The sequence below is a fragment of the Vulpes lagopus genome, chromosome 10 (assembly GCF_018345385.1).
Source record: "Vulpes lagopus strain Blue_001 chromosome 10, ASM1834538v1, whole genome shotgun sequence".
In the NCBI taxonomy this organism is placed as follows: Eukaryota; Metazoa; Chordata; class Mammalia; order Carnivora; family Canidae; genus Vulpes; species Vulpes lagopus.
The window spans coordinates 57,137,411-57,277,827 of record NC_054833.1 but is presented as its reverse complement, the minus strand read 5'-3'; the positions used below and the strand labels follow the sequence as shown (position 1 = coordinate 57,277,827).

Sequence of the window (140,417 nt, the reverse complement as noted above, 5' to 3'; positions counted from 1 at the left end):
AGGGGCTGCAGAGCCCGCTGTAGGGCTGGTGAGGGCCACACTGCAGCTCACCCATCGCCCTGCCATGGGCAGAAGCCCTACAACTAACAACGCGTGTTTTCCTGGGCAGGCTACTTCCTGGGGACCCAAGCCAAAACAAGGGGGCTACAGGTGTGGCCCGAGGCAGGCACACACCCCACCTCCTGTGGCACTTGCTTGAGCTTAGCACCCGGCAGCTCTGGAGCTGGGTGAGTACTGGGCGTGAGCTGGCAGCTGTGTGGCCCAGGTGGTCTACACCTGCTGCAGCCTCCCCACCACCCCCAGGGCTCCGCCAACATCTGAGGAGGAAAGCGACAAACACCTTGTGTCTGGAAAAGGTGGAGCCTGTGGGAAAGGCGTTGAAATCAAGAAGCACAAGCTGCTCCTCCTCTGCCTCTACTCCCTTCCCCGTCCCCGCTGGCCAGAAGCCCACACACCTATCCCTGCAAACCCAGCGCCTGGCAAAGCCCACTCCCAGGGGAGGTAGCCGGGCTCTCAAATGAGCAGAGGCTGTTGTGTTAACCTGTTATCACCAGGTTCAGGGCTCCTGGCAGCACCCCCTCTGCCCTGGACGTGGACCCCAGCCTGCCCATCCCACAGGAGGTCCCTGCTCAGAGGGAGCCAAGGTTTGGCTTCTCTTATCCCTGTTCTTGGAGACGCACTTGTTCCCTGGGGCGACTCACGGGTCACTACAAACGTGGCAGCTTAACACCCAGTAAGCTGCCCCCTCACAGCTCTGGGGTTCACAATCAAGGTGTCATCAGTGCCATGCTCTCTGGGGGCTCTTGGCCAACCAGTCTCTTGCCTCTTCCAGCTTCTGGAGGCTGCCCAGGGTCCTGGCCCCATGGTCACACTGCCTTCTCCAAGCCCAAACAAAGGCCTTCCATAACGATTCTGTGGTGGCATTGGGATCTACCAACAGCCCAGCATAGACTCCTCCTCCTGAGACGCTTACTTCAGCTTCCTCTCTACCACAGCACTCCTGGGGCCCCCACCGAGGCTGTTAGTACTCCCGCACAGAGGCTCTCAGCCAGCCCAGCTGAGAGTTCAGGGAGGTGGAATTCAGGCCAATGAAGGCTTGCATCCTCTGGGGTCAAGCGGTCCACTAATCTGAGCTGAGCAGCATGTCCCCAGCCAAGGAGCCACACATGCTGTGTCCTCCACTTAAACACTACATCCCTTGGTCTGGCCAACTGCCACTCATCCCACAGATTCATCTTACACTGTCCTTCAGGGGAGGCCCCCCCACAACACGAAGTTAGACTCCCTTACACCTCGTCGGCCCCTATCGTGTTTGCACCAAAGATGTATGTGCACAATCACATGTGTAAGCACACCGTTTCCCCACTAGACTCAGACACTGAGGAAAGACCACTCAGTCCTGCATGAAGAAACAAAAGATGGTCTTCTGGTGTCTCTTGCATCCCTCTAGAAATAAAGAATTCAGCAGCTCCTGAAAAGCCTACCCGTCCCTCCTTGGCTCTGATGTGCAGAAGGCGACCCCAATTCCACTTCTCTAAGTGGCCCTTCCCTGTACGACAGCCCCATCCTATCGTCTGTGCATGGGGGACAGCACCAAGAGCCCCTGTGTAGCTTGGACAATGATCTAGAATACACCCAGTCTTCTTCACACTCTCTGACCTTCTGAAAGGTCTTCACGTTTTGGCTTTACCTATGACCCAACCCACAGGCAACATCAACACAAGACAGCAGAGTAGAGTTTAGGAGGAAAGCAAAAGCTCATTAATTTTCAGGAAAATGCAAGTGAAACCAAAAATGTGATCCTACTTTTTAGCTTCCAAATGTAACAAGATTGATAAGACACAGTACCAGCCAGGGTGTGCGGAAAGGGGCACTCACAAAGCCTGTCGGTGGAGCTGTGATTTATTTCAACCATTCTGGAAAACCATCTAGTGGGAGTTATTCAAGTTGAAGACATGGAGTCCCTCTGACCCAAGAGCAGTGCTGCTTCTGGGAATCTCTCCAACTGAAATAAAAGCGCCAGCCCAAAAGATGCAAGAGCAAGAATGTTCATGGTAGAAGTGTCTGTAGCAGAAACACAGAACTGACAGCCCCACGTTCTCTGGACTACAAAACATCCGTTACAGTGCAGGTTCATCTATGTAACCTGATTTGCAGAGAGGTGCACGAAATATTGAGTGGGGAAAAACAACAAGAAGTACTATGAACAGTACATTTGGTTTTGTTTTTTAAAAAAGCAGTAGTAAATGGAGCATCTGGGTCCTGCTATATCTGGAGGCAGCAGGACAGCAGGGACAGCAGGGGCCTCGGCATGCCAGCCCCACATTTGGGTTTGGGGCACACAGGCGATGGTGGCCAGGAAGGTCCAGGGCCCGGCTCCCAGAGCGGGCAGGACAGAACTACCCACCGGGGACCATGCTTGCAGCTTGCACCCTCAGAAGAGCCCCTCTGGGGCCTGGCTCTCCCTGCAGGACAGGTTCTGCTCCTCTCCAGGCAGCTGTGTCAGCACCAGCACAGGCCAGAAGACACGGACACAGAGACAGCACACGTGCTCACACACGCAAACATACACAGAGGCTCACACGTGTGTCCACCCACCCACATCAACATGGTAAGGACCCGTGTGAACAGGCACAGTTGTGGGCGGACAGCATGCCATGGACGGCAGACTGCCAGCGCCCAAGGCCACCCTAAGCCTGGAAGCTAAACAACTGCTATGCAGGCAGCGCCTCCAGCCCATCGGCCAGTGAGTCCAGCCCCGTGGAGAGATGTGGCAGGCACTTCCCCAGCACAACTCCTGACCGCTGCTCTGCCTGACCTCCCCACCGCTCGGAACCAGGAGGCGAGGAGGCCGAGGTAGGTGTTCAGGCGAAGAGCAGTCAGAAGCCACAACTCTGAGTCAATCCCGTCCTATATTAGTTAAACCTGCAGTCCTTCCATCGGTAAACCTCACAGCTTAACAGATACTCCAACAGAGATACAGTTCCGACAATGTCCCCAAACTGTTAGCTGTTGCCACCTCTGGGACAGGATTGGGGAGAAGGGACTCCACTCTGCAGACTTCTGTGTCCATTGCATGTTTACAATGAGCACCTAATCCTTCTGGAATTTACAACTGTTACAGAGACTAGCTGTTCTCCGGATGTCATGACCGGGGCCACGTCCTTTACCTTAGAGGATCCTGACAGTGGAGACCTGAGGGAACAGAGAAGCCCCTGTGGCCTCATCCCCTCAGGGCTCTAGAAAGGCCCAGACAGGGGATCCCTGGGTGGCTCAGTGGTTTAGTGCCTGCCTTTGGCCCAGGGCACGATCCTGGAGTCCCAGGATCGGGTCCCACATCGGGCTCCCAGCGTGGAGCCTGCTTCTCCCTCCTCCTGTGTCTCTGCCCTCCCCCTCTCTCTATCATAAAATAGATAAATAAAAAAAAAGGGGGGGGATCCCTGGGTGGCACAGCGGTTTGGCGCCTGCCTTTGGCCCAGGGCACGATCCTGGAGTCCCAGGATCGGGTCCCACATTGGGCTCCCAGCGTGGAGCCTGCTTCTCCCTCCTCCTGTGTCTCTGCCCTCCCCCTCTCTCTATCATAAAATAGATAAATAAATCTTTAAAAAAAAAGGGGGGGGGGATCCCTGGGTGGCACAGCGGTTTGGCGCCTGCCTTTGGCCCAGGGCGCGATCCTGGAGACCCGGGATCGAATCCCACATCGGGCTCCCGGTGCATGGAGCCTGCTTCTCCCTCTGCCTATGTCTCTGCCTCTCTCTCTCTCTCTGTGACTATCATAAATAAATAAAATTTAAAAAAGAAAAAGAAAGGCCCAGACAGGAGAGGGCAGGGAGGCATTTCTGAGCAGCCTCAAAGCACTTACTGGCAGAGCCAGGGAGGACTGCCCTGGGCTCCTGGCACCCAGCCCCTGCTCCTGCCCGCATAAGCCGCAGCCCTCTGCACACTGTGGGATGGAGGGGGCCCAGCTGGACCTCCCCTGGGGTCGGCAATGGTTCAGAGCTGCATCTTAGCTGCCCATGGCCCCTAGCGGCCACCCAGGACTGTCTTCTCTGGGACAGAAGCCAGCACTGCAGGGAGGTGGTTGCTGTCATCTCTCCTCAGAAACAGATAAGACCTGGATGAGGTGTGGCACATGGAGGGGGCACCTGTCCACAACCAGTGTCTCTGGGTCTGCAGGATGCCAGGCCCACCCTGATATGGTGACCACCATTAGCCTCAGCTCCCCCTCCTGGCTAAGCATCTGGCATTTCAGACACGTGGCATGAGCGCCGGGACCAACACCCACCCTCAACAGCTGTCACGGGGCTTCTCAACCAGGGTTCAAAAGGCACAGGCATGTTGGCTCAGGCCCCAGATCCTCAGCTGGTTCTGATGTGTGCTCCATGGACAGCCCGTTCTTGGTGGTGTATATGCTGGACCTTCTGTTGCCCCTTCCCTCACTGTGACCCTGCGGTAGGGCCTTGTCTGCAGGTCGTACTTGTATATTATTTCAGATGAACCTCCTTTGGACTAAAGTGCCCCCAAAGCGGCAGGCCTGGGAGGTGGTTGGGGGCTCACTTCCTTCTGGCATCCCTCTATATTGGATGTGGGCGGGAAACCAGTCTCTGTGGAAGGAGCAAACCTGCACTGCCTCACCTAAGTCCCTCAAGCCAACAGTCAGTTCCAGCAGTGAGCCACCGACCCTACAAGGATCAAAGGCAAGGACTTCAAGCTGCTTGACATTCCCTGGGAATGTTAAAACACCAGGCCATGCCAACCAGACTTTCCCACTCTCAAGGCTTCCAGAACACTCCACCGGGTGAACTTCCAGTCGAGTCATCATGAGTGGAATGCAGCCACGTCTAGCCTCTCACCATCCAGGACACGACTCGCCCCTGGTAGCTGCTCACTGCTGCATGTTGCCCTCCAGCAACAAGAGCTTAGTCCTGGCTTCCCTAGCTGCACCCATGGGCCACCCAGCTCACCCAGAAACCAGGGCCAGAATTGCAGAAGGAGCATCCCCCAACACCACGTGTGGCCCTGGACACTCATCCAGAGCTGTGTTGCCGAGGTCCTATAATCAGAGCAGGCTCAGGGCAGTGCCAGTCAGCTCCCCCAGGCAGGAGGGGCCCTAACCCAGATGGGTGTGGAGTGCACGCAGACTCAGCTACGCTGTCCTCACCACCTGCAGACACAGCTGGGAAAAGGATTCAAAGTCAACAATCTTTCACATTACACTTATCCACTTGGCTGTCTTTTAATGACAAAAATGACATATGCCAAAAGCAAACAATGAGGCACAGAAAGAAGCCAATCTCCCTCCCTGTCAGCAGCACTCTGTGGCCCGGGTCACTGTCCCAGGGTGATGGCCAGTGGCATGCCGTGTCCCTCCCACTTCCTCTGTGCCTGTAAACATGCACACACATATGTTTCCGTGTTCTTTTCCACTGAAAATGAAGTCATGTACTTAGGAAACTGAAATGCCTTTTAACAAGTATCTTTCTAGATCAGAAGATACAGATGTGAGTTGTTCTTTTTAACAACTGTCTGCTAGTCCATATAGGTAAACCACACATTATTAAAACATCCTCCTCCTCGTCAGCGTTTTAGTCAGGATCCTCCAGAGAAAAAGAACCAACAGGAAGCATACAGAGAGAGAAATTTATTTCAAGGAACAGACTCATGTGACTGTGACGGCTGGCAAGTCTAAAATCTGGCAAGTGAGGCCGTCAGGCTGCAGGCCCATGGGAGTTTCAGCGTGAGCCAGAAACAGTCTGTGAGCAGAATTCCTCCTCCTTCTGGGCAGGGGAGTCTTTCCTATAAGGGTCTTCAACTGACTGGATAAGGCTCACCCACTTCATGAAGGATAATCAATGTTTCAAAGTCTACTGATTTAAGTCTTAATTTCATCTAAAACATACATACACACACCCTCCACAGAAACATTCAGAATAATGTTTGGCAAAGTATCTGGGTACCAGGGCCTAGTCAGGTTGACATAAAAAATTAACCATCTCGGCAAGCATTCAAACATTTACTGAATCATCACTAATTGGGAAATTCTAGACTGTAATTTTTTTTTATAATTTTTTTTTAAATTTTTTATTTATTTATGATAGTCACAGAGAGAGAGAGAGAGGCAGAGACACAGGCGGAGGGAGAAGCAGGCTCCATGCACCGGGAGCCTGATGTGGGATTCGATCCCGGGTCTCCAGGATCGCGCCCTGGGCCAAAGGCAGGCGCCAAACCGCTGCGCCACCCAGGGATCCCTAGACTGTAATATTTTTGTCCACATAATTTTCTTTAATCTTCTCAATAAACCATGAGGTACACAGAACTGCCCGACCACCCCCACTACGAATGAGGCTCAGAATTCAGGTTTGTCTAACAACATGATCTGAGTGCTTACCAGCTCCTCCCTGTAAGGTGGGTTCAACAGCAGCGCCAGCCGACAGGGTTGCTGTGTTGTAAATACACATGCAGACAAAGTGCCTGGCGCACTGTAAATGTCCAACAGAGACAGAGACTACTTCTGCTCCCAGCGGGGTGCAGGGGCCTGGACAGCCCTTGCTCAAAGTGCAGGAGCACTCCCACAGCACGTGGGTGGGCGCAGCAGGTGCGCAAACTATTTACAAACCACACCCGGTGCCTGCAAGCTGGGAGGCTCCTTAATTAAGAAGCAGCCTGGCCGACCACCTGGCAGTGTGTTTCCATTTCCTGGCCTGAGCTTCGGTGTTGCCACAGTTGGCTCTTTGCAGAGGAGATCTGAGAAACATTAGCGCTCTCCGAAGCCCACGCTCCAGACCTACTGGGGAGCCCACCTCGCCATCTGCCACGGGCCCTACACTGAGCATGTACCAACAGCCCGAGTGCAGGGTAACTGAGGACCGTGTGTGCCACACACTTTCGAAGGCTGAGGGGGAGGCTGTGCAGCTCTGTGCTGGGCGTGCTCCCCACCAACACCCGAGCCAGGACCCCAGGCCAGCTCTGCACAGTAGGACATGGTTCTCACGGCACATTCCCCAGGTGCTACTCTGACCCTGTGCTCTTTGTACTGGACTCACCTCAGGGGCATGAGATGCAGAGGAGTCACTGCCAACTGCTAATGTCTGCTGCTTTCAAGCCACCCAGAGCTGGAAGGTGACTCCTGGGACCACAGGCAGGGCACACTGCTCTGCTGTCCACCACCCCACTGCACATACACAGACATACCTCCACGCCCATTTAGGCATGAGAACTGGGGTCACTGCAGGGACCACTGAGGCAGTTTTTCTCTGGGCTTCTGAGGTGGAGACAGGAGTGTGAGCACTAAAGGGTGATAAATGTGGGCAGCACTGACCCACTGGCCACCATCCTCACCCTGATCCATGTGGGAAGGCTCCCACTGCTGGGACAGGGCGGTGGAGGGACAAGGTGATGCTGACCAAGTGCACTCCTGCTCCAGGAGTGACAAGGAACAGGAGGGTCTGGGGTTGGTACCCACAACCTGGGGAAGCCAGCTTCTCAGGGGTACAGATGATGGGGGTGAACACCTCAGGATCTCCAAGACAGGGACTCAGAGAGGGGCTGAGATCAGGCCAGCAGTCCCAGTAAGCAGACAGGTAAAGGAAACTTGCCCTGGAAGAAATGAAGTCACTCACTGGGCACTTGGGAGTCAGGAAATAAAGCCAGCTTCAGAAATCAAGATCATCACACTTTCCCCCCAACCAACTTTGTGACCACTAAAATTCCATTCCCAGGACACAGACAAATGCCAGGTGTGTGGCTCCTCGGGAGGTTCTTCTCCGTGGAGTACTGAGTGCAGCACTCGACCTCTGCTGGGAAAGACAGCTGCCGACTCTAGAATGGGCAGAAGCATGGAGCTATCAGGTGGAGATTTCTGGGTTGGAAGTGGTAGGACTGCCTGCAGGGAAACTTTACTTAGCTCATATTCTTGCTTGTCATAAGAGGGTTTATTTCCCCCAAGTCCCCTGTTGTATCATAGTCTGAGTCCCCTAGAAGCACATTTTGAGATTAAGGTTTGAGAGCAGGTGGTTTACTGGGTGGTTATCATCAGGAGCCCTGTAGGAAGTGAGAAAGGAAGGGGGCCAGTGCCAGGTGCTTTCACCAGCAGGATGTCACTGTGGGCAGTAGGTCTGGAGCGCTCCCCATCGCTACTACCAGAGCCAGGAAACTGGGTTCCTTATTCGCCCACTTCCCTTTGTCGTTGGCCAATGGCTGCTCCTGGAGGCGCTAACATCAGGGCACTGCAGCCTGGCCTGCACCTTGGGGTGCTGAGCCTGCTCCGGGGGGCGCTGAGCCTGGCTGGTGTTTGCAGTGGGTGCAGGACGCACAGAGATGCTACTCTGGGCATTATTGTGTTTCATCCTGTCATGAGACAAGCCTTATCTAATCTCAATCATGAACCAAGTAAAATGATACACCCACTCTGTAGAGGAGTAACCATCTTAAAATTGGGAACATCTCTACCATTGGCTTTGACATCCCACCCAATGCAGAAAATCCTGCTGAACCAGCATTCTGAGCAAAGTCATCTGCACTTGAGTGACCCCAGGACAGCAGGACCTTTTCTCTCCCTGAGCCCACCTCCCCTGCTGTACAAAGTCCAGACTGTGAGACACAGGGCTTCATCTCACTTCAAAACATCTCTCCCTGTGATTCACACCTATTAGACCAGGTTCTGTCTCTGTAGCCACAAACAGGAAAACAAAACCAAACCAGACATTCTGTTGTTTGTGGGAGACAGAACAATGACCCCTCAGAACTTGGGAGTGTTGCCTTCAATAGCAAAAGGGACTTTGCAGGTGTGATTAAATTAAGGACCTCGAGGTGGGGATATTGTTCTGGATTGTCCAGGAGGGTCCGTGTCATCACAAGGGACCTTACAAGGGCAGAGGGAAGCTAGTGAGAGGAGATGTGAACATGCAGGCAGAGGTCAGAGGGTTAAGGATGCTGCTTTCCAGACAGAATAGGACCAGAAGCCGATGAAAGCCCCTGGAAGCCAGAAAAGACAAGGAACAGAACTCTCCCCTGAGGCCTCAGAAGCAACACAGCTCTGCCGACACCCTGATTTTGCCCGAGTGACACTCCGACCTCTAGAAATATAAGACAAGTTTATGCGGTTACAAGCCACTAGATTTTCAGTCACCTGTTACAGCAGCAATAGGAAATTAGTGGTCCATCTTCATGGCGGCCCTTGACATAGTGAAGTCAAAGACCACAGCCCTGCCTCCCAGTTTTTTCAGCCACCTCTCACAAAACATGATCTCTAGGCCTTCAGGGTCCCTGTCACCCTGCTCAGTAAACTCTAGTGCCCACGACTATGTACCTCATCACGTGGTGGCCCCACACGATGGACATGCAACTCCATGTGAGACAGCCCTTGATCTAAACAGCCCTTATCTCCATCCTGTTTATGTTGAGATGGCCCTTCTCACACTGACAGCCATACACAAGTCCCCTTCCTGTGAGACATCTCAGCCTGTTCCCTATGTCCTGCATGTGCACTCTTTTCAAATCAAATGTACGAGTCTATATTTCTTCTGCTCACCCCTTAAACTTAGTTTTCTTCCTAATTCTGACCCATTGTTCCAACCCAGCTAAGTCATCTGGGAGTCTGACTTCCAGTGATAAGGAACCAGAGCGCGCTCCCCTGCAGGGCTCCACACCTGCTGCACCCTTTCAGAATCTGCCCTGCCCCTGGCCTGCAGAGGCTGGAGCCATGGCCTATGCCCACAGCTATCCCTTTCCTGATCCCCCAGAGAGAAGCACACAGCCCAAGGACAAAAACTGGAGGTTTTTCTAAGGACAATTGAGAAAAAATGCAGAGGGAGTAGCTATCTAATCAATTTGAGAACATTAAAGTGGTCCCAGAACTGCACAGATTCATGCTGTATGGGCCCCTGTCCAGAGGCAGGGCCCCCAGGACCATCACAAGATGCCCACAGATGTCTCCTTGACTTTATTCCCTGAAGACAGGCTTCATAGACCCCCCCACTTCCGATGCTCCCACACACGTGCCCCCTTGCAGAAGAGCAGGGGTCTCCCCACTACCTGGAGGGCAGCACACGTCCACGTCCCCTGGACCATGAAACCCTTAAGTCACTGAGGTTCTGTTGAGTAAGAACAAACCTCTGCTAATTTCTTCATAGGCTCCCACCTATTCCCCAGCTGAGAAGCAGACATTTAGCTGTAATCACCCTCAGTGAATTAATAAAGATCCTCAGTGAAACAGCCAAGGGCAGAGAGCTGGAGGACACACTGCAAACCTTCGTCTGGCTTCACCCTAGTTCAGTCTGACCATTCAGCTCCAGATAAGCCCAGGATAAGCTCATCCTTCCCATATACAGCTGGGCAGGGACCTAGACCAAGACAGAGTATATAACCAATTCTATATAAAGAACTCTTACAACTCAACAACAAAAAGATAACTCTTTTTTTTTAAATGGGCTGAGCACTTCAGTAAACATTTCTCCAAAGGAGACGTCCAGATGGCCAACAGACACATGAAAAGATGCTCAACATCACTCGGCATTAGGGAAACGCAGATCAAAACCACCACGAGGTATCCCCTCACATCTGTCAGGATGGCTAAAATCAACAACATAGGAAACAACGGTGTTGGTAACGATGTGGAGAAGGGGAGCCCTCATACACTGCTAGTGGGAATGGAAGCTGGTGCAGCCAATCTAGAGAACAGTATGGAGGGTCCTCAAAAAGTTACAAATAGAGCTACCTCAGAACCAGCAACTGTACTACTATGGATTTACACCTCCAAAAAAATGAAAACACTAATTCGAAAATATACATGCACTCCTATGTTTATTGCAGCATTATCAACAATAGCCAAATTATGGAAACAGCTCAAGTGTCCATGGACTAATGAATGGGTAAAGATGTGTGTGTGGGAGGGGGTGTATAAAAGAATACTATTCAGCCACAAAAAAAGAACAAGATCTTGCCATTTGCAAGGACATGGATAGAGCTAGAGATTATTCTGAGTGAAATAAGTCAGTTGGAGAAAGACAAATATCCTATGATTTCAATCATATGTGGAATTTAAGAAACAAATGAATAAAGGGAAAGAGAGAGACAAACCAAGAACCAGACTCTAGACTTTAGGGAAGAAACTGATGGTCACCAGAAGGGAGTTGGTGGCAGGACAGGGGAACAGGTGATATGGATTCAGGAGGGCATTTGTGATGAGTGCCAAGTGATCTGTGAAAGTACTGAATCACTATGCTATACAGCTGAAACTAGTATTACACTTTATTTAAATATACTGGAATAAATATAAAAGTTCCTCTGAATTTAATCATGCAAAAGTCAAATTTGACCGATTTTTTTTCATGACATTTATTTTTTATTTTTTATTTTATTTTTTTAAGATTTTATTTATTTATTCATGAGAGATACAGAGAGAGAGAGGCAGAGACATAGGCAGAGAGAGAAGCAGGCTCCACACAGGGAGCCCGATGTGGGACTCAATCCCAGGCCTCCAGGATCACACCCTGGGCTGAAGGCGGCGCTAAACTGCTGAGCCACCTGGGCTGCCCAGCACATGATTTTTAAAGTATCTCCACCATTGATTTAAAAAATGGGGGCATCTGGGTGTCTCAGTAAATGAAGCATCTGCCTTTGGCTCAGGTCATGATCTCAGGGTCCTGGAATCAAGTCCTGTGTCGGGCTTCCTGCTCAGCAGGGAGTCTTCTTCTCCTTCTACTCCGTTCCCTGCTCGTGTGTGTGCTGTCTCTCTCAAATAAATAATTAAATCTTTAAAAACACACACACAAACAAAAAGCATGCTAAGTGAAGGAAGCCAGACACAGGAAATCACACATTGTATGATTCCATTTCCATGAAATATTCGTAATAGCTAGATTCCTAGACACAAAAAGCAGATTCGTGATGGCTGGAGGCTGGAGGAGGGAAGAACTGCCTAGTGGGTCCAGGATCTCTGTCCAGTGGAATGAAAAAGTTTTGGAACCAGAGAGAGGTGATGGTTGCACAACACTAAATTCACTAAATGCCACTGAATTATTCACTTTAAAATGGTTAATTTTATGTAATGTGACTTTTAACTTAATTTTTAAAAGTCTAGTCTCCACTTTCAACCCAAGAATTTACCTTCATCCTCCCAAAACTGCACTGAGATGACCAAAGCAACAGGGAGCTGAGCACGTGTCCCGGCCTGGCTGCTGTGACATGCCTGCACTGGGAGCTCACCAATGGCAGAAATTCACCTCTCAGCTCTGGAGGCTACAAGACCACGATCAAGGTCGCAGGTTTGCAGTCTCACAGTTGGTCAAGCTGCTATGTCCTCTCATGGCAGGAGGCAGGAAGGAGCTCTCTGGAGTCTCTTTCATACAGGCACAGTCCCATCACGGGGCCTCCACCTTCATGAACTAATCACCTCCCAAAGGTCCTGCCTCTAATACTGGGGGTCAGACTTCGGCAGAGGAAGCCAGTGGGGGCACAAACCTTCAGTTCGTAACAAGGCTCTACAGCAAAGACGTGTGTAAAGCCTCCTCTTGGAACAGATGGAGGGAACGTGGTCAGCAAAATGAAGGAATGAATGAATGAATGCATACATACATACATACATACATATGTAAAACAGGCTTGTGATCTATACAAGGAAATGATGGATCCACCTGGGAAATAGGTAGGAAGGTCTCCAAGCTCAAGGCAATGGGGACCTGGAGCAAGAGAGGGAGGGGCCTGAGCAGAAGGTGGCATGCCAGCATGTGAGCAGAAAGTATGTGCATGAGCTGTGGGCAGGACTGGCCTCCACATGGTCCCATCTGGGTAAGTGGACACAGATGCACTGTAACACGATAAAGGCATGGCCATAAGGCCACAGAGAGGAGAGCCAACTGCAGGTCACCCCAACAAGCATGAATGAGACCCCAAACGCTTAGCCCAATGCCAGTGCCCTAACTCACTGGACTGCAAGCATTTGTCTAGAACCCAAAGTCAGATACATTTACAGCAGGACTCAGCATATGCGTAGATCCATCTCTCACTGAAATAATACTTACTCTTACTACTAGTGTTGCATTCTGATGTTTTCTGTTCTGGTGTAGTTGGTTTCATTAAAAAAAAAAAAAAAGAAAGAAAGAAAAAGATGCTGGCCACAACCCACTAACATGATTCAATGCAGCTTAGGTCTCCATGGTAACTCCACCACTCACCATAAACAGTTGCCCCTAAGGTACCCCAAAGAGGCTGGGAGAGGAGGTGGAGGCACGGAAGTGTCAGAAAGAGGACAATTTCTAGGTTTCAGGGACTCTTTAAGAGCCCTAAGAATTGCTGGCATCCCTGAGGAGAGGATGCAGGCTCAAGACATGGGGCTCTGTCATTCATCTGCCACAAGGGATGCCCCTACTTCATCTGCTCCCAGCAGATACATGAGAGCTTTGTGCAAATCAAAGAGAAAAATACAAAAAAAAAAAAAAAAAAAAAAAAACAAAGAGAAAAATACAAATGTCACAATAGGGAAAAGGGCCAAAGGCATGAAGTGGCAATTCACAGAAAAAAAGGAAAAATGAGACAAGGACACAGCTTATTAACTTGAGGATGCGCCCACCCCCAGCACTCTAGAGCCTCTTCTGTCTGCAAGGGAGTAGGGAGGATGAGGGATGAAGGGAAATAGCTTCTGAGAAGAGCCTTTTTGTAAGTTATGGATTAGGGCCCTTTAATATTCTTGGAGAGACAAAAGGAAGGCCTGATTCCTTTTTAATTACTTTGGGTAGCTTGTCTGCTTCTCTGATTAAGCTCCCGTGCTGAGCCAGGGCCTGGGCTTTCACGGGGTCATGCAGATGAAGAGATGTGTAACCTCCCTGGAAATCAGATGGATGCAGAATAACGTGACCATGCAGAGTCACTGGAACCTGCCAGCCTGGAAAAAGTAATAATGCCAGTGTTGGTAGGATGGGAAGAGGCACCGACTTTCCACAGTGCAACCTGCACTTTCTGTCAAGATTTAAATTGCACATGCTCTCTGATTCAGCACTTCCATGCGCACACATTTATTGAAGGAAATAATTGGAAAAGCTTGCACATATATTTACCAGAAAGTGAAATGCTGAAAACAAGCTAAATGGCCATCAGGATCATTTACCCACATGCGTGGAGTACCAAACGAAGATAGGGCCCCTGTATGGGATGTGCCTTGTGGTTCCTACTGCAGAGAGGAAGACATGAAGACTCGGGGCCTCTCCACAGCATGGTCGAAGCATGGCTGCATGACCATAAACCTATTCTCTGGACAGAATATGACCCTACAACAACCTACTGTAGACATGCTTAAAAGCAACGAGTATCTGTTGAGTTTCTTCTATGTGCCAGGTACTGTTCCAGATGCTGAGAACACATCACTGATTAAAATAGACAAAAGCTTTTGTCATTCAGGTGCCACAGCAGTCTGCACACACCTGGGAGGAGGGACCGCAGGATAAGCGGACGAGCAGGCTCAGTTGCAGCATTGTTCTGCATAATGTGATCTATTCATCCATTCAACCAACAGTTACTAAGCAGCCACTCTTTGCAGAGCATCTCCAGGGCCTCCCTCTGGCCTGCCAGGCTCACAAGGCAAAGTGCCTGGCTCTTCTAGTCTCCTGGGTCACAGTCCAGCCCAGGGCAGATGCAGAGCCCATCCCTCAGAAACCCTGAAATCTGCCAAACCCAATGAATGAACACAAGAAAATATGAAGACAAGGCTTTGGAATAAGATCCTTTTCCCCTAAAATAGAATTATTCCTTTAAATTCTTATGTCAGGGACACCTGGGGGGCTCAGGGGTTGGGCATCTGCCTTTGGCTCGGGGCATGGTCCCAGTCCAGGGGTCGAGAGTCCCACATCGGGCTCCCTACAGGGAGCCTGCTTCTCCCTCTGCCTTGTGTGTCTGCCTCTCTCTGTATGTCTCTCATGAATAAATAAATAAAATATTTTAAAAATAAAAAAATAAATTCTTAGGACAAAAGTAACATTCTTGAAAGAAAAACTGAAGCAATTTAGAAATATCAATGGTGAAACTCCCCCTACCATAGCCTCACTTCTAAGAATGAATTCTGATCCCCTTCTCAAGCTCTTTTCAGATTCCCAACCATGTCCCCTCTCAGAAAGGTCTCCCTGATCACTGTGCCACAGTACCTAACCTGTTCACTTTACATGCTTATCAAAAATAGAACTGCTTTATTTTTATCTGATTACTGCTCACTGACTGTGTCATCCACACCAAGGACAGAACCTTCACACATAAGCTGAAGACTACAGAAAAGGAGCTTCCATCCACAGAGCTAACAGCTAAGTCTGGAGACTGAGATACAGAATTCTTCCAAGGAGTAATAAAAGATACTTCTAGTTCTCCCTCATTGAGTCCACCTTCCCAGCTTCCTCTCTCAAGTCAGCTCCTTGAAAGCTCTAGATCTTGTGTGTCCTTGGCTTTTTAGAGTTCTCATCCAGAAGACCCTGTCTGTAAGTATCTTGTGAGTCTGTGTATCAGTTTTCCTGTCCATAGCCCAGGGCTAGCAAGAGGACCAGGCAAAGCCTAGGGTCCCTGCCCTGTAGTATCCCCATCTAAGACTGGGGCCTCTGGGTCCCCAGAGGGGTGTCAGAATTACTATGATTCCATGAGACACAGGGTATGCGTTTGCTAAAACATGAGAGCAAAAGCAATTAAAAAGGCATTAGTTGTGCTTTTGTGTCGACTTATGTTCTTAAAACTAATTATTGGTTCATTAAGACTCCCAGCCTTCATCAGTTTTGTCACATGGCAACAGCTGAGGCACCTGAATTATGAGTGTGAAATAGAAGGTTTAGCAAAAGCAACTCAGGCCTCACAATCATGAACCACCTTGGGCTCTGGGGTCATCAGGACAAACTCTTACTGAGACCTGTGAACTTGGGGGAAGCAATGAAAACATACCTGATTCATGGTGTGCTTCTCAGCTCCCCATGCTGTAAAAGTGAGCCAGAAGCTTTATCATCTTGACTTTTGCATAGATCTTCCTGATATGCTTCCAGTCATAGACCTTTGGCTCTTCTAGAAAACCAGGAGCAAAAAATTGTTGATCAATCACAGGAAATAATGTCCTCTCTCACTGAGACCCCACTGTGATGAAAGTGGACAGCCCGTGCCAGGTACAAATGCATATCCACCAAGACCGGAGGAGGAGAGCCATCAGCAGAACAGAGGAGAAAATCAATCTGTGGGCATGGGTGGATGTGGGGGTGGGGGGAGGCATTCTGGAGGTCACTGCACCTGAGGCTAACCTGGAGACAGATGTGGTCCAGGAAGCAGTGAGCCCTTCGCGGCCCTAAGGCTAGGACTAAGGCATTTCACACAGAAATGGAAATGAGATATGGAGCTGGAAGCAGGGTGGCTAAGGTGATCATATACAGAACACCTCTGCTGGACCACAACTTAGCAGTCAGGTACCTATATCTAGGTCAGACATCAGAGAGTCAATCTCAAGGAGGATCGATAGCCTATTAGTTACATGGGTACACGTTACCCCAAAGCTGAGCCACTCACAACAACAAACATGTATTATCTTTCTGCCTCTCCAGATCAGAATTCAAGAGTAGGTGAGCTAGGTGGTTCAGGCTTAGCTCTCCTCAAGGCACAGTCAAGACACAACCCAGAGCTAAGTCATCTGAAGACTTGTCTGGGGCCGGGCGGTCTGCGTCCAGGATGGCTCCCTCACCACCTGGACTCTCCAGAGGTCGCCTGGGCATCTGCATGACATGGCAGCTGATCTCCCCAAACAGTGAGAACAGAGAGGAAACTGCAGTGCCTCTTGGACCTAACAGTGGAAGTCGCACATGGTCACGTTTGCCATATTCTATTTGTTAGAATAAAGTCACTAAGCCTGATGCTTAATCAGGGAAGTAGACTTAAGCTCTACCTCGTACAAGATGGCATGCCCCAAAATCTGTAGCAAACTGAAAAAGCCACGCCATCCCAGAAAAACAGACCTCCACACATGGGGTTCAGGGGTCCTCCAGCTCTAAAGACAACTTCTTCTGACCAGTCTAAAGCCCATCCCGCCATTTAATAAGCCCCCTAATATTCATGAAGCACCTATGCACTTGTGTGTAGTTTATTCTAAATACAAATACAAATTATCTAAATATAATTGCCAACCAGAATCCCGGATACTTAAGTGGGGGTGGGGATTGTAACATACAAGGAATCAAACTATAAAAGAGAAAATCTGACCCCTAAGGGATTAGAAATAATTCTGAAGTCAGGAGATGAAAAACCACAACCCTAATTAGTATCTTCAGGGAGAATCCAGAAGACATTACATTTATTATAAAATAAAATGATTTTTACAAAGTTTAAACACTCAGAGAACACAAAGGAACTCTTAGAGATTAAAAATATACAGCCAAAAGTATTCTTAAAACATGCAAAAAGACTGTTTTTAAAAAGTCAAATCCAATAGCCCAAAAAACATAATGAAAAGTGACAGAATAGATGAGAGGGGGAAAAAAGAAGAGGCAAACTAAAAGTCTGGGAGGCCCACCAGATATGGGATAACTAGTGGGGCTCCTAGAAGATGGAGGGAGAAAATACCTTCTAGGAAAACCAGGGAATTTATTGGATTTGGAAGACACAACTATCAGTACCAAGAAGCTCACCAGGCTCACCAGGAAGGTTTTGAAAACAGAGTCTCAAGGATGAAAAAGACCATTCTATCAACAGTCCATGGGGAAATCTCAAACCGTCAAGGATAAAAAGAATGCCCTTTAACCTAAAGCACAAGTTGGCAATCCATCTGTTTTTATAAATAAAGATGTTTTTAATTTGGAATGCCTCATGAGTCTGCACATGATCCTTGTGCAGAGGCCGCTGGCCTCCGGTTTTCTAGATATTCTGTAAAAACAGCACTGGAGAAGCCCAGGTTGCCCCGAGTTCTGGAACTCCTCCTCACCCACCCACCAGCAGCCTCCTCCCCTGAGCCTGCTCCTTCTGGAAAATCTACCATTCCATCTCCCTCTTAGTTGGCCAATGTCCAGCCACATCCTCAAGACTGTTTTCAAACCTAAGGTCCATCAACATTTGGTAGCCAAGGTCCATTCACCCTAGAGAGAAATTTCACAACCAGCAAGAAAGGCTTTGTGACAGTTGTTTCAAATAACAATTTTCTCTCTCCTTATCAAATTTCCATTTTCAGATGAGGAAACTGAAGTCAAAGAGGTAAAGTCACATGCTCAAGGTTATGAGACTGGGATCAGACCCAAGATACAGAGCCAGGATCGGAACCCAGCTTCAAAGCCTGGCTCCAAGTTTCTGCTTCTTCCCCTTCTTTTCCAGGGAGGAGGGGCCGGTTACCAGCACTGTGTCCACCAAGTGAGCCAAGACTCTCAGCTTCCGCATGGTTCCCAAGTCCCAGATGCTGGTGGAAAGAATGTGACTGGCCTGGCTCAGGTCAACTGTGCCTTCGTGGACCAAGCAGTTCTTGGTCCAGGGACAGCAGAGGCTGCAGGGTGCCACTGAGTTGGGGGCCAGATCCTGGGGTGACAGCGGTGCATGACACAGAAGGCCATCCTGAGAGAGCCTGCCACAGAGGGATACAATTTCATGAGACAGAACCGACTGATTTCATATCACTGTGTTCACTAGCAGCAACGAACGGCCAAGCGGAATTGTCATGATCTTTCGCTAGATACACTTTGCTTCCCCACCCTGAGCAAGGCCCCTCTGGCTCCAGAGAAGAAAATGGAAACGCATTTGCTTCTTCCCCAGGCTCAGGCGTGGGGTGATTACTTGGCAAAAAGCCCTGTCACATTTGGTCATCTCAGACATTTTTCCTACCCGGGAGCTCCCCTTCCCAAACGGACCCAGAGACATTTCTCAAAATGTTCTGCTCAAACAAGCATATGACAAAACAGCTTGTCAGTTTGCCTCTTTCTTGCTGAAATGAGACCACGATGTTAAGATCCGATCCTTTATTCATTTAGAAATGATGTGATAATGGCGCACTGGTTTAATTTTCCGGGGAAAATAAGATGTTTCTTGACTAGTGAAGCTCCCTGTAACCCCACGAAAAGGCATAATTATCTCCTTCAGAGTCAGTCCCTTGTGGGTCCCCTAATTAATTTAAAATATAGATGAGGGCTGTTCAAAAAGTGAGTTTACAAGGTTAATTACTGGCATGTTAGGCACAGCACAGTCATTGCGCTCGGGCAGTTTTGCTGGGCATGTCCCATAGAGGAAGTGAAGTCGGCTGCCAACTCCCTTTGTCGAGGACGTGAGGGGCGAGCAGACCAGCAGGCTGGTTTGCAAGATGCACTGCTGTTATCAAGGGAAATCAGCTCTCTGCGATTGCCTGGGCCCTTGGCTAAAATGACTAACTCTACACTTCAACACAAGCCCACACATGCGCACTCACACATGCATGTATACATACACATGTGCACGCATGCATGCCTGCATGTGGGCATGTGCACATTCATGTGCATGCACCTGCATCTCTCGCTCACATGCATGCACACACACACACAGCAAGTGGTACACAAAGGGCACCATGCAAAGGACACATTCTTAGCTAATTGTCAGATGTTAAACCTCCAAAATGCCAGAAGCCTACCAGAATGGAGGAGCACCAGACAGAAAGCAACCTTTCTTTTCCTTCCTTTCCTGAGACAGACCCTCAGAGCTCTGCAGGAATGGGGTCGCTACAGGGATGGGCTCTGGCTAAATCAGGTGGATAGGGTGAGGGTATGCGATGGGAGAGAAAACGGAAAGTTTGCTTCTTGCCTTGGGGTTGAAGTATGAGACCACTGGTAAGGAGGAGGGGCATCCCATGTCCTTTCCCCAGATTCTTCCCTCCGTGTGCCCACTCCAAGCTGTCCCCAAGTGAAGGTGTTGGCCTAGCTGGTCAGAGCCCAGGTTTCACTAGGCAACAGGGCTGCTGCACCATGAGAGCAGGGCTATAGGCTCCATGGCCCCCTTCCCCCCCTGTCTCAGACTATAGGACTAACAGGAGGGTAACTGTGCCTTGCAGGACCTGTGGGGAGCAACAGACGTAAGCACAGGACACTGTGAGAAGGACTTAGCAGAGAATCATTGCTATGTCCATGACATCTGGAAGGACCTGGAGCTGCACCCTGCAGGGTGAGCCAACATCCCACAGAAAGGAGAGGCCACTGCAGAAAGACCAGAGTACAAGCAGGTGTGGGTGCACAGAAGATGGAATGTGTCAGGGTTGCTGGGCCAGAGAAGTGAGGGCCTCCGTTGTCAGGTGAGGATCAGACTTCACCCTCCAGGCAAAGGGAGGTTATCAAGCAGAGGAATAGCTTTCATCTTGGGGGAAGCTCGAACTGGTGGCAAACATGGGAACACTGGGGCAGAGGTCAGAAGCAATGGTGTCCTGACCTGAGGCAGTAACAGTGAGAGTGGAGACAAGAGGAGGTGGGAGACTCAAGGAACAGGACGTCGATGCTCCAGGGCTCATGGGGGACTTGGCTCTTCTCAAAGGAAGAGCATGGGGCTGAGAGGGCTCCGGGCTTGGACCACTGAGGCCCTGGGCGATAGCGGTGCATTTCCAGGAGAGGGGCGCAGATGGGGTGTGTGAGTGCGTGCACATAGGCACACGCGCAGGCATACGCGCTCCTCAGCCAGTGGACACCAGGCCCCATTCTCTGGTCCACCCTTTACACCCCGCCCATAACTTGAACAATAGTAGTAACAGCATTCGATGAGGTTCCAAGTATTTGTGAGCAGCGCTCTGTGCTGGATGAAAAATTTCCATACCCAGAGAGCGGTAGGTATTATTAGCCCATGGAAACTCGAGAGACAGCAAGCAACTTGGCTAATGCCACGCAGCCAAGAGGTGAGAGCATGGCCCGCGCCCCTCATCTGTGCCTGGTGGGCTGGAAAGAAGCCCAGAGACCAGCCTGTCCAGCCCCTCATTACCCTCAGTTCTGACAGCCCGTGCCGAAGCCACCATCGTATTTCTTCCCTCCAGAAAGCAGCACAGCCAGAGAGATTATTTTGACATATTTCCTGAAGACGCTATTTCTAGAGCACTTGCCTGATAAAAATGATATATTTATTTGGGACCGCCAAGAGCTTGCTGAAATGAGGAATTTATCTGCATAGCTTTTGTTATTAAAGTGATTCTTCTTGTTTATTTCCTCCTAAGCTACTGATTCCATCTATAATACATGAGTTTCAGGTAATAGAAATTTTTCATGCAAGTAAATATTTTAATAACAACATTATGGTCTTGATTCGGAGTGTTACAGGCAATAGCCCGGCGCAGTGAATAAGCACCACACTGGGAGGCAAGGGACCTGGGTCCTTGTGTCCTCCCTGCATCTGTGACCTTGGACAAAACCCAGCCCTCTCTGGGTCTCCGTTTCCTTATCTGCAAAGTGTGGCAGCTGCCACGAGCCCCCCGACTCAAGAAGCCACCATTAAGATCAGATGTGAGGACGGCCCCCAAGAGAGACACGGGCCGGAGTGGGGGCTGAGGTGTTAGCTAAAGGGACTCAGAGACTTAAATAAAATAATGTGTCCTCTCACAAAAGCAGCGGGAGTCTGGGAAGGGCAGACGGCCCCACCGGCCGAGGCCATCAGGGACCCAGGCAAGGTGACCAGTGCTGCCACCCCCGATGTGGAGCCACCGCTCTGCCCCTAGAGGGGCACACAGCACTTCCACTCACACCCTACTGTCCCCAATCTAGTCCGGGGGCTCCTCGCTTCCCTGGCCACAGGAAGGCGGGGAAGGGTGGTTTCTAGCCGGGGGCCACCTGCCCAGCCAGTGCTTGGGACAGGGGAGTATGGATCCGAAGGGACCCTCAGCGCCACGGAGCAGACCACTGCTCCAGATAACAGCCACAGAAACGGAAGGGCACTCGAGGTCTTCGGGAAAAGGCCTGAACCCGCGAACCGGCCTCATGATGCACAGACCAGCTCAGCAAAGCCAAAAGTAACACAGCACACGCCCTAACTGGCAAGGTGGGCACAGACCCAGGAAGGAGCAGGTAGTAACGTCACCGACGGTGCAGCAGGGGTGGGAGGCGGGCGGGTTCAGCGTCCACTCTGCTGCCCCAGCCCTGAAGGGACGCAGTGGCAGGGACAGGCTGAGGCCCACGAGGCGGAGCCTGGGGCAGGCTGGGCCTGGAGGTGCGCACCCCAGGGCAGCCTCATGTCAGACTCGCGCAGGTTTGTGCTGCTCCGCAAGTGGCAGCCATGCCCCTAACTGGCCGCCCCCTCCGGCAACACGAGTTCCCAGTGGCCCGCGCCTGACACCAGGAGCAGCGACCCTCAGACCACGCTGAGCCCGGCTGCCCCCCGCCCCCCACGTGCCTTCCAGACACACCCCAGTGCCCGCTGGGGTCCCCGGGGGGAGCGAGCGGCGGCAGCGCACCCCCACCCCCCACAGGAGGGCAGAGGTCCCGGGGCAGCCGGAACTCCGGCGTGAGGTGGCCGCGGGGGGCTGGACGGCTCCACCCCGCCGCTGGCACCGGGCCCCCGCCACGACCGGGGATCCTCGCCACGGAGACCTCCCGTCAGGGCCGGGCCCCCCCACCGGGACGCCCCCCCCCCCCCGGGCCACGCGTCGGGAACCAGGGCCGGGCAGCAAGCGGCCCTCACGAACCCCCCGGCGCAGGGGCCACGGTCCAGGTGCGCCGCGTGGAGGCTCCTCCCGGACACCTCCTGCGCCAGGCTCACCTCCTCCCAGACACAAAAGACACGGACACTCCGGACCACCGCCGGCTCCAGAGAGTCCACAAAAGCCCAGGACAGGCCTCGCGCGTGCCGGCCACGTCAGGCGTCCACACTTCTCCGGTCTCTGAGGCACGGGGCACGGAGCACTCGGATTGGCGGGCTCGGGTCACGTGTCTCCATCTGCCCAATCACTGAGGCACCTGGCACGGAGTACTCGGATTGGCCAGCCTGGGTCACATGCTCCGCCCACCTGGACAGAGGGGCACACGCGGAGGCGTCAGGCGGTGGTCGAAGGCTGCACAGGTGCTGCGGTTTCAGGTGCGGCCCTGGGGGACTGCAGCCCTCCCAAGCGGATGCCTGGAGCCAGGGACAGGGTGCTGGGGGCGCTCCGGGTCCCCGTCCTGCACCTGCACATGTTGCCCCCCCGCGGCGTGTATGCCTGCTGCCTGCCCCTGCCGCGTCCACCTGCAGCCCGCAGCCCGAGTCACTCCCGGGCAGGGCGCACGCGGGACAGCCGTGACCCCCACAGCATGTCCGCAATTAGCTCCTGTGGAGCGTTTTCTGTAGAAGATGAAGCGTGCAGCGTGTAGGCATAATGAGCCCTTCCCTGCAATTCCAGGGGCGGCTGCAGGGTAACGGGTGTGAGCAGCACTTGCAATTCCCAGCGAGGAAACCCATTAACGAGGACACGGTGAGATCTTTACGTATGGACCCCAGAACTCATTCAACAGTTAATCCGGTTGAGAAACACGCTATTAATCCTCCCACGGCGTGTTACTTAAATGAGGCTTTAACTGAAATATCGGGTCTAGTTTCAGATTCTGCAGCTAAAGTGGGAGGGGGGCTGCCCCAGAGCCGGGCAGGATGACAGTCACAGGGGAGCAAGCCTTCCTGTGCCCCAGAGAGGACCCCCCACCATTGTTCCCGCTACCCTGTCTCCCACCATCAGGGCCCTGGATAGGTCACTGACTTGGATGCCCTGCTCCAGATGTGTGCCCTGCTTCCAGGTGGTTCCTAGAGCTCACAGAGCTAAGGCCTGATCTTCCCAACCCTGCCAGTGGGCAGGTAATGGCCGTGCCCCCACCTGCTTGCAGAGCTCACCCCCTCTCTCTGCTCCAGAGTCCAGGACCTTCCTGGGACAGTGAAAGACGTTGAAAGCACCAGCATTGGTGTTAGTCACCCCCAAATCTGGGCTGAGTCACTGCCAGCAATTTCTGACCCTCTGTTTACAGAGGCCCTTTTTCTAGCTGTTAATATTTTTTTCCTTAGAAATTTTATTTAATTATCCAGGAGAGAGAGGCAGAGACACAGAGGGAGAAGCAGGCTCTCCCCAGGGAGCCCGATGTGGGACTCGATCCCACCCTGGGATCATGACCTGAGCCAAAGGCAGACACTCAACCACTGAGCCACCTCGGCATCCCTCTAGCCTGTAAATTATAAAAGCACCTACCTTGTAGAATTTTAAAAGAGTAAATAGCAAATGTTAGGATGTTATTTAGCCCTGGGACTAGCTCAGAATGGGAGCATGCTACACAGGACCTACAATTCTCTGTTTCTTTCATCAAGCCTGGACCTTCTGATCCACAGAGAGAGGTCTCCTGTGCAAGTGACCAGTTGCTCTGCACAGAAGTCGGTGTCTCATGCATTCTTCAACATGGGAGCTGGGGTTTTCTCTGCTACTGAGTGGGAGGCCTGGATCCCAGAATTATCAAGCTCATGAGACACCATACCCATGCATTCAGGTCACTTAGAGATCCTCCTAATGCGACACTGCCCTTGTATTGACTACCGCTGAAGATGAGCGAGGGTACACACAGGTCCATTGCTCCATTCTCTTTGTTTTTGTATGTTTTCATCCGTTTGTGTTTTTTTTTTTTTAAGACCTATACAAAACTAGTTGAATTAGGTTTCTAGATTCCACAGCGAGGAACAATACTGTCAGGCTCACAGACTGGTGTTCTTGTGCCCTTCTACTTTCTTGGTGAAGCCCAGGTCCCCCTTGTGACTGGCAGTAAGATGAAAGGTGGGTACACTTTAGGAGACCCAGACACCTTCATTGGTTTAAAGAGCACTGAGAAACATAAGTCATCCGAGGATACCATCTTGATTGAAAGAAACAAATTATTAGACGTGACAGCTGAAACATAATGAGATTCTAATTGATACCTTTCCTAAATGTTCCTTACCCCAGATCGTATGCAGAGTAAGTGTTAACCTTAGGAGCAGAGCTCAAGTTTTCTGCTTCTAAACCTGTACTTTTTCTGAGAACCCTGCAGCTGTCAATCGTCCTAACAGTAAGAGCCACAAAAACAATAGCAGCTAGCCATCTGTTAGGGCTTCCTTTCTGCCAGGACCTCCACTAAGCTTTCTGATGCTCTGTCTCATATGTATGTGCACATGTGTGACCCGTGCACACATATGTATGTGCATGTGTATGTATGCATACACACATGTATGTGCACATGTGTGCCTATGTGTGCATGCATATGCTTGTGTGTGCATGTGTATATGAATGAATGACTAAATAAATAAATAAATAAATAAGAATATCTTGAGGAAGGTAATATTACTATCCATACTTTACAGATGAGGAGACTTAGGATCAGAGTCATCAAGTGACTTGCCTAAGGACACATTGCCCAGGAGCAGTGGGGCTGGGAGTCATGCCACTCAATACCATCTGCTTCTGCAGGGGCCTGCTTGCTGAACAGGAGACGGTGATTCAACAATCTTTCCTGTCAGGTATTGCAGTTCTTTCTAGTTTTTCTTTTTAAAAAAAAAAAGATTTTATTTATTTATTCATGAAAGACACAGAGAGAGAGGCAGAGACATAGGCAGAGGGAGAAGTAGGCTCCCTACAGGGAGCCTGATGTGGGACTCAATCCCAGGACCCCAGGATCATGCCCTGAGCTGAGGGCAGACATTCAACTGCTGAGCCACCCAGGCATCTCCTTTCTAGTTTTTCCACTCTGCATTGGACATCCCCACACAGGACTTTGCTTTCATATCTGTCTTACCCTGTTCAAATACAAAAGCTTCTTAAGATCTGGGGGTTTCCCCCATTTTGTTTACTTCTGTATCTCCAGTGCAGACACTTACTCAAGTAGGCTCCATAAATATTTGTTGACAGGATAAGTGGGTGGATGGATAGATGGATGCATGGATGGATAGATGCATGGATGGTTGGATGAGTAGAAGGAAGGAAGGAAGGAAGGAAGGAAGGAAGGAAGGAAGGAAGGAAGGAAGGAAAGGAAGAGATGGATGGGTAGGTATGGGAATACTTTCCTAGCATAGATCCCCAGAAGACTCTAGCTCTTGCACCTATTGACCACACAGGTTATAAGACAATGTTCTCAAGTTTGGTTGCATATTGGAATCTCTTGGAGACCTTTTGAAGAATACAGACACCTGAATTCCACCAGCAGATACTCAGGTTTAACTGGCCCACAGTGTGACCTAGGCATTGAAATATTTAAAAACTCTCCAGCTAATTCAAATGTGCAGAACCACTACTTTAGGCAGTCTGAGGACCACCCTCATTAGAATTGCAGAGGGCACTTGTTAAAAATGCCAACTATTGTGTCCCAACCACCAAAGCTTACCAATCAAGAAGAGCTGATTTGTGTTGATTTATGCCCAAGGAAAATTTTTTCCTCCTCCACTAGTACCAAATTTAAAGGTAGGTGGTTTTCCTTACAGTGAGAATCGCGGGTTATTTTTGGCTCCCTAATGATGAGAATGAGGGTTTCCTAGTAGATTCTCCACCTGGTCCGGGTCTTTGCCTGTTATTCTAAATCAAATTTCAAGTTCAGTAAATGGATTTTTGGGGCAAAAATCCAAAGACTAGGAGGGGTGCCTACCTTCACTAAATTGTTGACCTCATTGTTCCTCTCTTTCCAATATGAGTGCATTTAAGGGAAAAAAATTAAATTTTATCCAGCACTGTTTCAGAGGGAGGGGTGGTCACAGTATGTAGAGTGCCTCATTGGACTGGCAAAAGTCTGAGCTGTATAATATCTACTTATTACAATTTGCTGAGATTTCTGCTATAACCCAATACATGCCAATTTGTGCAAAAGTTTGTTTCACGTGTGCTTGAACATAATGTGTATTGTCTATTAACAAAAACTTTATATTATGTATCTATATGCAGAAGTATGTAAGATTAGCTAATAATTATGTTATTAAAATCTTCGCTATAACTTATCTTTTATCTCCTTGATTGGTTGACCTCAGAGATAAAGAGCTCCATGCTGATCATAGATCCACTTCTTGTACATTCAGCCTTAAACCTTGCATACCGTATTTTGAAGCCACAGTATTAGGTAACTGATGGTTTATAATCGCTGCATCCTTGTCCATTGATTGGACCTTCTGTCAATGCCAATCATCGCTCTATATCCCTTTAATAGTTTCATCTTGGAATATACGTTATTGAATGTCAGCAGAGCCAACTTCTTCTTTTCTGCTGGTACTAGATTAGCACAGCTTGTAATTATCAATCGTCCACATCCCTGTGGGATTCCCATTCTAGATGTGCTTCTCGGAAATAGCATAGAGATAAACTTCTAAACCCAAACTGAGATTTATCTTCATCGGTGTATTTAAGTTATAGTTACTTTGGACTGACTCTCGCCACTTTATGTTGTGTTTCCTATTTCTTCTGCTTTTTTTTTTCTTCCTCCATCCACACCTCCCTTCCTACCCATCACTGAATAGGCCAACGATCTGTATCATATTTCTCTTCTCTCATATTTCCCTTTGATACTCTTTCTCCATCGTTCCAGAGAATACCCTCAAACACTCCATGTCTGTGCTTGGACCTACGATTATCTATCAACATCTGGAAGGAATCAATCTCTACATCCTTCCCTCCAACAGAACAAAACTCTGAATATCCTTTTTGTTTTAAGATTTTCTTTATTTACTCACGAGAGACACAGAGAGAGAGAGGCAGAGACACAGGCGAGGGAGAAGCAGGCTCCATGCAGGGAGCCCGACGTGGAACTCGATCCCGGGTCTCCAGGATCACTCCCTGGACTGAAGGCGGCACTAAACACCTGAGCCACCAGGGCTGCCCAAAACTCTGAATATCCTTTGCTTCCATCTCCCCTTCCCACTCCTTCCTCAGCTCTCCCACACTCATGTTCTGTGGGATCCTGATTCTAGATCACCGTTATTTTTAGCAATCACGCCTAATTTATCTTTTAAGTCATACTCATGTTTTGCAGACCACCTCTTCTGGGATTCATCTCTCATATCTCTGTTCATTTTTTCATATGGATTATGAGAAGGGTGGAGGGGATGGGCAGAAAGCGTGGAGGGCAGTGGGAGATCCAGGCTTGCAGGGATGGGAGGAATAAGTCACAGGGATGGAAGGGTCAGCACAAGGAATGCAATCAGTGGTACTGTGATAATGTCATATGATGGCAGATGGCAGCCACATTTGTGTGAACATAACACGATGTGTAGACGTGTCCAATCACTATGTTGCACACCTGACACTCATGTAACGTTGTGTGTCTACTATATTCAAATTTTTCTTAAAAAAATCATTTAAGGAAGGCCTGGGTGGCTCAGTGGTTGAGCATCTGCCTTTGGCTCAGGTTGTGATCCTGGGGTCCTGGTATCGAGTCCCACATCAGGCTCCCTGCATGGAGCCTGCTTCTCCCTCTGCCTGTGTCTCTGCCTCTGTCTCTGTGTTCCTCATGAATAAATAAATAAAATCTTTAAAAAATAATTTAAAAAATAAAATTACTTTAAAAGACAAAAAAAAGTATGACTTGAATACACGTAATCCAAACTACGAGAGAGAGAGAGAGAGATTGATTCACCCAGCATGACTTCTTCTCATTTGAATCTAGGGGAGAGAGCGATCTTCTCAATCAGTGTGTAGTCACTGACTCACTGGTCATGAGTCAGTTAAAAGATTGCCGATTTTAATTCTGCCAAAGCCCCGATTGCTCTTCAAATGATATAATAATTTTTGAATTTTATTCTTGGAAGGAAAAAGTAAGATGATCACAGGCAGATGGATTACGAGAAGTAAGTGTTCTAAGTTTTTTGCCCATTTGAAAATATCTTTACCCTCTAGGGCATTTTAGGCAAACATAGGAAACCGTTGGTTTAAATTGTTTTCCCTCAGAGCTTGGAACACGTAGCTCCTCGGATTCTTGCATCCAGTGCTGCTCAGACTTGCTATTTTGTAGAGAACAGTTTTTCACTTTCTCCGTTGACCTTTTGCACTTTCTGAAAGGTTTTAAGGATATTTCTTTTTATACCTGGTGTTAGGAAATCTTCCTACGATTGTCTGGGGCTTTGTGCATTTTTTACCCAACACACTTGGCTCTTTGGCACCTTGCAATAATCGTGATTATTAGAATGTTAATTCCTGGCATTGAGCTTTACCGCATGGCCAGCCTAGCTATACTTTCCACAACCCTGTGCTAGATGCTGTCATTGCACTCCTTGTACAGAAGAGGAAATGGAGCCACTCACCCACACCAAAGCCTTCCCTCAGCCCTGGGAAGCATTTTGCTGTTATTTCTTTGAGAATTTCCTATATTTCATTCTCTGCTGAGTCCTATTTGTCAGATATGGGATCTGGAGGTCAGTCTTTGGACACAGGGTTTGGGAGAGTCCCTCGGTTGCCTGGTTGGGTTCATGCACCCCAACCTCAACTGCCACCTTCCTACCGTGGGACACAGCTACAGAGGCCCTGCCTCTTGGTTCAAACAGCCACGCCATGGCTCCCACCTGGAGACAGGGATCAAGCAAGGGGCCAGACCACCCTCTATTCTTCCACACCTGATGTGCACAATGACCGCTGTAACCGGCTCTCTCCTGATCCTGTTGACCCGTCCTAAGTTTGGCATCCCTAGATGTGGTGCACCCAACCATTGCTTGCTTAATTTTTTTCCTAAAGATTTTATTTATTTATTCATGAGAGACACACAGAGAGAGGCAGAGACACAGGCAGAGGGAGAAGCAGGCTCCCTGCAGGGAGCCCAATGTGAGACTCCATCCCAGGACTCCAGGGTTACGGCCTGAGCCAAAGGCAAACGCTCAATGACTGAGTTGTTTTTAATACTACTCCACTTGCTTTCCAGCTTCTGTAGATTTCTTTAAATACTATCTGGTGCAAGAGCATGCTTTATGCTTCCTACAGCTTGGCTGTTGTGTATTGTGAGGCCTTTTCTGTCACGTCTGGGCTCTGGAGCAGAAAGATAAGCAGATGCTTTGTTTGTCCATGACCAGTCTCCTTCCCCAGGCACCCTGAGCAGAGGGACCCATGTGGCAACAAGGTGGACAGTGTCTCTGACGTACAGCCCCCAGCGAGAACACAGCACACCAGGCTACAGCCCAAAGAGCCTGAGACGCTCTGTAAGAACGGGGCAGGACCCTCAAGCATATCACCTCCAGGCCTCCTCTGCAGAGGAGAAGACGGCCCCTGTGGCTCTCTCCCATGAGCCCCGGCTTCTGTCCTACTGGTTGAAGCCCTCTGTATCTGGAATTTAAATTTCAAGGGAAAAGACCTGGCTGACCTGGTTCATCATTGTGACTGCTGATGCTCTGACAGCTGGGCTACCACCACCAGCTGTGGACCAACCACCCCGAGGTCAGAGGTCACTGGGCTCAGGTGGCCCCCATGCAGTCAGTCCCTTGACCTGGACTGTGGTTGTGGGTGGGCCCTCTAAGACCCATCCTTCCCACCACCAGCTCTAGGGTCAGCTCGGATCTGAACATCTGGGGCCTGTAGGCATGTGTGCATGCTAAGAATAAGCCACCAGCCTCTGTACAGACCACCACTCTGGACGGAAGAAGCAGCACCCTGCAAACCCAAGCCATTGGCTCCAGGGTGAGGGTGGGTTTAGGTGCAAAAACACCAGGAGGAGCACCCCAGGGAGGATGTCCTAGTGCTTCCGAAAATGCACACAAATGGAAGGCCAGCCTGGCTCACCATGGGGGCCCCTTTCCTGGGAGTTACCCCACACATGTTGGCAGTCCCTTTGGCCTGGAGAGACCCCAGTCTCCCATTGACCACTGATTATTGACTAATGGAGAGTAGATACCTCCCTCGGGGTGACCCAAGCTGGGCCCATTGAACCCCCTCTCCCCTCCCAGAAATCTGATACCTGAAATAATACACTTGAGTAAGACAGGCTCCAGCACAAGGCAGGAGCTGCATGGCTCAGCCTCTGCTGTGTCAGGCAGTCCGTGAGGATGTATTCCTGTATTTGCAATTCTAGCACAGCCACTTCCTTGGCCCATGGCCCCGGCACCCACAGAGCTTGACCCTGGCCCCAGATTGAGCCTCATCCAGGCCAGATGTTGACCTTGGAGCCTGGCCTCAGGACGAAGCCCTGACCCCAGCTGGTCATCTTGGGCATAGGCGTGTCAGTGCAATTGAGGGCAGCCGATGCCTGGAACTGTTGCTTCCACACCCGAGCCTGGGTATACTCTCTTGCTGGGAACCCACCGCCCAGAAGGACCACCAGGCCCGTCTGTGACCTGGAGGCGCCCGGCAGGAGCAGGCCCGGCTCCAGCTCATCTCTCTGCAAGAACGTCTAAGCAGGGCACCCAGGTGGCTCAGTTGGTGAAGCCTCTGCCTTCAGCTTAGGCCATGGTCCTGGAGCCCTGGAATCAAGTCCAGCATCAGGCTCCCTACTCGGTGGGGAGTCAGCTTCTCCTTCTCTCTCTGCCGCTCCCTCTGCTTGTGATCTCTCTCTGTGTCTCTCTCAAATAAAATCTTAAAAAAAAAAAAAAATCTAAGCAGATGCCACCAACCAGAACCCCGAGGAAGACCTGAGTGTTAACGGGGCAGCTGGAAGCCCTCGGACCGTCCTCGGAGCTCCCACACTAGGGTGCCATCCAGACCTGCTGACCCGCCCCCAGTGTGCCCCCTGGGACATCTCTCTGCACCCCCCTCCTCCCTTCAGATGAGCCTGCACCCACGGCCCCTCCCGGGCTGGGGTCCTCACCTGCATCCTCACACCTCCCACCCAGCCCCATGGGATCAAATATAACCACATCCCCCCCCACCCATGCCAACTCACAAGTCATCCCCGCCCCCAGATAAAGGCTCCCTCCTGGGTGTGACACTGCAGACCCTGCAAGATCCACAGCTAGTTCCCTGCAAGTCCTCACGGGCCTCCACACCTCTCCTCAGTGGCTTTACTTTCTTCAGAGCCTGTCACTCCATATGGTGGAGAGTAGGGTGTTATAATTACATATTGCAAATTGAAGCTGTTATTAATCAAAGCACCCCTGAAAATATCAAACATGTCATGTGACATCTCTGCACTCCCCTCCCGCTGGCTCCACCGCGCATCGGAAGGGAAGCTGACCTTTTCCACAGCTGAATTATAAATGTCAGAATCGCGTGGCTTCCATCCTTCAATTACTGTCACCTTGAAAGGAGACAGTGCTAGAGGCCTCACACTTAAGTCTTTTCCATCACAGATATGTTTCAAATGCGCCGTTCCTTGAGAGAGGAGTGCTGGGTTTGGAGAGGCCGGGGCGGCCCCACCGCACTTACTGTGTGCCTCATGCAATGACCCAGAAAGCCAGCGACTTAAAAGATGGTTTGGGGACTGATCACGACCACCCGTCTGATCTCCTCTGTTCCAACGAACTAAAAGTTTAATTTCTCCTCAACTGCTATTTCCAGAAGTGCCACAGGATAAAGGGGCCCCCGTGGCCCATCTTCTAAATACAGATAATTGTAGATTTGCTTTTCGTGTTTTTGGGTAGATTTGCTAAGTTGTGCTTTTATTCTGCGGCTTTAAAAAAAAGAGGAAAAAAAACCTTCTGGTCATATTTCTGTTCTTGATTCAAAGTCTCCAATCAACAAGAAAGCAGAATGGGTTGAGTCCAATAAGCTGGGAAAAGCAATTGCTCATTCTGGGCTGATGTGATGCTGTGGTATTTATAGCACGGATGTATCGAATTAGCACCCTCACATGTGTTACAATGTAATTTCTTCCCCTGTCTCCTGTAACCTATATTTGCAGTGTGGGCTTTTTTTCCCCCTTCTGCACTAAATTAACAAGGTATATTATTGGATTTTCGTTATCACCCAACTTGAGCAATCAATATTCTCTGTTTCTCCTTTTCATAGAACACCCTGCGTCTGATTTGAGCAGAGAAATCAAATCTGGCCCCAGCACGGAGAGGAGTGCTATAAATTCAGCAGGCCTCATGGGGGAGCCTGACGTCCCTGGGGCCATTCTCTACAGCTGGACCCACACCGTCTGCTTCCAGGTTCGATGGTGCCAGAGCCCCATGGCCATGAGGGCGCTCAGAGCCGAGGGCAGCGGGGCCCACGTGCCTCCCCGGCTGGAGGCTGGCCCGCACGCTGGTGTGTGCACCCGAGCTCACGGCAAAGCTTGCCCCTGCCCACGTTCTTCACTGTCCTCCCAAGAGTGAGGAGCAACATAGCTGGGAAGGAGATGTTTCGTAGGGGAAGCTGGTCACTCATCCTGAACCAGCATGTCCGAGGTCATGAACCTCCGATGTGGCAGGTGTGCAGGGTGCTGAGTGGACGGTGCGGAAGCCGTGCATAAACCAGACTGTGAGCAATGCCTGGAAGGTGGGCAGAGGGTCAGGTGACCAACCCTCCCAGTCTACCTGGGCCTGAGGAGTTTCCCAAGATGTGTGGGTTTCCCTGTTGAAGCCAGGACAGGTCCGTCCCCAGCTAACCAGAATGGTGGGTCACCCTTGACATGAGAAGACTTCACAATGTGCCGTCCCCAGTCCCATGCCCCCAGACGTTAGAACCCCACCATGCCTTTGAGCAGATGACCCAGGGAATGCCCCAAACCTGTTGGTGACAGCGACAAACCTCTGATGTGAAGCTCACTGCCCTCCAAGGGAGGGACAATGCACACAATAGAGTTCTCTCCAAAACTCAGCGTGGGAGCCAGGCCAGGCATGTCCTTGAAGATAGCACAGCCCGGATCTGGCAGGCAGACTGGTCCAGTGTCTTCCTCTGGGACTCTGGGTGTGTGGCTCTGGACGGCCTCCTCCTCATGCACGCACACACGCATACACACATGTGTACACACTGTCCTTCCCCCGCAGTCCACTAACAGCACTGGTGCCCTTTCTCCCCATGACCTGCTCCCCAGTCTCCCCAATCTCCCCATCTCAGGAAACAGAATCTCTGTTGGGCTGGTCACTCAACCCACCCCTCCTGCCTCAACCTTGGCTCCTTGTCCTCTCCCTCCTCACCTACACCCTACCAGCAAATCCCATTGGTGCTACTTGGAAAGTGCCAACAATCCAGCCAGCTCTGGGCTTCCCCAGGGCTGCCACCCTAGCCCTGGCCCAAGTCACCTGGCACCTGGCCCTCGGCCATGGCCTCAGGGCCCCCCTGGCCTCTGCCGTGACCCAGCGTCACCCTGCCTTCATCAGAGAAGCCACAGTGTGTTCTTCAAACATAAGTCTGATTCGTTCTTGGGCTCAAAGCCCTTGAGGGGCTCCCATCTCACCGGGGTCTCCTCACTGGGCCTTGCATGCTACACACCTGCTCTGAGACCTCCCTGGAACACCAGGTGCCCACGTGGCCAGCTCCCTCGCCACCCCCAGGAGTCCCTGACCATCCACTTGGGACAGCACATGCCCCAGGCAGCACTCCCCCGCCAGCCCTATCACCACCCAGCACCCTACCTCCCACTGGGATGCAGAACTCAGACTTTCTGTGCTCAGATTTATTTCCTTTTGATTCTTTTTTTTTTAAGATTTTATTTATTTATTCATGAGAGATACAGAGAGAGAGGCAGAGACACAGGCAGATGGAAAAGCAGGCTCCATCCAGGGAGCCTGATGCAGGACACGACCCTGGGCTGAAGGCGATGCTAAACCGCTGAGCCACTCAGGCTGCCCTCCTTTCAATTTTCATTTGTTATACCATTTTATTATGAAAATTTCAAACATAAGGAGTTGAAAGAGTGCTTATGTGTGAGCATGTGTGTGTGTGTGTGTGTGTGTGTGTGTTTGGGGATGAGGCTTAAAAACAACAGTTTTCCAGGGGCACCTGGCTGGCTCAGTCAGGAGAGCCTGTGAGTCTTGATCTCAGGGTTGGGAGTTCGAGCCCCATGTTAGGTACAAAGATTACTTTAAAAAATAAAATCTTAAAAAAATATATTGCATGGGGTTCCTGGGTGGCTGAGTCGGTGAAGTGTCTGCCTTCAGCTCAGGTCATGATCTGAGGGTCCTGAGATCAAGTCCTGCATCAGGCTCCCTGCTCAGCAGGGAGTCTGCTTCTCCCTCTCCCTCTGCTCCTCCCCCTGCTCGTGCTCTCTAATAAATAAATAAAATCTTTAAAATAATTAATTAATTAATTAATTAATTTAAAAAATATAGCTTTCCAGCTTTCAGGGACCTCACTGGATTTTATTTTCACTAACTGTTGTGGGCTAAGAACAGAACAGTGAGGCGCGTTCTGCAGGGAGGCGCTGGGCCGGGTGAACCACAGGCAACTTCCCCAGAGCTGTGACAGGCAGGTGGAGCCCACGCTCCAGGGGACTGCAGTGATTTAGGTCTGCTGAAACAGCATCCCATTAAATTAATGCCGTTAATTTGAATTTTATTGATTTCATAGTTTGCCATTCTATAATTTGCTCATTTGTTTTGCTTTTGTAGTGAAATGAGCGCCATAAACAGAATTTTAATTCAGCTTTTGTATTGGTACATATTCAAGTGACATTATAGTGGGAATTACTTGAGTCAACAGAAGTGGGGAGACTTCTTTGAAAATAGTTTCATTTTAGGGACACCTGGGTGGCTCAGTGGTTGAGCATCCACCTTCGGCCCAGGGCATGATCCTAGAGTCCCAGGATCAAGTCCTGCATCAGGTTCCCTGCATGGACCCTGCTTCTCCCACTGCCCGTGTCTCTGCCTCTCTCTTCATGTCTCTCATGAATAAATAAAATCTTTTTTAAAAAGGAAAATAGTTTCATTTTAAAAAGAGATCCCAGCATTGGTTGGGTTTGAGAAATATTTTATTCAGCATTAGATTTTCCTGCCAAGATCGTGCTCTCCAAGCCCTGTGACCACTGGTGACTTCTTTAAGTGAAATCTGTGTGGTTTTTTCCCAGAGGCACCCCTGCCCCATGGGCAGCTCAGAGTTTGCAAAGGGACATGCAGGTGGGTTCCCTAAACCCACTCGAAACACTCCCAGCTTCCACCTGGTACAAATGGAGGGGACAAAGCCATGGGAGCCAAAAGCCCAAGGGGGAGACTCAGTCATCACTGTGGGAACCCCGCCCGGAGATGCTGCCCCCGGATAGCAGGTCCCAGAGAGCACCTGACGGCAGCCCTCACAGCCTTGCAGGAGATGCCAGGCTTGTCTTCCTCTGTCTCCCACAACGAGAAGATACCGAGGAATTAGAGCTGTCGACAGAGCGGCCAGCTGGCAAGCAAACACCCCGCCACCTGCTTACTCCTCATGTCGCCAGATTTCCTAGTCTGACTGTCATGTGGGGCAGAGTAAAGGCCAGCAGAGTTACCAAGGTGGCTTTCCCTGCCAGCCCATGACGTCCAAGAAGGCACAGCCAGGACCATGCTCCCCACATGCACCTGTCCCTTCGGCTTTCTGTGTGGCTATTCCCTGTCTACACCCAGTACCCTCAGCCCACCTCGAACTGCCTTTCCTGCTGGGAACCCCCACCCGCGGTGGACAGGCTGAGCCCTGCTTGTCCTCTTGCTCCCAGCTGAGATGTCATGTCCTCCAGGAAGCCTTCCCTGACCCACACAGACACAGGAACCTGTGCCCCTCCCCACACCCCAAGCACCCTGCGTGCGCCCTACTCAGCAGCCACCGCACGATGATGCTGCCGTGTGATTGGAGTGTCTGTCCCTCCCCTGACCCTAAGCTCCTTGAGGGCAGGGTCTCTGCTCCTTCATATTCCACGCGCCTGGCAAAATGTGGGGTGCATACCTTGTTCATGTTTTTGAATGAACGGACAGATGAAGTGTGTCTGTCCCTGGAGAGCAAGTGACCCGATGGTGGCAGCTGTCCCCTGCCTCCTCTGTCCCTTCTGTTCCCTGATCCCCGACGGCTGGGCATGCTCCGCCCTTTCTCTGCTGTGCCCTTCAGCTATCCGCTCCCTAAGGCAACAGGCCCTGGAGCAGGCTCACTCTCCCAACCCAGCAATGCCCTCTGTCATGGACCCCAGGTCTTCCCCACTGGCCAGATCCGGGACCCAGAGAAAATCGCCAGTCACCCCCACCACCGCCGCCGCCGCCACCGCCACCACGCCGCGGGCTCTCACTGGGTCTGGATAGCAGGTGCAGGGAGGAGTCGCTGGGACTCAGACCCTCCCAAGCGCCATCATGCCTGTACAGGTGGACTTCGTGGTCGCTGCTCAAATCGCCGGCAGCTTGTCAGGAACGGGGCCTGAATGTGGCTCTGCATGCCCAGCTCTGCCAGAACCCTGCCCGGAGTACCTGGCCAGCCTGCAGGTGGCCACTGGAACCCCCAGTCCTGCTGACCCCAGATTCCACATCACCTGCCCACTGCGTCCACCACCTGCTGCATCTCAGAGTCTTATCTGGTGAGAAGAAATCCCCCCATCCTTCCACTCCATGCCATCCGAACCCCAAAGATCAAACCCTAAGGCTAGCTGTTGGTCAGAAAACCTGCTCTGCCCCAGGGGTAGGTGGAGGCCAGGTCAGGCATCTCCTCCCTGCAGCTCCTCGGGTGAGCACAGCCCCATCTCCCCAGTCCCATTCTGTGACAGTACAGACAACCCCCAATTCAAACCATAAAAACTGGCTTCTCTCTGCCTCTAACATCCTACCAGAAAATGAGCTGCAATTTGAAACACACGGTAAATTGTAATCTTTCCTTTTTAGCACTCAAGCTCCTTCATTTTCAGAGAAAGCCAGCGGCTGGAGGATTGGATTTTGTTTTTTGCCAATTATACATTTTGCCTCAAAAGCAGCCCAGAGAACAAAACAGAAGTGAGGACATTCACTCTCTGAAGATGGACATTCTTCAAAGCTGGCATCAGAGCCACCCGCGCCCACCACCCAGGTCTTGAGACAAGCGCGCTCATCATTAGCAAGAGCGCATGTGACAGGCCAGAGTTATGACTAGCGTTTGCTCGCCACAGTAAAGAATGTCCTCTATTAATGACAACAGCTGTCGGTTTAATAACCCCAGAAAAGATCATTAAATCCCTTCACATTTCCCAGAAACAGATGGAAGAATTGCAGAAAGGTTCAGGCATATGGGGGAACATATGGGATTATGGCAGCTCCAAAGAAGGGCCGAGTCTGCTGCGCTGATGGAGGGTCCACACAGCATTGCCCGGGGCACCAGTGGGGGTCCAGCACTCTGTGCCCCATGGGGGCATCCAGACCACAAGCCCTTGGTGTACAAGGCCGGTGGGAAAGGTGGCCACCTGTTGGAGGGTTTGGTGAAGGTGGAGAGGGCAGATGACACATGTTCCCACGCACGCTTCCTCGGGTCACCATGTGCTCATCACGTGTGCATAGACGCATCCAGGTGAGTGCCCACGGGTGAATTCCTGATACCTGCACTGGCAAACACAGCACCCAGGGCCCACATCAGAGCCCATCAGCTCCATCCCTGTCCCCCCACCGCACCCTTAGTTCAGCACATCCATGTGCAGGAGGGCATTCCAAGAGCACTGGGGCTGGTGTTCTAAGGATTCGGATCTGACCCTGTCGACATAGAGGGAGAGAGTACCAGCCACAAGGGAAATGCACGGTTAAAAAATTATGTCTTGGGATGCCTGGGTGGCGCAGTGGTTGAGCGTCTGCTTTTGGCTCAGGGCGTGATCCCGGGGCCCCCTCAGGGAGCCTGCTTCTCCCTCTGCCTGTGTCTCTGCCTCTCTCTGTATGTCTCTCGTGAATAAATAAATAAAATCCTTAAAAAATAAAATTATGTGCCGCAAAAAAGGGCACAGGACCCTTTACTCACAAATTACTCACAAATTAACTCCTACACTATATAAATTCCCACTCCCACATGCTGACAAACATGGAAAGCTAAGCTGTCCCTTCTGCAAAGGAAGCTTGGTCTCTGTAACACCTACCCAAGCACCAATGGAGAGAAAACCTAAGACGGAGCTTGCTGGGGAATGTGGATATAAATTGCTACATAAGCAGCAGCAGGACAAACATAAAATTAGTCTGATGAATAAACACGGACTAACCTGGTTTGCAGGATTAACCTGGTTTGCAAGTATGGTTTAATGTCACAAAATTAATTAACATAGAATATATATGATACCTTAGGGTGGAAAGGTTAAATATTGTTAAGATCTCTTCTGATCTCTTCCATTTGGATTCTTCTCAAACATATTTGCTGCTGTCATGGGTTGAATTGCATCCCGCCAAGAACAGTGTGGTACAGCCCTAACCGCATGCCTGAGAGTGGGACGTGCACAGGGAATCACTTACGGTGAGGTGGCACTGGACTCAGGTGGGCCCTCCACCCAGACTGGCATCTGTAAGAAGAGGCCCGAGTGAAGACAGAGCTGCAGGGAGAAGCTGGACCACAGAAGCCAAGACTGGAGGGTCGTGACCGCCTGCCGAACACACCAAGGAAGCCAGTGGTATCAGATGCCAGACACACATAAAGAGCTTGCTCGCAGGTTTGAGAGGGAGCATGGTCCTGCCGACACCTTAACTTTGGGTCACTAGCATCCAGAACTGTGAGACAACGAACTCCTGCGATACCAGGTCAGTCCACGTGTGGTCTTCAGTTACCGCCCAGGAAACCAAAACATTTGGTTTAGATCAGGGGCCAGTGAGCCACAGCCTGCAGGCCAAGTACAGCCTGTGGACTCCACGGGCCTTGAACTAAGACTGGCTTTTATTGCTTACGTTTATGGGAGAAGAAGAAGGAAGGGAGGAAAAGGGAGGAAGAGGAGGAGAGCATATAGGGCATGTGTGTCTCACAAAGCCTAAAATATTTAGTATTGACCCATTACAAAAAAAAAAAAAAAAGCTTGCTGACTCTTGGTTTAATACAACCCTGATGAAAATTCCCAACAGATAAACCTAGGAGAAGAAGAAACAGGATAAAGTTTTGGCTAAGAAAGCTTTGGGTAAAAAAGGAGCAACTAGGGGTTGTAGGTGAGATACTTATGAATATAAACCATACAAATCCCAGTATAAGGAAATCAGGGGAAATATTGGCAAACAGATCAATGAAACAGGACACATTACCCTTAAATGAGCCTAGTTTATAATAACAAGAGTAAAAATGCTGATTCCTACAGCGGCAGCTTGTGGGAATACAATGTTTTAAATATTGGAGAAATTGGAATATAGGAAAAAATAAATTGTTAGATCATCATATTATACTATTTGTTAAAATAAGTTCTAGATTAATTTTTTAATTAAATGTAAAAGAAAAGAAAAGAAAAGAAACTTAAAAAAACCTGGAAGAAGATATCACTCTTTGACTGGCTGAGGAACAGCAGAGGATTTTCCAAGCACAGAGCCGCAGGGATGTAGCACAGATGTGATTATCAACTTCCAAACTTCTGTGCCTTAGAAGAATCCTAAACCAAACCAAAAAGCAAATGACAAGCTAAGAGAGGATCTGACCTCATTATGACAGAGGAAGGATTAATAACCTTCATAATAAAGAAAACCAGGCAGCCCAGGCAGCGGTTTAGCTCCGCCTTCAGCCCAGGGGGTGATCCCAGAGTCCTGGTATTGAGTCCCACATCAGGCTCCCTGCATGCTTCTCCCTCTGCCTGTGTCTCTGCCGCTCTCTCTCTCCGTGTCTCTCATGAATAAATATAAAATCTGAAAGAAAGAATAAAGAAAGAAAGAAAGAAAGAAAGAAAGAAAGAAAGAAAGAAAGAAAGAAAGAAAGAAAGAAAAGAAAGAAAGAAAATCATGAATGTCCCAGTGGAAGAACAGGCAACACGTAGACCCCAACAGGTGACACAGGACACAGAATTGGCTAAGGAACATAAGAAAAATAACCATTTGCTGGTAATTAAAAACAAAAACAAAAACACACAAAAATCCACATATTTAAAACCAAGATGCTGTATCTATCTAATTGGCAGCTTTCTGTGTTGGGTAGAATCCAGTTAAGGATGTGAATGCATGTGTGATGGCAGGAGCATCGATGGAGCCCAGGGGTCACATCCTTTGGGCTGTGTTCACACCACCATCATCTGAGCCCAAAGGCAGGGCGCTCAGCTGAGCCAGGGATCTGCAAGCTGCCCTCCCGCCAAAGGGCCCACTGGCCACGCTCTGCCCAGGATACACTGTCTGCACCCCGACTCGTCTCCCTCGCTCAGCATGTCATCCCCAGACCCTCTCCACGCCCCCGGTCCAGCAGGCAGCTTCTACCAGTAAGGCAGTTTCTGCTGTTTGTTAGAAACGTAATTAATATTTAAATAGCATTTTTATTAAGATGGTTTGTTTTTTGTTAGTGTTGTAGTTAAAACGTAACATAATTTTCAGTGATCTGCCTGAAACATTTTCTTTTTCCTCCTGTAAGTTCTGTCATTTTTACTGCATTATTTTACAGATCACAACATTTTCTGGCATTTTATACAACATGCATACATAGGTAGATATCATATTGTTGTAGGACAGCTCCGTATGATAATCAAAACCTTCAAAAAATCCCACTCCCAGGAATATGCACTTAGGGAAGAAAAAAAACGGAGATACACACAAAAATTTATGCAAGGGTGTGCTCATCAAGGACTTATTTATAAAACTAAAAAAATTCGAAAGAATCATCCAAATGCATAATACTCGATGGAATGCCTGATATTCTATGTGTACAACAGAATGTAGGAGCCGTTAGAAATCATCTTTCCAAAGAACTCTTGGAGCAATGGAAATGTTGATAATAGCTCATTAAGTAGGAAGAAAGCAGTCTATAAAGTAATGCAAATTTCATAACATGCATTATTAAGTTACATACTTATTGTTTATATGTGGCAAATATATAAATGCCTACAGCAGAGTATAAATAATAGTCCCGAGGAATTGGAGGAGGGGGTGGGGCACGCGTTAAAGAGCTCCTGGGGCTCTTCCTGCGAAGCTTTGCACTTGTCCCGAAGGGGACACATATTCCTGTTACAAAGAAAGGAAAGATGAACATTATTTTGTAAGTGAATAAAAGTCTAATGGGTTTTTTACAATAGGGAAGGGCAAGGCGGGGGTGGGGTGGGGGGTGGGGGGAAGGGCGGAGTGGGGGGATCCAGGGAGGACGAGACCATCCTAAATTGAAGTCCTGCCTCCTCCTCCTGCCCAGAGACCCGGGGCCTGTTCCAGCAGCCTACGGAAACCCTCAATCCTGAAGCCTCCTGCCTTTTTCCCAAGCCAGCAGTGCCTGCACCCCAGGACGAAGCTCCGGAGCGCGGAGGCTGGTGTGAGGGTGTCTCCCCAGGGCGCCTGGCTGCAGAGAAGGCAACTCAAAGTATCAGTGATGTGGAGGGAGCTGTGGGACGTTCGGTGCTATAGAAAGAGGGCTGTAAAATTATATATGCCGCTGGGGCTCGCGAATGCAGAAGATCTGTGCAAAAACTGCGAAGGAAGCATCCAGATGCTAACAGAGTTGCTTCTGGACAGTGGGATAATGGGTTACTAATTTCTACTTCTTTTTTATTATTTATTTATTGTAGAGTGAGCAAGAGAGTACGAGCAGGGGGAGAGGGAGGGGCAGACTCCACACTGAGCAGGGAGCCGGACTCGGGACTTGATCCCAGGACCCTGAGATCATGACCTGAGCCGCAGGCAGATGCTCCATGGATAGAGCCACCCAGGAGCCCCTAATTTCTACTTCTTTATATGCTTCTGGAACTTCAGTATTTTCTATAAGAGTACTACTTTTATAATCCAAAATGTAAAAATTTGCATTTTTACATGAGGAAATTTACACTAAGGAAAGAAACACAGATCCCCAGATCTCTGCATGCAAAGCCTCTAAGATGGGGCTCTGATCTAAGGCTCAGAGATTCCCTGTGCACCCCACACCCAGCGATCTGCCCTGGATGCTTCTGCCTGCACACGGGCTCAGCCCAGCCACCATCTGGCCCTAGCTACGGGGTTTCCGAGGTGTCATGTTCCCATTGGCCCAGGAGGATGTCCTCCTAGGATCCCCCTACCCACTCACAGGGAAGTGACACATCTGCATCCCAGAGGCCAAGGGACACCTGCAGCCTAGGGCAGGACCCGTCCCCCAGAAACCATGCTGCTCTGATATAACAGGAAGACCAGGACTGGAAGGCCCTGAGCCCCCTGACAGGCCCAGCAGCGGCTCCCCAGGGTGGCTGCCCATGCAGCAGGGGCCTGGCTCCCCTCCCTGGACACTTACCTACAGGTGCCCGTCATTTCTCTGGGCACCATGAGGGCTCAGAGACGGATCCTGGGCTGGCCAACACTGCTTCCAGCTGTCATGCTCAGACACAGCTCACGCGATGTCCCTGGGCAAGGCAGCTCGTCCCTGCTGACATCTGTCCCTGTGCTGGACTGTGTCTGAATCACTCGCCACCCAGAGCCTGGCACCGAGTGCCCATCACAGACCCACTGGACAATTAGATAAAATGCCCCTGGCAGGACCGGCCACAGCTACCCATCTGCCATGGCCACCACTTCCTGCTGCCTCCTCCATGAGTGAGGCCCGCTCTTGTCTGGGCCCACTGTCCCGGGGGACTGGAGGTGGTGTCCCCACCAACAAGCTGGGAACAACAGACTGGGTCCAGGGCGGCCAGGAATGATGTAGCCCTTCCAGGACGGGAGACCACTCCTGCCCATAGGGGACCCACCGAGAGGTTCTCTGGGGAGAACCTCAAGGGATGAACAGAGGTTCTCAGGCCAGAAAAGGGGAACGGTGCCACGTGGAGCCAGGCAGAAAGGACCGAGAAGAGAAGCAATCACCCCACTGGAAACAGAGGAGAGAGGCACCCGTGGGCACTTTCTGGCCCCAAATGGAGGACACAGTCCCAGCTCCAGGGGACACAGTAAGCTAAGGTCCAGGGGGGAGGCCACCCTGTTTCAGTGTCTGGCGTCGAAGCCATACCTCCCGGGGCTACACAGCATGACCAAGTGTGGCGAAGTGCACCCGCCCACCCTGCCGGCTCCTCTGCCCCCAGGGGCTCCACCTCCCCCAGTGGGGATAGGGGGAAGCACTAGCCCCCAGAGTCTCCTGCTGTGTGATGCCGGCAGGGGCCTCTGCCTCTGAGCCCTGGTTTCCTGGTCTGCGAGGAGGTGATCACAATACCCACCTCCGGGGCCACAGGGTGGAGCCGTGATCGTGTAACAGAAAGCCCTTCATGTGGTGCTGGGCACAGAGAAGGTGCTGGAGAATCCGTATCCGCAGTTGTGCTTCCCACACCCTTCTTATCTCCCAAGGCCCCGTGGCAGGTGCCTCCTCCAGGAAGCATCCCTGGCATGTCCAACATCTCCCTTCTCGGCTGACGGTCCTTGGAGTCCGACGTCTGACTCCTCACCGACTCGTGCTGGGCACTGACTCCTCTCTGTGGACTGTTCCTCTCTCCCCAGATACACAGAAAATCCTCCAAGAGCAGGGACCACCCCGTCCCCTGCTCCAGCCTTGCCCTCAGTATGGGGCTCGCACACAGTAGGCGCTCTGGCAGGGAGGTCACCGAGGTTTACAATGAAGGCAAGGAGCTAAGGAGCTGGCAAGGACTCTGGAGGACGGGAGGTGAGGGAAGGGGCAGTGGGACAAGGCTCTGGGTAGCAGCTCCGCCAGGTTCCCACCTGTTTCCTCCCTCCTCTGCCAGCTGGGGCTCCGGCAGAGTGATGGATGCACCAGGGGCTGCGCATTATTAATCACCTTAACGGCACACATTCATCTTGAGGCGGGATTTTTACTTTTCTCTTCTAATAATGGATTAAAACGCCCGGATATTAATGGGCCAGATAATTTATGTTTTGCTTAAGCAGAAAAAACAAACCATCAGGCCTTCACAGCAAAAGCACTTTACCAGAGATTGAGAGATGGGCCAAATAAATTGCTGTAAGTGGAGGACATGCTGCCCCACGCTCACCTGCCGATGCTCAATGATGGTTTGCAACAGGTGCAATGTGACCTCTGCACCCAATTAACCCTCTCCCACCAGAGGACTTCCCCTTCTCTTCCTCTTCTTCCTCCTCCTCCTCCTCGCCTTCCCAACTGCTTGGGGCAATTAAGCCACCAACCTCTGGACCACGTGCCCCTGTGCCCTGGTCACAGACTGTGACCTCAGCCCTGAACAAATCAGTTCTGGGAGCAAATGCTTCATGGAGGTTCCTGCGCCATTCCGAGAGAGCAAAATGGGTCAAAGCCACACATCTCCTGACAGGGATCTTGGGAAGAGATGTTTCCTGAAAGAAGAAGCCAGGGGGAAGCTCTTCATCCTAACTGTGGTTTGCACACTATGGAGCATCAGTCCCAGTGGGCTGTCTCGGATTCCAGCCTGGAGCCAAAGTTCTGCAATGCCCCCAAGTCGTGGCAGGGGACAGGAGAGCCAACACGTGTGTCCTGCATGGTACCACTCCCAGTATGATCTTGATCAACCCCCTACCACCCTCTGGCTTTCAGCCCCCTGTCTGAACAACTAACGCTTGGTTTTGATAACCTCCAGACCCTGCCACGAGTGGTTTAAGCACCCCTGGGCTCCAGCAGTCACGCAGGACAGGAGCCCCGAGGGTTGGAGCCAAGCATTCCAAAGCACCATGTGTGCTTGGTGCTCACGCAAACTGCCCACTGAGCATGCTCAGTGCCATGGCAGGCAGGTGCCTCATCCAAAGTGCCAGAGCAGACCCTGTCTCACTGGGCATGCTCAGTTCTAAAGGCAGGGGGCACTAGGTATGCTTCATCACAGGCAACATCCGGTCTCCTGATGGAAGCTTACCCTCTCTCCTGGAGCTTCCCAGAGACGGATAGACACACTGGAGGCCCTTAGCAAGTAGTTGACTTAAACGAATCAAGCCATCTTTTACCTGCTGGTTTAGGTAGACTACGTGTGAGATACGTGGGTCCTAAGTAAGAGTGTTACACCAAAGCTTGATCCCCTGCAAGTAAATCCTCATCCACCAACCCCTCCCCAACACGGAGCATGTCCTCCTAGCCCATCCTCACTCTCATCATACTTGTGAGAATACAGAAGACTTGAACAATATTGTCCACCGACTTGACCTGATTCACATGGAGAGGTCACCCCATCAAAGAGTAGAATTCACATTATTCTCAGGAGCACAAGGAATGTTCACCAGGTCAGGCCATATGCTCTGCCATAAAGCATGTCTCAAAACATTTAAAGGATTGAAGTCATACAAGTTACATTCTCTAATAGAATGGAGTTAAATTTAAAAGTAATAACAGGAAGCTATCTAGAAAATCACCAAATATGAGGAAGTTAAGTAACACCCTTAACCCATAAATCAGTGAAAAAAAATAACAAAGGGAATAGGGAAATATTTCAAACTAAGTGATAATGAAAGCAAAACATATCAAAAACTGTAGGTGACAGCTAATATGGGGGCTAAGAGAAAAGTTAGAGCCTTAGATGCCTGTATCAATGAAGAAAAAAACAAGAAATCAATGATCTTAGCTTCCACCTATGGATGCAAAAAGAAAAGCAAAATTAAACCAGTGTAAGCAGGAGACAGGAAACAACAAAAAGAGAGAAAATCAATGATATAAAAATGGGACAAACTAATGAAAATCAGCAAAGTCAAAGTTGTCTCTTTGGAAAGGTAATAAAATTGATAGTCTCTGTGAGGAGATTAATGAAGAAAAAAGGAGATAAAACACACATTACTAGTATCAGAAACAAAACAGGGGATTTCACTACATATTCTAAATCTATTAAAAGAAAATAGAGAATATTGTGAACAACTTTATGGCAATAAATTGGCACCTTAGGTGAAATAGACAAACCCTTTAAAAAGATAACTCGCTCAAACTAACATCATGTGAAAGCACAAATTTAAATAATGCTTTATATAAAATAATTATTAATTCAAATAAAAAACTTTCTCACACACAACAAAAATTCCAAGTCCAGATGGATTTACTGATGAATTTTATCAAACATTTAGGAAGAAATAATAACAATATTAAACAAAATTTTTCAGAAAATCAGGAAGAAAGAATCCTTTCCTAAATCATTTAATGAAGCCAGAATACTTCTGGTACCAAAAGCTGGCAAAGATATTATAAGAAAAGAAAATTACAAACCAGTGTTCCTCATGATTAGAGAGAGAAATTTTTATCCAACTATCAACAAATTAAACATACTGGTATGTAAAAATGTAACACATTGTAACCAAATGATATTTATCACAAGAAGGCAATCTTAATTTAACATCGGGAAAATACTTGAAAAAAATCAAGTTGAAAAATTTGAAAAAGTCAGTGAAATTTTCTAAATTAACACAGCAAAGGAGAAAAAATCAGTGTAATTTGCAACGCTTGTCCCATAAAGGAGAAAAATCACATGATTTAGATGAAGCATTGGAAAAAATTCAACATCTACTATGGTCATAAAAAAAAGGAAACTATGAAATACTTTTTCTATAATCTGAGAAAGGTGTCTATTTAATACTGAGAGCTAACAGTAGCTAGTAGTATTACTAGCTTAATAGTAAAACACTGAGGAGCACCTGGGGGGCTCAGTGGTTGAGCACCTGCCTTTGGCTCAGGCTGTGACCCTGGGGTCCTTGGATCGAGTCCCACATCAGGCTCCCTGCAGGGAGCCTGCTTTTCCTCTGCCTGTGTCTCTGCCTCTCTCTGTGTCTCTCATGAATAAATAAAATCTTTTTTTAAAAAAGTAAAACATTGCATGTTTTTCTCATAAGATCAATTGCAAAGTTATCTGATAATTGTTTTCAACAGTGTACTGGAAACTTTGTGTAATAGGAAAAGATAATAATAGGAATAATGTAATAAGAATAATAATAGGAATAGTGTAATAGGATAATAGTGTAATAGGATAATAATAGGAATAGTGTAATAGGATAATAATAGGAATAGTGTAATAGGAAAAGATAAATAAAAATAATAAATATTGGAAATTGAGTAGGACTGTCATTATTAACAAGTGATGTGGTTGTATATATAGAGTATGGAATCTAAAAAAAACAAACAAACACAACAGGATAGTTGAGTTTTCAATCTTATGGGATACAATGCCACTATATAAAAGTCAATGAGGGGCACCTGAGCGGTTCAGTCGGTTAAGCATCCAACTCTTGATTTCAGCTCAGGTCATGATCTCAGGGTTGTGGGATCAAGCCCCATGTCAGGCTCTGCCCTCATCAGGGAGTTGGCTTGAGGATTCTCTCTCTGTCTCTCTCCCTCCCACTGCCCTTCCTTCTTCCTATTCATGTGCATGCTCTCTCTCTAAAATAAATAAAACTTTTAAAAAGTCAATGATTGGTCTATGTACCAGCAACTAAAAATCAGAAGACAGAAATGTTTTTAAAATATTATCTATCTCCTGTAGAATTAATAAGACAAAATGCCTAGGAATGAATGCAATGAACAAGGTGCAAACCCTCTCTGTTGAACACTATGAAACATTGCTGGAACAATGAAAGATCTACATAAGTGGAAGGATATACCATGTTCATGAACCAAGCAACTTGACGTTGTTACGATGTCAGCTCTTCCCAAGTTGATCTGTAGGTCACAACCCCAGATTCCAAAAGGAGCTTCTAGGGGAACTGAGAAACTGATTCTAAAATGTGTAGGAAAATCCAGGTTACTCAAAATAGCCAAAACAGTTCTGAAGAAGAATGAAGTTGGAGGACTCTAACTGATTTCTATAAAGCAACAGTAACCATTTCAGTGCAGTCGGGTTTTTTTTTTTTTTAAGATCTTATTGATTTATTCATGAGAGACCCAGAGAGAGAGGCAGAGACACAGGCAGAGGGAGAAGCAGGCTCCATGCAGGGAGCCCAATGCGAGACTCAATCCCGGGACCCTGGGGTCACGCCCTGAGCCAAAGGCAGATACTCAACTGCTGAGCCAACCAGGTGCCCCCACTTCAGTACAGTTTTGATCTAAGGCCATTAACAGGTGAGTGGGACAAGAATACGAAGTCCAAAAAATAGACCCACGTATACAGTCCACTAATTTTTGACAAAGTCAATCCAAGAAGAGCAAGGAAAGTCTTTTTATTTTTTTATTTTATTATTTTTTAAAGATTTTATTTATTTATTCGTGAGAGACATAGAGAGAGAGGTAGAGACACAGGCAGAGGGAGAAGCATACTCCATGTGGGGAGCCTGATGCGGGACTTCATCCCAGGACCCCAGGATCCTGCCCTAGGCTGAAGGCAGGTGTTAAACCACTGAGCCACCCAGGGATCCCTGGAAAGTCTTTATAAACGGTGCTGGAACAGCTAGATATCCATACTGGAAAAAAAAAAAAATCTAAGCAACTTACTCCACACACAAAAATTAATTAGAGATATGTCACAGACTTAAACACAATATTAGAACCACAGAACTTCCAGAGAAAACAGATGTTATTTTCAAATTTGGGGCAGACAACATATGAAATAATAGAATGTGTGTGTGTGTGTGTTGTGTGTGTACAATGAGGTCTCTGCCCTTGTTTCTGGTACAGAGCTCCTAAATCCTCTGGCATTTGCCTGAGTGGTAGCAATGCCCTTTGTGCTAAAGAAGTGGCTCCTGGTGGCTCCTGGATGGTGCTGGTCACCAGAGAGAATGACCTGTGAGTAAAAGCTGTGAATTTTTGGTCTCATCCACTGTTCTCCGGTGAGAGGCTAGAGATGGAGTTACTGATTGATGACGCCCAAAACACAAGACCTCTGCAAAGATCCCCCAAGTGCAGGGTTCCAGGAGCTTCCAGTGGGATGCGGGGAGCTAGTTCTGGAAGGGGCACGGCAGTCTACCCCTTCGGCACACCTCATCCTGGGCATGGAGCTCTTCTGTCTGCTGTTCTCAAGTTACCTCCTTTTACGGTAACACAGCAACCTGCTTCCTGAGGTCTGGGAGCCACGCTAGCAGATGAGTCGAAACCAAGGAAATAGGGGGTCACAGGAACCTAGAGCTGGCTGGTCAGCAGCACAGGGGACACCTGGACCTGAGTGGGGCAGGGTGGGGGTGGCCTTACAGGGCTGAGCCCTAGTCCCCAGTCCCCCAGGATCTGCTGCTGGCTGCAGGCGGGCAGGGTGCCAATTAAGTGAACTTGCAGCGCCCCTGGCTGGTGCTGTGGAGAAGTGCTCGGTGGGGGGAACCCATACACGTGATGGGTGACCAGATGCGTCAGGAGGGAAGAGCCCTGTGTGAGATGAGGAGCAGGAGATATGCACAGCAACACTGAGTTTTTCCTACTTGCGAAGGCTTCTTAACTTGCAGAAAGCGATACTCATACATTAAGAAAAAAAGATTTATCAAAATTTAAATTTCCTGTCTCCAAATATACCATGAACCAGGTTAAGAAGCAGGATACAGACTGAGACGGAGGGACTCACACGGAATGCGTAAGGAGTCCCACAAGTTGACGGCAATAACAAAAGTGATACAACTTTAAAAATGAGCCAAGTCTTTTAAAATAAATCCTTAAGATAAATATCTTTAAGATAATGCAAATTAAATAATCACAGCAAGATACATTTCATGCCCGCTGGGATGTGTGCATGTGTGTGTGTGTGTGTGTGTGTGTGTGTTTAACTGACAGCAGGTGGGCGCAGGGAATCTTTCTGCGGGAGACAGAAATATTCTGAACCAGACGCAGTGGTGATACAGCCACACACGTTCATGAAAAGCCATCCCACGGCACCACGTCAGTGACTCCTCATCAAGCTCGCCTGCAGGCAGCGTCCACTGTGGATCACAAAGGAAATATGCAAGTGTGTGGGGAAATTGCACCAAAGAATGATGAACATAAAATTCGGGGCAGTAATGGCCTCAGAGAGGGTTGGGAACTCAAGGAAGAGGAAACATCAAAGACGTTTGTAATCTCCCCCCCACCCCCATATAGGTGGCCACAGGTGGGTTTTCATTGCATCAATACTTTTTTTAAAAAAAGATTTTATTTATTTATTCATGAGAGACACATAGAGAGAAGCAGAGACCCAAGCAGAGAGAGAAGCAGGCTCTCTGCGGGGAGCCCAATGAGGGACTCGATCCCAGGACCCCGGAGTCACAACCTGAGCCAAAGGCAGACACTCAACCACAGAGCCACCTGGGTGCCCCCCAAGATTGAATTCTTGAGTCTATGCCCGATCCCAGAGCTGTTCCTGAGACACGAAGGAAGGTCAGGACTCAACTTGACAGCTATGGATGTTGCACCAGGTCCCCAGGGATGGGGAAGGCAGCCCCAGCCCGTGTGTGTCTGCGCACCATGTATGCTTAGCCTGTGATCTATGGGTTTTGGAGTCATCTCTGTTAATTAAACTCCTTAATATAATTTGGAGGTAAGAGTGCTTGGCCAGTATTTCAGACAGTCCCTGGGGAACCGGAAGCACAGGAGAGAGGATGCCGTCTGGCCAAGCGCCAGGGAACACAGTCACTCAGGGGAGCCTGCAGGGAATCCCATGGATGGAGCAGGGACACCTGGGTGGAGAAGTCTACGTGCACAGAACCCCGACTTGCTTTACCAGCCCAGCATGGCACAGGAAGCGATTCTGGTTCCTGGTGGTGGCTCTCCCTGTGTGGCGCCACGGCCTGTGGGGCCCGCAGGGGCCTAGGTGCACTCCCTCCACAGCCAGTGGCTCCAGGTCCTGTGCCATCTCCTGCTCGCCCAGGAGCCAGGCTCCCCTGACCTTCCCTGATGTCCCGAATCGAGCCGTCTTCCCCACCAGACTGTGTGCAGGCCACAGAGGCACTGCAGGGATGGAAGGCCATGCACCTTTGCAAGGAGATCAATAGGTAATTAAGTCCTGTCTGTGCGGCGGGGCCCAGGGCCAGTCTGGTTGAGAATGGAATCAAGCAGAAGCAGAGAGGGGTCAAGACTGGCCAGGCAGGCCCTGGACACACCCGGGGGACTGACCGTCTGTCCACCTGAGGCTGCTGGGTCCTGGGACAAGTCCAAGCCAGCAGAACCAGGGGGCTCTGTGACTTCTCTCTGCTGGGTCTGCAGAGGAGTGGGCTCCGTGCTGCCTCCTCACCACGTGCCTGCTACCTTCCCTGTCCCTCCTGTGGAGGAGTGTGAGGGCTGGAAATCACCCTCCCTAACGTCAGAGAGGCCAAGGCTTGTGTCCTGTGGGGTCACCACCAGCTACTGCCCCCCCGACCCCCGTGTAATGTGAGCAAAGAAGAACACTGACCCGGGGCACCTGGCTGGCTCAGCGGTTGAGCATCTGCCTTCGGCTCAGGTGGTGATCCTGGGGTCCTGGGATCAAGTCCCACATCGGGCTCCCTGCATGGAGCCTGCTTCTCCCTCTGCCTGTGTCTCTGCCTCTCTCTGTGTCTCTCATGAATAAATAAATAAAATCTTAAAAAATAAAAAACAAAAACAAAAAAAACACCCACCTGACAGGGTTGTCAGTGAGGGTTCCGGAAGATGACAAGGACAAGCAGAAGCACAGTGCCTGGCACACAGTGGGCACCGCAGGGGACAAGCCAGCAGCATCAGCACGGCAGATGGCTTCCCATCATAGCACCTGAAAGAGCTACGTCAAAGGAAGGGCCCACGGCCGTCTGGAAGGGGTGAGGATGGCGCAGGATGATCCTCCAGGTTTTTTTTTTTTAATTGGAGTTCTTTTTTTTTTTAATTTATTTTTTATTGGTGTTCAATTTGCCAACATATAGCATAACACCCAGTGTTCATCCCATCAAGTGCCCCCCCTCAGTGCCCATCACCCAGTCACCCCAACCCCCCACCCACCTCCCTTTCCACCGCCCCTTGTTCATTTCCTAGAGTTAGGAGTCTCTCATGTTCTGTTTCCCTCTCTGATATTTCCCACTCATTTTCTCTCCTTTCCCCTTTAGCCCCTTTCACTCCTTTTTGTTTTCCCCAAATGAATGAGACCATACAATGTTTGTCCTTCTCCGATTGACTTACTTCACTCAGCATAATACCCTCCAGTTCCATCCACGTTGAAGCAAATGGTGGGTATTTGTCGTTTCTAATGGCTGAGTAATATTCCATTGTATACATAGAGCACATCTTCTTTATCCATTCATCTTTCGATGGACACCGAGGCTCCTTCCACAGTTTGGCTATTGTGGACATTGCTGCTATAAACATTGGGGTGCAGGTGTCCCGGCGTTTCATTGCATCTGAATCTTTGGGGTAAATCCCCAGCAGTGCAACTGCTGGGTCATAGGGCAGGTCTATTTTTAACTCTTTGAGGAACCTCCACACAGTTTTCCAGAGTGGCTGCACCAGTTCACATTCCCACCCCCAGTGCAAGAGGGTTCCCCTCTGTCCACATCCTCTCCAACATTTGTTGTTTCCTGTCTTGTTCATTTTCCCCATTCTCACTGGTGTGAGGTGGGATCATATTGTGGTTTTGATTTGTATTTCCCTGATGGCACGTGATGTGGATCATTTTCTCATGTGCTTGTTGCCATGTCTGTGTCTTCCTCTGTGAGATTTCTGTTCATGTCTTTTGCCCATTTCATGACTGGATTGTTTGTTTCTTTGCTGTTGAGTTTAATAAGTTCATTATAGATCTTGGAAACTAGCCCTTTATCTGATACGTCATTTGCAAATATCTTCTCCCATTCTGTAGGTTGTCTTTCAGTTTTGTTGACTGTTTCTTTTGCTGTGCAGAAGCTTTTTATCTTGATTAAGTCCCAATAATTCATTTTTACTTTTGTTTCCCTTGCCTTCATGGATGTATCTTGCAAGAAGTTGCTGTGGCCACGTTCACAAAGGGTGTTGCCTGTGTTCTTCTCTAGGATTTTGATGGAATCTTGTCTCACATTTAGATCTTTCATCCATTTTGAGTTTATCTTGGTGTCTGGTGCGAGGGAGTGGTCTAGTTTCATTCTTCTGCATGTGGATGTCCAATTTTACCAGCACCATTTATTGAAGAGACTGTCTTTGTTCCAGGGGATAGTCTTTCCTGCTTTGTCGAATATTAGTTGACCATGGAGTTGAGGGTCCACTTCTGGATCCTCTATTCTGTTCCATTGATCTATGTGTCTGTTTTTGTGCCAGTACCACACTGTCTTGATGACCACAGCTTTGTAGTACAACCTGAAATCTGTGATGCCCCTGGCTTTGGTTTTCTTTTTTAGTATTCCCCTGGCTATTCGGGGTCTTTTCTGATTCCACACAAATCTTAAGATGATTTGTTCCAACTCTCTGAAGAAAGTCCATGGTACTTGACAGGGATTGCATTAAACGTGTATATTGCCCTGGGTAGCATTGACATTTTCACAGTATTAATTCTTCCAATCCATGAGCACAGAATATTTTTCCATCTCTTTGTGTCTTCCTCAATTTCTTTCAGAAGTGTTCTATAGTTTTTAGGGTATAGATCCTTTACCTCTTTGGTTAGGTTTATTCCTGGTATCTTATGTTTTTGGGTGCAATTGTAAATGGGATTGACTCCTTAATTTCTCTTTCTTCAGTCTCATTGTTAGTGTATAGAAATGCCACTGATTTCTGGGCATTGATTTTGTATCCTGCCATGCTACCAAATTGCTGTATGAGTTCTAGCAATCTTGGGGTGGAGTCTTTTGGATTATTCTATGTACAGTATCATGTCATCTGCAAAGAGGGAGAGTTTGACTTCTTTGTCAATTCGAATGTCTTTAATGTCTTTTTGTTGTCTATTGCTGAGGCTAGGACTTCTAGTATATGTTGAATAGCAGTTGTGAGAGTGGACATCCCTGTCGTGTTCCTGATCTTAGGGGAAAGGCTCCCAGTGTTTCCCCATTGAGAATGATACTTTCCTCCAGCTTTAATGAAGTCCCAACCCTGTGATTTACTTCTCGAGACAGGTTCGTCCGGAGGCTGGACACACAGGATGAGGGTGAGGAGGGGGTAGGCGCCAGATGTGCCTGGTTCCCTATGGCCACCTTCCCACTTCCATGCGCCGAGGGGTGCAGCATCCCTCCCCCTGGGCTGAGGGATGTGGAGGGACACAACTCAGGCCCCCGTGGGTGCCCATCAGAGCTGGTTTGGGTGGATGCTCACTTGCTTCATCTTCTCAGGCCCCCAGGTGAGCTTATTTGTCTGCAGCAAACTCGGGGAGCCACCTGCACCTGTGGAGGCTCCCAGTGTCACTAACACAGGACCTGGTTGCTAGTAATGTCCTCGGAGGGATGGCTGCGCTCTCTGGGGTGCACAAACTTCCGAGGGAAGGCCAGGGGTGCCTCCAACCGTGTGAGGACACACGTGTGGCTGGCGCTGGTGCATGGACCTCAGTCTAGGGCCAGGGTCACCCTGGAGACGTAGCCAGAACTCAGCCTGTGACTGCAGTCAATCCTTGGCCTGTGGCCAGAATCCAGGCTCACACTGGGGCCACTGCTGGGACTCCACCTGAGGATGGGAACGGGATTTTTCTGACGCAAAGTCTAACAGTTCCTGCAAACAAAACCTGCAGCCAATGCTCTGGGGGCATTGGGCTCGAGCCATGCCGGGGACGCGCCCAGGACAGAAATGAATCATTCCCCTTGGTGATGTCCTGCGTCTTTAAGACCCCAGGCGACATCCCCGTGGACGCTGTCCACTCGAGCACACATGCCGGTGCTTGCCTGTCTGCCGCCAGCGCACCTGCCGAAACCCTCCCACCGCTTGCTGCCCCTGGAGACCCTTGGCCGGCAGGGCCCTGACCCTCGGGTCCCCGTGTGCTCTCTGCCAGTGATGGGCACTAGGACAGGAGGCCAGTGGGCAGGGCCACCGCAGGGCAGGTGCGCAGGGGTGCCCGGGACCCCTCCCCACCTGGCTCCGATCGCCCGCATCCCCTCTCTGCCATCCCCACTGCGTTCACCAGGCTGATCCAGAAGCCATGCTCTCCCACAGCATTAAAAAATAATTTATAGAAATAATGTTCCTTTAATAAAAGCCACATCAGATGATACAATTTTTAAAGCACATGATAGAATAATAAGGGTCCAAGCTCTTGCGGGAAAATGAATCTCTCCCGCTCCCATATGCTCACAGCGATACGACCTCCGCGGGCGCATATAATATATCGACTTGGAAGCTTGAGCTTCAGTATAATCGGGCCAAGCCGGCCACTCGTTCTGCTCCAGAGAGTCCTCCAAAGACAGGCTCTTTCGGCCTGGCTCATAAATATGAGGATCTTCCCTTTTTTATATATATATAATTAAACAGTTAGTGGCTAAATTGCATTGTAATTGATTGCAAAATTGCTTTTTTAATGAGATTTAGACACTAGGAAATAGCTTTTTTTCCCTCCCATACGCCCAAGCCAAACCCAGTCATCTTGACAACAAATTGCATCCTGGGCCTCCTGGGCACATGTACGACAGCAATGCATGGCCAGCAGGGATGGGGCTGCCTCTCAGCCCATGGGGACCCAGCCCCATCCAGGTGCCCACCGACCAGCAGAGCAGGGGGTGGGGGGAGCTGAGACTGTCATGCGCGCCCCTCTCCGTCAGGGCAGGATGCTGAAGGCGGCTCCGGGAAGCGTGTCTCCTACATCTCCCCGCAGCTCATCACATGCCTGTCACTGGAGAGACCCGCAAGGCTCCCCCTGGGCCCCCCCACCCCCAGCACACACTGCAGGTGGCCCCCCAGCTGGCTGCACCCACCGCTCAGCTTCCTGGAACCTGTAGGGGGAGGCTTTTACATTTAGCGGGTGGAGACATGCCCTCCTGCCCCTACCCACAACACCAGCGCTGCAAGCATGGCCCACAAGGGCTCACAGCGCCCCACTCTCCAGAGTCAGCTGCTTTTATAAATAAAGTTTTATTGGAACACGGCCCCAGCTGTCAGGTAGAGTCTGCGGCTGCACTCTCGGGGGCCGGGACAGTGGAACTGGGCAGCCACACACAGACCACGTGGCCACAAAGCATGCAGCCCGTCCTAGCAGGATGGCTTTGCTCTGGATGTTTCCAGGAACCTGAGAAGCCCAGCCCATCATGACCTCCAGGTGGGAGCAGCCCCGCGGGGTTGGCGTGTCCCCCTCTCCCTGCCCCTGCCCTCCCCTCCCTCCCGGGTCACATGCTGGAGCCCCTCTGGGTCACTAGCCTTTGTCTCCAACAAAATCTTGCATGAGAACCACAGACTTCACACAGATGAGAGCAGAGTGTGGCGGGCTGGGGGATCCCACCCGTCAGTGCCCCCTCCCCAGGCAAAGCTCGTGACACCGAGGCCTGCAGAGCTCCAGGCTCCCCCACCAGGCCCCCCGCCAATCCCCCGAGTCCACCTCCCTGCAGCAGGGCTGGTCCTGCCCTGACCCTTGCCTTCCTGGTGGCTCTGTCTTCTCTCAGTACAAGTGTGAGCTCCCCAAGGGCAGCCTGTGTCTGGATCATGTGCCCAATGAGAGGCACCCGACAGGCCCTCTCATTGATTCATTTACTCATTCATTCATTCATTCATTCATTCATTCATTCCCTTGATCCTCATGAGCTTGACCCAAGTCCTTGCTCAGCCGCACCCTTGATTCATCCTGGCTGGCTTGCTTGACCACAGTGTCCTGGGGCTGTGGGTGTGAACTGACACACATGCAGTCTCTGCCTCCTGAAGCTCAGCCACAGATGCGCCCACGTAATGGTGCCTCCCACCCATGCTGCCTGGTGGGGGACACAGCCACCGACCCAACGGTCACGCACACAGCGCAGAATTCTAGGAGGGGCCTCATTCCCATAGGAGGAGCACAGGTCCTATGTGGGCCGTGGAACGCACCCTCCCTGAGGAAGATGGGTGGCCCCGAGACCCAGAGGACGAGCAGATGTCACCAGCAAGCCGGGCAGGCAGAAAACGCTGCTCTGCCTACAGGGGATGGCATGTGCAGAGGCCCTGGGGCCATGGGAGTCTGGGGGCCTCTCACAATTGCAGAGGAGGCAGAGCCGAGGAGGAGCTGTGTGTCTGTCAGGGGGACTTTGAGTGGGAGCCACGTGGACAGGTCTGCGCCTAGAAGAGGCATCACCAGTTGCTGAGGGGGCGCGGGGTCTGCAGGTAGGAGGGTGTGCAGCCCCTGCAATGGCAGCAGAGGCTGAGAATGGGTGCATCTCAGATGGATTCAGGGGCTAAGACAGGGCTTGACCTGCTTGGATGTGGAGGAGGAAGGAGTCAGGGTGCCTGCACCTTGGGCCTTGGAGGAGCAGCGGGACCACCAGCCCAGTGCCCCCTGCCCTGCCCCGTGCACAAGGAGCCGGCATGGAGTCCTCCTGCCCATGAGGAGCTGACCTGCTGCCCCTCCAGCCCCCCTGCCCACAAGGAACCAGCCTGCTGTCCCCCTGCCCACCCTGGCATGAGGAGCCAGCACGCTGCTCTCCGGGGCCCCCAGCACCAGCATCCCCTCGCATCCATCACCCAGCTGGGTTCCTTGCAATGACCCCATAGGTTAGGTACACTTACTGCCAGGCCTGGGGCCCATCCATGCCAACCCAGCCCACCCACAGTCCCCATCCAGCTCCAGATCCCCAGGGCCTCCCAGCACCATCCCGCCCCCAGTTGCCCTGTGTGTCCCTTCAGTGACCCTCCCCAAACACATAAGGCACCTGAGGCTTGTCCCAAAGCCCCTGGTTCTGTCCCGCAGCCGGACAGTGAGCTGGGAGCTGGCCCCATGCAGACACAGAAGCAGAAGTCAGGAGGCTGTCACCGGAGCAGTAGCACATCCCCAGACTGCTTGGCCAGTGGTTGAGGCTTCACCAGTGGGAGAGCCCCTAAAACATAAGTTCCCTTTCTTCCCAAAAGACCCCCTCCCACCTGCGGAAGAGTCCAGCGTGCATGCATGTTCCTGGCGGCCACAACTTCCCTCCATGTAAGACTCAGGAACCCAGTTCCTGCCACCTTGTGTCCCACGGTCCTCTGAGGCAGGCCTCGGCCAGCTTCTTCTGTAACCGGCCAGACTGCACGTGTTGCAGGTTTTGTGCATCAGGATGCCCGTGTCACAACTACTCAGCTCTGCTGTCGTCGTGGGAAAGCAGGTCCAGATGAGACCTGAAAGGACGGGTGTGACCAAATGATGGTAAACTGTACTCATGGGGCACCTGGGTGGCTCAGTGGTTGAGCATCTGCCTTCGGCTCAGGGTGTGACCCCTGGGGTCCTGGGATCGAGTCCCGCACCAGGCTCCCCGCATGGAGAATGCTTCTTCCTCTGCCTGTCTCCACCTTTCTCTCTGTGTCTCTCATGAATAAATCAATAAAATCTTAAAAAAAAAAAAAAAAACTTTACTTGCAAAGGCAAGCAGCAGATGGGAATAGCCATGTTCCAATAAAACTTTATTTATAAAGACACTGCATACCAGGTTTTCACATGGGCTGTATTTCGTCCCCTGCTCCCAGGGAGCTGAGGGGTAAGGAGAGGGCCTAGGAACAGTGCTTTCAGTCACATGTCACCCCCGCATCCGCTCCTGCACCCCCTGTCCCCCGCTCCATGGAAGGACAGCACAGGTCTTGGTGACAGGAGAGCCTGGGCACTGAGCTACTGAGTTATGTTCAGCTGGCACTTCTCAAGCGCCTACTGTGTGTGGCAGGCTCCACGCTCCATGGGGAGATGGGCAGCCATAGGGACACGGCTCCAGCCCGGGAGGAAGCAGGGTCTGTGTAAATGGAAAATGCAGCTGCATCTGATCTATGCCACGCGATCCCTTTCTGAGGCACTTAGTTCTCAAACAGGTGAGAAGCAGCGCCCCACCAGGCGTTGGAGGAAGAGGCACAAAATCCGTAGAGGCATCGCGGCAGGCGGGTTCTGTCTCCCCTGACTCCCCTGTGCCCAGTGCCGACCCAGCTCACAGACGGCTCCCGGGTTTGCTGGGTGGGAGACACACCCAGGTCCTCAGGCTCCTCCACAGAGCTGGGCGCTAGGGGCTTCTCATCCTCTGTGTGTGGGTTCGTGAATCCAAGCCAGAGACCCCTGATTACTGCGAAGGCAAAGGGGAATCGTTTGCACCCCCCCCCCCAAAGAATAAACGTTTAGATCCCTGGAGTAGAGGGCTGGGAGGGAAGACTTGGATCTAAGAATCTGTAACATGAACAGTTGAGGATTCTATTTTCTTAAGATTTTATTTATTCATTCATGAGAGACCCAGAGAGAGAGGCAGAGACACAGGCAAAGAGAGAGCAGGCTCCCTGCAGGGAGCCCAATGTGGGACTCGATCCCAGGACCTGGCATCACTACCCGAGCCAAAGGCAGATGCTCACCCACCGAGCCACTCAGGAGTCTCTGGGCCTCATTCTTTTAGAATGAAGATGGGGGATCCCTGGGTGGCGCAGCGGTTTAGCGCCTGCCTTTGGCCCAGGGCGCGATCCTGGAGACCCGGGATCGAATCCCACATCGGGCTCCCAGTGCATGGAGCCTGCTTCTCCCTCTGCCTGTGTCTCTGCCTCTCTCTCTCTCTCTCTCTCTCTGTGTGTGTGTGTGTGTGACTAATAAATAAATAAATAAAAAAAATTAGAATGAAGATGGATGGGCACCCCTGGGTTGAGTAGGTTGCGGGTGGTCTGCTAACACTTCTTCCCAGCTGCTTGTTCCTCAAACATCCTGAAGACCTCATTTGGCACCCAGATCATTGTAAACAAAGAAACAGAAACTGGCTACTTAGTATTTCCGCAAACCCCATGGCATCCTGGGCCTGAGAGTTCAAGGTGCCACCCTGGAAGAGCAACCTTGGGCCCACCACCCCGACCTCCCATCCCCTGCAAGGCAAATAAAATGCTGAAGTAGTGACCGAATTCATCAAATAAAGGGTGCCTCTCTCTGTCTCTGCCTCTCTGTGTCTCTCATAAATCAATAAATAAAATCTTAAAAAAAGAAAAACAAAACAATGGGGCCAGCTGGCTTCGTTGACTGAGGTCTTGACAACATGGGTAGGACTCTCTGGGCTCCCCCGAGAGTATCAATTGTGAACAGGTTGAAAGTTGGGACTCACACAGAAGAGATGAAGTATACTGTGGAGGATGACGGAGCAAAGGAAGATGACGGTGGATGCGGAGACCAGGTCTTTGGCCTACAGGGAAGTAGGACCTGCAGGGAGACGCTCTGGTGATCCCCTCGCCCCACCTGGGCCCTGGGCACCGCTGCTGACCTCCCGGTGTGGCAGCTGACATGGGAGCTGAGCTCAGGGATGTGCCTGTCCATCAGGAGTCTGCCCCTGTGTCGCTGACCAGTCCACCCTGGACCCGCCGCCTGCACATATACCACGGTCCTGGCTGCCATAACAGGTTCCCACCAACAAGGTGGCTTAAAACAACATGGCACTTATTACCTCACAGCCTTGGAGTTCAGACACACAAAATGGGTCTCACTGGGCTAAAATATAGAGGTTGGCAGGGCTGGGCTCCTTCTAGGAGGTTCTGGGGGTGAATCTGTCTTCTGGGGAGCACCCGCGTCCCCAGGGAAGGGGCCTCTGTCTCCACCTTCGTGGCCAGCAGTGTCTGGCAAGGTCCCTGTCACACTGTCCTCACTCGGGCCTCCTCTTCCCTCTTCCGTGTCTAGGACCCTCGTGGTCCCCATGGTCCGCCAGATGCTCTGGGTTGGTCCCCCTATGTCAGGGTCAGCTCATTGGCAAACTCCAGTTCCATCTGCAGGTTTGACTGCCGTGCACCATGTAACCTCATGTATTCGCAGGCTCTGGGTGTGACCCAGAGGCCGCATCCCTGCTCCTCAGCGGGGGTTGCCACAGAACTGGATGTTGAGCTGGAAGGAGGGTCTGGGTGGCCGGTCCTAGAGCCACCGCTGGCACAGAGACACTGTCAGAGCAGCTCCCAGTCCAGGAGCCGAGCAAAGGGATTTGTCAGGAGAAAAGAAGAGCAAACCTGAAAGGTAAGTGCACAGAGAGCAAGTGTGCGAAGGGGCGTTAGAAAGCCCCCCCCCCCGCTGCCTCCACACCCACACGGGGGAGGACAAGACCTGCGATCCCAGCGATCTGGGTGAGGTGGACATGGGCTGTGGGAGGTCTCTGCCCCATGGGTCAGGTTCCTTCTAGTCACTGACTCAGCTGCCCTCACCTATAAGAGCCCAGCCTCCCCACTGCATCTGAAAACTGGGACAATAATGACCCCACCCATAGGGTCACTGGGGGTGAGTGCTGGCACATGCCTCTGGCAGGTCCCCTCCTCTCAGATGCCTCACTGGTCAGACTTTGCCTCGTCCATTCTCCCCGCTTCTTTTCTCCCTTACACATACACACGGTGCACATGTGTGTGCACACGTGTACACATCTCTGTGCAGACATCCGGGTGCACATGCACACAGGCACACATGGACATGGGCACAGGCACATATACATGCATGCACATTAGAAGTGCACCATGTATGCATGTATATGTGCACACAGAGATGTGATGCACTTAGACACACATATGTGCACACATGTACATACAGACATGTGCATGTATGTGTGTCCTTTTGCATTGTGCCTGTGTGCACCTGTGTATACGCACATATGTGCACTTGTGTCTGCATGCCTGTGTGCTTGCATGTGCATGTGTGCACATATCTGTGCCTAAGTGCCCGCCTGTTCTGTCCACACCTGCCCACTGCACCTGATTGCACCTGCCCCACCCCCCACCCCGTTCCACACCTCGCACCTGCCTGCCCCTGCCCGCTCCATCCCACCCCACCCTGCCCCTGTCCCCGCCTCGCACCTGGGTGAAGCCGCAGGATGTCACTAGTGTGCTCCAGCACCTCGTAGTACTCCTCCTTCTTCAGCAGACACTGGCAGTAGTTGAGAATCAAGGTGTTGATCAGCTTCTCCAGCTTTAGCCACTGCACCTCCCAGGGCTTCTCCTGCAGGGGGCGGAATGCCTGTTGTGAGCCAGGCCTGCCTGCCCCCCCAGCCCCGCAGCCACCTCCCCCCACCCCGCAGCCTCTCCCCCAACCCCGCAGCCGCCCCCCCGCCCCCTCCCCGACCCCACAGCTGCCCCTCGACCCCGCAGTGCCCCCAACCTTGGTCTGCAGGTTCCTCAGGCAGACGATGGCCTCCTGGTACTTGGTGGAGGCATCATTGTAGCGGCCCGAGGCCTAGTCACAGCAGCCCATGGGGCAGGAGGTCAGGGCTCGTGGGGAAGTACCGTGATGTGTGCTGTCACCAGGTCCAGGCCCCAGCCCTCCGCCCGGGGACCCCTGGCCCCTTGTTCCCGATGCTCCCTGCTGGCCGTCTGGAAACTGGGCCCTTGCAAAGGACGGGATGCTCTGCCCATGTCCCCAGGCCTCCTGTCCCCACCTGCCCCATGGCCAGTGGGACCTCCCTGGAGGCTGTGTAAGGGCCACAGGCAGGCTGCAGGGTTTGCATTCCCTCCTGCCCTCTCCCTCCCTCTCTCTCATGTACACACATGCATGTGCACACACACCAGGGTGAGAAATGCCTGGCAGGGCAGACACTACCAGGGAGGAATGAGGAGAGCGAGGCTTCCAGAGGTAGAGGTGGCCTCTGGCTGAGGCTGAGTCGGGGGCTCGGGACCCTGTGTCGCCATATGTGGCTGACCCTAGTCCACGGACCGCATGGCATGGGGGGGTGCCGTGGACTCTGGCAGGGTGAGAGTCTCTGGCCGCGCCTGCCCACCCACCCACCACGGCCTCAGCACCAAGGCCAGGGCAGCTCCAACAGCGTCAGGGTCGGGGGCACATTCACGCCTCAGTCCTGCTGGGGGTCCTGTGTTGGGGGAGAGCCTCACTGACCTCAGGAAAGTCCTGCTGTGGCTTCCCTGGCTCCCGGCGTTCCCCGGGGCTGACCTCCTGCCTCCTGCCCTGCGGCCTCGCACCTTGGGGGCAGAACCCAGCACCCGTGGGCCCCTGTCTTCCCCAGGGCAGGGGCTCAGACCTCAAACCTCCTGCTGCCACACAAGGGGGCGGGTCCCACATCATGGTGTGTGCGGCGTGTGCGGCACCCCCACCACCACCCGGAGCAGCCTCACCCTGGGGCCCAGGACCGGGGCCTCAGAACAGCAATCACAGCACCGCGCAGGGCCTGTGGGGAACTTATTCTATTTATTGGTTTCATTCATTTAGAGTCAAGGGAGGACAGACAAGGGAGGACGAAGCGCAACGTAGGATTTTGGCTACAGGAGTGAGGTGTCCGTAGGCAGTGGGGATGGTGGGGAAGGAAGTGCCATCAGCCGGCCCATGCTCTTCTAGAGGATGGGTGTGGAGCTACAGAAATAACCAAGGGAAGGCTGAGGAGGCTGAGGGAGGTTAGGAGAGGCTGGGAGAGGCCGGAGAAGGTAAGGGGAGGCCAGGGAGGCAAGGAGAGGATGGAGAAGGATGGAGGACATCAGGGGAGGCAGGAGAGACCAGAGGAGGCTGGGGAGTCCAGGGAAGTCTCTGGCTGGGGAGGCCAGAGAAGGTAAGGGGAGGCCAGGAGATGCCAGGGAGCCTAGGGAAGGCAGGAGGAGGCTGGAGGAAGCCAGGGGAGACCAGGGAGGGAAGGGGAGGCAGAGGAGCCTGAGGGAGGCCAGGGGAGGCAGGAGAGGTCAGAGGAGGTAAGGGGAGGCTGGGGAGGCCAGGGGGAGTCCAGGGGAGGCTGGGAAGGCAGGGGAGGCCCCCTGCACCCTAGCCCAGCATGTTCCGGCAGCGCAGCCGCTCCTCCTCCCGCTTTTCCTCCAAGCGATTTTCCAGAAGCCGCAGCTCCCTGCGCACAGCCTTCCCCATGGATGGCTCCAGCTCCAGCACTTTCTGAAGGTCCGCCCTGGCCTCGGCCTCGTTCCACACCTCCGCGTGAGCCCGGGCGCGCACGTAGTAGGCCTTCACGATTCCTGAAGGGGATCAGCCCAGCCTTGAAGGCAGCCCCCGGGAGGCCAGGCCTCACCTGCCCACAAAACTCCTGGCCCTGACCGTGATCCTTAACTTTTCCGTGTCCCTGAGCTGCGGCCTGGGCAGTAAACGGGGACGATTCTGGACCCACTTCTGTCCCTCGTGGGGACCCTGCTCATGTTCTCCCCCACAGGCTCCCCGAGGACTCTGGGCCCCACCGCGTGCCTATCCCCGCGGCTGCTCCAGGCGCCAGACCAGGCGAGGTGAGTGGTGAACTAGTGCCTGGTGTCCAGGAGGAGGGCAGCCGGGACCCAGTGCAGCCCTCACCTCCACACAGAAACACCTGCTGGTGGTGCCAGCGGCTGGTGGGAGTCCCAGCGGGTGGGTGCCTGAGCACGACCGCCCCCCACAGGCCCCTCACTGCCCTGCTCGCACCTGTGTGCACCTGCCTGTTCTGTCCACACCTGCCCACTGCACCTGATTGCACCTGCCCCACCCCCCACCCCGTTCCACACCTCGCACCTGCCTGCCCCTGCCCCTGTCCCCGCCTCGCACCTGGGTGAAGCCGCAGGATGTCACTAGTGTGCTCCAGCACCTCGTAGTACTCCTCCTTCTTCAGCAGACACTGGCAGTAGTTGAGAATCAAGGTGTTGATCAGCTTCTCCAGCTTTAGCCACTGCACCTCCCAGGGCTTCTCCTGCAGGGGGCGGAATGCCTGTTGTGAGCCAGGCCTGCCTGCCCCCCCAGCCCCGCAGCCACCTCCCCCCACCCCGCAGCCTCTCCCCCCCGCCCGAAGCCGCCCCCTCTGCCCCCCCCACCCCACAGCTGCCCCTCGACCCCGCAGTGCCCCCAACCTTGGTCTGCAGGTTCCTCAGGCAGACGATGGCCTCCTGGTACTTGGTGGAGGCATCATTGTAGCGGCCCAGCTTGAAGAGCCGGTTCCCCTCTCCATGGAGGATGGGTACCGCCTGCATCTTCTCCTCATTGTTCAGGCTCCACGTCTCCCTCTGGTACTCACTTGGGGCCTCCACCTGCCCCAGGAGCAGCCGGTGGTGAGGCAGGGACCCTGGCTACCCACACCCCCTGCGGCCTCTGCATGGTCCATGGGGTAGGAAAGCAGTACGAGCCCGTGGGCTGGGCCCATCCACAGACACAGGGGATGGAGCCCTGGGCCTGGGGCCTGTGCTAAAGCAGCACCTTTGTGCATGTTAGGAACACATGGCCCTTGTCGACATCAGACTTTGAATACTCAGAAGAGTCACCATACTTGTTTGTCCAGAACAAGACCCTTTATTGCCAACTGCTGGGAAAGCGTTACCCTAAAGGTTCAGGTGTACAAAGTATAATGTCCTTAGAGGTGACGCCCTTGTGCAGTGTGCAAACTGCACAACTGTCCGAGCAGGCCCACTAAGGCCCTTTGTGGACACAGTTCTCTTATTTATCAGTTCACCCACGTAGCCCTCAGGCGGAACCTCATCCTTGGCCATCAACTGACTCGCAACCCGGGCTTGATGCTCTCCCATCACCCCACAAACGAAGGTGTGGCTCGTGAACTGTCTCATGCTCTAGGGAGAAGGCAGGTGATGCCCCAGGCCATTGCTCACCCGCTGCCCACCCCCCAACCCAGGCTCTCTGGGGCTGGGACCGCCCTCTGCACCCCCTCCACCCCAGGGCACACCTGCAGCAGCTCTATCATGAAGATGAGGGGCTGCGGCTCCTTCTGCAGCTCGTCCAGGTCCTCGTAGCCCAGCGTGTGATAGGCAAACATGTTGGCCAAGCCGCACGTGTGTACGTGCCACTCGGTGGGGTCCTTGCCCTCCGCCACCTGCCGCAGGCTCCGGGACAGGATGGGGTAGACTCCTGTGTGCTGGGGGGGAGACAGCGGATGGCACAGGCCCCTGTGCTCAGAGCCGGCCCGGCCCCCCTGCTCTCCGCCCCTGCCCACCCCTGCTATGAACTGCGGCTGCCTGTGCCCCTGGCAAACTCCTCCTGCTACAGCTGCCCATCTCTCAGTGACCTGGCCAGGGAGGCACTTGTTCCCATCAGAGGGTGAGTGAGGGGGGCACCCCAGAGCCCAGGGAGACCGAGTAACATGCATAAGGTCGCACAGCTGGGAACACAGAGCCTGGATTGCAGCATGCCTGTGGAGGACACATGGTGTCCGTGCTCGGCCCTGGCATACTTCTGTCCCCCAGGAGATCGGAGCCTGGGGGGGGTGTCTATGGGCTGTGGGGGGAGGGGCAGCTCCAGGGGCTAGACTGGCCTCCTGCTGGTGCTACTGGGGATGAGCAGGGAGCCTGGGCCGCACACCTGTGTGTGCACCTGTCACAGTGCGGCCATTGTGGGTTAGAGGTGGGACAGATACACCCCTGCTCCAGGCTGGATGGACAGCGGCGGGGAAATTAGCCCTACAGGCCTCCACTTCCCCATCCACAAGCTGTCTCCGAGAGCCCCCCCCAGCCTGCACGGGGTCAGCGACAGCCCATCTCAGGCCCCCCTAGGCATTTGCAGGAGCCACTCAGTGCATCCCCCAAGTCAGGGAAGGTCAGCCTGCCCAGCCCCCACCCCACCCCCGCCTGCCAGGATTAGCCCAGAACACAGCCCGAGGCTCCTTCCTGACAGAAGCCACCAGATGGTCGTTAATGCCACAGGGATCAAGGCTGAACTAGGGAGGGAGAGCCCCCCCCCAACTCGGGGTGGCAGGCAGGAGGGGGAGGGGATGGCCCCCAGCTCCAGCTCGCAGGCCTGCCTCCCAGAAAGGGCACTGAGCCAGGGCCCGGGTCAGGTGGCTGCCCGGGCAGGAGACACCTGCATCCTAGCAGAAGCAGAACGGTGGGCAGCAAGAGGGCTCGGGGAGCACCGGGTGCTGGAGGAAGAGGAGGAGGAGGAAGGCCAGGGACAGATCCTGAGTCCTGTGCCCACTGGGCGGCAGCAGGAGGGCGGGGAGGGCAGGCCCGGTCCTGTGCTCCAACCCAGCCCACCTGCCTGGCACAGGGGTGGGCAGAACAGCAGAGCCACACGTGGGGCTCCAGCCCCAGGGACTGGGACCCAGTTTATGAGCCGGGCCAGGGGCGCTGGGATCCCCACGCCTCTCCTGGGCCTCAAGGTCCCAGTGCAGCTCTGTGTGCAGGGCTGTGTTGACACTGGAGGCTACAAGCTGGTCACAGACCACATTCTTCAGGTCTGGCTTTGTCCTATCCTTCATGTGTGCAGTTCTGGTCGACTAAGTAACCAACATTCAAATGCCAAGGGACTCAGATTTCTGGCTCATCCTAAAAGCTCAGGACCCCCGACCGCATGCCGAGCATCTGGCTAGAGCTGAGGACCGGCGGCCCCATTTGGACCAGGCGGATGATCTGCGGCCAGCCAGAGCTCCTGGCCCCTGTGGAATTTGAGTTTGCGATCCTTGGCCTCGCAGTCCTGGGCTCCAGCACAAAATCCCGCAGACAGACCATCATCCCAGATGCCACCTCTCTCCCTGCGGGTAGACCTGGAGAACTCCTACTCACCCTCCAATACCCAGTCCAACAGCATCTTGAAGATGATTCCTCAAGACCCTAGAGCGCTAGTTGCCCATGGCCTATGGCCCCACAGAGGCCTGCCCTCCCATATGTGCAGCTGCCCTGCACTGAAATTGCCTGAGCGTGCATGCCTCCCACAGGACTGGGTTCCTTCCAGGGCAGAGCTTGGTCTGTTTCATTCCTAACATACAGCCCGGTTCCAAGCTGGTGCCCAGGGAGTGTTTTCAGACAGACAGACACGCAGCAGGCACAGGACAGGCAGCTGCGTAGCGACGCCAAGACTGGATTATGAATAACATGGGTCGAGGGGACAGGAGGGTGAATTGGTTCCCAGGTGCGCAGATGGAGAAAGGGGGGTACATCGCGGGATAAACGTCTGCGGTAAGTGCATACAGGTGCGTGTGTGCATGTGTGCACGCGTGGGCCGGGAGGGGACACAGCGGGCTGTCGGAAATGCAGTGGTTACCACGGCACCAAGGTTCCCAGCCTGCGAGCCAGGCCGAGCCTCAGCTACCACGTGGCCCCAAGGTCAGAGCCACAAAGGCTGTCCTCCCATAAGCAAAGCCGGCAGATATCACCTCAAATGACCCAACACCGCAAGGAAGCCATTGTCTGAAGACTGCTTATCACAACACAATTCACCTCTTGCTAAACCATCAGGACTGGTAGTGAACAGACATAGTTCACCTGGTGTGTGCAGGTGACCCAAGATGCCAGGGAGGAGGCGGCGGGCCAGGCTGGGTCAGCTGTGAGGGGACTGCAGATCCCCCTGACCCTGACTCTTAACCCGTTTGACCCACAGCAGGTCACTTCCCTTCTCTGCCCCTTATGCGTCCTCGTCAGTGAAACAGGGATGTTAGTGTTTGGAACTCCTCTAGCACATTCTAGAAGAGGGCTTCGCTCACCACCCCATCACCTATCCCCCCATTAATATCATCAATCATGATGTTGAGAACATTCTGATAATATTTCACAGACGTACATGTTAGTATTTGTGGACATGAGGAGGCGTGACCTAAACCACGTGGGGTGAGGGAGGAAAGTAGCAGGGTCCCAGGCGAGGTGGCTGCCGTGAGAGGGGGGGTCATCAGGGGGCTTCCTTGTACCTTTTGCTGACTTTCCTATACATGTCAGGGTTTGTGTAGGACACGTTCATTTAAACGTCAGTGGGTCCGGCCATTTCCATGTGGGCCACGGAGCGGGGAGGCAAAGTCCCATGGGATCTGATGGCTGTGCATGCGGTGGGGAGGTGGGGGGGGCAGCGCTGGACCCCACCACCACACGGGCTGTCAGTTTGGGAGCATGTTGTTTTGAGGGTCTCTTCTCCATCAGCATGGCAGCGGGGGGAGTGGATGCAGGTGGCCCCCCACGCAGGAGGCCGCGGCAAGTGTGGGCAGGCAGCATACTTACAATAGAGTCGCACCAGAACTCGGCCACCTCGCCCACGCGCATGGATGTCAGCAGCACCTCCCAGACCTCCAGCTTGAACATGTTCCCAATGATGATGTGCATGGGATGGCCCACACGCTTGCTGTCGTCGATCACTGTCCGCGCCTCGTCGCATTTTGTTGTGCGGAAGTGAAAGATGACCTGGTCACCAAGGGAGGGGACTCTGGTCTGAGACAGGCTCCCGCCGGCACTCACAGGGCTGCTCAGTCAGCTCACCGCAGGGCAACCCCCCGCCACCCACACACAGCCCCTCCTGGGGGACCCTGTCCCTCTCTGGTGGCAGCGGTGGCAGCAGCAGCAGCAGTGGCACTGCAGTGGGGAAGTCCTTGCTTCCAGAGGTCCCAGATTGGAGGCCCTGGGCCCAGCCAGTCCGCTGTCCAGGGATGTCCATCAGAGACATATGGGTGAAACCAAGACTCCCAGGGCTTCTGCTTCTCGCTCAACATTCGGGGCTCCAGAAAATCCCCAGAGCCCCCCACCATGTGCCCCACAGTTGACCCCAAAGGATCAGAACTTTCCAGGGCATGGGCAGCATGTCAGAGCCTCCCTGATGCCCAGGTGCCAATGACCCTGGGCTGCCCACCTGGCCGTGTTCTGGCAAAGCCCATGGCGCAGTGGGGACGCAGAAGGGCTGCCTTGGAGCTTGGTGGGGGGGATCCCCCCCTGGACAGAGAGCAACCCACTCACCCGGGACCCCGTGAGGAAGTTTGGGAGCTCGCCGGTGCCCCCGTGCAGAATGGTCTTCTTGACACCTTCCACATTCAGGAGCAGAGCCGCATCCATGGCCAGGGATGGAGGGAGGTGTGTGCTTGGGCGCAGTAATCTCCCCAGGGACAGACACCTGGTGTGGGGATTGGCCCTGCCCCCCTGGGTGGGACAATAAGCCCTAAGCCGCAGCCAGGCCTCCTGACACCCCCTCCCGAGCAGAGCGGTTTCCAGAGAAGATGGGTAGGGCACAACCGTGCGGCGCCTGGTGGCCCAGTCAAGTCCCTGCCACCAGTGCCATCCCTGCCTCCCCTCTTTCCTGTTTCTTCCTCTTCTCCCCCCAGACTGTGTGCCCCGCCCCAGAGGAGGGGACACTGGGGACTGGGGGTGGGGGGGGTGGGGAGGGGTGGGGAGAAGGTTTCTGGGGGTTCTGAAACGGGGCAAGGGAGGGGACAGGGCTGTGGGGTAGCTCTGTGCTCCCCTTTGGAGGGTCTCACCTCAGGGGTCTCTGAGCCCTGGGACCCAGACACAGACCACCAGCGAGCCTGCCAGCCCCTCCAGGCCCCTGGGATCGATGCCTTCAAGGCTCGGTGTTTGGCGCCACCTGGCGGCCAATGGAAGCGGCGGTGCAGGGGCTCTGAGGCCTGTCTCCCCGTGACCCCACACTGACACTGGGGCGCCCCAGGGCGGGGATAGGGGTGGGGGGAGCACTGCATCGTCAGCCCCCCTCCACCGTGCAAAGGGCTCTCCCCGCCTCTCCCATCCCAACTGGTGCCCCCGGCTGTCTGCCACCCTCCAAAAGCCTGTTTTCCCCACGGAGATTGGAAGATCCCCTCCCCTGTGCCCCCTAGGAAGCTGAGGGGCCCAGCCCCTCCAGGACACCCCCAGGAGCCATCAGCACAGGGGAGGCCCAGCCTGAGCCCCCACCCCAACCCCCAGGGTCCAGCCCCTCTGGGTGCCCTCCCAGCTGTGGGGCAAGGGCACAGGGCACAGGGGCCTCTGCTCCACCCTCCTCGAGGGTCCTAATGCACAGGGCGCAGGGATGGGCATCTCGGTGTGGCAAGTACAGAGAAAACAAAAGTGATTGCCACAAAGGCGGAAGGAGGGGGAGAGGAGGAGGGCAGTCACGCGGGGTGGGGGCTGCTCCCAGGGTCCTGGCCCTGTTGTCCCCCGCACCATGATGGTTACGTGGCCGTTTGCTTTCACATACTCACTATACTAGACCCTTCGTGTCAGGCACTTTGCTGCCAGCGATGGCTGCTTCCTCCCCTGTAGCAGGTGCAAAGGCACTGGGCACTGCCGGGGGTCCAGCTGATAGATCTGGCCCCTCCGTGGGCAGAGGTGGGAGTGGGCTGCGGCCAGATGCTCGGGCCACTGCCTCCACATGGCCCCCCAGACGAACCTCCTAACAGCCCTCAGGAAGACAGAGCTGTCTATGCCCACCGCTCCTCGAGCCCAGTGAAGGCTGTGCAGGGCCTCAGGATCCGCCCCAGGCTCCTCCACCCGACAGCCTTGGGGGAAGATGGTGCTGGGGACAGGTCTTCTGTCCCTCACCCGCCTTCTTCACCCTGAGCTCCGCACGGTCCTGGCATTTCACATGTTTAGGGTCTGCTCCTTCCAGCCCTGAGCATCCCACGGGGTCTGGAAACTGCTGGACTTACTGCCCTTGGCCTGGAGCCCCCAGGGTGGGGCAGGGTGGGACAGGCCCCCTTCCATCCTCCATCCTTCTCCTCCTCTCCGGTGGAGGCCACGGTTGGACCCCCAGGAGCGTCCTCCTGGGACTGGCGCTCTTTCCTTACAGGGAGGAGCTGGAGCCCCTGTGCCCCGCCCCAGCTAGGAGCCCCCCCCCGCAGCCCCGCCCTCACCCACTCCACCCCCGCAGCCCCCGCCAGCTCTGCACCCGCACAGGATAAGGGAGAGCTTCTCATTCACCAGGAAATGTTTCTCCCTCCTCCCCGTGTTGCCATGGCCACTGCTGGGGCGGGGACGTTCCGAGGTGCCAGGTGGGAGGCCCCAAACGCGCCGGGCAAGCCCCTCCACGCCCCTCAAACCTGAGGAGGTCGCGCCATCAAAGCGCACGCGCTCAGGTTGCAAAGCCAGAGACACCGGGCCTGGGCTCTGCGCGGACTCTGTACCCGGATTGGAGGGACAGCCGCCCTCCTGCGCCAGTGCTGTCCCCCGAAATGACGATGAAAATACGGCCTCAGTCCTGGGCTCGCCGTCGGGCTGGACAGACGCGGGCTGCCCTGCGACGCCCCCAGGACCCAGCTGGGGAGCCCACCGGCCCCCGCCGTCCTCGCGTTCCTCCCCCCGCGAGCTCGTGTCCCCACCATGACCGCGCCTGCTTCCCCCTCCTGTGTCACGGGGGAAAGGCGAGAACTGACCCGATCTGTGCGGCCCCTGCGGCCGACCTCGACCTCGGCGGGCCACGCTCGGCCTCCGCGCGCGGGAAAGCGGGGCCTGCGGGCACAGCAGCCTCCCGGGCGCGGCGGCGGCTTGCGGTCCAGCCGTGAAACAGCAAACCCGAAAATCAAAGCGCAGCACTCAGGGTGCAGTCCTGTCTCCCGAAACGTCTGTCTCACTGACAGGCCTGAGGGTGGGCTGCCCCCCTGGGTGCTGGCCCCTCTGCGCCGGGACCCCCACCCCCACCCCCACCCCGCAGTCTTGCTCCACTGGCCTCTCCTTTAGGCCTGAGCGGTCAAGGGCACGAGGTGCCATCGCTGGTCCTTTGGGTCACTGACGCCCTCAATCTGAGGAGGGGGCGCAGAGACCCGGGTCCCAGACACCGGGAATCCTACCGTCCACAAACAAGCCCACCGGGCCCCAGCCCAGCCTGGCCTCCCTGGACTCCAGTTTCCCCGTCTACTCCTTGGCTGCGAGGAGGGTCCTCTGAAGTCATCCCCGAAGGGCTGGGTGGGGTTGGGGGCACGCGGCCCCAGCCGCGGGGAGAGGGGACTCTAAGGCCGACGGGTGGGGTCATCCAACAGGGGACAGAGAGACGAAGAGGGAAGGGGGGCGCTGGCGGAGACACCCCCAGAGGTCAGCAGCCTGGAAGCGGGGGCTGGGGGCGCTGCCCTGAGGTCGCGGGAAGGAGGGAGGGCAGGGTGCGGAGCTTGCTGGGATGCTGCTTGTCTGGGGGGCTGCACTGGAGGCCAGGGGTGAGGGGGTGCCGCGGCCTGTCCCGCCCTCCCGAACCTTCCAGGCTCCCGAGTGCAAGCGGTGCGTCTGGGGACCCGAGCCAGGCTCGCAGACTCCGCTGGGCGGGCGCGGCAGCCCCGAGGAGACGCCCTCTCCGGGCGGGGCGCGTGACCCCCGAGCCCACCGGGCGGGGCGGCCCGGGCAAGAATGGGGCAGCCAGCCAATGGGAGGCCAGCGTTCCCGGCCGCGCGCGCGGGGGCCAATCGGAGCCCGGGCTGAGGGGCCGCGGCCAATCAGCTGCGAGGACGGTCCCGGGGGCGGCTCCGCGCGGAGTTTCAAACCCGCCGGGTGGGCGCGGAGCCGGTGCGGGCGTGCGGCAGGCGCGGCGGGCCCCTGGGTCAGTGCGGCCCTTCGGCCTCGGTCCCCACGGGCCTGGCCGGGGCGGGGGGCTCGGTCGGGGCGGGCGCGCAGGTGGGTGGGGGCGTCTGGGGACTGCGAGATGCAAATGGATGGCGGGGTCCGGGCAGGGGCGCGAAAGCGCGGCGGAGGGAGCCCTAGCCGGGAAGGCCCGGCCTGCTGTCCACCCTCCGCCTCTCCCAGGAGAGTGACCCCTCTTCCAGGAAGCACCCAGGGACCCCCGCGCCCCGCCCGAGCAGCCTGTACGCACTGGGGCCCGGGATGCCCTGCTGACCTGCCTTTGGCCTCCTCCCCAGCATCTGGTGGGCCGAACAGACGCTGGACCAGGCCGATGGCTTCCAAGTGGCCAGGCGTGGGGGCCTCCAGGCCGCAGGACCGAGAGCAGCTGCAGGAGCCCGAGGTGGTGCTGCGCGCCGCTGGCCATCCGGACATCTCCTGCGGGGCCCTGGGCTCCCTGTGCAGACAGTTCCAGAGGAGGCTGCCCCTGCGAGCGGTCAGCCTCAACCTGGGGGCGGGGCCCTCCTGGAAACGCCTGGAAAGCCCCGAGCCAGGGCAGCAGGGCCTCCAGGCGGCGGCTCGCTCCGCTAAGAACGCACTGGGTGCTGTGTCCCAGGTAATGTGGGTGATGCGAACTGTCCCTTCACCCAGGGCCTCGCAGGTGCCAGACAGCCGGTGCCTGCGAGGGCCCCGGAGGAGGCCACCGGGAGGTGGGGGTCGGGCTTTGTGGTTGCACCCCAGTGCTGGCTTTGCCTGGGCTCAACTAGCAGTGGTCTGAGTGAATGGAAACGCTGCCCTAGAGGACCCAGAGCCCCACCGTGCAAGGTGACCAAGCTGTGTAGTAACAGGGTAGCACACCAGGGCATGACAGGGAAGTGGGGTTTCCTGAGAGGGCCACCACGGAATCACCTGCAGAAGGACAGTGAAATAGTGTGAGTCCACATCCAGGGAGGAAGGAGGCACAGAAGAGAAATCTGGGTGTGGCCAGAGGGCAGAGAGAGAGGAGGGGAGGGCAGGGGTCCCCAGGAGGGGAGGGCAGGGGTTCCTGGGGAGGGGGAGGGCAGAGGTCCTGGGGAGGGGGAAGGCAGGGGTGGGTCCCCCATGAGAGAGAAGGCAGGGGTTCCTGGGAGGGGAGGGCAGGGGTCCCAAGGCTGGAGGTGTTTAGACTCTCCCAAGAGTCAATGGGGAGAATTTCAACAGCGTTAGAATCGGGCCTGATTAGCAGGACCCGCCATTCAGCTGGTTGGTAGGGGTGCAGGGGCCTGGGGGTCTGGCCTCACAGGGGCTCCAAAGGCAGGTCTGCAGGGATTTGTGTGACATGCGTGGCATGAAGATGTCACATGTAGATGTGAGGTACCCGTGGGCTCTCCAGGTGAATAGGTGTTCCAGCCCGAAAATGGGAGAAGGTGTCACCTAGAAAGGACAGACCCCAAGGAGAAAATGGAGGGAGTATCCCCTTGGGGTCTGATTGGGGATTGGAAATCGCGGGCGAGAACCGGCGGACAGACCCTCTGCTGGGAGGTCTCTGAGCCAAGCCCCAGTGCTCATCCCTCCCTGGGAAGATGGTTTTCCTCCTGGGGCCTGGGGCCATGGAATGAGAGGGTCTGACATGGCCATGCCACTCACCACATGCAACTTAGGTCTCGTTCTAACCCCTGGACACCGGCCTCCAGGGCAGACGCTCTGGGCCAGAAGAGCCTCACAGCCCCCCAGGTGGGTACGGGAGACCCAAGAGCTGGGGCTTGCTCCCCGGGGCAGTGAGGGACCCCAGAGGGGTTCCCAGCCCCTTGGGAAAAACCTGCACCTGCGGGGATGGTGAATGCACATGTGAGGGCAGAGGCAGGTCTTGGAGGCCAGGCCAGGCGTGTGGGCCTGCTGTGCATGCCAGTTGTCAATGGGTCGTCACGGGTTGTCACAGGTCCCGGAAGAGGGTTTGGACGTGGCCAAGGCTTTCGTTCCCTGGGTGGCTCCGAGCAGGCTCCTACAGCGGCCTGTTTCCCGTGGACTCATCCACACCCGTCCTCACCACCCCCAGGCTCGGAGCTGTGGGTGTCTGCAGCCCAGAGACTCTAGGGTAGCTCACCCCTGCTTTGTCTCTGCTCACCTTTCCCTGCATCTGTCACAGAGGATCCAGGAGTCCTGCCAAAGTGGCACCAGGTGGCTGGTGGAGACCCAGGTGAAGGCCAGGAGGCGGAGAGGGCCACAGAAGGGCAGCAGCCCCCCAGCTCACAGCCTGAGCCAGAAGGGCAGCCGGCTGCCTGGCACTGTCCCCGCCTACTTGAGCCTGGGCCCCTGGGAGGACTGCCATCGGCCCTCTGCCCACGGGGGCCCACGCGCCTACCCAGGACGGCGGTTCAGGAGGGACGCTGCCCTCCGGAGCCCCTACTCATCAACAGAGCCCCTGTGCTCACCCAGGTAGGAGGACAGTGTTCTGCCACGGCTAGTGGGGGTGCCCAGGCAGCAGGGGGGTGTCCCCAGGGCCTTAGTTCCCTGTGTGTCAAAGACGTGCGCTGGGCTCTGATGGGGCCACCCTTAGCCCAAAAACACATTCTGAAGCCACCTGGGGGCTGAGGCTCCTATTCCAAGGGGGCAGCAGGGCTCCCCGCCCCTGCGAGGTCACCTGCCCTTGACCTTATGGGCCTCGAACCCTCTGTTTGCAGGTGCTCCAGGGCGTGGGCAGGTTGCTTCCTGGGGGGAGGGGGTAGGGTTGGCAAACTGTTCCCAGGGTATCTCCCCACTCTGTGCCACCAAGGAGCCTGGGTTCCAGTCTTGGGGGTGGCTTTTCCTCCTTCCAGCGAGTCTGACAGTGACCTAGAGCCCGTGGGAGCAGGACTTCAGCACCTCCGGAAGCTGTCCCAAGAGCTAGACGAGGCCATTGTGGCTGCAGAGGGGTGAGCTGGCATTTTCAGGCAGGCCTCTGACCCCTGTTCTGTGGCCCCAGGCCGTGTGACCTCAGCCCGACCCCTCGCTGAGCCTCACCCACTCCTCTGAGACCTCCGGGGATCAGATCAAAAGTTTCATTGTGCGTGGCTGTCCGGGTGCAGTGGACGCTGCCCATTCAGACAGTGGGCACCACGGGCCCCCGGGGCAGCCAGCTGGCTCTGAGCATGTGGTGGGAGGCTCCCTCCTGACCTATAGCGCCAACGGCACCTGACCTGTACCCCCTCCCCCGGCCTCCGTCTCTAGCAGTGACATGACCGTGTCTCTCATCCGTGACTGAGGACGTGCCTTCAGGTAACACCCTCCTCCCAGGCATCTTTCCTGGTTCCTCCCACTCCCCCCCCCCCCACGCACAAACACCTGCACAAACACTTGCACAAACAGGATCTTTATCGGAAAACCCTGCAGAGCTGATGGGCCCTGTAGAGCAGAAAGTGTGCAAGACTCCCTGCCTGCCCGGAGCCAGAGCCGCTGACCTCGCCAACCGTGTCCCCAGCCCGGCCCAGCAGGCCCCCGAGGAGCAGGAGCCATCTTCCAACTCCCCATTCCCGGGGTGGCAGGCGGGGCTCGGGGGGAGACGATGGTGCCCCCGCCTCCCCTGTCTGGAGCACAGCGGCAGGCACGCAGGGAGCTCTGGATGGCATGGAGCCGGCCACACTCGGTCACCATGCCCTCGTACCAGGATCTGTGTGTCCCCACGCGCTCCCAGGGAGGGCCTGGAGGGTGTGGGCTGCTCAGGGGCTCCTCTGTTCCTGCCCCAGCCACGCCTGGACCTGCTCATGGCCTCCCGTGACCTGCTCGTACCACCTGTGACCTGCCCATGACCACACGTGACCGCTCATGACCTGCCGGTGACTACCTGTCAGCCCAAGTCACATGGAGGGAGATGCGCGGGTGCTCGGTCACACTCCTCCCCATGAGGCTCGGGAATGCATCATCCCACACACACGTCAACTCTGTGGCTACATCACAGAGCTCTGGCACCCAAAGGTCCTGGAAACTGAGCTGTGTTCCCAGGAGGGGAGCTGCCCGGGCCCTGGGGACCCCAGCTGCCATCCCTGCAACCCCCACCAGAGCCCTGGGGGCCCCTCCAGCCCATGGATCCCCGTCTGTGCTCAGCTCAGGGCACTGGTGGGTGCGGGGAGGGGCAGCCCTGCTCTCAGCCATCTCTGCCCTCGGTAAATTATTTAAGACATCTGCTTTGTCATTTTATTACAAACACCCTGGTGTGTGACTTCTTCCCCGGATAACGCTGCTCTTTTGTAATAAAGACTCAGCTTCTGCGTGTGACACCTGCTCTGTCCGCCCCTCCTCACTCACCCCCACACGCAGGGCTCCATCCACGCGGCCGGGCCCCTGGCTCAGGGTGGGGACCCCCTAGCAACGACGATGACAGGTTTCTCCACATGGCCCAGAACCAAGCACGTGCCCTTTAAAGGCAAAGAAGGTTTTTATTTCAGTGACAACATTCGAGAGTAAAAACCAGCTCACGTCAAAAACAAGACCGGGTGTAAAAATCTCCGAACGCCATTAATGCCGTGTGTGCATCTTGTTAGAAATCTGGTATTTTACAATTTCTTTTTCTAACGGATATTTGTACAAGGCAGCCATGAGGAAGAGGAGAAACCGTCTTGGAGCACAGGACCGTCCACCACGGGTAACACTGAGTCACACGGAGAAACCATCAGACAACGGATGAGACCAGACAGGCTGCCACCATGGAGCGAACAGAGAAGCACAGTGGGATTGGGGGGGAGGGGCAGCCCCCCCACAGTGAGACACCTCCCATCCTGCCCCTCCCTGACGTCACCCACCACCCGTCCACTGCAGCGAGGGGGGGTCAGCCTCTGTTTCCTTCTGGCCATCCCAGGCCCTGCACTTACCCTAGCTGTGATTTTTAAGGAAAATCCCCCCCAACCCCCCACCCCGCGCCAAGCCCAGAGGTCAGGGGAAGGGGGAGGGGTTGTGTCTTTTGGCTGAGCCAGAGAAAACAGGTTTGCAGAGCACTTGGCACCCAAACCCCCAGGAATGGGCGAGGACGTTGGTTATTTAAGGCGGGGTCAGGCCGCGGGGCTCCTCTGCTGTCAGGGTGCCCCCTCCAGGCCCGGTGGCACCTGGGCTGGGTGGGGAGTGTCCGTGCTGAACTCGCACCACCTGCTTTCTCTGAAAAATTGGCGCCACGTTTTGCCTGGAGGACACATGGGGGGGGTGGGTTGTACTCGATGTCTGGGCTCCAAGGTCATAAGGATAGAGCTTGAGGGCCACGAGTTGCAGCTCCCCGCCCTTTCAGAGAGCCAACTGCCACCCCCACCCCCGGAGCCACCCCGCGCCCAGGCATCCCCAAACACGGAGAGAGTCTACTTTCCTAAATGTGTTTTGTGGAGCCGAAGGGAGTGCAAATCCTCAGAGGAGGCACCCTGACCACCCTTCCGCCGGGGTGCGTGCAGAGGAGGCAGCAGGCAGGCCCTCCCACAGGAACAGCCCCCCCTCCCCTCGGGAAGAACAAACATGCCACATGGGAACAAGGAGCTTTGGTCAGGCAGGAAGACGGGTTCCAGGGCCCGGGAGCCAGCGGACGGGAACAGGACAGGGCCTCTAGGACATGGCCACACCGGGTCACAGGGCAGGGCAGGGAACAGCAGCAGCACCCCCCCTCTTTGTTTCTCTCCTACGACGGATGAAAGTGAACAAACCACTGGTGCAGGGAGTGCGCATGAGTCGCGGAGTTGCCGTGGAGCAGCCACGCTGGCACCCCCATAGGGTTGCTGGTGGCCCCTGGGTACCACGTCCCTCCAGCAGCCAGGCAGGCATGAGTCCTGCAAGCAGGGAACTCCAGGAAAGACAGGGGCAGCCACCCCAGCGCTAGACCGCAGGCCATGGAACCCAGACAGACGGAACCGGCTCATGGGCTGCAGCCTCCCTGGGAGGCCTGGCATTCTCCGTCCTCCCTCCCAGCCTGGGGTCGCGGGGCAGAGGAAGCCTAACTCAGGAAGAAGCAACATCTCCTGAGGACTTTACCACCCAGGCCAACATCGGCAGCTTCACCCACGGACGGGGTGCAGCGTCAGGATCAGGGCAAGGACCGCCCGCACTCCACCCAGGGCGGACGTGGGAACAGGTGGTAAGGGTGAGAGTAGAAGTGGCTGCACCCGGGGAGCAGGCGCCTTGAGAGCTCCCTGGGTGGCTGTGGAAGGGACAGCCACGCACCCAGCTGCCAGGCGCAGGGCCAAAGATGAAGCTGCTCAGGCTCAGGCGGCGATGGCCTAGAGAAGACGTGTGGTGTGGTAGTGGGGTGGTGGCAGCAGCTGGACCCCTTTGGCCCACAGGGCGCCCACCTGCCGGGCAATTCACAGGGTGTTCTGGCTGCTCCCACCAGCAGCCGCCGCCGTCGGGGAGCACACAGGCCACTCGGGAGCTGCAAGAGGTAGACACTGGGTGGAAGCGACACGGGGCCCACGGGGATGCGGGCTGTGGATGCGGACGGGCGTCTGGGCTCTGGGGCAGCCCCACCGGATAGACGACAGACATAGGCCTGGAGGAGGAGGTGCTGCGCCCGCTCAGGGATGGCCCGAGGGGCCCAGAGCAGGGGCTGCTGGGCACACAGGGCCTCTGCAGCAGGACAGCATGGGCAGGCTCGGAGCCCCCCTGCAACCCCGGGAGCCAGGCCCTGCCAACACAGGGGCCTCGCCAGGGCGAGCGTAGGGCACCACACCAAGCCGAGGGGCAGCAGGATGGAAGGGAGTACAACAGTTTGAGCCAAATTCACACGAAGGCCCCAGCGTGCTGGCATCTCTGTGGCCCCAGGAACCAACAGGGGGAAGCCAGTGTGAGCAGAGCTGGGGAGGCTGAGCCCAGTCGCAGCCCTCTGGGGCCCTGTCCCCCTTCCGGGGACATGTGGTGGGGGCATCAGTGCAAGTACACGGGCTGTCCGCCTCCCTCCCCCTGAGCCCCAGGGCCCCTCTTGCAGGCTGCGTGCAAGGTTGTGCGCTGACTGAGGGCCTCCGAGGCCGCAAACACTCCGGGAGCTCAGCTGCAAGGTCGCCTGGAGTCACAAACCCGTACCAGCCTCAGTGGGGGAACCCGTCCAGTTCTGAACAGGAGGCAGGGCCCAGGGAGGGACAGGGTGGGCTCCCAGCTAGGCCGGACCCCAGGGCCGCAGCCTCACAGGGAAGATGCCAGGCAGGGACCACCCCCACCCCCGGCCCTGGGAAGAGGAACCACTGTCCTCATCCTCACAGGCCGCTGCGGGAAAATGGTGACAACACCAAGGATGACATGGGGGCAATGGACAGCTGCAGGAGGACAGACCCTCAGCACCAGACCCCACCCCCCCAGCCTCGGATGGACACCGCAAATGCAGGAGGACCCTGGGGATATCCTCTCATGCCCACAAAGTGGCCCCTTGGCCACGGGAAATTGGGGTCCAGGATGAGGAGCACCCCTCGTCCTTCCCTCAGCCCACCGGGAGGCTGCACCTGCCAGCAGCCGATGGCCCCTGGTCTGGGGGCTTCTCCCTCCAGGGCCCACCTGGCGCCTCCGAAGCCTCGGGACCTGCAGGATGGCCGACTTGGTCAAGCCCTCCTGCCATGGGCAGCCCAGCCCCCAGGGTCACACACACACCGGCCCTGACAGGGGCTTGTGGCCACGGGCGCCGCACAGGGAGGCAGCCGCGGCTGCGCACAGACCCTGGGGTCCCGCCCCTACCCCTCAGCCGGGGGAGCCCCGCGCCCCACACGCGGCAGGGTTGCTCCCCGCCTCGGGTGGACACTTCTGGACAGACACGGGAGGGAAAAAGCAGGAAAAGGCCTGTTTCAGGGAACAGCTGCCCCTCCCGGCCCGCAGGCAGCTGGCAGGGCGCCCCCCTGCTCCACGCGCAGCCCTGCCTTCAGGGCACCGACTGGAACTTGGGGGGCCCGCGTGCCCAGCTGAGCGCACCCAGGGGCCGCTCGTGGTCCTTGTCAGACTCCGGCTGGCTCTGCGCCCGCTCGGGCTTGGGGTTGGCGGGCGGGTCTGGCTGCTGCACAGACATGGTCCTGCGCAGGTGGTTGCGCTTCCGCAGGAACTCTGGCTGAGCATGGAGGCCGAAGCTGCCCTTGCGCAGGACCATGCGCGGGTTGTTCTTCTTGGGGCGTGCGCGGTGGCCGGCCTCCAGCACCGCCAGGTGCGCGGCGTAGCCCTCGCTCAGGAACTGTGGAGGGGACAGGCGTCAGGCCGGCAGGGGCCCGTCCTGCTGCTCCCCATGCCCTGACCCTGCATGCCCTAAGCGGGGCCCTCTGGCTCTGCCCTGGAGCCCCGGGGAGACGGGGAGCTCACTACCTCTTGCACTTCCCTGCCCGGCTTTGGACATCTGAGCACTTGCGATTGGACCTGTGAGGCAAGCCCCCCATGCTGCCCACTGGCCACCAAAACTGCAAACACAAGATTGGCCATTGCCCGGCCCCTGCCCCACAGAACTGCATCAATCCTGCCCCCATGCTGCCCTCCCGCTGTGACCTCAGACCCCTGCTCCTCAGAGAGTGGGCAGGGGGCCAGCACAGCAGAACCTGGACCCCAGTAGGGAAACTCTGCTCCCACCCGGGGGCACCTCTCCTGATCTGGCCCCCACCCAGGGGTCTCCATCCCTGACCCGGTTCCCACCCGGGATCACCTCCATCCCTAATACGGCTCCTACCCCAGGGGACCTCCATCCCTGACCCAGCCCCTACCCCAGGGCACCTCCATCCCTGACTCGGCCCCCACCCAGGGGTCTCTTCCATCACCGACCCGGTTCCCACTTGGAGTCTCCTCCATCCCCGATCCGGCTCCCACCCCGGAGCCACCCCATCCCCGACCCGGCTCCCACCCCAGAGCCACCCCATCCCCGACCTGGCTCCCACCCCAGGGCACCTCCATCCCTGACCCAGGTCCCATCCCAGGGCCTTCATCAATGACCTGCACCTGCTCTAAGTCCCTGTCCTTCCTTAGGCCTCTGTCTGCCAACATCTCCCTCCACCCACTGGACCCAGTGACGTGACCTCTGAGTCCAGCAGGGTCTCCCCTGTGCCCAGCACAGGGCCTGGGCCAGGGCAGGGCACCAGCCCTTGAGGACTGACAGAGGGAAAACAAAAGAACACACCATGGATGCCCCCCAACTTCCCCAGCCCACTGCCACCCTCCCGCCCCCCGCCACCCACCTGGCACTGGGTTTGGTACTTCTTGGAGGGCCGGCCCACGATGAAGATCTGGGAGGGCGGCAGCCCCAGCACGCTGTACACAGAGATGTCCTTCGTGGAGCCGTAAGCCGCGCTGATTTTGATGAAGCACTGGAATGCAGGGGGGCTCATGGAGGATGGCCTGGCGCCCCCCGCCATGCAAGCCCTGGGCCCCTGGGCCCCGCGGTGCCCCTCCCACCCCACCCCGCACCCCAGGCCAGTGCCACCGTGGCATCTGCTGACCCTGGGCCAGGACTGGATGCCAGTTCCCTGTGGCCCCCTGCCCCCCTGCAGTCCACGCCACCCCAGGTAGGGGGTGGTCCACACAGCTGCCCACGCGCCTCCCCACCCAGCCACTCCGGCACCCACCCACCTGACACGCTCACCCTGCAATGGCCCATGGCGGCCCCACCAGCACTGGGAGGACCTCTTACACCCAGGGGTGACCCATCGACACCCTCGGCCTCCACCCCGACTTCCTGAAGGACGGTGGCCTCCGGACCAAACCCGGGGCTGCCCCTCTGGGATCTGAACAACTGCATCTCTCACACCCTGACACAGCCCTGCCCTTCCCTCACCCGTCCCTCCTGGGCAGGAGCCCCCGTACCCCCTGCCCATCCCACGGCCTCCAGCTGAACCCCACTGGGCCTTGCCCTTGCTGGGCCTCCCTGCCTCCCCCCACACCCACCGTGGGGACTGGTCTCAAACCCTAAGCAGTCACTTCTGCTGCCCAGCTCCACACTCCTCTGTGGCTCCCAACTGCCCTCAGCGGAGTTTATGGTCAGTTTATGGTCAGCCTGGTTTTCAGGGTTTTCAAGGCCTCTCGACTTTCAGAGTCCTGAAGACCCCCAGGCCTCTGCTCCCCCTTGACCTGGGTCTGTGACCCTGTACACGCAGGCCTCCGGGATGCCCGCGGCTCTGGGCACATCCCTGCCCTTTCTCTATCTCGGTGCCTTTGCACACACGGGTTTTTTGTCCACCTGGCACACTCACACTTGTGCTTCGGGACTCAGCTCCAAAGGCACCTCCTCCTAGGAGCCCTCCATGCCCTCTCTGGGGAAAGCCCCATCTGTCCTCTGGAGTGGGTTGAACAGATGTGAGGACGGCAGGCTCCACACTCGCTCCCGCACCTGCCGAGCAGCTCTGGGGCAGCTTACACCCACCGTCACTGCAGCAGAAGCGAAAGGGCACGGCCGGGCTCCCACATAGCTGCGCCTGCAGGCCCCACATCTGCATTTCCCATGATTTCCACGGCATGAAACATGACCCTCCTTGCATCTTCCCCAACCACCTAAAGCCATGAGGACCGTTCCTTGGCCCCGGGGTGGGAGAACACCAGGCAGGGGGCTGCGTCCTGCCCTGGGCCCTCATGGGCGACCCCTGCTCCACGCTGGGAGACCCACCCAGGGTCAGCGCTCCAGGAGAACAGCAGGTACTGAACAGAGCGGAGGGGCCACTCGGGCATCCTTGGGGTGAATCACGAGACCCCAGGGGGAGGAGATGGAGGAGGAACGTATGAGTGCGAGGTCGCTGGCGAGTCCTGGAGCCTCCGTGCTCCTCCCATCCCTGCTGTCCCCACCATCCCCGCGGGGTGTGGGGCTCCCAGTGAGATGCCCCTGGGTGCAGGGGTGTGGGGGCCCTGTGCCTGTGGCAGGCACTCACCTCCTGCACCAGGTTCCGCAGGAAGATGGCCTTCTGCCGCAGCGGGTCGTGCACCAGCCCATCCGAGAAGAAGATCATGCCCTGTGGGAAGTTGTGCTGCGACAGCCACGACATCACCCGCTGCTTCTGCATGTCTGGCCGCCCCGTGATGTACAGGATCAGGTAGCCCAGGTCCTGCCAGTGCCTACGGGCACATGGGCCACGTGGATGCCATGGTGGGGTCGACCGGGCCACAACAGCCATCCTCCCTGCAGTCCCCACCCTGCGGCCCCCACCCCTGCAGCTCCCACTCCCACCTGGTAGCCCCCTTCCCCTGCCCTGCAGCCCTCCTGAGGAGCCCCAGGAAGAACCAGCTGGAAGGACTCCAAAGCCACACTCGGAGCCCCTGGAGTCCTGGCCATGTCCCCAGATGTCCCACAGGCAGTACCCACTGTCCCCTCTGCCCATCCCCTCCCCGGGGCCTCCCGGGGCCCTCAGGTTTCCTAGCCTAAGAGAAGCCCCGAGTCCTGCTTCCTGCTCCAGCCCTGAACACCTCTCCCACCAGCAGGATCTGACCCCAACCCCACCTAGGGCACTCACAGCACCCCGACTCCACTCCACCTGGGCGACCCCCCCAGGACCCATCTGTATGGAGGGGGCAGAGACGGCTGCAGAGCACTCTTCCCAGGCCTCCAGGACAAACCCCAGACATGCCGGGCAGAGCAGCGGGCTGCACGGTGGGCACTGTTTCCATGGCGGCCTCTGTAAACCCCAGAGTGAACCCTACTGCTCTGCCACCTGAAGCCATCCCGGCCCCCTGTGTCCTGAGGTCTCACAGCCTCTGTGCCCCCCATACCCTGAGGCCAGCCATGCTCTGCCCTGGGGCATCTGTCCCCCAGCCACACCCAGCAGCTGAGTGGCCCCCAAGCCCTGTATCCACAGCTGCCAAGCCTCCACCATGGCCTGCATGCCTTCCTCTCTCATTCCCATCCCCCTGGCCTTCAGGGCCCCCTCCTCCAGGAAGCTTTCCAGCTTCCCAAGTAGAATCAGCGCTCTCTCTCCTCTCTGCGCTGTCACAGCACATGCTCCTCAGAGACCAGGGGTTTCCAAATCTAGAAGGTGACCCATGAGATTCGAGGAGACTTTGTAATAAAGCACAGGCCAAGGTGTCACCCCTGGGGACTTTGGGGAGCTCTGAGCTGGGTCCCAGGAGTCTGCTTCTGATGAGTAGCGAGGTTTACAGAGCATCGGCAGGGCCCAGCAAACACAGGACAGGGGACCACAGCCTCCCCTGCCTGGCTATGGGGGCACTGACTCACCGAAGGGGGGGCACAGACACTGTAGGAGGAATGAACGCCCCCCGGGGGAGCTGGACACCGTCTAGGGCCTGTTCCTGCAGGGCCGGGGCATCTAGGGGTCCACTGGCCCTGGGGGCCCCACACAGGCTGCTGTGCTCTCCCCACAGTGACCCCTGCTCCTGCTCCATCCTGCTCTCGGATGTGTGGACTCCTGGGCATGAAAGTTTCTCCTGCCTGTGACTTGTTTTCCCCACAGTTTCTCCCTCTAGGAAATCTGTCTGCCTCGATGCTCAGCAGGAGCATAGAAGGAACACGGAGGAGGGTGGGGTGGAGTCAGGAAGGGAGGAGGGAGGTGGGAGGCAGGGAAGGAGACAGGGAGGGAGAGAGGCAGGGGTGAGGGCAGGGGTGGAGGCAGGAGTGGAGGTAGGGAGGGAAGACTACAGTACCTCTCTTGCTTTTCTATGGGCAAGACCTTCCCGCATCTTTGTCCAGACACACCCCTGCCCTGCCCCAATCTGGCCCCAGAGTCCAGCTGCCCTGACACTGTCCCTGTCACCTCTGTGTCATCCTTCCCATCCCCCCACCCCTGCATCCTTCCTGTCCCCGTCACCCCTGTGTCGTCCTTCCCACCCCCGTCACCCGTGTCCTCCTTCTGTGCTACCAAGTTCAGTCCTGTATTTTCTTCTCACTTCTCTCTGTTCGCTCATCTTTGTGCAGTGGTGCGGACAGAAAACATTCATCCCTCTGGCCAGCAGAGGCTGTCTCTGGCGCCACCTCTCTCAGGAAGCCTGCTCTACTTTCCCCCACTGGCTATGGCAGCCCCAATCCCCCTAAACTCAGCGCTGTGCGTCAGCTGGTCTCAAAACGTGCCCCGCCCCCTGAGCCACGTGTCCCATGTCCACACCTTCCCGGGAATCCGGGCGGGTCCTGCCGCTGCCTACAACCCACAGAGTGCAGCGCCTAGGCTGGGTGGGAGGAAGGCTCCAGCCTCCATGTGGGGGCCAGGGGATGAGCCCAGCCTGGGAGCAAGAGCCCACGTGAGTATGGGCACCACGAGGCTGTGAGTAACGGGACGGTGAAAACATCCCGGCCCAGCCCCGTCCACCCACAGAGCCACGAGGTGCAGGACAGTCCATCATTGTGTCCCTGGAGACCTAGGGAGGTCCTGCAGGTACCAGAAGATGTGCGGCCGCTCCTCCCACCCCAGGGGACCACTGGCTCCCACCCCGAGATGTGGACATGACTCAGGCACAGAAGGAGCACTCACCGTACCACGTCTACCGCCCCTGGCCGGACCTTGGGGTCACTTCCCATGATGGACACGCTGGCAGCAAAAGACCCGTCAATGCTGAACACCACACACTCCATGCCCCTGGGCAGCACCGTGAGGGAGCTCATTGCAAAGGTCTGGTCACCCCTGAAAGGCACCTGCCTGTGGTCAGCCATGCGCCCAAGGGAGGCCAGAGGTCAGCCCGCAGCTGGGTTCAGAGCTTGCAAAGCCAGGGGCAGCGGGAACATCGGGGTCAGGGCAGGGGGGAGGGGGCAGCAGGGGGGAAGGGTCAGGTATAGGGGAGCAGCCCAGCCATCATCCCCTCTCTGCACAGTCAGGTTGGGCCCCGGGAAGGCACCCTGCATCGGGCCAGCCTGGCGTCTCACCTGACCACCATCTTCACCGGGTAGACGCCAACACCCAGGCGTCGGGGCCGCGGCACGCTGTACGTGATCCGGCCGCTGCTGTTGGTGATCTCCGTGTCCAGGTGTACCCAGCGGCCCGAGGACGGCTCCGCCATCACCAGGATGTCCACCTGCACAAGTGAGGGGGCAGGGATGAGGGCTGCGGGCATGGCTGGGGGGATATGTTGCAAGCTCCCCCCAACATGCCACCGCTCAGACCCACCGAGGTGGCTCAGACCCACCCTGCCCTCAGCTCCCCGAATCTGTGTCATGTCATACCTTCTCTCCAGTCAGAGCCACCATGTCGAGGGGCCCGTACATGAAGCGCCCCACCAGGACCTGGGGGCCGTCCTCGGCCGCTATCACGTCATTGGCCCGGTGGTTCGCAGTCACGTTCTAAAAGGACAGACAGCAGCTCAGCTTTGCTGGGGGCTTGAGCTGGCCTCTTCCTGAAGGTCCTTCAGGTGGCTGGGGGGACATGTCCCGCTGCAACATGCCTTTCTGGGAGATCTAAGCCACAGTCCCATGGAGGCCAGGAGGGGAACAGACCTGTGGATCCTGACTCTGTCTCCAAGGCCCCCAGGTTCCTGCATACAGAGGAGCAGGCTCATGCAGCTAAATGCACAGAAAGATGCCTGCACTGCCGGGCACTGGGCTACACGGAGCCTCCCTGCCAGGAGACCCCCAGCCACGCACCTGGGCGGCCAGAATGAGGGGCCAGAGTCCGGGACCCCCAACACACCCCTCCCCACCGCCCGCCCAGCTTGGGGGAGGCTGCCTTGGAAGAGCTCCCGGCCCCTCAGGTAAGACGGAGCCCTGCCCCAGCCCCGCCCCTGCCTCACTGGGTCTGTAACCCTGAGATCGAGAGCAAGAGCAAGGACTCGCACAAAGCTCTGCAGCGTCTTCACAGCAGACAACGCGGGGAAACCGCATGAATGCCTGGCAGCTGATGAGTGAGTCAACGGGCGGGTCCCTGCAGGACGACCACTCAGCCACCAGGAGGAAAGTACTGCCACCTGCTCCACTGGGTGGGAACAGATGGCCGTGGGAGGAGCCCCACGCTTAGGTGACTCGCACCCGCGGCGCCCTGGGCAGGCGAATCCACAGACAGCCTCACTAGGGGAGGCGGGTGCCAGGGAGGTGGGGAGCCCCAGGTCCCTTCCTGGGGTGGTGACAAACTTCTGAACAGACTACAGTGCTGTTTGCACATGTCTGTGACCCCACGAAACCCACTGTGTTGTGCACTTTGATGCAGAGTATAAAACGTGGTTATAGCTCAGGAAATACCTTTACAAAGGGTGCCTGGGGGGCTCAGGGCATGACCCCGGGGTCCTGGGATTGAGTCCCACATGGGGCTCCCCCGCAGGGAGCCTGCTTCTCCCTCTGCCTGTGTCTCTGCCTCTCTCTCAGTGTCTCTCATGAATAAATAAATACAATCTTAAAAAAAAAAAAACATGTTTACAAAAACAGAATTGATTCACGGAGCGCAAATCATCTTTTACCCTTTGGGACTAGGGCAGAAGGGAGCCACCAGGGCAGGGGCTGTGTCCCTGAGCCCCTATATGCTCCCAACTCAGCAGAGGACACAGCAGCCACATCCACACTTGATGATGGTTGGCTGAGCAAATAAATGAATTTATGCCTACCAAACTCCTATTCATACCACAATACCTAATGGAGGGGACCCCCGTTCAGGGAAGCCGAGCACAGCCTGCCTGAGAGGCCTTTCTCCATCTGCTTCCTCATCGGTGCCTCCCTCTATGGCAGCCAGTACCACACCAGGCCGCGCTCAGTGGTGGATGAGATGGCAAGCCCCGTGGGCATGGCTGAGTTTCTGACTCATGTCCTCATCTATGGAGGCTGGACATCCAGCAACTCTCCCCCGCAGGCATCTCCCTGCCAGCCCCAGCGCTCTGAACTGTGCCCCAGCCAGCACCCGCTCCTGTCCATGCGCCCCCCGACCCCCAGACAGCCCCATGCCCCCTGAGTGCTGCTCCAGTGAGCACCTACCCGCAGCTTGACCTGGGTCCTCTTACGGAGCCACTTCTCACGGGGGTTGGCGGGGCTCAGCACTGCAGCATCCAGGCCCACGCTCTCCTTGACAGCCACACTCTCATAGCGCATCACCTGGGCAACAGGAGTGCTCTGGTCAGTCTGGCCTCGGGACAGGTGGGGTCAGCATCGGGCTGTGCTACAGGATGCACCACAGGCAGAGGACAGCTGCCCACACACGGCACTCAGGGGCCCTGCCTCTCAACAGGGTGCGTGCCACCCATATCTGCCCCAAGCTCCAGACTCCACTCACCTCCTTCCCGGCCCGCGGCAGGCAGCCCACCCTTCCCACCTCCAGACCACAGCCCAGCCTAGCCCTGATCCTCCCCAAACCTAGAAGCTCCCCCTGCAGGGGCGCAGGTGGACAGCAGGACCCACTGGCCTCCTCCTTCACAGCCGGCGGCCCCCCAGAGCACCAGCACCCCGCCACCACCCCGAGGTCAGCCTCTCCACGGGCCTCCTGGTCCACCCAGCAGCAGACACGGGATTTCCTTCTATTATACAGTCAGCTGACAGCTGTCCCTTGCTCTAGGCCAGCACGCTGCCCACGGGACACCAAACAGGGTCGGTCCCTTGCCTTTAGCTCCCAAGGCTGCACGGAATCCGCCCTCCGCCCACCACCTCCTTCTTTGTGCCCTCCCCAGGTTCCTGCGTCTCTGAGGATACACAGGCCCCCAGGGAACAGGCACTTCTCTATCGTCTCCAGGAGGATGGGTACATCCCCCTCCATCCGCTAGAAGTGGCGTACTGCCAACCAGAAGCCAGTGCACTTCATGAGACCTGCCGCCTGGCTTGGTGACCCCCGATCTGGCTGACCAGCCCAGGGTCCAGTGTGGCCTGCAAGGGGGCCCTGTCCCCCACACGCAAGGATGGGCCCCTGGGAGGGGCACGGTACCTGTCTCAGGATGAAGGCCACCACGTCTGTGGACTCCCAGTAGCTGGCGTGGAAGAGGTGGGGCAGGGCCACAGTTGGGAAAGCCATGAGGACGTCGGGGCAGTACAGGGCATAGTCGATGCGCTTGGAACCCCACCACCTGGCTGTGACTGTGGGCCCAGTGCAAGGTGAGGACAGTGTGGCCTGCCTGGGCCACAGCCCTCGGGGCAGCTTGGGGCCCCATCCCATGGACCCCACGGTCAATGTGTCACTCTCGGCCCCAGGAGTGAGGGCCAGCCCCACAGAGATGCCCAGTCCCACCCTGGGGTTGCAGGGACTCCCCATGGGAAGAAGGAACCGTGGGGTTGGGGCTCGGACTAGAGTCAGGATCAGTCTAGGCTGGGCAAGGTCACGGCTTGGTCTGTGGCCAGAGGTCAGGGCTCTTTATCTGTCCCGGCTGCCCTTAGCAGCCACCCAGGGGAAGGTCCCTCTCCCTCCGACCCAGCAGAGCCCCAAGGACCCTCACTCACTGTGGGAGGCGCCCACCGGGGCCAGGCTGTCCGAAGACCCTGAGCTCTCACTATGGGAGCTGTCCTGGCTCACCCTGCGGCCCGGGCGCTGGGCCCTCAGAACTGGGGGAGACGAGGCGGGGGCGTCGGGAAGCGGTGGGCTGTCCTGTGAGCTGCACCCCAGGAACAGGGAGCCGTGGGCGTGCAGGGCATCGGCTGCGGGGGGGCGTCACAGTCAGGGTGGGGCCAAGCGTCCCACAGCTGCCCCGACTGCCCAGCCCCAGCTCCCGGGGCAGCCTGTGCCTCCCACCCTCTGGGACTCCGATGAGGGCATCTCTGGGACACAGCCCCAGAAACACAAGTCACAGGATGACCCAGAACCATGTGCCCTCATACCCAGCTCCTCCCTGAGCCTCGGGGACCGCAGCCAAGCCTGCATGTGAATGGCACTGCAGCCTGGGTGCTCAGGCGTGCTCAGGGGCAGGTGACGCCCTAAGCACAGAGGGACATGGGGTGCGCGGGGGACGTTTCCAAGCCATCTCTGTCTGTGGAAGCTCCCAACCAAGGAGGACTTTAGAAATGAAGTTTTTGTTAAAACTGGGGGGCATGGTTGGTTCTGAGTCCTGCCTGAGCCGCGGGCACAGACCCTGCACCCGGCCTGGCCTGGCTCTCAGCTGGGGTCATGGGCTGGGCTTCCGGTGACCATCCATGCCTGGCTCACCGCCTGGAGCCCCAGGGGCCACCGGCCCTCCTCCGAGCCCACCTGCACTTGCTCCCCCTGCCCCAATGCCAGGACCCAAGGCTCCCTCCTGCATGTCACCCACCAGGTTGGGATCCTCCCCGCCCTGCCCCTCCCGTGTCAGGTCTAGCAGCCCAAGCACTGGCCGCAGCCACAGGAATCAGGCAGGGGCCCCCTGCAGAGCAGGTGTGCACACATTTGGGCAGCCCAGAAGGTGAGTGAGGCAGCTGCCCTGCTGTCTTCCAGTCCGTCCAGCTCACAGGCCCCCTCAGCAGGGGCTAGGCCCTCCTTCAGCTATGTAGGGCTGGATGAGGATGAGGGCATGGGGGCACCTGGTGGGGGCCACTAGGGGGGCTATGGAGGGTGGGGGTACCCAGTGGGGGAGCATCAGGGAGGGTGGGGGCACCTGGTGAGGGGCACTGTGGGGGCAGTGGGGGCACCGGCGGGGAGATCATGGGGGCGGGGGCACCTGGAGGGGGCATCTCAGGGTGGGGGTACCCTGTGAAGATCACGGGGGGCACCTGGTAGGGACATCATGGGGTGGGGGCACCCCGGCGGGAGCATCACAGGGACAGAAACACCAGCAGGAGATCATGGGGTGGGGCACATGGCAGCCCCAGCCCCTGCTCAGTGCACACTCACACCCGAGCCTACCCAGCAGGAGGGACTGTCCATCGCCCAGCGGGAACCTCTGGTAGCGCGGGACGCTGACGGGCGGCACCAGGTGGAACTTGGGTTCCAGCAGGGGCTCGAGCCGCGAGGCCGAGGGGTCCGCGCAGTGGAAGAAGCTGTAGACCTGGCTGCAGGCAGGACGCACCTGGAAGCCTGGGGTAAGGGGACACGGGGGAGCCCCTTGCTTCTTCCCAGCCCCTTGACCCTTGGAGGCCCCTGAGGGCAGCTATGAGTAGCCCCCCAACCACCTGTGCAAGGATCTGGGGGCTCCCTGCCACCAACAGGAGCAAAGTTGAAGATGTGGAGTTGGGCATTCAAGGCCTTGCCGATCTGCCCCCACCCCAGGAGAGGCACTGTGGGCACCGGGTACAGAGTTCCCTGCCAGCCGCCGTGCCCCCCTCTGCATCCTTGCCCCTCCTCCCAGTCACACTGCAGCAAATCTGCACAGCTTTCCCCGGCCTGGCTCCTGACCCGCCGGCAGACACATCGGCAGGGCATCAGCTGCGGGGGGCGTCACAGTCAGGGTGGGGCCGAGCGTCTCACAGCTGCCCCGGCTGCCCAGCCTGGCCCCCAGGGCAGCCTGCGTCTCCCACCCTCTGGGACTCCGATGAGGGCATCTCTGGGACACAGAGCTCATCACTTGGTCCCCAGGGAGCAGCTCATGCTTGCCTCTCGGGCCTGGGGTTAGGGGTACACGGGGGCGGGGGCAAGGGTTTGGGAACACTTCCCCTCACACCAGCAGGGGTCTGCACTGAGGCCCTCTGTCCACCTGGCTCAGGGGACTGGTCATTCTGCTGTCCAGGGAGTCCTAGGTCTCCGGGGCCACACCAAAGGCAGCCAGTGGCCTCAGCCTCCTCCCTGCACCCCACTCCAGGCAGAGTTCCCCCTCCCATTCATCCCACGGAAGAGGCGTCAGTGAGCACTGACAAGCCCCAGTGGGCCCTAGGGGAGCACAGGCACTCTGTGGACCCTGGAACACGTGGCGGCCTATCCCTCCACCCCACGCCCCTGGCTGCAGGGCCCGACCCTGTGCCCCAAGGACACGAGGCCTCTCAGGCCCCAGCCCAAGCCACCCACCGTCCAGCCCAGGCAGCACCGTCCTCCGCATGGCCAGGACCAGGCCCAGGGGCGAGCCGAAGAGGAAGAAGTCGGACACGTCGAAGTCCAAGCGACCCAGGCTGACCTCGGGCGGCTGGGACCCCCCGGCCGCAGGAGGCTCGGCCTCGTCCTTCAGCACACCGGAGTGGATGCTGCTCCAGGGAGAAAAGCCAGGAGGGCAGTTAGGGGAGGGCTGCGCACCAGGGTGCACAGGCTGAGTGGGAGGAGCCCAGCCCTCCATGAATGCATCCGCGGGGCTCAGAGGTTGTCCACACCACCTCCACACTGGCCGCTGAGGTCTGCCAACACTCCCCAGGCCCAGGGTCGGCAGGCCACATTCCCCCTCAGCTCTCCCAGAGACAATTCCTGGGCAAACCCACACGGCCACCATCCAGTAAACCTGCATCTGCTCAGCAGGGCCAAGGACCTAGGGTTACTCGAACACCCCACATGATGGCAGGCCTGCCCCCTGGTGCTGGCTATGCGGGGGCCACCCTGTGACCTCCGGCCCCATGTCCCTGAGTAGCCCGGCCCCTACACAGACCCACTGCGTGGTGTCAGTTCTCCAGGGACTGGGCCTCTCACTATAACGCATGTTCCCGCAGACAGCGTGGGCTCCCGCCTGCAGCTGGCCCGTGAGCCAGAGCCGCGGGAGAAGAACAGCAACCCCCCCAATCTTCTAGCTGGCCCGAGGCACAGCTTGGGGTGGAACACTGTCCAGAGCGATACCCTGACTTGTGAATCAATGGAATCCTCAAGGTGGAGGGGAGAGGGGATGTTAGCAATAACGATGGGACTAGCACGGGGCGGGCGGCCTGCCCTTTGGGAGCAAGGGTCCAGGCAGTTGGATCTGAAGCCTCGGGCTCCCCACTCTCCCCATGAGGACAGCGCTGGGGTCAACGATACACATGTTGCATACAGTGTGGTCCCTAAACACACGCCAGCTCCTTAACTGCCAGAGAAACAGCCATCTGTCCCTACACCAGAGGGGAAAGCTGGTTGCGTGGAACCAGCCACCCAAAGCCTTGGACATCTCTGAATCTGGGACCTCTCCCTAAAGGATCTTTCAAGAATGAACTAGAAATGTTGCAATTTCACCTTGCAACCCCAACTTGAAACGTGGCCCTCAGGGGCGGGGGATGGGAGGAAGGCTTCCAACAGTCAGAGACATCAACACACAGAGCCTTTGATCCCATGGTTTCCCTTGCGGAAGCGCACCTGAACAAACCAGCCCTAACACACAGTGTCTCGCGAAGGTGTTCGCCAGAGCGCCACCTGTCAGAAAGAACTGGAAAACTCGGAAGAAGTAAGGTATCTATGCACTCAACAAAATATTCCCTATGAAGAACGTTCAGCAAGTATTTATTATATAGAGATAAAAATCAGATAAAATCACAACATAGGAGCACCTGGGGGGCTCAGCGGTTGAGCGTCTGCCTTTGGCTTAGGGCTTGACCCCGGGGTCCTGGGATTGAGTCCTGCATCGGGCCCCCCGCAGGGAGCCTGCTTCTCCCTCTGCCTGTGTCTCTGCCTCTCTCTCTGTGTCTCTCATGGATAAATAAATAAAATCTTCAAAAAAAAAATCACAACATAAAGGTTTTTTTTTTTAAGTAAAACTGTATGCAGACCATGTAAACGATATACACAGAAAGGAAATACTCCGAAGGGCTCGGAGTGGATCTGTTTTGCAGAGCTTGTGACGACCTCACGGTGCGTGTCATCAGGATAAGAGGGGACGTCCCTTCCTGGCTGGGCTTGTACCCGCCTGGATACCCGCATCCAAGATAAACATGCAGATGACTCATGGAACTCTGTGCAGAAGCTGCCGCACTGGGGCCTGGGAGCCAGAACACTGGCCCCAGGGTATCGACAGCTGGCCGTGCCCCCCAAGAAACTTCCTGGCCCACCGGGGTTCTCTGAGGCCCCATCTGAGAAATAGTGAGAACACACACCCAGAGTGGCTCCCAAACACACCCGCATTGGCTCTTACACCACATTCTCAAAACCGCTGGCAAAGCGGCCGGCAGCATCTGCCCTTTGGCAGGAAGAAGGAGCAGTGAGGCTCAGGGAGGGGGCACCCACCGTCCTGGTGTCTGCCAGTCGGGGCAGAGCAGGGACAGGGGCAAGGTCCTGGCAGAGGCCCAGCACTCCCGTGCTCATCTACACGTGACCCGCCATAGGCCTCCCGGGGAACCATGAGCTGGGGTCCCCTGGGCCGCGGACACCACGCCAGAGGAGCACTCACCTCGACAGGAAGGCGTGATGCTGGGTGATGGCCTCACAGTCATACGTGGAGGAGTCACTCTGTTTCCGCGGCAATGGCCTCGGGGGCTCCTCATCCTCCGGTGCACTGGAGACATCAACGCTGCTTTTGCTGAGACGCTTACTGCTGGCCAGACTGCACGCCTCATCCACCGCGACAGTGTCCTTTGGGGTCACACAGAGGACAGGAGGGCAGTGCAGTCACCAGAGGCTCGGGGGCCATACCTCCTCCCCCAGGCCCCATGAACCCTTCTCTCCTGAGATTTGAGGACAGCACTGGCCCCCAGGAGCATGGCAGCCACATGGCAGAGATGGGGGGATTTTGGGTGCACCCAAAGGTACGTGACCCCCGGGACTCCGGACCAAGTCTTCCCTGAGCCCCCATTCTTGTAGGATCGTGAAGCAACACTTTAGAAGCCAGCGATCATGGATAAGTGTGAAGCGCTGGCATCCCCTCCCCCGGGGACAGACTCCCCCATCTGGCCCGCACCTGCGTGCTGCTGACGCTCCCTTTCCGGCTGCTGCTGCCTGGGCTGTCCCCTGAGGGCCCCGCGCTGTAGCAGATGGCATCAAAGGCCAGGAGGCCGCCCACACAGTCCCCGATGAGACACACCTGCAGAAGACACAGCTGGGGTGCAAGGCCAGCCCACCAGGGACCCCTCACCCCCACCCAGCCAGGGCACCAGTCACCTGTCCAGGGGACACTGAGGAACCTGTCCCCGTGAGATACAGAGGGAGACCCGATGGGAGACAGGTGCTCGTTCTGCAGCCAGGGTCAGCCGGAGGACAGCAGGCAGGCTAGGGTCAGGGGTCAGGCTAGGGTCAGGGGTCAGAGTCGGACCAGGGTCAGCTGAGGATACACAGCAGGCAGGCTAGGGTCGGGGGTCAGGCTAGGATCAGGGGTCAGATTCGGGCCAGGGTCAGCTGAGGACACACAGCAGGCAGGCTAGGGTCCGGGGTCAGAGTTGGGCCAGGGTCAGCTGAGGACACAACAGCAGGCAGCCTAGGGTCGGAGTCAGGCCAGGGTCGGGGGTCAGACTTAGCCAGGGTCCGGCTAGGTTTGGGCAGGCTGGGGAGGCAGTGTCCTACCTGCCCACTAAAGCCGATACCGTCAGGGGACTTGAGGAACTCTGTGTAGACCTGGTTGGCCCGCTCGATGACAGTAGCGACCGCATCCTGGTAGCGTGGAGATGAGATGGCCAGCAGGGGCAGTGCAGCCAGAGGGACATGGTCCTGGCTGTTGCCGAGGCAGCCCTCATCGTGGCTGTAGGGGTTCAGGCTGCAGACAGGGTCAAGGTAAGCCCAGCGGGCTCAGGCAGGGATCTGGGGCCACACGGGGCAGAGAGCAGAGGCACGAGCTGGCCACAGTTGGGCCCCTGCCTGGGGCTCAGGAGCGGGAGCTGGACAAGAGCCAGAGGAAATGGGGCACAGGCCAGGGGCTAGGGGGCACTGTGCTGACTCCCCTGTGCAACCCTGCCCGTGCCAGCCCGGGATATGGGCTAGGGTCTCCTGGGACAGCTGCCTTCCCCTGCCCTCTCCTGCTGAGACCCCTGGGACACCCGACCTGGTGTGGATCCTGATGGGGACAGATCAGAGCAGGCTTCCTGGGGGAGGTGGAGTTGGGACTGGGTCAAGGAAGGCTTTAGGGGTGCCTGGAAGGAGGAGAGAGCACCTCCCAGGCGTGGGGTCCCTGTGAAGCACCCCTGCCAGGTGAGCACGGGGCCGCACACGTGAGCTGTGTCCACCCTTCTCAGGAGAGGATCTGGAGCCTTCAGGGGCTTGCTGGAAAGGTATTACCCCCAGAAGGACAACACAGCCTCCCCTACAGCATCCTTGCTGCCAGCGGACCATTCAGCCTCCCCACTTCCCTGCTCCCCTCCTGCAAGTCCCTCCCTCCAGGGGGCTCAGGACCCTTTAGACCCAGCTCCCAACTCCTGCTCCAGCCTCCCTCCCACCCCGGCCTGCCTCTATCCAGGGGACATTAGGCCCTCAGCCCATGGCTTGTCAGGATGAGGGTGCAGCATGGACCCATGGGGCACCTGACAGACACAAGGCAGGCGCCAGGGCTCAGGCTTCTCCGCACAGGTGGCAGAGCCCTGGTGGTGAGCATGGCCGGCCCAGCAGCCCTTCCTCATCTCCACAGAGAACAAATGGGAGGAAACAGGCCTCCACTGCAGCTGTAGAGCGTTTAATTATCAGAGAACGAGCTCCCTCCCAGTGGGCCAGCAGAGCCGCCTGGTGGGGAGGGACTGGCTCCCCGAGCTCCCTGGAAGTGGCTGATCGATCCATCTTCCTGGGGACCAGGGCCGGGGCCGCTGACTCAGTTCTGGGGTTTGGACGTCTTGGGGGCGAGGACTCTGGCTCCTGGGGTTATTATGGAACAGTTTAGGAACTCCTAACCACAGGGCAGGACAGAGCCTGCTTCCCCAGTCCTGCAGAGCAGAGCCCGGGGCTGATATGGACAGGACTTTAGCTGCCTTCCCTGACTTGGGGCCAAGAATCACACCAGCTGGGGGAGCTACTGACTCATCTTGTCCCTCATCCAGCTGGGAGCCCAACCTGGGACCACAGGGGTCACAGGGCGTTTGCTCCCTGGCCCCTTCCTGTCTCGGAACAGTGAACCCCGTGTGCCCCGCTCCCTCCCCCAGGCTCCAGCAGTTCCGGATATGGAACTAGGGCCCTGTGAGCCTACTGTTCAGTCCCCTCCAGCCAGGGTCCCTGCTGGCAGTCGAAATATCCTCTCCCAGCCTGCTGGCCACAGAGAATGCTGTCCCCACCATGAGGACGCAGCCATGCATCACGGCTGACTCCACCTGTGCCAGGAGCTCCAGCCCGCAAGACCCTCAAGAAAACCCCAGCAGGTACTTAGGACACAACAATCCCCACTTTACAGACCAGGAAACCCGGACAGGGCAGTGGTCCCAGCCCTCGCTGGGCATCCACCCTGCCCTGTGCTGCCTGCCAGAGAGCACACATGCTGCTGGGCACCCCGGGGAAACAGCTTAGCCCCTCGAGGCCTCTGCAGCCTCCTCTGGGCCAGGAGGGCCAGCATGGGGAGCATGGAGAGTGGCTCTGCACCATCGAGGGGCCTGTACCACCCGGCCCAGCACAGGGGGACACACTGCTCTGGACTCTCACTGGCCCCTTCCCACCCTGAAGTCCCAGGGAGGCCCCGGCCAGGGGCACCCACAGCCCACCATCCCCACCAGCCCTAGCCAGCCCAGGTGGGCAGAGGGGACTCACTTAGAGACAAGTGAGAAGGCGTCCGAGCAGACAGCAGGGCAGGGCACAAACTTGACGAGGATGTGGCCCAGGGCTGCTGGGAAGTGGGCCCGCGTGACCTTCTCCAGCACGGAGGTGAAGGTGTGGATGTCGGCTGCCTTGCAGGATGGGTCGCCCACACCCGTGTCCAGGATGTTGCCCCCATGCAGCACCAGCAGGAGGACATGTGTCTTGCAGGAGCGCTGTGGGCAGCCTTCCTGAGAAGGATATCCGTCGGGATAGAGACCCATGGACAATGGCACACAGCACTCTGGCTGGCGTGTCTCAGCTCCTAGCTGGGGGGCCCCCTGGCTCCCAGTGTGGTGGGACCTCGTGTGCATTCAGAGGGAGGCACGCAGGCTGCCAGCAGAGCACGCGCCCTACTGTGGGGGCTAGAAGGGTCCCAAGAGACCCTCCTGGTTCACGCGGGAGCCAACAGCCCAGAGAAAGATGAGCACCTGCCCGGAGTCACACAGCGAGACCAGTGAAGAAGAAGTCAAGTGTACACCAGCCTGGGGCTCTCCCAGAAATCCTGACCAGAGGTGGACCCAGACACCACCAGAAGCCCAGCCCACCTCATTGTCTTCATGGATCTCGATGCTTCCCTGGGCCGGGAACCTCTGTCTTCTCAAGGAAACCCGGTACAGTTCTCCTGTTGGGGGAACAGAGGACTCAGCACCGTGGGACCCCCAGTGTGGGGGCCGCAGGTACTCCCAGCTGGAGGGACAGCGTCTGGACCCACCTCCAGGCCAGCAGGACCAGAAAGTGGAGGGAGGCCAGCACCATGCAACCCCGGAGGCCCACAAACAACTGCCTTGCCTTCCTCCCGGGTGACAAGAATGCCTGTAGGAATGTCACCTGGTGGCATCTGCTTCCAGCTACGGACACACATGTGGGCTGAGCATGACTCTGAAACCTGGATGCCTGTGTCAAGTATTTTATGCACATCTGCCTGAAGCCAGGAGAGGAATACCGCGGCCTTGCAGGGGGTCCCCGGGGGCAGGTGGACCCCCGAGACGCACAGCAGTATCTGAGCCCTTGCTGCTGATCACCGGTGAGCCCAGGATGAGACCGTCCTTGCCTCCCTCGGCTGCCACTCCTCCTCTGGGGCTGCTTGGCCCAAGCCCTCATCCCTGTGCCACAACAACACATCCGGCGGGGAGAATGTCATTTTCTCTGTGCGGCCGAGCCACAAGGCCCGACTACAAACCGCTCGCATGCCTTCAACAACGGGAAGCTCACTCACCTCCTACAGCAGCCAAGTCCGCAGAGTTGGTCCTTTCTGTGCGTGCCCCCGCCCCATCGAAGAGCCTGCTGCACCTGCTGGGGGTCATGTGGGGAGGACCCCCCGTCCCGGGGGGCTCTGAGGGAAAGCCTGAGCAGGGGAGGGCAGGAGCCCACGGAGACGTTCCATCTCCCAGCCACTGCCCTGCGGCCCATGTGCTGGGCCAAGAACATAGACCCAGAAGCTTTTCTGCCCAGGGAGGTACACATGGCAACTACTCGGTCCCCGTAGATGGGGCCTGGGCTAAGAGTAACTGCCTTCTGAGCTCGGGCTGCAGCCCACACAGTGGGGAATGGTTTGGGCGGCAACGGTGGGGTGGCCCAGCCACAGAGGATGAAGACCTCGGGGTGAGGTCCCCTGATCGTTCTCCAGCTTCTCAGCCACCGGACTCTCTACCACCATGTAGACTCCGCACCGGGCCCTGCACTCAAGACAGGCTCCTGGTAACACACACGGGGAACAGGCCTGGTGTTTGCTGAGTGGCTACTGTGGCCCAGGTGCTGCCACCAGTCCCTGCAGCCACTGGAGTTTTTGTTCTCTGCACATTAGCCCCATTTCCAGGCAAGACACTGAGGCTCATGCGCCCCGGGTCATGTGCTCCAGGCCACACTCCTTGTGAGTCCGAGTGAGCCCACATGCCCACCCCATACCTACCAGAGGACCCTGCCCTGCTGCTGCAGGGGGCGACACCACAATCCCCCGGAGGCTGCGCTCACACAGCCCGCCCTGACTGGCATCCCTAAGAGTGGCGGGCAGGGTGCCCGGCGCAGACCCCTCCCAGGGCACAGCAGCCATGCTCTGCGATGCATGGGGCCCCATGTGTGGCTCCGGGCCTGGCGGGGACTGGGCGACACCTCACTTCTGAGGTAGGACAGAGCTGGTCTGAGGCGAGGGTGCGTGAGCCCAAGTCCTGCTCTTGGCAGCTGTGCGAGCAGGACTCAGTTTTCCAGTCAGGCCCGGGTGGGCAGTGCAGCAGGCCAGCCCAGGGGCCATAGCAGGCATTGTGGGGCCGCAGGTGACAGGGTCCTGGCCACCCTGAGCCCTGGTGTGACCATGGGCTCCGACTGCATTGCTACCAATTAGCGTCGCAAGCCCTCAAATAAGCGGCAGGAAGACATGAGGGCCCTGTGGTCACCTGGGTGCTGTGCCCTCGGCGGGTGGGGCTGATCCTGCGCCCTCACTGACCATTCACACCATGGGCATCGTGTCCTCAGGCCCCGCCAGCAGCCCAGCACCCCCACGCCTCCCCCACCGAGGATGAGGGTCTGGCTCCCCTTTGTGAGCAGAAGCCACACAGGTTTTGCTCCCAGGGTGGGAAGACAGGGAGGCCTGACCCACAGAGCTCGGTCTGGCCTTGGAGGATGGGCTGACAGGACCCAAGGAGCCCAGGGGGAGTATGTGTCTGGCCCACAGAGGCAGCCTCGAGGCCCCCCAGCCTGGGCCAGGCCCTCAAGCCTTCTGCTGCTCCAAGAAGCAGACATTCCCGCCCCCCCAGGTAACTGAGGCCACCCCAGGGTGGGGTGGGGTGAGCCCACGGCTGTTCCTGGGACTGTGTCCTGTAACCACTGTGCCGCCCCGCACCTCTGCCGGCCCACCTCGCCCCCAAGGCACCTCCTGCCAGCTGAAGAGCGGGGGCATATCCGCTGAATCACAACCTCGGGAGGCACGAACCACCATCATCCCTCTAATTACCCAAGTGCCACTCTGCTCTTGATGTGGAAGCTGAGGTCAGCACCCATGCGCGTGGCCCACGGAGCAAAGCATCACCCGACTCGCAGTGGGGTCCACCATGTCTGCCCCCTGACACTGGCCGCTGCCCCCACCTGCCCTGCACCCCCCCCCACCTGCCACCCCCACTGTCGAGGGAGCAGAGCCAGGCCCAGCCCATGAGCACGTGGCTTGTCCCCGTGAAGGACCCACGCAGTGCCCCATCCTCTGAAACACACTGAAGCCAACATGCGGGCGGATTCCAGGGGTGAACTCCCCCCCCACAGGTCTGCGACTTGCTCTGGGTGGGAAGTGGGATGTGCAGTGGGAGTGTCGGTGACAAACCAGAGCCTCGTTCCCTGGCACATGGGGGGTCTGTGGCCCTGACCCCCCAGTGGCCACACACAGGTGCCACACCAAGGACAGGCATGGAAACGGTCCAGGGACGGGGACAGGGACCAGGACAAGGATGAGCACCCTTGTCAGAGGCAGGTGTTGTCTGCATGGTGGGACAGGTGGTTGTTTCTGACTTCTTCTCATTCTCAGGGGAGCCCAGATTCCCTGTGGTCCAGCGAGCACGCATGCATCCACGGGCAGCCGTCATGCTCACACGGAGCCACAGCCCCCACTTCACCAAGTGCAAGCACCACAAATAAGACTGAGTGTATCCCTGCCCTCGGAGCTGAGGGAGGCAGGACAGGCTGGGGCGGGGGGGGGGGGCGAGGATGAAAGGGAAAAGGAAGGCCTGTGAGGGAGCAACAACGGTGAAACAGGATGAGTGAATCAAAATCCCACATTTGGGTCACAAAGCCAACTGGACATCACAGTGGCCTCCTGCTCCCCTGGCCAGGGCCCAAATGTGTGTCGTGTGTCCAGGTGCCTGAGGAACTCAAAGGGCCTGGGGTCACGTGACACAACCTAGGCTGGGAAGGGGGCAGCTCTGTGGGCAGGTGCTGGGGTCTTCATTCAGAATGAGGAGGAAACATGCCTGCAGCTCCGGCCACTAGGGGGCTCAGTGAGCCCAGTGACTGGGCAGGAAAGTGATGGAAGGGGGTCCCTGTCTGGGGAAGGGCAGGCTTGAGGGGACGTGGTAGCCCTGCACGTCCCCAGGAGCTGCTTTCGGGTCACAGGACGGAGGGCAGGGCCCAGCCAGCGAGGTGAGGCGGCTTCTGGAGAGTTCTCAGCCATTCTGGAGGGACCCATGGTGGCCCAGAGGGAGGCTGGACAAGCTGGGCAGGGGGACACCAGGCAGGGGGGCGCAGGTCAGGCTGCGGGGATGGATGGGGGTCCCTGCTGTGACAACTTAACCCCTGCAAAGTTAGAACCCATCCCATCAGCCTGGATTCACCTGCTAAGAGGCTCAGTGCCCAGGGGGACAGTCAGCCCCCCACAGAGGCGCTGGCCCACCCTGAGGCCTGACCGCTGCCTGTGAGCATGGGGGCAGCTCCCAGGGGCCACTGCGTGGGTGGACGTGGCCCAGGCTGGGAGCAGCACCACCCTGAGTCCAGCCCGAGGCGGTTTCCAACGCAGGGCTGCTAGAGACCCTCCTGCCCTGGGAAGGGCCCTGGGAAGGGCTGGGCACCTGCTGTGTTTGCCTTGCCTCCTCCCCCAGTATCTCTGGCTCCCCCCATGTTCATCCCTGGGGGGTCCTGCAAGCGCAATTGCAGGGCTGGGGAGGTGCACTCAAGTTCCAGGCCGGGCGTATCCACCCTCCTGAAGCCGAAGCTGCTCTTCCCGATGCCTACAGGGTGCGGCCTGCCCACAGGGAGAAAGTGCCATCCACCCCCGCCAACCTGGGCCCTACGGGGAGGCCGGCACAGGCCAAGGGAATCAACTGCGTCCTACCCACGCCCACCTGCCTGCACGCTGACCCCCGGCAGGTTCCAGAAAAAGGACAGCATGTGGCACTTATACACTGGCCCAGGTACCTGGCCTTGGAAACCAAACCAGAGGATGCCCGCTGATCTCACCCCCAGGTCAGCATCACGTGGCCGCCTGGGCTATCGGGGAGCAGCCGCTGCTCGTCCACAGCTGCAGTCGGGGGCACTTGGAACACGGAGCACAGAGTGCCCCTGACGCCCCGGACCCGAGCTGGAAGGCGCTCGTACCATGCTAGACCCAGCTGCACCACTCGTGCTGCAGACACAGGAAGCAAGCTGCGTGCCCCCCGCAGGACACTGTTACCCAGTTCTCACAGCCACGGTGGTGACACAGGACAGCCTTCCCGAGGCCACTGGGCCGCCAAACCTAGTGAGATGCTGAAATAACCTGGAGACAAGATCACCGAGACCAGCAGGGGGCAGGACAGCGCGGGCGCCACCGGCGTAAAAACACGCAGACATGTGGGTATTTGTGGAGATGCGTGTGTGCAGGGAGGAACCAGCGCCCGGTGCTCCCGGCAAGGGGCTGGGCAGGCCACGGGGCGGCAGGAGGGTGTGCAGCACCTTCGTCCTGGTAGAAGTCATGCCGCTGACGGGCACGGCCTACTCAGGAGTCGGATTAAACATGAGACTTTCCTCTGATGCCCGTGTAGTGGCGCCTCCTCTTCTGAGTCACTAATTCCTATTATCCCGCTGCTGGGGTTGCTTGGGTTCCATGTAGCGGCTTCCTGGCTTTTGTTTCTAGGCACTCTTTTGTTCCCAGAAGGAAAGAAAACTAGAGATGGTCTCAGGCTAGAAAGAGACCCCGCAACCCCTGGAGGATGGACGACCAACCGTGAGGGCCCAGGATGTGGGACTACCTGCTGCACAGGTGGGAGCCGCCCAGGCTGGGCCCCGGGCCCCAGGGTGTCTGCAACCCGAAAACAAGGTCCTTTCCCTGGACTCCCATCCAATGCCGTGTCCAGGCAGGCCTTGCTTCTCCTGCTGGAACTCTGACGAAGTCGTGGGCCAGCTTCTGCATGCTGCACAGTGATCCTGGGCCCCGGCCCCACACTAGCCTCTCCTCTGCTTTCCCCTCCACTCACCTCCCCCCTGAGCTCCAGCACTAGGCCGCAGGATGGTTCTCGAGCCTCTCCTTAGTCCTCTCACCATGAGGTCTTTGCACATTCTGCTCCCCAAGCCCTGACTCTTCTTCATGCTGCTCCTGAAGCCTCAGTGGTCCTTCCCACCCCCACCCCCGGGGCGTAGGGGGGCGGGGCTTCCGGCCTCCCTCTCCTCTTCGCAAAAGCACGGAGGCTCTCTGTTCTGGGACCCGGAGGCTCTCTGTTCTGGGACCCGGCCTCATAGTGTCGGCTCTGTGGTATCTGCACTCATCAACTCCTCCATCCTCCCAGCTGTGCCCTGTGTCCCCCAGCCAGGGACAGGGTTTGTTCACGCTCCACATAGTCCCCAAAGGCTGTCCAGATGCCAGCATAGGGAAGATGCTCACCAAGTATTTTTCAAAGTCATGAACAAGTATTTTGCTCCCACTCAGGCCCCCGTGTAGGAGGCTGAGGATGCCCCCGGCACAATATAGATGTGTTCATGTGCACGCCGAGGAGCATGCACAAGCGCATGGGCATACACACACATGCACACAGGGACAGACCGCGTCGGCACAGACACGCGGGAGGGGCCCCCCAGGCAGCCGTCTGCCACCCTGAGCTCACTAAAGCTGAGGCTAAATATAGCCCGTCTGCAGCTGCGCACAGGCCGCCCACATGGCTGGGAAAAGACACCCGATCCCTGCGGGGCCACGGGCCAGCTGTGGGCAGGGGCTAGTGCCCCTGGGGCTGCTGGGGGGTGGCAGGCAGGCACCCAAGACAGGAGGTCCTTGCTGGCCGTCCCGGCATCTGAGCCACTGGTTGGTCTGGTCACAGGCTCCAGGTGGTGGGATGCGAGGTCAGGCCGTACGCATAGGGAGGCGGGCACTGCTTGGCATCCACATCTTCTCTGTCCCTTCTGGGCGGCCACAGCTGTAACAGGTGAGGCGGCCATGGGGCCAGGCTGGGGCCAGGAGCAGGGTGGGTCAGGACTAGCCACAAAGCCAGGCTCTGCGGGCAGCCGCGTGGAGGCTGGGTTGGGACAGAGACCACCCGGGTTCAAATGGAACCAGGCCTGGCGTTCAGCCTGCACTCTGGTCGGGTATTGGTCCAGGGACAAGACAAAGTTCAGAGTCCCACCTAGGAGGGAGAGGTGGAGCTGGAGAGCTTGAAGGCAAGGAGGGCAGCGTGGAGGCCTGTGTGGAGGCCGGTGTGGAGGCTGGCAGTTCTGGGAGACAGAAGCCAGGCAGGACCTCCAGGTCTCTGGCTAGAGTTTGTGGAAATGGCACCGTTCAGCCTGGAGGAGGAACAGGAGTAGCGCCGGGGAGCGGACGGGGAGCCTGGGGCAGGCCCAGGTCAGGCCAGAAGCCGTTGAGTGTCACTGGGCTTGGAGCAGCGTGAACTGGCAGAGGGGACCAGGAGGCGTGGAGGCGACAGGAATGCAGAGGGCGCCAGAAGGTTGGCACCATGACCCGGGGGCTCCCCCGGGCTCCTCGACCAAACGGAATGATCTGGTGCCAAGTAACGGGCCGGGTGGAGGCTGCAGGTCTCCAGGCCGTCCCTGCTGCTGCAGGATGGAGGCCACACAGCGTCTGAGAGGGAGGACTCCTAGGCAGCACCCGCCACACGTGCCACTCACACATGTCCGTGGGGCCCAGGAGGACACATCCCTGCGCAGGGCCAACCCAGCGGTCACAGGACTGGCAGAGCCCTGAGCACACGGAGTTCTGAGCGACCTTGAGCCAGCAGCCAGGCTCATGGAGGGCCAACAACACGTGAAGGCCGTTCGCGCTCTGTCCCGCCACAGTTCTGGGGCAGGCCTCGGGTCACGTCTCCACAGCTGAGTAATGGGAGCTCCGGGATGTCGGGGAGCTGGCAAGGCAGGTCAGGGTGCAGAGGCTCGGGGACTGCGAGGAGCTCGCAGGAATGTCCTGATCTGGGGCACCTCGTATCACCTCCTCCTTTGTCTCTCGCGAGGCACGTGCATGCACACCATGGACGGCCAAGCACCTCACCAACGTCCTGGTTGTGTACTTGCTGATTCGGGATCGCGAGCAAACAGAGCTGGACCCCGCATGACCTCCATTGTCTCAGGCAAGCAGAAGTGTCCAAAGGCCGAGCTTCGTGGACGGCGTAAGCAGCTGGATGAACAGCAGGACCGCCAGCCAGCCACGTTCTCAGGAGTCCTCACCATCCACATGCTAGCCTCAGACTCAGCCCACTGGCCCCGCAACCTTGTTGTCTCGTCCCCCTGAGTGAGAAGATCCTGAGGAAGCAGACGTGGGAACAGCTGGTAACAGAATCCAGATAAAATCCATGACCTCGGTTTACAAGCCAAATAAAGGAGATTTCACCTTCACAGAAACACACATTTTGTTTGGCCGGGTTGAGAAGCGGCAACGTGGGGTCGGCCCCGATGTGTTCCCTCCCTGGGACATCTTGTGGGAGACCCCATCCCGCGGCTGCCAGATATTCCCAGGCACGAACGAACCTTCCACCTGCAAACGCCCCACCTCGAAGCTCAAGGGCTCTTCCACGCAGGTGCCAGTTCTCCACTGCCCCCAAGGACTCCGGGTATGCTGCAGAGAGCCCCCCGCACCCTGCTGCCCGCATTTCTCAAGGGAGCAGTTCCTGACCCCCGCCACCTTCCCGTGGAAAACACGACCCAGGCCCCCTGCCGCCCCATCTGCCCTGTGGCCAAACCCACCACTTCCCTGCTGCCCCCCATCAGGAAACGTGAACCCGCCGATGTGTCCGGGTCTTCACTTAGCCGCCTACGCAGGCTGAAATCTGGGTGCTCTGGGACATTGCCACGCTCACACCAAGCCCCCGCACTCATGGCCTGGCTTTGGGGGAGCCCTCGGCAGAGGTACCCAGGCCCCCCGGCCCCTGACGGGCCTTGTCTGCACCTGCCCCTGGGCGCTGGAACACCTGCCACAGGTCAGCGATAGACGGGCCTGGGTTGGGTAGTGGGCAGCTGCGCTGGGCCCCCGAAGCCTCAGCCACAGATCCAAACAGCAGGACAGACACTGAGGGGTTCTGAGCGTTTGCACCCCTAGACATGCCTGGGCCCCCAACCCTAGCCTCCTGATGAGCAACGCTGCCATCGCCAAGCACTTGTTTGAAGCCACCCCCCAAGTCCCCTTGGGCATCCAGGGAGGACATCCTGCGTTGGCCGCGGACACCCCCTCCAGGAAGCCCCGACGGACCTAGAGACCAGAACCTGGAGGTGGGGGTGCGCGGGGGAGGTATTATGACCCAGCACCACGTCAGTGCCTGCAGTGGCCCAAGGCCAAGTCACCCAAAAGCACTTGCCCCGAAGGCTCTGAGGGTTTGCACTGCCTTCCTATCCTCTCTCCACCACACACAAGCAACACATGAGGCTTTGCAGGGTCCCGTCTGCCTCTGGGCACAGCAGCCCCCCCAGCCGCCCTGCACATGGGAACCTGGGGCCCCAAGGAGCTCAACTGATGGGGGGGCAGGCCCAAGGAGGCCGAGCCAGCCAGGGGTCGGCCATCACTCACGCTGCTTCTCCTGGAGGGTGCTGGACGTGCACGGGGTGCTCCCATCTCCTGCAGAGAAAGAGAAGGAGCGTGAGTGGGTCCCCACCATGTCGCCAGGCAGCCCTTCCCAGAGCTGGAGTGGGCAGGGCCTCTCACCTACTCACCACACTGGGCCCTTCATGCCCCGGCACACCTGGAGCCAGGGAGAGCGGGGCCTGTGTGCCTGTCCTCCCCCCTTCATGGGGCTGCAGCTCCCTGGCCTGGGTGGGGGCAGCCGGCCCTCCCCTCTCCTCCTATTGTCCCTACCCAGGGGGTCTCCAAGTCCTATGGGGTCTGTGTCTGAGACTGGGGCCCCACCGTGGAAGGGCCGTCCCCAGGCCTGAAATGGTGCACACACTCTCTGTGCCCCTCCCCACACTGCGCACAACCCAGGCCAGGCCCCGTGGATTCTACGGAGGTAGCTGGGGTAGCCTCCCCCCCCACACACACACACACACACACGAGAGGCCATTTTCCGCAGCCACAAAAGTCACAGAAACTCCTCGTTGCAAACATGGAAGACGCCAGCAGACACAAAGGAGGACGACACAACTGTAGGACCCCCGGCCTCCTGAGCCCTGCTCCACACGCATCTTCCGGAACTTCGGGGCTCCCATCCCTGCCTCTGAGCTCCCTACGCAGACCCGGGGCAACAACGAAGCACAAAATACCCTTCCCATACTTCTGGTTCCAGTGTAGACGATTGCGCGACCAAGTGCCAGCACCCAGGACCATCCTCCCAGGGCTGTTAGGATAACATTCCGCGGGGGTGGGGGGACTTCACAATGACGCCGCTGGGGGGAAGCTGCAAAATCGCACCATCCTAGTTATGATGGCAACCGGCATCTTTGGGGATGCAGAACTCAATCCCAGGACCCCGGGGTCACGCCCTGAGCTGAAGGCAGATGCTCAATCGCTGAGCCTCCCAGGTGCCTGTCTTCGTGCATTTTTAAAGACTTCCTTAAAATCACATGTCCATAGAGGAGTCTGGGTCAACAGGCAGGGACCTGGGTCAGGCCCCATGCTCACAGCCAGCCCAAGGTCTCTGGGGCCCCTGTATGCTGGAGTTGGGAGCAGTGTGGGCAGGAACATGGGTACTGACACCTTCCGGGCCAGTGCCTGCCCCCCAGGTGCACTCGCTCCCCATCCCACAGATCCAAGGATGACATTATTCAGAAAGAGGGACGTTAGCCCCAGACCCAGGGCCCTTCAGAGCCCTGACTGCAGCACAAGGGCCGTTGGCGTTTCTTGGGCATCTGCTGGGAGCCAGGCCCTTAGGGAACGGGCCATGCATGGCTGAGGGACCAGCAGGGTCTGATTCATGACCGTCCTGCTCCCTTGCCCAGGCCTAGGGGTGACTCACCTGGCAGCTTACAAGCCACTGACACCACAAAACACATTCATTACCAGAGAGGGAGTGTGACTTGTGTCCCAGGCAGAATTTCAGGGGCGACAATGTCTGTGTGCACTGGAGCGGGAGCCAGGGGTGCAGAGCCGGAAAAGGCCAGGGGAGGGTCCCGAGGACACACGCGGTCCCCCCTGGGTGAGGGGTGTCCACCCCCAGGAGGCCATCCAGGTGAGCCGCCCAGCAAGCAGCAGCTTCCCAACTTGTCTAGCATGTCCCCCGCTCCTGCCCCAAGGGGGCTCCTGGGATGGGGACAGGAGAACAAGAGCAGGTGTCCCAGGGAAGCTGGGCTGCCCCACCCTCACATGGGCAGTGAAGCCTGAACCTGAACGGGGCCTCAGGGGGTGGGGAGATGCCTCAGATCCCACCCTCCGACCCCAGGACCCTCCGACCCCAGGACCCTAGGGACAGCAGGCGCTGGGGTGGGAGGGAGGGAGGGAGGGAGGGAGGAATCTGGGGCCCACAGTGGAAGGCCGGGCTGTGCTCCCTGGGCCTGCTCACCCGGCTGTACCTCTGCCTGGCCTTCTTCACCTGTGGACACTGCCAGGAACTCCTGCAGACAGGACAGGCCATGGGGGGGACAGAGGGCACAGAGGCACAGAGGAGGGCACGGAGAACACAGAGGGAATGGGGGCAGGGCCTGCAGGTCCCCAGCCCACAGAGTCCCATGCCTCTGGGTCACATCTCCTCCCTACAGATGCAGACCCACCAGCGGCTCCCCACTCCCCACCTCCCCAATACACCATGCTCCCCTCCCCGTCCCAGGAGCCAGGGGTTCATGTCCACCAAAGGCTGAGAGGCCTGGGGAAGGAGGGTGGGGCAAGCACTGGGACAGGGGGCCTCAGGGAGGAAGGTGCCAGAAATATCCTTCCCAAGGAACAGGGGGGCAGCAGCTGGGATCCTTGGGTAGAAAGGCCCCCACCCTCCTGCTCAGGGAGCTCCCCACACACCCAGCCTCCAGCTCCCCAAGCTGCAGGGTCGGGGCTCCCTCATGACCTCCCACCTGGACCCCTGCTCCCCTGTACACCTTCCCGGGCCCTCTGATCGCCTTCTCATTGGGCTTCCAGAAAGATCTTTCAAGATGGTGGCTCTTGCTCCAACTACTCTCTGGGTCCCCAGGGCACCCCTGAGAAAGCCAGGACCCCTTACCACTCCGAGCTCCCTGCTGCTGCGCCCCCTCTTGCCTCCCCAAGATCTCGGGCCCTTACCAGCCCCAGCACCTCACACCCTGACTTCAGGGGACATGAACCCCCACGTGCTTGCCCAGAGTGCCTCACTTCCCAACCCCCCTGTGCATCTTCGCACCTGCTGCTCCTTCTGCCTATCGCACCCTCGGGGTGCCCAGAGCCAGCAAGGCCTCCTGATCCTTCCACCGCCGCTGCCTTGCTCCCACTGTTGCAGGTGATCGGCGCACTGGATGGTCCCTACCACATCCCGCTGCCCCGACCACACCCCGCACCCTGCCCCACGCCACCCGCCTGCCCCACCCCATCCCCTGCAGCTGGCAGCACGTCTGTATGTCGACCAGTGCGCATGAGCTGAATGCACAACAGGGGAGGGAAGGCATGGACACGCGGTGAGCACTCCCTGCCTCAGGTCCCGAGAGGGAGGCGAAGCACACCCTCAGCCAAGGCAGGGCTGTGGGGAGGCTGTCTGGAACAGGCCAGGCACCGGGAAGGCTCCCCTATGACCGGCTCCACTCTCAGCAAGAGCCCCCAGGCGGCTCTGGCTAGAACGTGGGGTGAGCAGGAGAGCAGGGGGTGCCTGGAGACAAGGAACACAGGGTCCACGATGGCCCCTCCACACCATCCCACGGTGGACATGCAGCCACGGCGAACTTACCATCCCCCGGACAATTGTAACAGCGAGAAGGAGGGTGAGCAGCAGACTTCTGGCCTGCCGGCCCGGCTGGCAGGTTTAAGCATCTGTTCGCGGAAGGTGCCTCCCACCTGCTGGCCTCACGGCAGAACCAAGTGACTGGATTTGCAGCACAGCGGCGGAATAGGGCGAGTAAGCCAACAACATGATCCAGCCTATTCCTCCCACCCCAAATCCCTAGAAAATGACCCCAAATATACTTCCAGGAGTTGGTCTCAAGCAGAATCCTAAGACAAGAAGGGGTGCCCCAGCAGACCAGGCACTGCTGGCTGTCACCCAGAGGGCAGACGGCAGAGGGCAAGGGTGGAGGAGGGCAGGGCCGGCCACATGGTTTGCAGAGCCTGTGCAAGATTTTCATGTCGCATCTTTCTCAAGCAAGACTGCACGTGGGGGCCCTCGTTCAAAATCATCACGGATTTTAAGATGTCAGCGGCAGAGCACGGAATCCAGTGAGAGACACTGGTAAGTGCAGAGCTCTGGAGGGCCACAAAGGTCAAACGTCCATTAGGCCAACTGCCGATGGAGCGATGGAGCGGAGCAGAAGCCGCCACCTACACCCTGCAGGGGAAAGCCTGTGGCCAGAGGACAGGCAGCTCGCGGCGGGGGGGTGGGGGGGGTGGGGACGGGGATGGGCCCCTGAAGGAAAATCCAGGGGCCAAGGAAGCTTCTAGAACTGCCAGGTTGTGCCACCCCACCCCACCCCCCAGCGCTGCTTCCACCAAGCAGAGGCATCTACCCTCAGGTGCGGGGAGGGCCGAATGTCTGAGGAACAGGACACCCTGGGAAGCTAAAAATACCAAGAAACCAGAAGCTAATGTCACCCAGCCGCATGCTCTGCCCTCCCCATTAATTAGATGACAGCTGTTGGCAGCACACAGATGCATCACATCACCCAGACACAGGGCAAGGGCGGAGGAAGTGTAGCTACAAAGGGGGGTATGTGGACTGTGGCACCCAGTATCCCCAGGAACACCAACTGCATAGAAGGAAGATGCCAAACTCGGTGACCCGGGGGGAGGGTAGTCCAGAAAAATGGATCTGCGGACCCTGGGGCCAGTCAGTGGCAACAGTGACGCACAGCCCTCAGGCTCCAGCGAGCACCAGGATGACCTGAGGGCAGTTAAAGCAGGATCTGTCATGGGGCACCTGGGGGGCTTAGTGGTTGAGCATCTGCTCAACCTTCTGCTGAGGGCGTGACCCCGGGGTCCTGGGATCAAGTCCTACATCGGGCTCCCTACAGGGAGCTTGCTTCTCCCTCTGCCTGTGTCTCTGCCTCTGTGTCTCTCATGAATCAATAAATAAAATCTTAAAAAAACAAAAAAAGAACAGGCTCCACGAGCCTGGGAGAGGGCTCCCAGCTCACATTTCTGACAAGTTTCCAAGGGATGCTGAGGCTCCTGGTCCAGGAACCACATCATCTAGACGCAGGGCATGAGCCAGAGTCCAGGAGGAACGATGGGGAAAAATAAAAGAGCTTTCTGGAAAAGTGAAGGCTGAGAAGTTGGTCGGGGCCGCCCAGGTGGTGCTGGCATCCCTCCTGTCAATAAGAATGTGACCTTGATGACATCCAGTTTGTTTCTGAGACGGGAAGAGCCCTGCCTGTGAGCAGCCCCTTAAGTGACAGCTCGTAGATTATTGGTATAAATTATTTAGAGAGACACATGTAAACTCTGCTCATAAGAGAGTAGCAGTGTGTCGAGGACCAAGTGAAATACACCCCAGGAATGCAAAGCCGTTTGACATATGAGAATCAGTTGTAGTAACAGGAAACAGGACCCCACAGGACCACCTCAGTAGGTGCAGAAAAAGCACCTGGCAAAATCCAACACCTTTTCACAATAAAAGCGCTGATCAACCCCAGAATAGGGGAGAACTGACTTGACCAGGTAAATGACAACTACAGAAAAAGCAACAAACAAAAAACCTGCAACGGACACCATATTTAATGGTGGAGAACTGAAAATGCCACCAAAGACTGGGAACAAGACGAGACGTCAGCGTTCACCATTTCTATTCAGTGTCATGCTGGAGAATCCAGCCAGGGAATTCAGACATAAAAAAGAAATAAAAGGCACCCAGGTTGGAAAGGACGAAGCAAAACAACCTGTTTGCAGATGACATGATCTTGTACATAGACAATCCTAAGGAATCCTTATCCCACAAAAATAAACTTAATAAATGATTTCGGCAAAGGTGCAGGATATGGGATCATACACAAAAACCAACTGCGTTTCTATATACTTACAAGTGATCCATAAATTAAATTAAGAAAATAACTTAGTTACAACAGCATTGAAAAGAATAAAATACTTTGGAAGAAATTCAACAAAACCAGTGCAAGATGTGTGCCCTGAAAACTGCAAAATGTCACTGAAAGAAATTAAAGACCAAAACTAATAGAAAGATGTCCCGTGTTCACGGATTAAAAGACTAATATTGTTAAGATGGCAATACTCCCCACATTGATCTACAGATTCAACACAAACCCTCGTAAAATCCCAGCTGGGTTGTTTTTTGGTTTTTTTCTGGGTTTTGTTTTGTTTTGTTTTGTTGGGTTTTTTTGCAGAAACTGAGAAGCTGATTCTAAAATTTATGTAGCAATACAAGGAATACAGAATGGCCGAAACAAATGCTCAAAAGCACAGCAAAGCCCATGGACTTCTGCATTTTCTGCAAGTGCACAGTAATCAAGATGATGTGGTCCTGGCCCAAGGAATGGAATTGAAAGTCTAGATATAAATCCATGTTTCTGATCCATTGGTTTTTGACAAGGAGGCCGAGACAATCCAAGAATTGTCTTTCCAATATGTGGTTCCAGTACAATGGGTTACCTGAAGGCAAAACAAGGAAATGGAACCGCTACCTCACACTCCACATAAAAATGAACTCAAGTGGATCAAAGACCTAAACCTAAGAGCTAGGCTATAAATTCTTAAGGGAAAACAAAGGGTAAATCTTTATGACTTTGTATTAGTTGATGGTTTCTCACATATGGCCTCAAACACAGTAACAATAAAAGCAAAAATAGGTTAAGTCAGGCCTCATTAGAATTTTAAAACTTTGCATACTGAAGGGAATTATCAAGAAGGTGAAAAGACACCCTCAGAATAGGGGAAAGTATCATTTGTAAATCATATCATTGATAAGGACCTAACATCCACAATATATAAAAAACACAACTCACCAAGAGAAAGACAAACAACCTGATTTTTAAAACCGGTAAAGGGCTTCAACAGACATTTCTTCAAAGACGATGAGCAACAATCAATAATCACATGAATGTGCTCACCACCCTCAGTCACTGGAGAAACACAAACCCAAACCATAACCTGATCCACTGTGTCACACCGCTAGTGCGGCTTTCATCAAACAACAATGACGAGTGTTGTTGAGAATGTAGAGAAGTCTGAACCCTGGAACAACACTGGGGAGAAGGGGACGTGGCGTGGTCCCAGCTCTCCCACTCCTGGGTGTGCGCCCAAGAGAACTATAGGTGTGTCCCCACAGAAACCTCATAGCAGCGTTACTCATAAGAGTAAAAAAAAAAGTGGAAATGACCCGAATGTGCACCAGCTGATGAATGGATAAGAGTTATCCATTGTTCTGTTGTTGTGCCACAAAATGGAATGACGTCCTGGTTTGCATTACAGCCTGGGCAGGTCTCAGAAACAGGGCGCAAGGTAGACATCAGGTACAAGAGGCCATTTCTTGTTGGATTCCGCTTCTACAAAACTCTGGGGTTTTGAGGGGTGACTGCTGACATGTACAGGATTTCTTTTTGGGGGGATGAAACATTCCAGAACCAAGTACAAGTGATGGCTGTTCAGCCCCACGAATATACAAAGCATACAAAAAGCACTTGAAGGGCCGCCTGGGTAGCACAGTTGATTAAGCATCTATCTGCCTTCAGCTCAGGTCATGATCCCCGGGGTCCTGGGATCGAGTCCCTTATCGGGCTCCCTGTTCAGTGGGAAGCCTGTTTCTCCCTCTCCCTCTACCTGCCACTCCCCCTGCTTCTGCTCTCGCTCTCTAATTAAAAAAAAAAAAAAAAAAAAAAAAAAGCACTTGAAGAGGGTGGGTGCATGAATCATGCCTCGGTTTTAAGGCGAACTCGGCAGGACCTACTTTCCTAGGACGATTGTTCGTGGCAGCTCCGAGCTTCCCAAGAGTGCTGGATGCAAGCACCTTCCTGTTCTGTGTCAGAATCTCACTCAGGGATCTTTGGCTAATTAGCTCACACCAAGGTGCATGTGGTCTATTTCCATCCATGTCCAACCCACTAGGAGACTGGAACTTAAAAGAACAGGAGAGATGGAAATGTTGCAAAGCATGGGGCGAGTCCATGGCACCTACGGATTGATATCAGGTTGTTATGGGGAAAAACCCAGAGCACACGAAAATGAAAAGAGGATTGTTTAAACACACACATACACAAAAGCAAAACCCTCCTCCCAAAAAAACCCAAAACAGACTCTACAGAAGAGCTGACCAACTCTTCAACTTAATCAACTGTGCTACCCAGTTGGACCAGACAAATGGCAACAGCTGGAGCAGACAGGACTGGGCAGCTACTGATTGGGTTGGAGCTGAGGAAATTTCCAGAGCCCAACAAGGACCCGAAAGTAAGAGCAGGAAGGGCAAGATGAGACCCAGGTGTGGCATGTCCCTGAGGCAAGTCTGATAGGGGCAATGGAGAAAGAAATACTTGAAAAAATGATAAAAAGAAAATGCACGTGTTTATGTGTGTACATGTGTACATGTGTGTATATAAATACATACACATTATATGTAATCACTGTACACGGATGCACGAATACATCGTACTTATGTCGTGCGTGTCATGTGTGCATAGGGAGTAGATACTATATCATACATCACGTATCGTACCTGTATGTGCATACATAGGACACATTGTATCATCTTATATATCATTCATCGTCATACATCATGCGAGCATGTGTATGGAGTATATGTTACACATCATGTGCCGTCAGGAACACGGAGAGCACAAAGCAGCTTTGGGACATTCAGGCAGAGCTCAGTAGGTGGCTACTGAGCTGAGTCAGCAGCCTGGGGACAAGGTTGTGCCTGGACATGAACTTGGGGTCAGGGGGGACCCCAAGGGCCAGTTTCGAGGGCAGCCTTCTCCTGACCTGCTCCCGGTCCCTCTGCTGTCCAGACTCATGCCCAGGGCATCCCTCGAGATCCCCCCGCTCAGCCTCCTCCTGCCCCAGGTAGCCCTGGCCAGGACCCTACTCCTCCTGGGCTCTGCGCCCCACCAGGGCCTGTGCCCACACTACACACAGGGCAGCCCGTGTGGTGGTGGACAGCCCTTAGGGCTGAAGCCCATCATGAGCTCCCAGGGGCCAGAGGTTCCTCCTCCTCGCCCCCCATCTTCCCGCACTCTCCTGCTGCCCCCTGTGCCCAGGGAGACCCCAAAAGTGCTGTCCCAAGGATCCAGCCATAGGGATGCCCCGCATGCATCCTGGGGTGATGATGATGGGCCCTGGATGCACAGGGCCCTCCTGGCTCCCTTGATCCTCACAAGGTCGGTTCCAGCCCCACTCTCCCTACGAACACACATTTGCCATTGGCTTGCATGGCTGCAGAGCCAAGTCCACTCCCAGACCCCAGACGGTGCCCAAAGCTCCCCTCTGCAGCCTCCCTGGCCCTCCTGGCTCTGCCCACCTCACCTCACCCCACCCCAGCTCACACTGTGCCAAGTCTCCATCCGCGGGGCAGGGGGTAGGGAAAGGACGGCCTGATGGGAGGTCAGGGCACATCTGGGTTTGTCTTACTGGCATGGAGCACCATCCTGGGGAAGCACCTGTACCTGCTGACCCCTCCTGGGTCCCCTGGCGTTTGGGACAAAGGAAGGAGCTGTCCAAGGGCTAGGCTACTGACACGGGGCTGTGACAATAGGGGCTTTGCCTCTGGACTGGCCCCGGGGCCAGCTCCCTGTGAAGGTGCCAGTGGCCCTTGAGGCCTTTCTTTATGACCGTGACCCCCCACACATACACCTCCACCACCATCCAGCCAGGAATCAGGACCCCAGGGATCTGCACCCGCTGCCAGTAGCTCTGACGACCTGGGGCAAGACCCAGCTTCAAAGAGCCTTGGGCTCTTCACCTGCAAATGGAGCAGTCATCCCCCTGGCACGTCTACTTCCCAGGACAGTGCTGAGGGGGACGGAGTTCCGGGAAGGTCACCAGCACTGAGCCGGTTGCCACCCAACGCCCTTCTCCTGGGCCAGGCGGGACCACGTTGCCGAACGCCCCCTGAGGGGACGGCCTGGCCCAGCCCAGGAGGAAGGAATGACTGTGGGGAATGAGGGAAGGGAGCCAGAGGGGTGCTACACAGAGTAGGGAAGGGATGGCCCCGGGCCACATCTGACCCCCCTCCATCTTGTACACATCACCATGTCACTTTAGCTCTCCACACCCAAAGGCAGGAGCCTGAGACACCAGCCTGCCATGTCTGCAGATGCACTCCCGGTTGCTCCCACCCATGAAAACCCTCCTGAACGGACCCCCAGAGACTCCTGCACTTGCCGCCCCAGCTTAGCCAGCTCTCCCCACAGCACAGGCCCAGCCCTCCAAGGACACGGCTGCACCCCTGCCCCTACTGATGTGCATCCCTGGGGGCAGAGGGTAGAAGCTCAGGCGTCTGCACAGGTGCCCACGAGGTTTCTGCAGGGATGTGGGTCCAGGCAGGGAAGGCGCCCAGAGACCCGTGACTGTCCTCAGAGCCGCGGGTTCCAGCCCGGACGCCCACACCCCCCCCCCCCGCCCCCGCAGCACGTCCATGCCTGGGGCTCCGGGAAGTGGAGTCTCACCCTGATGCTCCTCCAGCTTCCCCATGGTCTCCATCTGCTCCACCAGGTCATTCGAATTCCACTGGCTCATCCCAATGAGGATGGCATTCTTCCCTTCGGCCACCTCCTCTGTGGGCAGAAGCAGAGATGGCCGTGAGCATGCGGCCCGCACCCCGTGAACCTACCTGTGGCCACAGACTCCCGCCATGGAAGGGGTGTGTGCTCTTGGACAGCTGCAGCATGTTCCGGAAGCTTCCATCAGGAGAAAGCACAGGTGCTATGCCCTATGGGGCCCCAACATGAGGGGGCACGTGCGAGCGACACCGAAGACCCCATTGCAGTGTCCAATCCCGCCTCCAGGAGTGGAATTTCCTGAAAGGAAGTGTGTGGGGGAGGAAAAGGAAAGCCACGCCTTGTTACTTAACCTCTCCTAGCCTCAGTGTCTCCATCTGAAACACGGGAGCGGCAAGGTCTACACTACACTACAAAGCTGTGGTGAGGGTTCCATGAGGCTGTGGGTACTGGTCCTGGTGTGCATTGATGAGCAGGTTACAGTCACTGGCCCGTGTGACAAAGGGGTGGCTCTAGGATGTGGGGTGCAAGTGGGGTAGGGGCAGCTTTGTCTGCAGGACTAGGCGGCAGAAGGCTGGGCTCTCATGCCAAGTCTGTGACCCTGTAACATCTCCAACTCCCCCAGGCCTCCAGCCCCATCTCAACCCATGCCCTTCTCCAGTCTAAGCTCAGCAAGGACCCTGAAGGCCCAAGTACAGCACGCACAGGTCAGCGGCACCCTGGCTGGGTGTGGCCCCTCGTCCCATTCCCAGAGACAGGGATGTCCTCAACCACAGGCCGCCAGCCGCCCCCAGCCCTGCTTTCCAAGGGACGGGCTCTCCTGGCAACGGGCACCGTGCCCTGTGTCTTTGAGCAGACAGTACAGCGCTGGCAAGGGGGATCCTCAAGCCCATGACAGCCACGGACGAGGAGCCGAGCCCCGAGATGCTGCCAAGGATAAGGACGAGGCGCTGGGGCTGCAGCTGGGGACTGCCCAGGGTGCCACAGGCTCTGCGCTCAGGCTCCCGCCCCACGTCCCGCTGGATCACCTGCTCACACATTGTGGGGTCTCGTCGCCTGGTCACCTCACTGACGCTCTCACCCACCCAACGCAAGCCCTGCGCTGAGATGGTTGTGGGCACCTGACACATGTCCACCTGATCCTCCTGAAGGCATAACGACCATTACCATATCTGTTTTACAGACGAGGAAGGAGAAGCACCAAGAAGTTGGGGACCTGGCCCCAGGCTACAACCAGGATTACAGCAGTTTCAGGAACTGCCAACCCCCCTTGCCCCCCACCTGGCACCACACACACCCAGACCATTCCCCAGGGTGGTGTGCTGGATCCGGGACCATGTCGACACCTGCAGGCAGCGCCTGCCGCCCCCCCACAACGGGTTCCAGGCCAGACCCTGCCCTACATGGGCTGGGCCTTTGCACACATCCCTCAACTGGCCCTGTCCTCGTATCTATTCCACGGGGGCCGCGACTCTAGTCGTGCAGCCGTTCCCAGGGTGCCGTCCTGAGTGCCATAGGTGACGCCGTAAACATGAAAAGGCCGCAGGGCATGAGGCGCTGTCAGCAGGAAGGTATTGGGCAGGTCCAGCCTGGGGGCAGCAGGGCCACAAGGCGTTAGAAGCCCAGTTTGGGGTTAGATGGACTTGCTTCAAGCTCTGGCCTCGGACAGTGGCCTGAGCTCTATGACCCGGGGTCTTCGTCAGCGATAGAACAACATCGTGGTCATGCATGCCCTGGGGCGACACGAGGTCACAAAGGAAGTGGTTACAGGGCCTGGAGCCAAGCTGCCCTCTGCCCTGGGGTGTCCTGGCCAAGGACTGGGCAGTGGCCTCCTGCAGGGCTGGCTCTCCCAGCCCCGTTGCCCAGGCACACAGCCCTTCACCTGTTCCTGCCAAGCCCAGAGGTCTGTGTACCTGCCCGTGCATCGTGAGACACCACCATCCCCAACTGCCCCCCGACAGCCCCTGACTGCCCCCAAGCAGCCCCCACCACCCCCCAACTGGCCCCTGGCCGCCCCCACCACGGGAACCCGGTTTTGTGAGAAAACACAGCAGTAAAGTCATCCTGACACGGCAAGACAGGTGACCTGGGGCTCTGGGCCTGGGGCCATGCATCCAGCAGGTGCTCAGCAGGGCTTGCGTACATATCCCAGTCCCAATTCCTCCAGGGGCCCCCAGGGCCCAGCACAGAGGCCATCCTCCCCTCCTGGTCCACCATCCCACAGCCTCACCATCCTGTCCCCACACTTGGCGTCGGCCCACCCAACGCACCCCGGCTCTCACCCCCACCCGCCCCATCCCTCCCAGGCTGCGGGGCCTCTGCCACAGGGTCCCCGCCCCTGCCACCAGGACAGGCCTCGCTCTCTGGGCCCAGGACCTCTCTGTCCCCATAGGTCCCTCTCTCCACAATCCCTGGTTAGCTCCTGAGGAGCCACCCTTCCTCACTCTGCCTTCCAGAATCTTCCGTGAGCTTCCCATGCCTTCTGCCCCCCACTCATGCCTCGACCTGCTCCACCCGCCCCGGGACTCCTCGGATGGCAGCAGCCTTACTCTGCCAACAGCGGGCTCCCCTGGTGGAGCCTGGTGGCCGTCTGTCTGCTGCACATCTATCCGTGCAGTACGTGCCTCCTGGCAGGGCCCAAGCACCACAGCGGGCCGGCTGGATCAATGCCCCACTTATTGATTTTGCATTTCAACTTCTGGAGGTTGCTCCCTGCATGCTGGTACTAACCACCCATGACCTCTGCACCTACTTCACCCCCATGGAGCCCCAGCTCTGACCCCAGGCTGACTGGACCTGACCCTAGCCTGTGGCCACCTGGCTCCACTCAGCCTCTTCCCACGCCGGAGCCTCCGCTGCTGCTGCATCCATAGGACGCCCAAGCAGCACAACTCCTTGTCCCAGCCCCATCCCTTCCAGGGTCGCCCACCCAACACCGCCCATCTCCCAGGATCCAGAAGCACCCTGCCCTGGGGCCCCCAGGATTAGACTGCAGATCTTCCCCTGGGGCCACGAGCCGCGGTTCAACCTCCATGGCCAGCAGTGTCCCCCTCGTCGGAGACAACCCTGCCCCTGCCCTATAGAGACCCGGGACCCAGGCCCCACAGCTTCCCTGGGGTCACACACCAGCCAGTCACCAGCCCCACATCTGTCCACTACCTGCCCTTCCGTGGGGGCCACGCCCTTGGGACAATCCCAGACAGAGATGCACCCCACATTCTCCAGGACACCAACCGCTGTCAGGGCAGTGCACCGGTTTCTCTCAGTCCCGGGGGTAGGACCAGGAACAGGGTCTCCATGAGGCCGAGGGCAGCTCCCGGGGCCGGCCTCCCACTGGAGGGCAGCAGGGCGTCAACGGTGCCAGGTCTGCAGCCCTGGGCATGGGAGCCACGGACAGTGGTGGACACAGAGGACGCAGCGGCAGCAGAAACCTCTAGGGTACCCCCTGGAGGGGGCTCGGCTGTGCTCCCATCAAGCCACCCAGGCCAGGTGTGCCCGGAAAGCAAACCCTGGCCACACCCTTCTACCCCCAGCTTCCCCCCGCCCTCCAGATGCCCCTGCTGCACCCTGGCCTCCCAGGCTGCACCCCCCAGCTGCCCTGGCTTCACCCCGGCCCCCCCTCAGCTTCATCCCCCAGCCCAGCCCACACCCACACCCACAATTGCTTGTATGAGTTCATGGCGAGGTACCAGGCTGTTGTCTAGATGCCAGGGGAGGGCCCAAGGACAGCCAGCATGTCCCCAGGGGCCCACTGCTCACCCCATAGCATCCCTCAGATTACATCGGGGGGCAGGGGCCTCCACTTTTAACGGTGTCACTGAGGAGAACAGTGCTCAGTAAACTACATGCAGGTAAAAGGACAATTTGGAAAGTTTGGGCACAGGGACCTCAAAACTATCACCCCCAGAGTTTTCTCCCGCCCCCAGGCCCCTCCCTGCTCCTGCCACACAGGCGCGTCACATCCCAGTTCTGCGTCCTTGGGTCAGCCCCCAGGGCACTCTGTCCACCCATCGTCTCCCACTCACAGCCCCCACCCCTAGGGCCTGCCCTTGTCACGGCCATGCCGCGTCTCCCTGCTCAGCTGACCCACTTTCGTGCACTTGTTCACCTGCCGCTGTGCATCTGGGCTGTGTCAGGTTTGGGCAGCAGCTAGTGCAGTCCCTGCACACGCTCTCGGGTGGACGTGCGCTCTCCCTCGCCCCGGGCAGACACCCAGCGACAGGACAGCCGGTACCCGGGGGTGAGGACCATGAGCTGTGGAGGAGCTGGAACCCACTACACACAGCCGGACCGCAGCTGCTCCTGCCAGCAGTTTGCAAATCCCAACTCCTCCATCAGGGTTGGTGGAGGCAACTGGCTGTCCTCGCGGGCAGGGGGCAGTGTCACACCATGGTCTCAGCTGGTGTTTCCTGGAGGACGGACGGTCCAGTGTGTCTTCTGTCTCTGCTGAGGTGTCTCTTCCTTTGTTTTATTTTCGGCAACTGTTGCTGCAGCTCACCCACTGGCCGGCTATCTCCCTGTCCCCAGCCACGCGATGGCCCCTCCGTGAGGGCAGCGCCCACAATGCCCGCCCTGCAAGGGCAGCGCCTGCTCCCTGATGGGTGGACACCCAGTGAACATAGACAGTGGAGGGGGTGGTTTCAGCCCCAGCTCTGCCCAACCCCGAGTGACCCTGGACAAGCCTCCCAGTCCTCAGGGCTGTTCCCCAGCCTGGATATGGGTGGCCAGACGAACTCAGCTTGGGCGTGGTCAGGGCTTGAGCCATGGGCCCCCCGATGCCTCCAGGTTTGGCCCTGCTCTATACCCCACCCTCAGAGGCTACACCATGGCCCCCAGATCCCCTTGGACAACAGGAGGAACGCACCTCTCCTGGTTCTGAGGATCTGGACCCCATTGCCCAGCCCGCAGCACCCATGGGGGCATCGGCCATGTGGCCCATGGAGCTGCGTCCTGCCTGGGCGGCATGGGGTGCACAGACTGCTCTGTACCCCTGCCAAGGCCCCCAAGCCGCCCACACACGAGAAGGATCCTGCCCCCCCCAGGGCCTAACCATCCCCCCTGCACATGGCAAGGGGCTCTCATCTTGCCAGGGAAACCCCCATATGAGGTGGGGTGTGCATGGGGGAGTCACGGGGGAAGGCCACAGGGGAGGTCATGGAGGAGGTCATGGGGGAAGGTCATGGGGAGGTCACGGGGGGTCACAGGGGCAAGGTCATGGGGGGTGGTGGCAGGTGCAGAGGGAGGTGCAGCCTGTGGGGTAGGGGCAGGATGTGCCCACAGCTGCTGGAGGGAAGCAGGTGAGCAGGCCCTCAGCACTGCCCACCACCTGCCGTCCCCACCGTCCGGGAGCACCCACCCTGGTGAACTGCAAAATATTTGAAATAAAAGTGTTCTGAGCATCAAAATATTGACAGCACTGTTGTCACACTGTCAGCCAGTTGCCACGGAGAAGAAAACCCACAGCCACTGCAGCCAGACACCCACGGGAGGTAGCACGTGAGGCCCAGGTGGGCCGGGGAGGGCTGGGGAGGCCTGGCACCCGGGCCCTGCTGCCCTGAGTTGGAGTCTTCCCCGTTTCCAGAAGTGCAGAGCTGACGGGGAAACCGAGGCACTGCGCAGGCCACGTCCCCAGGGTCCCTCTCAGGCACAGTCTGTCTGCCTTTCAAGACCCTGTTCGGCCAGGTGTTTCAGAGCTGCCGTCCCAGGAGCGAGCAGACGCCTGGACGTGGTGACTTCCCGGGGCAGGGCCGGACAGGCAGTGAGGACGGGCCCTGGGTACAGAGGAGGCCTCAGTGCATCTCGTCCCCGCCCACTCAGGCTGGGCAAGCGTGGCTGTGGGGACTCTCCCTCAGACATTGTGGGCAGACCTGCCGCCCGCCGGCACCGCCTCCTTTCCTCGCCTCCATCCCCACGTCCCCCCAGGGCCTGGTCACCAGCTCTGTTGGCACCTGGGCCATTGCACTGGGTGGTGTCGCTTCCCCTGCAGGAGCCTGTCTTCCTCCAAGTCCCTCCTGGTCCTCCTCTCCCCCAAACCCCAAGCCCGCGGAGGATGGTGCCCATGCCCCACGGCCGATGAGAAAGGCACAGCCCCTGCCCTGGGGATGCACGGGTCGGTACATGTGAGTGTGGGACATGGTGAGAGTGTGGGGCGTGTTGGCCCCAGGAGAGACGCCAATGCTCATTAGGGATCCCTCTAATGATGGGGCGAGGGCATTCACTTACCTCTGGCATCAAAGAATTCATCGTCAGAGCTCTCCACCGAGTCGCTGAGGACAGTTCGAAGGTGCCAGGGGGCACCACCACCCGGGGGAGGACCACCTGCCAAGGGGAACACACTCATTAGCCAGGCCTGAGCCCGTGTCCCTGCGTGAGGCCCCACATGGCCGAGACCAAGGCCAGCCTTCCCAACCTCATCAGCGCCCCATGCCTCGCTAACCAGCCAGACGCTGTGCTCGCATTCAGGCTCCAGCTCCTCCAACAGGAGGTAATGAGCGCTCCCCAAAACTGAAACTGGAGGCCATCAAGACGCCCCCAAGGTGGCCCGGGGCCAGAACGCACAGTGGGCCGTGCCGTGTGGATACAGGGTGTCAGCCGGTGGGAAGGGGCTCTGTCCACAGTGGCCACTCAGCCACCTGCTGATGTGAGACATCCAGGTGGGCAGAACAGGCCCCACGGCCCAGGATGTCACACCGGGCCCAGAACACGTCTTCCCACAGGCAACACGCTTCTGTGTGTTTCCCCATTGCAGGCAGGCGACAGGCCCTGCCCAAGGCCACCAGGAGGGCGAAGGGGCCGACACAACTGCGTGTGCAGGCCTGGACGGCGGCCTCGGCAGAAACACAGGCCCCAGCGTGTGGGGGGGGGGGGGGAGCCTGCCTGAGCTCCACTTGTGCCCCGTCCTCTTTCCACAGCCTTGGCTCTCCACCTAACAGTGCCCACCGCAGTCCACCCTGAGCTCCAAGGATCTGTGTCGGCCTCTTGGGGGGCCTGGGGCGGCCACTGCTGGATCACCCGAACCATCCACAGAAGCTAGGCCACGGCATCGGACCTCCTCAGGGCCCTGGATGGAACCAGCCGGTGCCCAGGGTGCCCTCCACTGGGCAGACCCACGAAGGGCTGGAGATGGCAGGTGGGCGAAAACCTGTCAAAGCTGAAACCACAAAGGTGCTGGGGGGATGCTCCCTAGAAGCTCACCATCGACAGTTGACCATTGAGCCCTGGCAACACCAGGGCCTGGATGACACCCCAGCATCTGTGATGCAAGGGCTCCCCATGTGTGGATGTGGCCACATTGCAAAAACACAGGGGACTCGGGTGGCTGCTGGTTAAGAGCTCAGGGCTGAGGACGAACAGGATCCCAGCTCAGCCCTCATCCCCAAGAAGCTGTGCACCGGCAGGTGAGCCCCCCGCCCCTCTGCTCCTCAGGGCCCCAGCTGTGAGGTGAGGACACGCATACCCGCCTCAGGAGCCTGAAAACCTCAAACCAAGGCCTCGGTGTGCTCACCAGCACATTTTTTCACACATTAACATCTTTAAAACCAGAGCATGTCTTGGGACACCCAGGGGGCTCAGCAGTTGAGTATCTGCCTTTGGCTCAGGGCGTGACCCCAGGGTCCTGGCATTGAGTCCTGCATCGGGCTCCCCAGAGGGAGCCGCTTCTCCCCCTGCCTCTGTGCTGGCTCTTTCAAATAAATAAATAAAATCTTAAAGAAAATATAAAAACCAACTCAGAGCATGTCTTACATAACAGCACATCGTAGTTCACGGCTGGTCCTTGGGTCACACGAGCTTGAGCTGCACAAGTCCACTTACACACGGTCCTTTCGATAAACACAGGTGTTTTTCCTCTCAGTAGACTTCCTTACGTGTTTCTTAACATTTTCTTTTCTTTGGCCTGACCCACAGCGACTACAGCACATAGTGCATACGACACGCACAACACAGACTCATCGGCTCTTTATGCTCCTGGTGAGGCTCTGGCTGATGGTGGACAACAACCAGTGAGATTCTGGGGAGTCAGCAGTCATCTGTGGGTTTTTGACCATGCAGAAGTCAGCACCCCAGGCGCCCATGGAGTTCGGGGCTCAGCTATAAATGGTTTTGCTTATTCTTCCTCGGGGTTTATAAAATAATCATGTATCTTAGGCATTGACTGCATCTTAGATTGTATGGAAAACAGTATGGCCGCCATGCACACGGAACTTGCCATTGCTGAGGTGTCAGCCCCGACCAGCAGGCACACGTCTCATTTCTGTGCCTCAGTTTCCCCATAGGCACAATGAGGAACCTGACGGAGAACCTCCCTTTTCGATTCTGGCTGGTGTTGGGGAGCCTGTCTGCACATGCAGCAGATGCCAATGCACAAGTGAGAGGTGTATGCTCTCCCTGGGCATGGCTATGGGGACACAGATAGCCCCAGGGAGCCCGCAGCAGCCCTGCTCCCCTGCAGGACCTAGCATGGGTCCCTGTCCTGAGCCCAGAGCCTGGAGCACACACTGTTCTGTTCCTGAAGGGCAAGGTCAGCTCTGTTGGCACAGGGACAGCACCTCCCACCCATTCCCTCCACCTGCCCGACCCCTTCACCACCTGACCCCCCACCCAACCCACCACAAACTCCCCAACACACACCCTTCCTGTTCCCAGGCCCTGGATTTACTGCCAACTCGTGAACACACACTGTGGCTGGGAGCCATGCCAGAAGCTCGTCCCAAAGCCCAGAAGTGACCTATAGGTGCAACACTGAGTCTGACCCATATTCCCCATGGGGAACCCTAGACACTCTTGATTCTGGCCACTCGCTGTGGGCAGCGTGGCAGACTGGTCCAGGCCCTGGATTGACTGCAAGGGATGCGCCAACACTGAGCATTTTTAACATGGAAGTGGGCCTGGTGCCCTGATGTGAGTGGAGGAAGTCCTAGCTAGCACAGCAGGACAAGAGACAAAACAAAAGGTACACACTTGGAAGGAAAACCCAAAATTCCCTCCATTCTCAGATGGCATCACTGTCTATATGGAAAATAAGGGGTGCCCAGGGGGCTCAGTCAGCTAAGCGTCTGCCTTCAGCTCAGGTCATGATCTCATGGTCCTGGGATCAAGTCCTGCCTTGGGCTCCCTGCTCTGTGGAGAGTCTGCTCCTTCCCTCTGTGGCTCCCCAACCCCCGTTCATGCTCATGCTTTCTCTCTGTCTCAAATAAATAAATTTTTAAAGAATATTTTTTAAAAAGCAACTCCACCAAAAATATGAATGGAACAAGTAGTTGAGTACAGCAAGATTGCCGGACACAAGACCAATATACAAAAGTCAACGGCACTCTTGCTTATTATCATCAACAAAAAACCAGTTTGAGATGTTTAAAAACAACACCATTTACAGTATCAGCAAAAGAAACCCCTCCCTACTGAAAATGCAAAAAGAAGTGTTTATGTATAAATCCAACATGTATAGAGATTTATGTGATTTACGAAAGCACACAGTCATTTAAAAATTCATGGGCGTGACCCCAGGGTCCTGGGATCCAGTCCCACATCGGGCTCCCCGCAGGGAGCCTGCTTCTCCCTCTGCCTCTGTCTCTGCCTCTCTCTGTGTCTCTCTCATGAATAAATAAATAAAATCTTTATTAAAAAAAGAAAACTTTAATAAAAAAATAAAAATAAAATTTCTTGCTTAAGTCACACTAACGTTATGTGTGTTCCTAGTCACAGATACTAAAAAGTATAGAAACTACCACATGCACTAGATTAATATGCAAACATCCGTCGCTAGGCAGATTGACCGTGGTCCTCAGGAGCAAGCGCCAGGTGGTGAGGACCGTCCTACTGTCCCTGTTATTTGGGCCCTAAGTGTTGAGTGTGGCAGCCGAGTGCAAGCGCCAATGGGCTCCCCAGAAGCTTGACCCGAGTCTACCTGGCTCCTGAGCTTGAAGTGCGAGGGTTCAGGAGAAGCTCCCAGCTGTGGCGGCCCTCACACCTGAATGGCGCACGCTCTGCCCAGGAGACAAGGCCGGGACATTGTTGCCACCCCCGCCCCAGCACACACGCATGCCCATGTATGTGCGCTCCAGCCCAGGGAAGGAGGAAGGCTCCAGACATGTGCCTCCTGCAGCACCCCTACCACATCCTGCCTCCCATCCACCATCACCCTAGGTCACCACCACGCTGATGACACATGTGACAGGCCGGCCTTTGTGGAGGGCAGGGCTGCAGGGAAGCTGGGGGGCTTCTCCCCGCTGGAGGCGGGCGAACAGGGCAGGGGGGCTCGGGTGTCACATGGCTGCCCACCCATAGGCACCACGCAGGCGCTGGGGACACCATGGCACATATGGGGGACGGGGTGGGGACCTCGCAGAGCTGACATCCTGGGTGGGGGTGGGGGGACGGGGGAGGCCAAGCAGGGAGGAGGAAGTGACCTGGAGAAAACAGTATGTCCCCCTCCCATCTCTGCTGTGCCCCCTTCCCCACGCATCTGACAGCGGACTCAGGGAAGGAAGGACAGACAGACACACAGCGAGGCACTGACAGAGTACTCACACAGCGCCACTCCGTTGAAGAGGAGACCCTCTCCTCTGGACAGAGTCACTATTTGAATTTCTTTTCAAAGGCATGTTTGTCTTGTTTACTGTTATCCTCCTTGTTTTCAAAATGCATTCCTGCATCAGTTTTTGGTTTTATGTTATTTTTTTAAGACTTTATTCATTTGAGAGAGCAACAGAGAGAGAGCGACAGAGAGAGAGAGAGAGAGAGCACACAAGTGGGAGGGAAGACAGGCTCCCCGCTGGGCAGGGAGGCCAACGCATGACTTAACCCCAGGACCTGAGGTCATGATCTGAGCAGAAGGCACACACTTCACCCACGGAGCCCCCCAGACATCCCCCCCCATTGGTTTTTAAATATACACTATAGGTTCATTCAGATGCGCTATAAATCCCACCCTCCTCTCAGGCCGGGGCTGCTCCAAACAGCCTCTGGTAAGGGGGTGCACGGGCATCAGCTGCCCATGCTTCTGGAACGCTTAGCAGCAGGTGTCACCCAGCTTCTGTATGGGGGGGTGCACGCTTCCTCACATCATCCCACAGGCTTTTAAACAAAGTCACATGTCACAAAGGGACACAGTGGCGGGATGACATGGCAGGATGTGAGGGGCCTTCCCAAAGATCTGTCCCTCCATCCTTGAGGAGGAGCCAGGCACACCCAGCGTGTGTGCACATTCACTCCTGCACACGCACGCGTGGGACATACACGCCAATGTTCTCAGACGCAGGAACCACAGGGGCAGGGCTGAGAGGCAGACAAGGACCCACATGGCCGGAGCCAGAGGTGGAGGAGAGACAGGGGTGAGAAGAGGCGGGGCAGGGCCTGCTGCAGACAGGGGGCTCCCCACCCCGAGGCCGTCACCTGCATGCTCAGAGACATGGGAACACAGATGCCTAGAGGGCCAGGGAGTCTCCTGAAGCTTGGGTTGGGGCACACAGTTTGGGGGGTGTTTAAAGTCTGGGCCCCACGACCCCAGAACAGTGAGGATGAGGACTCCCCGCCCCGCAGCTCTTTGCCTGCTCTGGGTCCAGCACAATTGTTTGGCCAACGAGCAAATGACTAAAAGGTGACCTGTGGAGTAACTGGAACAAGCCAGACACCCTGCAGGAAGTTGCCTAAAATAACCCTAACAGAGCCCCCGTGTCCCCATCCTACAGCTGACACACATGCCATTACCGACACTAGGTCATGGAGTCGGTAGGCAGTGGAGGCGACCCTGGAAGCCAGGCCCATCCACGGGCTCTGCAGGTCCATGTCTGCGTATCCTCGTGTCTGTGCAGACATCTGAATGTGCGGCTGCATTCCCTGGAAAGCGCCATCCTCCCAAGCCCCTCTCCGTCCCCATGCCTGTGCTGATGACACAGCCACGCACATGCTCCATGCACCCCCTCCCTGTCTCTGCATCACACACACAGCAGTTCACGGGCATGGGCAGGAACTTCCCGGAGAAGTTAGCACACAGGCCATGGAGCAACAGAAGCCAGCTCCCTGGCACCACTGCAGGTCCAGGATGGGAACACGAGGGAGTCAGGGAGAGAGCTAACCCACTGCTCCCGGCCCCGGGATGCAGCCTCTGGGCCCAGCCCTAGCAGCGCAGGGCAGAGAAGGGGCAGCCTGGCCCTGGGCCAAGTGCCAATGCCGCACCCCACGGGTGTGCACAACATGTCCCGGAAGCAGGGGTCCCACAGGCTGGAGGCCCAGAGGCCTTCCTGGGGAAGGGGCCCCCACTGAGTCTTCAGGACAGGGTGGGCTGGGTGGGCAGGAGGAAAGATGCAAGTCAAAGCAATCAGGCCGTTTGTATGAGAAGCTGGATCTAGAAGCTTCTCCTCCAGGATCGGGAGTGTGGCTAATCAGAGGAATGAGGGGCCCCAGGTGTCTGCGGTGATTGGCCATGCTCTGCAGGTGTTCAAGTCACACCCGCCGACTCCCAGGCCTCCTGGGAGCCTCGCGTGCCTCTCGGCAGCCTGGTGGGGGATGTCCAGCCCTGGGCCTGCTGCCCAGCCCTGCCTCACACTACACCGAAGCCAGGCGGGTGCATGGCCTCCCATGGGGCCTCAGCAGACATGTGATCCACTGTGGCTCACTCAGGGCCCTCGTCCCCAGTCTCTCCATGTGTCACACACAGACACATATGCACACATAAATACACACAGACACACATATACACATGAGCAGACATGCACATGCACACAGACATGCATATGAACTGCACACGCATATGTACACATGAATGCATACGCATGCACATAATACGTGCAGATACGTTGCACACTAACACACATGCATGCACACATGTGCACACACAAGCACACATACGTGCAGGCACATGTCCTGGTTATGTACACACATGCACTATAAACACAAACATATACAGCCACAGATATGTGCTGATATTCACATATACATGCATGCATGCACAAGTGCACACACATGCACACAGACGTGCATATGAATGCACACATGTGCATATGCACACACAAATACATACATGTACACATGCACATAATACTGCAAGTGCACACAAACACATGTGCACATGTGTGCGCAAATACATGGATAAGTGCATGCACAGATACACACACACATATATATACATGAACATGCACATGTGCGCACACATACGAGAACAGCAGGTCCAGGAGCTCTTATTATGTCCACATGGCCCGCTGCAGGGGACACCCTGGAGCCACCCCTGGGGGAGCACCCACCGCACCTGTCGTCAGACCTCCTCTCTGGGTCAGGAGAGGCTGTGGGGCCACCAAGGAGGGACGTGAGGCCAGTAGAAGCCGCAGAAGGAAACCAATGCAGGTTGGGGGTTGGTTGCTATGGAAACATGTCCTAACTACGTCCCAAACTGCTGTATGCGCCACTGATGAGCTTATGGGCCAGGCTGTTTCGGGGACATGCGGGGAGCCTGGGGAGCCTGTCTGCTGGAGCTCAGATCCTATAGGACCCTGTAGAGATCCAGTGTCTGGGCAGCCAGGTGGCTCCACGAGGGCAGGCATGGACCCCAGGCTGCACAGTGACCCTGACACATGCCACATGCCCCCACCCCCAGAGCAGCAGGCCACTGGCAGGGTCACACAGCCGGGGTCACAGCCCTGGGCACACCGCAGGCTGTGGCCCACAGCTCCAACCACATCGCAAATGAAGCCACGTCCCCGTGGCGGACCCTGCTGCAAATATGGCACCATGGAGCCACAGCACCAGCCACGGCCTTCCGCCTGACATTGGCCGCACTGGCCCCAGGTACCACGCAGGGGCACGTCCTCTGCTGACGCTGCCTTCTCTCCAGCAATGTCACACGATCCAGGGAGCTGCATGGTCCGTGAGGCCCCCGCCTGAAGCCGAGGACAGACAGACCCAAGGAGGAAGCCAGCCTGCCTGTCCGGGGATGAGAACCCCGGAGTTCCCCCACAGGACAAAGGTGGCCAACCAGCTACTCTGAAAAAAATATGCTTCTTGAAGACCTCTTGGTATCTCATAAATATACCATTTAAACACCCATTAATTACCTTATTTAGGAGATAATTAGTGATTAATAGTTTTGGTTACTGCTGTACCTTCTCAGCTCTGCCCTTTTGGCTCTTGATGGTCCCGAAGTGTTTGAGGCGGGTCTCCCCAGACGTGCCCCTCTGTCCCGCCAGACTCTTGCTCCACAAGGGAAAGGCTTTCTCCTCCCGCTCAAGGGAGTTCCTGTGGCACCTGTCACTGTGCCAGTGACAGCTCTGCCACCTGCGGGCTTCTCGGGAGGGCAGCAGGGGTGGGGGGCCTCACAGCTGCAGGAAGGTCCCCCAGTGTGACCCCAGGAGCCCCGTGGGGAGTGGGAAACAGGCCCATGCCCTGGGCACCCACAGGGGCCACAGAGGATGCTGCAGGCCCCACCTCCACATACCACCCGTGCTCTGCTGAGGCACCGAAGGCTACGGTCGCCTAAAGCAAGTCACCAGGAGCAGCCCCAGCCAAGGGGACCCCACGTGGGCCGTCTGACCACCTGTCGCCTCAGGTTGCTCCCGAGCAGGGGTGGGGCCCGGCTGCCTCTGGCCTGCAGGCTCCCCATCTGGTGCCAACTCATGGCACTAGGAGCCGGCGGCCAGGACCCTGGAGGCGGGGCTGCTCAGTGCTCCTGCGGCTGTTCCAGAAGGAACAAAAAGACAGCAAGGGATAAACACCCCCCACACACGTACTGGGCAGTAATGGGAAAGCTGAAAATAGCGCTTTTTACCACCAGGGATGACTCCAGAGTTGCTCATCCGGGACCAGCCTCCCAGGGGAGGGAAGCCTTGGGCCCGGTCAGTGGGGTGACCCGGCAAGGATGACACGGCCTGGGCACTTGGGGCCGTCCAGACAGACAGTGGCGTCCAAGAGGTGGTGGGCGGCCCCAGACGTGCCGCACCTGCAAGGACAGGTCCCTGGGATGGCCCCCCAAGCCCACCCCAAGGCCCGTGCCCCGCAATCCGTCCCGAGCGGCTGCCACGCAGGAGGTGACGTGCCTCGCAGCAGACGGCTCCACTCTGAAGAGGCCTCGGATCCACAACAACCCAGCACCCCTCCTGGACAGAGCGCGGGTTTCCATTTCTGCATCCAGCCCTCCTTTGGCATCCTGGCTCCCAGATGGCTGGTCCTCCCCTCCAGGACGATGGGGTGTCTGGGAAGAGGGTGCCTCCCCCACACAGGCGACTCTGCAAACATTAGGGTGACCATCTCCAAACAAGACGGGCTCTACAAGCGCTCCAGGGACCCACCCCTGTGGGTCATCCCCATGCCCCATGGCTCCCGGCCTGGAGCAGCGCCTTCCCAAGAAGCCTGGGAACAGCTTGACGCCCAGGTACCGGGTTTCCCGCAGCACCTGCCCCTGGCCACCCTGGCCGCACACACTGATCCCCCTCCAGCCACAGAGCCTCCCCCTCCCTGTCCCCCAGCCTCAAGTGGAGCCTGATGTGGCCACATAGGCCCTGAGCGCCTCAGCGTAAACCCCATAAATGCTGCCCTGGGGACAGCCCAGAGGCAGTGGGCCGGGGGCCATGGCAGGAGGCTCCCCCCACCCACATGTGTACCCCGTGTCCGTGGCCACACAGCTGTGCGGGCGGGCAGTGGGCGTGGGGCCCTGGAGGTGGCAGTTACCTCCAGAGTGACTCATTAAGGCTCTGTTCCTTTGCAAAAGGGGGTACAATTTAGCATTTTCTTTCTCTTTAGAAAACAAGAATTTTAAAGCTGGGAGTAGAGAGGATTTGAGGGCGTGTGTGTGGGGGGTTGGGATCTCATGTGATTTCCAGGCTGTTGTGCACTCTCAGCTCCCTCCCATCCCAGCCCTTGGTGGGGGTACCGGTCACCCCTGCCCGGCCTGGCTGCAGACCCCCAGGACCAGCAAGGGGCATGCCCCCTCCACACTGGGGGCCCCGAGGGCAGGAGAGGAGCGGGGAGGAGACCCCCAGGCATAGGCCAGCAGGGCCGGGGGCCGAGAAAGGAGAAAAAGCAGCCCTAGAGCAAACTTACAGCAGGTCCTGGCTCCCAGCTCTTCCCCTCCCCGTCCCGACCCCCTGGTCACCGCTGAGGACACTGAGGCTTACAAGGACTCATTAAGGTGAGCCCGGATGGAGCCAGCGGCCTCTCTGTCCTCTCCGTGATGCAGCCTAACTGCCAGGGATGTGTATCCAAGCAGGGACGAAACCCCCATCCTCCTCCAGCCTTGCCTCTGGCTTCGGGGGCTCCCAGGATGAGACACTCTGTCCTCCTGGGGCTTGGTGTCCTCATCCACAAAGTGGGAGGAACACGGAGCCTCCCCCACGGAGACACACTCGAGCCAATGCGGAAGGAGCAGGTGACATCACGCACGTGCCAGGGTGTCCCCTCGCCCCTGGGCTGCCCGCCACAGCACCCAGAACCCACGGGGACATCCCCACTCCCCACAGAGCATTCACACCCTGTCCTCAGTGAAAAAGGCCCCAGAAGAGGGCCCTGGGTTCCCCAGCCTATTTCCGGCCCTGCTAACTGGAAGGTGGGACCGGAAACTCCATGCCCCGCCACCCCCACAGGCCGCACATTCACACCTTCTGGCCAGCCCAACACGGACTCGGCCCCAGCAAGGGGGGGTCCAGCCGTAAGCTCACACTCTGGGTCCCCCCTGAGGACTTCCCAGCACCTGCCAGGGGAACAAGGGCCTGTCATGAGGACAGGGGCTTCCAGGCCTGAGAGGCAGGCAAGGGGGGGCGCTCAGCAGAGGAGCGGGAGCTGCAACACCTCCAATGCTGCAGGAAAGTCCCCAAAGGCTTCCTGAAGGCAAAATTTCAGACAGGCCTTGAGCCGGGACACTGGCCTCCGATTCAGCCCTTGTGTTGGCCCCGGGCCCCCAGGAAGGGAACCCTGCAAAGCCATCCTGGCACCCTAGGGCCTGGGAGCTTCCCCATGTCCACAATGACGAGGATGACAACTACGGGGTCATGCCTGGAACCCCCTGCCATCTCCCAGGGTCCTGGGAGCCCCTCCCGTCCTCCGGGAGAGCCGGCCTCCACGAGATGTATCCCCTGCGGGATGGGTCCCCTGCCTATCAATCCCTTGCGAGATCAGTCCCCTGCCCACACAGCCCGCCAGCACCTCCCCCCAGAGCTGAGCCAGCACCTGGAGCTCAGAAACTGGTTCCTCCGGCCTGGACAGCCCAGCCCTGCCCAGACGAGGTCCCAACCGCGGGCACTGGCGACACTGGGGTGGCAGGAACAGAACAGCCTCTCCTATGAGCCAGCTCTGCTGGCCGGTCTCGCCCCCTCACAGTGGGTGATAGGGCCACCAAACACCCAGGCTTCCCCCCTGTCCCATTCCCCACTGCTGTGCTTCTTCCTGAGTTCTTCCTGCCCCCACCCCACACACCCCTCCCAGGCCTGTGCCCTTGGGTGCCTCCAGCCACCCTCTGGGTCCTCGCCCTCCTGTGCCCCTCCACACACACCTCTTCCTCTGTCCGGCCCGACCCCAGGCCTGCCCGGCGCCACCTGCCTACCCCACTTCAGCAGCCTAGAGACTGCTGGCCTTCACTGAGCCATACCGCCTGTGGCCTCACTGCCCACAGGTAGCCCTGGCGCAGAACACAGGCCCTCCCCGCCTCCCCTCTCCTCTCCAGACTGGGTGCCTGCTGGGCACCACCACAGGTCTGGCCTGGGAACGGGCAATAACTTGTGTGGGATCTGCACTCTAATCCACGCAATCCCTTCTGGAAGTACCTGCATTCTCCTGGCAAAGTAGAAGTCCTATGGCCTCCTTCAGTGACGGTCCCTGGCTTGCTGCTCGGGCCGCATACTGCTTGAGCCCAGGAACACCCCTCACCTGCCCACAGTCACACACTGTGCTGGCTCCACAACCCCTGGCTCTCCTGCCCCCCACCCCGCAGGCGTCCAGCCAGTGTTCAGGGGGAATGTCTCATAGGCCCCTCACACCCACAGCCTCCACCTCAGCCTTCAGCCTCCCTTGGTCCTAACGTCACCCCCCTTTTAGACCGTCACCCTGCCTGTCTGCAGCCGGCAGTCCAGAGCAGCCAGCACTGTGTCACGGCCCCACTTTGGGCCCCTGTCCTCAAGGATGCCTCTGTTCCAAAGCTTCACCTGTGCAGCTCCCCCACATACCATCCCAAGAGCCGTTTTCAGGTCAGTAGGCTCAGGGCCTGAAGAGGCCCTGGGGACATCTACAAAATGCAGAGTCGTCCGGAAGGGCTGGGCACAGTCGCATCTTGCTGGGTCCCTGGCTGCACAGAGGAGAGGTCAGCGCTGCCCCGAAGGGAAGGGCCACACTCAGCACCGAGGCAGGAGAGACAAGATGTTGGAGCAGCACGAGGTGCTGATGCCCCAGGCAGGGCGGCTCTCCACTTGTGCCTAAAACAGTCCCGTGGACTCTCAGCCACAGCAGAGCAGGGGCCGGACCGCGCTCCCTGTCCATCCGTGGGAGCCACCTGACTGGGCAGTGACAGAGAAAGTCCACCACGTACCACCCTCCGAGTCCCACAGACCAGGCTCTGCACCCAGGCTGTGCCCACACTCTCTGGGCCACCTTAAGGAGCTGTCTCTCTGAGTATCTGTTTCGGATGTCTTGGGTGGGGGGTGGCTGGTGAGAACCATCCCCCCCCACCCAGGCACTCTGCATGTGGCCTGGAACGCGTTGGCTGCTACTGTAACAACGGCGCCCCGGCAGGTGATCCATGCAAGTGCACACGCATGCACACACAGGCTGGGGGTGGTGGGCGGACACACGCCCTGCCATGTGCCCTCTGGGAGCAGCGGGGGCGGGTAAGGCCTTGGGCTCTCACAGGAGGGAGGGACACAGCGTTTCCAGCTGGCCTGGTGTCATCTCCCGGTGCCTCCCACAGCTCCTCAGTGAGAAGGAGGTGTTCAGATGGGCTCCACATTTGCTGTGTCCCTCCCCAGCCGAACTCCTGGGGGACCTGAACCACATGCCCAGCCTGTGCACAGGGGCATCCCGAGAGGTGCCCATGGGGCGGCCATGGATTTGCACAGGGCCTGGGGTGCTCACACTGAGTGTGAGTGTGTACAGGGGAATTCATACCCATTCCAGCACTGCTGCTGCTGGTGGGTAGAGGGGTGGGGTTGGTGCCAGACCACTGCCGAGTCCTGGGGGATGGCACAGCACCTGCCAGCATCACAGGCCCGGATCGAGTTCACGGTGGATTCACACATGCCAGCCCCGCCAGCAGGCCCTGCTGAGCCCACAGTGTGCGGCTAGCCTTGTGGGCGCCCCCACCCCGGGGCCCAGCACGGGCACCTCCGGATCCCTAGGGCCCAGCTCTGGGCCTGACACACAGCGCGGGGGGGGGGGGGGGGGGGGGGGGTGAATGAACGTCCCGCTGAATGAATGAAGGAACGAATGCTGCCGCCCACTGCCTCTCACCGCCCACGGGGCCCCAGAGGAGGCCCCACCTTCACACCCCCACCACCCTGATGCTCTGTCCCCGGGGTTGGTTCCCAGGCGGCGCGCGCGGGGCACCCCTCCTTCCCGAGGAGAAATCTGGGTCTCCTGACGGAGCTTGGGGGGGAACCGCCGCGTCCCGGGGAGGGCGCGCTGCAGGGCAGGGGGCGCGTCCAGGCTGCGCAGGGGGCGTGGGATGGAGCGGCGGCCCCGGGGCAGCCCTGCGGCGCCCGCGCCTGGGGGAGGGGGACGGCCTGACCGGCCCCGGCCCCCCCACCCCGCCCGCGGCGCCCCTCCCCGCGCCTCTGATGCCGGGGGTGCAGGAAGGACGCTGGGCGCTCGGCCCTCCCCGGAACCTCCGCCCACCTGCGCGGGGGCTCACCTGCGCCCGCGGCCCCTCCCCCGGCCGCCCGCCCTGCCCTCACCTGCGCGGCCCGCCTGGGCCATGTCCCGGGCGGGGGCTCCGGCTGGTCCCCGCGCTCCTCGCCGCTCCGGCCCGGCCCCGGCCGCCCAGCCGCCTCCGGCCCGAGCGGACTCCGCGCCGCGCCCCGCGCCCCCGCCCCGTGCGCCTCGGCCGCCGCAGCCGCCGCCTCGCGGCTCCCTCCCGCTCCTTAAAGGCGCCGAGTGGCGGCGGCGCGGCCGGGGAGGGGCTGACGAAGGGCCCGGCGCCGCCTCCCGCGCCGGCGCCCCGCACCCCTGCCCGGCCACCACCGCCGCGCGCGGGGGGCGCACACGCGAGAGGCCCTGCGGCGCGGGCGGGGGCGCGGGGGGCGCAGCGCCAGGGGACACCCCCGGGCCAGACACCAGCGGGGGGGGGCGGGGGCGGGGGGGCAGAGGAGGCTGAGACCCAGGGCCTGGCGCGGGAGAGACACGGAGCGGCGGGAGGGGAAGAGGGGGAGCCCCGGACAAGGCCCTCCCTCCCAGAGCCCCCGCGCCGGGTCTGGGACCTTCCAGGCCCTGACCTAGCCTCAGCCGGGAAGGGGCCTCGGTGCCCTTAACTGTGCAGGAACGCGTGCATCCCACCTGAGATTTCGAGGTGTGGGGGGAGCGGAGTTTAGGGAGCCCAGCAACCCAGTAGTGGCCCACACACTTGGTAGACCTGACTGCAGACAACCCCGGGAGCAGGCTGGAAGGAGGCTTCTGTGGGGTGCAGCTCAACATGGCTGGGAGCTGGCCCGGGCTCAGGGTTGCTCCCGGTGCTTGGTCGGAAGCCAGGCTGGGCCTCCAGGCCCATGGGCTCCCCACACCTGCCAGCCAGCCCCTCCTGACCCCCTGCTGCTGCAGAGGGAACTGCCACAGGCCCTGCCCCGCTGCAGAATTGGCAAGGGCTAAGCTCAGGCACCATCTGCAGGTGGTACCCCACCTGCCTCAGCCCACCCCCACCTCCTGGGGGAAAGGTCCATTGGAGAATTGCCCCCTGGGCCAGCCTCAGTCCTCACTGCAAGGTCCCCCTAGGTCCTGGGGAGTCCTTGGCTCCCCTAGGCTACGGGGGACCTCTGGGAGCATCGAGTCCACAAACCTCTTGGGGCTTTGACTCCATCTGCCAGATCCTCAGCAAGTGGCCTGCACCTCCTGGTTGATTACAACTAAGGACAGGAAGCTCAGTACCCTAGGCAAGAAGAGCTCTTCCATCCTTGGATGGTGCTGCCCATGGGAATGTTTTCATTAAAGCAGCCATCCACATCTTATATGACCCACGTGTGGCTCCTTCTGAGTGGTGCCCCAGCTAACAAAACCAAGGCTTCCCAGGCCCCTCTGTCCAAATGCTCTAGTGTGGCTTCACCTTGGAGGACCAACCGTCCTGGTTTGCCAGAGACTGAACATCTGTCAGTCCCCAGAGCTCTGGGTCCTGGAACCAGACCTCGGCGCTAACTCCAGTAGAGAGAATTTCAGAAGTGCCAAGGTGGGGAACCGCAGCTGGCCAGCAGCTGCTCCCCAGTACCTGGGTGCAGTGGGCATGGGTGTGGCCACGGGGACTGGGTGGGCAGGCATTTGCTTGCAGCTCCACGGCTGTGGCTCCTAGAAGCCGAAGGTACCCTTGGTGTGCTGTGCCATCCCCGGTTCATGCAGAAGAAAACGAAGCTGAGAGACTGCAGTTGGTGGTCATGCAGGTTTGGATGGCAAGCCTGTGCTCTGTACGTGGTACCTGGCTGTCCTCACCTTCCCCTGCATGTGGGGCAGTGAGAGGCCTGCCTGCCTGGGCTGTGGGCATGGATGGTCGCTGGGGAGCAACAGGCCTGCCTGTGGTGGGGCACACCTGAGCCTGAGCATCTCCCTGAGCCCTTTGACTCACAGTGGCTGTGGCTTGGCAGGGGCCCTGCTACTTCCTGGCACCTCCTCGTGTGTGTGTGCCAGTGTATGCATGTATGTGGGTGTATATTGTGCATGCACGTATATGTGTCTGCATGTGTGTATATGCATGTATACACGTG

At 56.9% G+C, this 140,417-nt stretch overlaps 3 protein-coding genes across 10 annotated transcripts; 1 reads left to right on the top strand and 2 right to left on the bottom strand.

Moving 5' to 3' along the window:
* Positions 1–64,134: 64,134 nt before the first annotated feature.
* AIPL1 (aryl hydrocarbon receptor interacting protein like 1) lies at positions 64,135–70,316 on the bottom strand. Of its 4 annotated transcripts, none has more exons than XM_041772115.1 (6): positions 70,106–70,316; positions 69,380–69,559; positions 66,127–66,315; positions 65,303–65,479; positions 65,004–65,145; positions 64,135–64,450 (listed from the first exon to the last, which is right to left on the bottom strand). In XM_041772115.1, the coding sequence occupies exons 1-6, from the start codon at positions 70,199–70,201 to the stop codon at positions 64,248–64,250; spliced, it is 987 nt and encodes a 328-aa protein (XP_041628049.1). In that variant the 5' UTR covers positions 70,202–70,316; the 3' UTR covers positions 64,135–64,247. The 4 variants fall into 4 exon arrangements, with proteins under 4 accessions (XP_041628049.1, XP_041628050.1, XP_041628051.1 ...); XM_041772116.1 differs by having other exon boundaries at positions 69,380–69,523; XM_041772117.1 differs by having other exon boundaries at positions 69,380–69,500; positions 70,113–70,316.
* Positions 70,317–73,621: 3,305 nt separating this feature from the next.
* On the top strand, positions 73,622–77,892 carry PIMREG (PICALM interacting mitotic regulator). 2 transcript variants are annotated; one of them, XM_041771927.1, is made up of 6 exons: positions 73,622–73,658; positions 73,975–74,291; positions 75,801–76,090; positions 76,471–76,566; positions 76,862–76,909; positions 77,377–77,892. In XM_041771927.1, exons 2-5 carry the CDS (start codon positions 74,010–74,012, stop codon positions 76,893–76,895), a joined length of 702 nt encoding a protein of 233 aa, XP_041627861.1. In that variant the 5' UTR covers positions 73,622–73,658; positions 73,975–74,009; the 3' UTR covers positions 76,896–76,909; positions 77,377–77,892. The 2 variants fall into 2 exon arrangements, with proteins under 2 accessions (XP_041627861.1, XP_041627860.1); XM_041771926.1 differs by having other exon boundaries at positions 77,000–77,892.
* Positions 77,893–78,046: 154 nt separating this feature from the next.
* PITPNM3 (PITPNM family member 3) lies at positions 78,047–138,533 on the bottom strand. 4 transcript variants are annotated; one of them, XM_041772828.1, is made up of 21 exons: positions 138,411–138,533; positions 124,774–124,869; positions 118,501–118,608; positions 108,365–108,412; positions 99,462–99,538; positions 98,869–99,104; positions 96,715–96,904; positions 96,316–96,423; positions 96,116–96,238; positions 95,609–95,790; positions 93,343–93,515; positions 92,248–92,418; positions 90,876–91,070; positions 90,367–90,515; positions 89,430–89,546; positions 87,699–87,815; positions 87,402–87,550; positions 87,013–87,162; positions 84,469–84,652; positions 82,789–82,917; positions 78,047–81,803 (listed from the first exon to the last, which is right to left on the bottom strand). In XM_041772828.1, the coding sequence occupies exons 1-21, from the start codon at positions 138,430–138,432 to the stop codon at positions 81,501–81,503; spliced, it is 3,027 nt and encodes a 1,008-aa protein (XP_041628762.1). In that variant the 5' UTR covers positions 138,433–138,533; the 3' UTR covers positions 78,047–81,500. The 4 variants fall into 4 exon arrangements, with proteins under 4 accessions (XP_041628762.1, XP_041628764.1, XP_041628763.1 ...); XM_041772830.1 differs by lacking the exon at positions 96,316–96,423; XM_041772829.1 differs by lacking the exon at positions 108,365–108,412.
* Positions 138,534–140,417: the final 1,884 nt, after the last annotated feature.

What these genes read in the sequence shown, in the direction of transcription:
- AIPL1 (XM_041772115.1), bottom strand. Translation starts at nt 70,201, where the DNA reads ATGGATGCGGCTCTGCTCCTGAATGTGGAAGGTGTCAAGAAGACCATT. An exon ending in TCATGATAGAGCTGCTGCAG is followed by an intron (nt 65,480 to 66,126) that starts GTGTGCCCTGGG and finishes CTCCTGGGGCAG; the next exon opens with GTGGAGGCCCCAAGTGAGTA. An exon ending in TGAGGAACCTGCAGACCAAG is followed by an intron (nt 65,146 to 65,302) that starts GTTGGGGGCACT and finishes CGCCCCCTGCAG; the next exon opens with GAGAAGCCCTGGGAGGTGCA.
- PIMREG (XM_041771927.1), top strand. Translation starts at nt 74,010, where the DNA reads ATGGCTTCCAAGTGGCCAGGCGTGGGGGCCTCCAGGCCGCAGGACCGA. An exon ending in CACTGGGTGCTGTGTCCCAG is followed by an intron (nt 74,292 to 75,800) that starts GTAATGTGGGTG and finishes CATCTGTCACAG; the next exon opens with AGGATCCAGGAGTCCTGCCA. An exon ending in GAGCCCCTGTGCTCACCCAG is followed by an intron (nt 76,091 to 76,470) that starts GTAGGAGGACAG and finishes TCCTCCTTCCAG; the next exon opens with CGAGTCTGACAGTGACCTAG.
- PITPNM3 (XM_041772828.1), bottom strand. Translation starts at nt 138,432, where the DNA reads ATGGCCCAGGCGGGCCGCGCAG. An exon ending in GAAGCTGGAGGAGCATCAGG is followed by an intron (nt 108,413 to 118,500) that starts GTGAGACTCCAC and finishes CTTTCTCTGCAG; the next exon opens with GAGATGGGAGCACCCCGTGC. An exon ending in GGAGCGTCAGCAGCACGCAG is followed by an intron (nt 95,791 to 96,115) that starts GTGCGGGCCAGA and finishes GTGACCCCAAAG; the next exon opens with GACACTGTCGCGGTGGATGA.